A 138,042-nucleotide genomic window follows, 5' to 3' on the forward strand; every position below is an offset into this window, starting at 1 on the left:
CTCACACCCACCAAACATCCTCACTATAGTGTTCACAATAACGGGCTGACTCATTTCATGGAAATGTCTCATTGTTTTACTCCTATTGTTGTCATTGCTGTTGTCTCGAAGACCTTCATTGTTTTTTTTCTTTTTCTTTTGGTGATGAATGCTTTGTTGCTTTGTACTGCATTTCCTAGCGATACAGTTTGAACTAAGTTGCCAGAATTTCCTAATATCCTCAAATAAACCAAATCATGTGCAGCTCTAAAGGTTACGATCATTACTCACCAGAAAATAAAACTGTTGAATGAATAAAATGGACAAACAACTTTGCTAATCTTAGAGTGGCGACAGAGTAAAAGTCATGACATTTCAGACTCACCATACATGGATTAAACAAACAAGATGTAACATGCTAGTTAGTTAGATTCAGAGGTGCAGGTAAGCAGATTTTTTTTCTTATTATCTTTTCCACAACAAAGAGACAATGCAACACAAGACAACATATTACAGCAAGTCAAAGAACAGGCAACAGAGCAAACAGAACAAAAAGAAAGAAGTAGTTAAAGGGGAACTATGCAGCTTTTTTAGCTTAATGTACCAAAACTGAACAGCTTCGGAGTCATTGGAATGGTTATATGACTTTTTTTGAGTTGAATGGTGGTCGTCTCGCTCTCCCCTAGCGCCTGTGAGCGGAAAAACCACCCTTGCAACTTTCGGCCGGCGAGCCGCCAGCCTCAGCGCTAGGAAGTAACGCGTGATTTCAGGTCTCACGATGTATGTATGTAATTGCTTCACAGCACTGCACACATACGCCCATTCAGGAACCGGCTAACAAGGTAGCGATGGAGTTTTTCACACTATCGTTATGGCTGAGCCGGCTAAAAGGAAGCAGAAAGCTAGGAAAGCACTGTCGGAGGAACAGAGAAAGAGGAAACGGCAGACTGACCGAGCGAGGAGTCAGACACAAGCAAACATAGGAGCTGCCAAATATCTATTCTGAAGCTGTAGGGGGAGCTCTATAGAGAAACCTGCGAGCAAAAAGAGAGAAAACAGTGAAGAAATGGCCAAAACTGCATAGTGCCCCTTTAATACAAGTAAAAAAAAATTAAAAAGGGGCATGAAGTAAAAAATTATATACAGAACTAGATAAATACAACATAAATGGGATAGCACATTTTCATTATAAAAATAGTAGGAATATTAACTTTTTGTTATGTTTCTTTCTTTATATACAGAATATTAAGAATCTATTAGAAATGAGACCACACTTCATAAGATTTCACTTACAATTGCACACATTATTTTTTTATCAGAAATACTATAGAGGAGAAATATTTGGGTTGTGTAAGCTCCCATAAAAAGATTTAATATGCTGGCAGTTACTGTAAAGCATAATACACTCCCTACTCCATAAAAGACTTCCACTTCAGCTGAGAGCAAAACCTCAAAATCAGTTGAAAAGCAATGATTAATATCAGTCCAATCCTCACATCTTTGAGTGCTTTTCATCTTCACATCACACGCTGATGTTCACTCTATGTTTAGATCAAAGATGATAACTTTGCTTTTAAGCAGGTTTGCTGAGTATTATCATTTGTTTCTCTCTCCTTGGCCTTCTGTGCATCTAGCTTGACTTTAGCGGGTGTTTTTTAATATTTCCTTAATATTTCCTACAGTATCACTCCTAGACTCTTTATACAAAAACATCTCTTCCTGTGTGCTAAATAACCATTTTACCCAAAAAGCCCAGTCTGTTACCAGTTTATAGCAAATATAGAATAAAAGAGCAATGAAGTGGTTATAATCATAACTGCAATAAGGTTTAAATCAGCAAATAGAAACAGTTAATTAGATTAAAACTGAGGAAATTAGGCATTAAAACACACTGAGTGCATATTATAGACATAAAAGATGATAAAAAAGCATTACTGTGAACGTAAAAGCATTTGGAAGCAAATGCAAGCAACAACAAAAAAGAAAAGAAAACAACTCCATGTCATCTCTTCCTGATGAAAAGAACAAGGCACTTAACAGGATGGAGTTAGATTATAAACCCTTCAGAACGGATTTATGTTTTTGTCATGCTACCTTTCTGTCTTTTGATTGTTGCAAAATCTTAGAATTAGGTTTAATTACATGGTTATCTGTCTCAGGAGGATATGTGGTGTTCGTGTGGATATGTGATGTTTGATGGGATGGAGTTGTGGCAGCATCTCAGAAGACATGAAACACCTTTTTTGATGCCTGTTGTGAAAGAGCTCAGCTATTGATCTCAGATGTAGCTACAATTATGTCTTGCTGAAAGTAGCCTACATAAAAAACTCACAAGTCAGCACAGATCAACTATTCCAGTTAATTGAATTCTTTTCACTTCTGCGTTTTCTAAATATAAAATCCATCATATACATTCCTGTCCCACATAGCTCTACCTTCAGTTATTAAACTGTCAGTCCTCATCAGGTGTATTAAGGATGCCTCAAAGGCACAAATGTCCCTTATTTGCCATTCACACCACGTGAGATTAAAGCGATTAAAATACAAAATGTGGGGAGTATGGTTTAATTTAGTGGACACACTGCTCATTAACATGAACCTAAACAGAAAAAATGAATCAAACATTTGGATTTTATTTGCTTTAACAAATAGTGTACACGTTAGACAGTTGACTTACTGAAGGCAGTGAGTACTCAGGTTCAGCTGTTAGCCGCTGAACACAAACATCAAACATGTGATGCGTGAGGATATTCACATCAAAGACCGCCACCCACTCCTACTTCAACAACTCGTACTTTGTGATAAAACTTTATGTCCACCTCACTGGCTGAGAACTGTGGGCTACTGTAATAACGAGTAGAGGTGGAAAACAAATGCATTATCTCATTTAGTGAAATATTTTTAAACCGAGCCTGACGTCTGTGGGTGATGTGAATCTCGTGGCTGCTGCTAATAAAATACATCAGGGTAAAATCTTGTGGAAGTGTGGCAGCAGGGAATGTGTTTGTGTGTGCATCAGTGGTGGAAAAGTACTCAGAACCATGAAGTAGCAATATCCAAATGTAAAGATACTCTTTCACAAAAAAAAGTCCTATCACAAAGCTCTTACTTTTTATTATCAAACTACTTAAGTTGAAAAACAAAATCGGATCACTGGATTATTAATAATGATGCGATAACATGTAAACAGCATTTTAGTGCATCATTAAAATAGTAACAATAATAACTTTATTCATATAGCACTTTTTTACAAACAGTGTTTACAAAGTAATTTGACAGACAAAGCAGAGGAAAAGCAGGATACCCAAAGGGAAATATAACAACCGGAAGCCAAACAGTAAGGCCAAACAAAAGCAAGACCAAATTGGGTCAATGAAAACAAGAAGACAAAAGACTCAAAAAATATAAAAATGTGTCAAATGAAAATAAAGAAAAAGAATAAAAGCAATAAAAAGATAAAAAACACAACATCACATAAGATCAGGTCTATAGTAATTATCTCCTCAGGCAGGTCGTTCCAAAGTCAAGGGGCCCTGATGGCAAAGGCACGGTCACCTTTAGATTTAACTGGTTGGTTGTACGTCTGGTTAAGCACACCACCTCCGTTAAAGAGCAGCGCACAGCCGCTTCTCTGAGTTTTAATGAACCATTCAGCAATGTAACCCAAGCAGCGCATGAGAGAGTCCCAAACAGGGCTATTTTCTGTCCATTTGATGAATATAATTCAATATCCCTCCTCCTGTTAGCTCTGCCTGCTGCATCTGGAAATTACGTTTATGAGAGTAGTGAGACTAAAACATTGGGCTTAAAGATGCTTTAAAGCTCAGATGTGCGAGCGGAACTGCAGAGCCAGGTGATAATTCTGTGACGGTTTGTCACTGTGAATAACACTTTTCACATACAATTTGATCCATAGACCTTTTTCACGGCAGACATGTTGACACGTCATAGTAGGAAAAGCACAGGTGTATTCAAAACCATTAATGGTAGCTGCATTCCACTTAGGAGAGGCCCTAGTGTTGTGCATGCTGACTCAATGAAATAGCTTACTGGGACACTTGATGGAATTAAGCCATCATTAAGGTTATCAATTTCAGCTGTGCTTTTCCTACTATGACAAGTCAAAATGTCTGCTGTGAAAAAGGTCCATTGTTATCATACAAATATGGATGTGTGCAGCTAAAAGTAAAGTACAATTACCTTATGTATAGGACTTGAATAAATAGGCCTGTTAACCTTGTATCACTGATGTGCAGACATACATAATGAACACCATAATACAAATTTTCACACAGCACACAGAGAAACACATTGGGAATTTGCATGAATAACCAACTTCGCCTTTTTGAATTCTCATTGCTTTGCTTACCAGACTTAAGTCAACACAGCTCTCTCCCTCCGTTGCTGCAATGTTCTCTGTGCCTGAATAATTCAATATTGCTCACTGTCTGCTCCTGTTGTGTACTGCATGGTTAAGAAGCAGTGAAGGGGAAGGCTCAATGCATGGGGACAGGCCTTGTTTTCTACGCCCGCAGCCAAGCGTGCGTCTTATGTAAGGGAGGGGGTTGGATGGGCCAGAGTACAACATCCACTGCATGACAACTCCTGTCGCTTTGTCATCATGTGTCATCCCTATCCTGACTCTCATTTTCTATGAGTTATGACCTCATCAATGCCCTAATTGTTGTAGTGGAGAACAAACAGTTCTCCACTGCAATATTTCCTTTTCTGTCATTCTGTTGTCATTCTGTCTCTAAGTCGGTCTGTGTTTCTATATCTTCTTTTAGCTCTTCATCTCTTTCGTCCCCACCCCCACATTCTTCTTGGTCTTCTCTTAACAGGCAGACATTTTGGTCATGATTACCATTTTAGACATCTTAAGGAGCACTTTATTTTGGCAATTTTGTGTTTCCTTAACGCGATTTTACCACATTTCACATGAGCAAATGTTTGCATATACACACCAAAAGGGAAGATTTTTCTCATTAAACTGTAACTGCTGTTCACTCTATCTACTGTATAACAGGTTTCTCTAAGAGAAGATTTGGACCCATTCATCCTGTGAGACATCTGGAATATGAGAATTCAGCTGGTAACTGCTACATTATTTAACAAACCCGCCAGCCATCTGATCCTTTACATGTGTACATGACTGTGTTTCTCATGATTTCACACAGCACAAACCCTGTGCCCCTCAGATGTTTCTCTGAATTACAAATAGCCGCTGAATTCTTCTTGTTGTCAACACGCTTTGTCTTCCACAACCTGAAGTTGTTTCTGCAGGCTTCTCAGGTTGTCTGGTAATGAACAAATACTTCCCATGTGATTAAAACACTGCTTTTTAATTCACTTGATTTCATGCACTCATCAAATGTGCAGCAATATGTAGAACACAGTGTGTGCAATGCAAAGTCAGGGCATGTGGGTATTTTTTTCATGTGGAACAGAAATAAATCTTTCTAAACTCCACTAGCCAGCTGTTCAACTGTGTTGCACTAATCTCTCTCACATGCCCAAGAAGGTAACTGAAGGCATCAGCCTGCCCATTACACACACTGGCTGGCTGACTCAAATTCACAGTAGTATTTACTTAAAACGGCTACAATCCATATTTTTACAATAATAGCATATCACATGTCAATGTCACTGGTACAGTTTGAGATCGGGTAAATATTTGCACAGAGAAAGAAAGAACAACATGTTAAATCAAAACTATTTTTAGATTCTATAAAAAAAAAACTCTTGAGTCAGCTTTAACTCCTTTCTCTTAGTGTTTGTGTGTGATCCATTAAGCATGAATATATTCAGCAATACAATGAATACATGACTAGTAAGAACATGTTCTGAAAAGGGAATGATGTGATTCATTGAAACACCATGGGTATCTTCGTTGTCACCAGCCAGAGCTTTGATGCAGTATCTTTTATTCTCTGACCGCCGAGACAGATCGATACAATGTTTGGATAGCTGGTTAATGGTTAATTACTGTGTATTGATTGTGGACTCATGGCATTCCCGAGGTTTGGACGGCCAATTACTGTCACTCATTAAATAAACACAGTCTCTGTTACACATTTCTGGAGGATTTAAATTCTTATTTCACCAGTTGTTGTTGCAGACTCGCCTTTATATACCACTCAAAGTCAGTCAAGTACTACAGCCCTGGTCCAAAGGTAACAAACTCCACCTAGCAGCACCTCTGAAGCTCACAAATTAAAACATATTTCCTTTGTTTAATCCGTACAAAAAGTGAACTGTAAAAAAGTGCCTTTAAATTGATTATAAAAGTGTGCAGATACCATCTAAAAAATGTTTTTGTGCGATAAGAAAACACTGTCAGACTTTTGATTTTGATTTCTGTAATTTTGTTCTGATGTATTGTTTGTCTCATTTTAAGGATGTCATATCAATTATCGATGTGGTAGTTGTCTCAGGTGTTTGAGATTTGGCTCCTCATTTTGACTGGTGTTACAGCCTGTGGCTTAAAGTGCTCATTTTTTGGCTTTTCCCTTTCCTTTATTGTGTTATATATATTATTTTGTGCATGTTATAGGTTTACAAAGTGAAAAAGCCCAAAGTCCACCCCAAAGGGACTTACCATCTCCAACAAAAAACACTGTTCACAAACTGCTCCAAACAGCTCTATTGTAGTCTAGCCTTTACCTCCATGACAAACGTGCGTCACTTTGTAACACACGTTATAATGCTCGCCTAGCTACTAGCGTGGCACACCCTCATACTCTGCTTCTTAATGGCTAGTTGTCCTTACCTAGCTACTGCGCATGTGCGACTCCCAACAAAGATGGAACAGAAGTGAGATGCCTCACTCTGTATCTAAAACAGAGAGCTCAACACACAGGGTGAAAGGAGGAGCTGCAGCAATGTGCAGTACAACAAAAATATGGTGTTTTTTGAAAATTAAACCATGTAAACCTATTCTGATATAACCTCTAAATATAATTATGAACCTAAAATTGAGCATAATATGAGTACTTTAAATGTCAAGATAGTGTTGTTGTGAATGCAATGCCTGACAAAGCCCCATGACCCAAACTCAATCTCTAATAAACTCAGTGCTGACAGTGTAGAAATTCAACTTTTGTAGAACATCAGTGCAGCAAATCATCCAACGCCAACTCTATGTAGATGTGACTGGAACTGGACAACACAAGCACCATTACAGGTAAAGCTTTAAAGTATAGACTCAAGTTTTCAGATGGTGATTTGATCACAGGGCTGTTTGTTAGAAACACCTCACCAGTCAGAGTACATCAGAGCTGGATGTGTGTCACGTTCAGCGGCCTGCAGCCGTTGGTTCTCCCCACTAAGAATGTAACTGGAAGAACAGAGCTCACTTTGCAATATGTAGAGTAAATCATAGACAAAGTGGCATGTATGTTGTGTTTAACACACAGATACATATGAATCAAGTTAATATAGACCATATGATAAAAATGGAGAATGAAAGCCATATTCTAGCTGCTGGATACAAATACCTTCCGTATGACAAGCTTGAGAGGTAAAAGTGACACAGTTGAGTCAACATGAACACTCCCAGCACTCAACACTGAGATGTAATGGGATGGAAAGCTGCCTTTCATGCACTGCTATCCAGGCCACTGCCCTTGCAGCCTGTGAGTGCCAGTTACTGTACAGGAAACACAGAAAGCTTGTTTTTCCCCTGCAGTGGCATGTGTTTCTCACCTGATCCCTCCTCACTCTTTTCCAAACTGCAGACACCACAGATATTTGCATTATTGTTACTGTCGGACATTGACAAGGGTTCCTTTCACTGTCTAAAATCAAATTGGTTTGTTTTCTCTTTTTTAGGGCTGTCGGAGGAAAACCTATTTGACCTACAAAATGTCAACGTTTCAGGGACAGGGAAGAAAAACAGCCTTGTTTGCAACTTCAGGACAATACACTTACAAACTGCAATAATGCAATGGAAATGCCATGCCTAAATCAAACAATAACACAAATGATATCTGAGCTTGTCAAAAAGACTTAACAACAAACATATTGAGAATGATATAAGTTTAAAGTAAGTTACAATAAATTTGTAAGAGGGTGTGTCTCTAATCATTTGTAAATATGATGCATTATAGTAATAAATATTATATATTATAGTAGTAAAATGGTCTTGAACAGACTTAAGTAAATTCAAATAAATTGTGCTGATAATATTTATAGATAGATAGATAGATAGATAGATAGATAGATAGATAGATAGATAGATAGATAGATAGATAGATCGATAGATAGATAGACAGATAGATAGATAGATAAATAGATAGATACTTTATATATCCCGAAGGAAATTTTAGGCATCCAGTAGCTTAGACAACCATAACACAACAAACACATATACACATATATCACAAATATATAAGAGTAAAAATAAAAATAATAAAAATCACTCACAGAAATACAATGACCATGATAAGGTGCTATGGTAGAGTGTGTGCAATGGTGGTAGTGCAAAAGTGCAAACGTGATCAGTGCAGGGATTGAACAGTACAATAGATTATTATTAAATATTAACTATGACTATGAAATATTAACTGGCTATGAATAAGAACAATATATAACAGGGAATAAATAAATTATAAGATGTAGATGTTATGACCACAGTCCAGATTGTGTAGGAGGGCTAATATAGCTTATAAGACAGCAGACAAAGTGATACAATGGTAGGGGCTGAGAGAGACAGGCTCATGCTGAAAAGTCAATTTCTCCCCTCCCCCTTTGTGTGGTATTGTATATGCATTTAAGTAAAAGTTTGAAATTATTTTTTATTTATTGTACTTTTACTGTGTTGTATTAATAGTTTTAAGTAAGTAAGTAAGTAAGTAAGTAAGTAAGTAACATATCTACTTCTTTTATCAACATTATCATCAGAGAAAGAGAATGAGGCTGAGGGAGGCCCCACGCCTGAGTTTGCTTCAGGGCTATACTACTAATAATAATACGAGGTAGGCTACTACTACTACTACTAATAATTATTATTATTATAATTAACTATATCTAACTATAACTATAACATTTGCTGTGAATTTGTGAACTTTCCAGTAAAAAACAAACAAAACCACGATCTGGTGTCACATTGCTGCTGGTTTGAAGTTTGAACCAACAACCTTAATAAACCTGCAGCTCTTCTGTGTTAAGAGAGAAACTGGTCTCAGTGGTGCGGCTCCATTATTTATGAATAAAGACTAAATACTGGAGCTCCTGTGGGGATTAGACGCGGAGATCGTTGTAATCCGTTTAGTATTGGTTTGGGAACGCGTTTGGGAGGAGCTTTAGGACCCGGTAGGTGTGGGGTCGGGGAGGATTTCCCTCGTGGAGTAGCAGTTGGACGCATGCGCCCCCTTCCCCACTATTCCTCCATCCACAGTGCAGGAGCAAATGAGATGAACTTGTCGCGTTACCTGCTTAAAGGCGCCGCCGGTTGTGTGAACAGCCCACCTGCTCACGGGATAAGTGAATGGTTTCTTATGGAAAGTTTAAAAAAGGAAAAAAAACTAGACAGAGCAGGGGCAGAACTAGAAGATTAATGAGGACAAGATTCTTTGAATGTAAAGCTGGCAATAAGAGAGCGGATTAGATCCCATAGCGGAATCAGAGCGCGTGTTGTTGTCAAACGATGCGGAAACAACAACCGAAGCAACAACAAACTGGATTTTGATCCACCGGGATATTTACACGCGCTGGGAGCAGCATGTCTTGGCTCAGGAGAAGGGTGAAAATGTTGCAACTTGGAATGACACCCAAACACCCTGAAGTTTTCTGCATGATGGGGCTATTTATGTGCTATGCATCGGCTGGTTTTAACACCATTCCGCGGTACTAACGGGTTAAGTTGCGACCTGAGTCATCATGTCAAAAGTCATTCAGAAGAAGAACAACTGGATCACCAAAGTGAACAACTGCCTGGTTCTCCGGGACGCGTCCGGGGAGCTGAATGTGGATCTGCGCGGCGGAGCTGAGAATGGAGAGTTTCCGTATATCGGGCAAGTTAGGGAGGATACTGTGGTTTACCAGGACGGTAAACTCTGCGAAGGGGAGCTGCTCCTGGAGGTCGAAGGGCTGCCTGTGTCTGGATTACCCCTCTATGACATTTTAACTGTGATTAAGTGCTGCAAAGGTCCCGTCAGGTTGAAAACTGTGCGCCAAGGTAAGAGAAACATGACCGTGTGTGTGTGTGTCTGTCCGATTAACACTCATGCACAAATAAATCCCAGCGGAAGTTGTTTTATAATTGCCATGTGGCACAGCATTATGAGCAAAGTGGTGATGTGTGTGAAGTAGGGCAGAGTAGTGTGCATGGTGCTGCTTGCTGCTCATCTTCTCTTCCACAGCAGCCTGGAGTTTTCACAGGCCTTGACATGAAGCTGCCCTGACAGTCCTCCTGCCCTCATTTGTCTAACATTGCCAAAGCCACTCTGGGTCAGACCTGCGGGGTCACAGATTAGGCCACTTCCAGAGACCGCAAGCTCCAGAGCTTTATGTATACCCAACACCTACAGCAGACACTGTCGACTGCCAGTTATTTGACATGTGTACTTTTAATACCTTATTTTCTTTGCCTAATGCTTTTAAAAGCCACTGTTACCTTTTGTGGCTTGTTGTTTCATCAGCTGATGGTAGTGTCCCATCTGCAGCGTACAATTTCACAGGGCTTCTTTCTAGGGCTGCAACTAACAATTATTTTCATTATTTTTTCCAACCAACAGTCCAAAACCCAAAGACATTCAGTTTAGTATGATATACTGTATGAGAAATAGAAGCAGCAAATGTTACCATTTGAGAAGCTGAACCCTGAGAATAATCGCAGTACATTTACACTATTTTTCTCCAACTAATTGATTAAACGACCAATCGTTCCATCTCTGCGTCTTCACGTAAAGTAATGTTCTATATGTTAACTTAGGGATGCTTTGTTTTTGAGAGCAGGACACCACTCATGGGCAGCTGGGGTTATTTCTGGAAGTGCTCTCTGTGTGTTAGATGAGCTTGACCCATTGCCCATGTTCTGCTGCATCTGCATGTGTCTGAGAGACAGCTAGAGGGAGAGGGATGAAGCCACTGATTCAAACTTTTTTTTCTCAGAGTCTCCAGTGTATACTGTGCATGGTTTGTGTTGTTCTTCCTGTTGGCCAAATCTGGATGTTCTGTGATGCCTGAGTGAATACTGAAATCATTTTTTAAATTTCAAAATAGAGGCATTTGTACATTTCACCTCAACTGTCTCTTTTCACATACACTCCCGCTTGTGGTCACTCCCCGTTCACACACTCGCACAATATTTGAGATATTTCTGGAGAAATCATTAACTGTGTTATATAACAGCGGTTTTGTTTCAGAGTAGCATCATTGCCTTTCTAGTGTACTGTATGTCCATTAGTGGCTGCACAGTGAATGCTTGACAGCTGGAGCTGAAGTCTCGACCCCTGGGACAAGAGCTCAGCACTAACGCTGCTTTGTGTTTGCAGAACAGGCGTTTGTTTGACATACACTGAACAAAATTATAAAAGCAACACTTTTGTTTTTGCCCCCATTTTTCATGAGTTGAACTCAAAGATCTAAGACTTTTTCTATGTACACAAAAGGCCTATTTCTCTCAAATATTGTTCCCAAATCTGTCTAAATCTGTGTTAGTGAGCACTTCTCCTTTGCCGAGATAATCCATCCACCTCACAGGTGTGACATAATGACATAAAAGGCCACTCTAAAATGTGCAGTTTTACTGTATTGGAGGGGGTTGGGGGGTAGGGTTAGGGTTAGGGTTAGGGTTCATCTCTCTCTCTCTCTCTCTCTCTCTCTCTCTCTCTCTCGGCATCTGGCACTTTGGAGAGGTGTTCTCTTCACGGATGAACCCTAACCCTAACACCAGATACTGACTGGTTTTCGGACCCCCCCAATACAGTAAAACTGCACATTTTAGAGTGGCCTTTTATTGTGGCCAGCCTAAGGCACACCTGTGCAATAATCATGCTGTCTAATCAGCATCTTGATATGCCACACTTGTGAGGTGGATGGATTATCTCGGCAAAGGAGAAGTTCTCACTAACACAGATTTAAGGCAGATTTGTGAACAGTATTTGAGAGAAATAAGCCTTTTGGTTACATAGAAAAAGTCTTAGATCTTTGAGTTCAGCTCATGAAAAATGGGGGCAAAAACAAAAGTGTTGCGTTTATAATTTTGTTTAGTATATGATCATACCAGTGTTGCACCATGGGAGATTTCTAATATCCCTTAACCGTTTTCTAATTATTCTGAATTCCTATGGAAACACTTTGTATGCTACTTCTAAAGACTGCTACAACACCCTGACTGTAGACATAAAGTACGTCTTGAGCTGTCTTCACGGCTTTGTCATTAGTTTCTCACGTGAGTCAGCAGATCTCTCATTGTCCGTAATTAAAGGAGGGGGATATTCTTCTATCTGAGTAGCTCACAAGACCTCCATTGTGCCTCACAGTCCGTTGGGCTCCCGTGCAGAACCGGCCATGGATGGATCAGATCTCTCTCCCTTCCCCTCCACAGAACTGTGGGTCGTATTACAGGAGGCCACATCACCTCAGTGCTGTAGTTGGAAACCGTATCAGTTTGTGCAGGTAGGCAGCCCCCCCCCCACACACACACACACACACAGGTGTGTAGCTCCATATGAGGAATGCGGAAAGAAAACCACCTGAAAGAAGTCTGTGCACTCCTGTGGTGAAAAAGGTGGAATATAACACTCCAGTGGTTTTGAGTCTGGGTTTTAATTAAGCTCTTTAAATTGTGAAGGAATGACAGAGATGTGAGAAAGCGTTATTTACACAATAAATGTATAATGATTTAGTCGTTTAACGAAAATGTATATTAGTTTTAGTCTAAGTTTTTCAGTTCAAAGTTCTTGTTTTTGTCGTGCATTTTTATTTTTTGTATCCTCTTAAGCATTTTGAGGGCTACATCTGGAGCCATCTTTGTTGTGTACAGTTACCATGGTTGCAGGTGTCGTTCTCATATATTGCAAGTTTAGTGGAAAAGGCACGTCAACTTCACACACAGTGTCCATTTGACTGCTCTCCAGTAGTACATCAGACTGACTCTCCTCAGTAAATCCAGCTATTGTTATAAACTGTTTGAACAGAACCGCTTTCTCCTGTTGTTCTTGCTCACCTAGCATCACCACAGCAACAATATTATTATTATTATTAATAACATAATATATTATTAATATACAGTCTATGCTCCCGTCTCATGCCCTCCCGGCTGGTGCCGTCCCCAAGCTTCGGCTTTTCAAAATAAAAGCTTGCGTCTGGTCCGCTATGTGTTTGTACTTTGGTGTGTTGGGTGTTTGTGAACTAAACAGTGCGGCAATCATGCTGATGAATACAATAACTTTTTCAGCAGATGTCTTACTTACAACACGTTGGAGTTAGCAAAGCAGTTTTGTGTTTATATGTGCGGGTGGGATTTATTCAGTTTGATAAATCCCACGGTAAATTGGCTGGTTTACTAACAGGGAGGGACTAGAAATCCTGTCTGTTTTTTGTATTTCAAGAGCGAATTGCTCCACAATATGAATACAGATTGATCACTTATTTTGTTGGTAACCGTTGTTGTATAATCACAATATTACACTTGAGGAGGCCTACACTTCAGTAATTTCGGACCTCGAAATTAAACCCTCTCAACGTTAAACGCTGATGCAGTTTTAAATGTTTTATCACCACGAGTTTACAGACGTCTCTGCTGATTGAGTATCAGCTGGGACCTGAGCCGAGACACACCCACCAAACGAGAGAAAACAGATCTCAAACATAGATTTAATATTTACAGTCTATGCAGTCTATGCATTCTATTCATTCTATGCTTTCTTTTTGCATCGTTTCATATTTGCAGTGCGTTTATCTATTTGGTTGTGTTGTGTGTATTTGCAGTGCGTTTATGTATTTGGTTGTGTGTGTGTATTTGCAGTGCGTTTGCTGAATGCTGCGCATATGTTGTCAAATTAATAAAGTTGTTTTTCTTTTTGCATTGCTTCTTTTTTCGGGGTTTGCGTGCTTTTCTTTTTGCATCGTTTTTTATTTGCAGTGTGTTTATGTAGTTGGTTGTGTTGTGGTATTTGCAGCGCGTTTGCTGAATGCTGCAAATGTGTTGTCAAATTAATGAAGTTGTTTTCTTAATTTGCTTGTGTTTTGTCTATTTGCATGTGTTTTCTTAAGTTGCAGGGCGTCTGCCCCTGTCGGCCACCGTACATGTGAATGATGAATAGATTTATGGTATGGCTGGCATAATTTTTAGTTTAAAGTGCAACAAGGGAGTACTTTTAGACCTATCAAGACTTTGACCCACCAGTGTAGCTCCTATCTGTTATCATCAGTTGAATCCAGCTCACAGGTGAAAGGTTTTGTCTCTTCACCGTATTTTAATGAACATCTAACATAACAGTGGTGTGCCTGTAACGGTGCAATGGTTGTGTATCAGGTCATATAAAATTATTAAGAGATACTTGGTTTAAAGTAGAGCTAATTACAATATGTGCATTTGAGACTGAAATACAAAAAAACAAGTCTGAACTACATTGTGTTTTACAACTTTGATAGCCTTTTGGCATTGGGAGTTTTTACCTTTTTAAGTGAACCAGAAACCCCTCCAGCACTGAAAAGGTTTGGTGGTTTGGTGGCTCTGATTACGGATAGGTTTGGCAGGGTGTCTGTCTGATCTCTGGGACAAATGGCCCTTGGTCGCCTTAGATCTCGCCTTCACTTGAACCCAGCCAGAGGGAATCAGGGCAGCCTGCTGGATGCCAGGCATTCCTGAGAGGTGGAGTTCACTGGTACACCCTGATGAAACATTTAGACTTTTATACATCAAATTCTCCATTTTATTCCTTTTATTTATTTCATTTTTTTCACCCCTTCTCTCAGGTCACTTCTTGCGTTTCCTTATCACCCTCCTTCCTTGACAGGGTGGAATAGTGATTAGTGATTTGTTTAATCATTCAAACCTTTAAGATAGTAAGCGTCTGTCCTGCTGAAGTGTCTATGAGCAAAACTCGGAGTGCAACTTCAGGGTCACTAGTAGCTGACCCTAACCTGTGGCCTCAGTGTAGGCAGCAAAGCAAAAAGCAAATAAAATATAAACCATCCACTACCGTTATGCAAATATTGAGAGTTTGAGGGACGTTTGAGTCACATGCTTTATGTACATCATGATTTATTCGTTGTCTGTTTCCATTGTGCTTTGACGCACTTTTTTGTCGTTTCAATAGTAGAGTTGTCAAGAGAGGAAAAATTCTTACACTTATTTTCCTTATTAAACAGAAAAATACAACCCTACACCTTCTGAATTCAAGTTTCTCTCTTTCAACGAACTAAGACCAACTTCGGTTTGGTCGACAAACCCCTTAATTCACAGACTATTTGTAAAAATATGCCGGGTCTACGCTGTTCTCCCCCGTCTTTCTCTGTCGTTGCCCGCTGAGCAGCGGCTCTAACACGTTCATGGACTAGAGCTCATACATTAGATTGCAATTCGAATTGTGATTCGAATCACTAGCTCCATTATAACTGACTCTGTTATGTAAAGATTGAACTAAGTTGTGTCACTGACTTTGTGTTTGGTCTTTGTGCACGGTTAAGAAGGCTTACACATCTAGAGGATGTGACAGCTTTGTAGACACAGATCTCTTCTGTGATGTGCTTGTCCCAGAATGTAAGTCCCTTATATTTTCCTAAGTATGAAGATTTTGTCAGTCTTGATTTAGCGCAACCGACTGCATAAGTATATCCCTGAAAGGCTTGTCAACAGCTTGTGACACGAATGCTGCAGCTATCTCTCCTCCTTCTCAATCTGGACCCTCTGCTTTTTACCTTTACTTTCACATCCACCATCCCTTTATGAGCTCTCTGTTTTTTTGATTTTCTTTTTGCGATGTATGCAAATGTAATAGCTCTATGTGTGGTTTGTATGTTCTTATCTTTTCATATGTTCAACCTTAGTGGGCACAAATAGTGACACAGAGAGTTTGATATTGCAATTGGATGTCTTTAAATGAACTGTTACAATAGCCTTGTTTGCATGTGTTGCATATGTTTGTTTAAGGTTTATACATTGTACTTTTACTTTGGTCTTGATGGAGTGACTTGCTAACATTGATAACAATGGCAGCATACCAGCAAAAGAGCAGCGACACAACACACAAGCAGCTTGTGGAATTTACGCTTGAACAAACGGCTGTAATTTAGAGGCTTTGCCTCAGGTGTTGTAACAATGAGGTTGGAATGGAGCGCAGACCAGATGGGTAACAAGAAACAACCATCAGTACTGGGGATATGATACTCCAGCAGCATTCATTGTAGCCTGTAGCCATGTAACAGTGTTTTTTGCCTCTTATTATATGTGGGCTGGGCATCAAACCTCATGTGCCCGTAACGCAGAGTATCCAAAGCAAAAACTGGCATCAAATGTCTGGTCAGATTTGTAATTATGTTTGCTTACTGCTGTATCAATGCAAAGGTCTTGTAGCTGCTTGTGTTTAGACATTAGAGGGTTGGCTTTATTTTTTATAGAAAATGTGCTCATATTTCTCAAAGTAATGTGTCAAATAGATCATTTTGGTATTGGTGTCGAGATTTAGGTATTGACGGCACTTGTTCTGCAACCAACAATTTTTTTCATTACCGATTTAATCTACAAATTATTTTCTCGATCAATCAAATTCTGTAGTCTAAATATATCATAAAATAGTGAAACGTGTCCTTTTCTCGACGCATTTTCCCGTCAAGTTTGCTTTTATTAATCCCAATTCTTACGTGTAGAGCGGCGTACGTCTTCTTTTGTGCGTACGCCACGTTTATAAATGAGGCCCCAGAACAGAAGCTGTAGTCAGTGGATGTTTTAGGTGTCAGAGTGTATGTAATGACCTCAGCTTTAAAGGAATGCTTCAGTTGACAAAGGAGAGTAAATATGATGCCTGTACTGGTTCATGAAGAGATACAGTACTCCTCCACTGCATGCCGGTTACATTATCAGATAAAATAAGCATGGAGAGCCCACAGGGTTTCTAAAATGCAGCATGTTTTTCTCTCATGGAGTGAGATGAAATGCATGCATCGTGTTTCATCTTTAACAGAGTCCTAAACAGAGACATGTGCACCATGAAGCTCAGTGAAAACAGCAATTTGATAGAAAAGTTTGTAACTATCACATGACTCAACTTTGAAATGATAAAAACATGTTTGTTTTTTTATCTGAAAAATACAATCTTGTCCTCTCTTTCTTCTGTGTTGCATTGCAGTCCAGAAACAAAACAAAACAAAATTCCATATGTGTTTAAATGAAATACATAACAGACAACACAACTCGTACTTTCAACTCAGATACCATGTAAGCTCAGTTTATTACCAGCATTTATCAACTTCCTGGTTGTAAACTTAGAAATGTCTGACTTTAAGTACTTTAACAAGGGTCTCCTGAATGCACCTTCGGTTTTGTTCTGTGAGAGGCTGGACCGTCTCTTTTTGTGAGGACGTGCAGCTACTCCTTGATCCTCAAATAGAGTCAGTTGTTTAAGATACTTTATTAATCATAGTATCTATTTCACCGTTCTGTCATCTGCATCTACGCATTTGATTGTATAATTCTGCCATAGAACACTAAATTGCTGTAACAGTTAATAAATCAGCTTTTTAATATATGCCATAGTTGTTTTGTTTTTTTGTAAGGGTGGCAGTTTTGTAGCAAATGCATGGCCTGTTGCATGCATGGCACATGTAGTCTGTATTATTAAAGTGTAGGAGTTTGAAACCAGCTCAATTAAAGTTCCTTCTCGTTTTTTTGTCCATTTTCACAAACACCTTTTCCGGAGCACCCTTCCTCCTTGGATAAGGTGTAATGGGCATTTTCAGCAAAAATATGATGCTAGTGAACTCATCACAAATCATATTGAGAGATTCTTTGTTGGGTTTTCCCTCAAATGATCAAATCTTTGTTATCAGGATGAATTCCTATAGGAAACAAACACAAAAGGAGAGAAATGTAAACTGGTAAATAATTGAAAATGTTAACTTCTCCAGTATTTGCATGTTTGTATTGTATATCCGATATGTGACGGGGAATTTAATAAAAATGTGACATTCAGCTGTAACATTTACATTGTTGGTGATGAATAACATAATGTTCAGGTTAAAACCTTGTATTCCGAAAATGTTAGCATTTCAGGAACTAAGACAAACAACCTCTTTAGTTCATCTACCAAGGTTTGTTTATAAGGTTTTCACGTGACTACAGTGATGTGTGTGAATGTGCAATATGGAAGTAATGCATGTAGCGTGTTTAGTTTACCTACACAGTAGCTATTTATAATTTATGTTATGCTATTGCTATTTCTTCAAATTGATTGACCGGTTTCAATAACTCATGTTGTGTCTGTTAAATGTGTGGAAATGGATGTAGTAGGAGCAGCATGTTGAATGATATTCAGAACAACCATGACCTCTGAAAGATAAAATACTGTACAAATGTTTGATTTGCATAAAACACAACTGAATCCTGGACAAGGAGAGCAAGTGTTATTAGACCTGCTTGAACAGTCTCATCTGTATTTGGCATTGTATTGCTTTAATGTGCATGAATAGCTGTGATTGATTGATGTGGATATAACTAGAAACTCCCTTTCAAAAGAAATACTTTTTTATTGATGTTCCAAGGAAGATCTACCTCATCTGCACTTCACTAAATAATTATTTTATTTAATTTAACACTCACATTACAAAACAGCTCTCATGTGGCACAGCCAGCAAAATGAAAAAAAACACATAATATAATAGTATCACACATGAATTACCACATTAGGGTAAACAAAAACATGCAATCAGTAAAAATTAAAAGCCATATATGTATTATAAAATTCTGCAGTATACTTGTTGTCTCTGATCAGATCCATTGTCAACCACTCAAAAGTAAATGTGCGACTAGCCAAAATAAATGACAGGTGTGGGTCCGATTAATGAAATAGAAAATGGCAAAAGTGTGTGGAAATGAGAACATTTTTAACTTCTAGTTATGATAAGCATAAACACTATTATAGTTTTTTTTTTTTATATTTGCTAATATAAACATGTCGTACGAACTAGTTGTGTTGGAGCAGACCGTGCTGCTGCTGACTGTCGTCTCCACCCTGCCTACAAGAGTATAACAGTTTGAATCCGATGATCCAGAAAGAACAGAATGCTGTGATACAGCTTTAAAAGCTGGCCATTGGATTCTTTCTCTCAGTCTTACTCTGTCTCTCTGCTGCACGAACATGCATGTGCAGTGACCTACACACATGCTCCTATGTCAATCACACACACACACACACACACACACACACACACACACACACACACACACACACACACACACACACACACACACACGTTCACTGCAAGAGAGTCTCGTTTAGTGGAGAGAAATTGACATTTAAGCTGCGCTCTTCCTAGATTCACACATCTGGAAGGGATTACGCACCATTACAGGCTCCGTTTTATACAGATGAATCATAGTTCTACTTTTAGTCTGTTTCTTTGGTTTTGTTGTGGTTGTTAGGACCAGTAATTACACCTTCCTAAAGACGCAAATAGCATAGTGTGAGAGACGTTCTCATTTTCCTATGGGTCCTCTGTCATCATGCTGGATTTCACAAACTGAAGCAGGACTCATTGACTTCAAGGTTTACTTCAGAATAGTCTGTGCTCATTCAATTGTTTGTAAAGTAAGACACTGCTACACTTGTAACATCATTCTTTTATGTTAACCTTGGTGTGTTGTTTGGCCGTGGTGAAAGGTTTGCAGATGATCCTTAGAGGATTTCTCATGCTGCTGATCTCTCTATCCCTCCCCTCCTCCGTGTCCTTCAGTCTCCAGAGATTCAGGTTGCTCATAAGCTCTTGAGAGGGCTGACCTGACCCTGCTCTGTTCACCAGTAGAAAACGATGTATGCACTGTAAAACGATGTATGCACTATCGTCTGATATCCTGACACTAATATTCACACTGCTGTTTAATCTGAAAGCTTCTGACTGTAAGTACTAGTAAAACGTATAAAGATGAATCAGAGTTAAAGAAAAAAAAAAGTGGCACAGAAAAGCAGGAATTAGTTAGAACTCCAGTTTTAGCGTTATTTGTTGTACTTAAACTGCAGTGATGAAGGCACCAGTGGGTGAAGGCTTTTTATTGGCAGGACACTGCTTTTTAATATTTAATGAGTTAGAGGATTGGTGACCTAATATTGTAAGAGATTAACTCGCTCAGACTTGCATGGTACCTCTTCTGTTTCTGGCACTGTTGTCCTAATGGGTCACATTTTATTGAAACAACAAAACAGTGAGGAGGATGAAGAAGAGTGAATTTTTATCTGAAATGTTTTAATGTTAATCTTCCTGGAAAGAAAGAGCTCAGCTATCATGTCTACTTCATTAAACAAAGTCCAGTCTCTTTGGTTTACAAAACATGCAGCCATAGTTCTGCATGCGGTAGAAATACTTGCAGTTGAAGTAAAGCAGCTATGACTCAAATAGGTCTGTTTAGCCCATCATTCAATGTCTGCGAATCAAAGCATGAGATTTGATTTTAGTAGACTGGGGTATTGTGCTGCAAGTAACTATTGTTACTGTTTCTATGATTATGAAATGTCCAACAATAGTGAAAAAATTGACCATCCCAGCATCCATTTTGACATCTTTAGATGTTTTGTTTTGTCTGACCTAAAGTCCAAAACACAAAGAAATACTGTGGTATTACACAGAGAAAAGCAGAGGGAAGTGAGAAGGTTTGGCTTTTTTCTCTATTTTTGCTTGAAAAATGATTGAAATGATTAATAGATTATGAAAATAGCTGCCACTTATTTTTCCGTCAATCCACTAATCGATTCAGCTCCCCTGTTACGACATAATGAATTCTTGGACTTGTGGAAGTTGTGATGAGACAATTCTTTGACATTTTAAAGACTTAAAGATTAAAAGATAAATAAATTAAAAAGAAAATAAACGTCCAATTAATCAAAAATAAATATTAGGTGCAGCCCTGCTAAAGTGCACTCTTCTTAGCTTTGATTTTCGTTATGTTCTACACAGTGTTTGCAGTAGTTTAAAAGGTACCCCCCATTGCAGTATTTTTGTGAAAAAAAACAGCTTTTATATTTAGTCAGATCATTAAAATGCCTGTTTTATATTTAGTAAGATTTAGTCGTAGCATATTGGGTCAGTGGCATTACGTAACCTTTGTACCCTTACTTCTTATTTGGAATACCTAAAGTATTTGCCTAATCTGTTTATTTTCTATTTGTACCATAATTTCTGGCTATTGTGGTCTGAAGGTTTTATGTTGAAATGTTAACATTGTTTGTACCCTTCTTGTATTTATCGGCTTTTTTTGTGCTGAATTGTAAACTTTATATTTGTACCCTTTACTTATTTTGTTTTGTGTCAGCAGTAGGAAAGTGTTTATTTAAAATGTGTCTGAATAATCCTATATTATGGATGTGTCGTGTAAGGCGCGAAAATAAACCATTCATTCATTCATTCATTCATTCATTCATTGTAGATACATTCAGTGACTGTAGCTTTGTTTAGTCTGGTCACCTTTCTTGTTTTTATACCAAACAAACTACTGTTGTTTCCTAAAAATGCATCACTTCCTCTGCAGCTGAGGAAGTTTCCTGTCAAAGTGGGAAGCCCCTCATACTGTAGGTGTGTACCACCGCAAACCTCAAAGCCTTCATCAAATGCCTTTATGTTGGATCACTGTTATATGGCATCGGTTGGCAAACACAGGCTTTTATTTATACAAAACAGGCTGGGATGGTTGCTATAGTGCAGAAATGTGTCAGGTAAAGCTGTTGTAATAAAAGATGTAATGTCATGCACGGAGCCCTCTAGTGGTAGAATCAGGAATTATGATGAAAGTGGATCCAAAGGACTGATGAGGGCCTGTTGTGAATTGTTTTAAAATTGTTAAGTAATGCAATCCACATTCTTGAATTGTTTTAGATAGTTTAAGAAAAGACATGGTAAAAATACTTATTTACATTATTTTAAGTAAATACGTGTGAGAATTTATGAGAAACTTGATAATGATAATAATTCAGTATGACAGTGTTAAAAAGAAATGCATTGTTCCACGAGTTACATTACAATTTCATTCTGAAGTGATATGAAAGTAACCCACCCAGTACCTTGTAGCTTTGGTAATGATGTGTTTATGATGATATGCAAGACACTCGTTTTGTGAAGCTTCCACTACACAACTGATATATTGAAGTATTTGTAAGTATAAAAATATGTATATGTTTCATCATGGTTTTTAGTCATATCGTTATGTCAACATCTGTCTTCAGTTCTGTTGTGGTTTACAGAGAGGTGAACTCGACAGAGAGGCTCCAATTCTCCATGTTGCACCTACACCGGACCACATACACTGGAGTCAGTAAGCAGCGCCAGCTTTGATCTCTGAGGTTTAGAGGAACCCAACTACTTTCCCATGATCTGGTTCCCAGACTTTTCATCCTGGAAAAGGTGAAAAAGTTAAATCGCACCAGATGGCTGACAACTTCAAACAGGTGGAGAAGGTTCCAACATCTTCATGAGCTCTGTGTATCTGTGTGTACACAGTGTGTGTCCCAAAGCCCACGCCATCTCATCCTTTCCCAGTCGTATCTCTGCGTCATGTGGCAGGACGTCCTATCTAAATTAAAGCTGCTTTGTAGGAACCGGCTTCCTCCATCTGATAGTTTCATTACTGTCAAGAAGGTTGAAGACTGTTCCGGTGTTGTGGTGGTTTGAGTTAGTCACAGTAGCAGATAGACAATAGAGGTGATTAGTTGGGGAACTCTCTCTGCTTTAGTGTGTGTGGCCCTGCAGCTGATCAAAGGTGCACAAAGATTGTAGCTACTGTTGTAGTATAATTGACAAAGCTTTAATATCAAATAGTTTAAGTGTTTTGCAGCTTCACACAGTCTGATTGATGTGTTGCATACAGACAGCTGTTTGTGCATCTGGAATCATCTGCATAATACCCTTAAGACATTTCAGTGTTGACTGATCAATCCTCAACCTGCTACTGTAACAATTTTGGTTATTTTCTCAAAATTAAATGATTTTTTCCGCAAAACACAGGCTATACACTACCAGTTACATCACCATACTGTCAAATTGCTCACTTCACAGAAAATGTTGACATAAAGGTTACCAACAAGGTTATACTTTAAACTAAAGAAATTATTAAACTACACGGTCTCACAGTGCAGGATTTCAGAGTTAGCTGTATAAGGCAAGTAAACCCATAACAGCTGTTTTTAATACAGTCCATGTTCCATATTTGAATGATTTAATTTTAACCAGCAGTCTTTCGGTCTTGCTTGTTTATAGAATATAATAATTTGTTTTGTAAATTAGTAGGATAAGTCTAAACAAGACTCCAGACAAGACAGCCATAGGGGATCTCTCAGGCTGTACTTAGGCACAGCACTGCTTTCAGCTAAATGCTAACATCAACATGCTAACATGTCACAATGAAAATGCTAACACGCTGATGCTAAACAGTTTTATTGTCTACCATGTTCATCTTAGTTTAGTGTGTTAGCATGCTTACATTTACTAAGTAGATGTAACCACAATGTACAGCTGAGGCTAAAGGGAATGCCATTAGTTTTGAAGGTATTTGGACAAATTGGCACTAGATGCGAAGTGATCACAATGCATCTTAGAGGGGCATGAATGTCTGTACCACATTTCATGGTAATCCATCTGAGAGACATTTCCCTAAAAGCTCCAAATGTGAACCTCATGGTCGTGCTAGAGGAAGTGTCAGCCAATCATCACAGTCATAATAGGCTCCATCCTCTTGGCACCACGGATATCTGTTGCATATTTCATGCCAATCCATCTAATAGTTTTTAAGTTATTTCATCTTAAAATATTTCAATCTGGACCAAAGCGGCAGATCGACAAAGACATGTCAGACATAAAATGACAAAAAAACAGAGAAAAAGAGCAAATCATCACATTCGAAAAGTTAGTATCGGTTCTTTTTTGGCATTTTACTTAAAAGATTAATTGATTATCCGTAGTTGGCGATCTGACTCATTGATTCTCTAATGCATTTAAAGCCTTATAAACACATATATAATGTCTTCCTCTCCATTTGCAGAGTGTCTTTCCTGCTGTAAATGTCTGACTTTCTGGTCATGACCAACCAAACAAACACGAGCCTTCCTAAAATCTAATGTTTTCCTTTAGTCTTTTGGCCTGCTTTGAAAGCTTGCTTTTCACATACACATCTCCCACAATCTGACACATGCCTGTGCCTATCAAATCACTTGCGTTTTTTCTTCCAGCTGTACCTCAGAATCACTGTATTTTCAGAGTAAATTTAGACTCTTGACAAAGTACATAATACAAACATAATGATGGAAACATTTTTCTTGATCTGTTGGTGTCGGCTAAATTTACTTTGAACACTTAACTTAGTAGCTCGCTCTCTGTCTTATCTTGTGTTATGCTGCTTTTGTAAACGTGACCTGAAACTGACTCAAATCTCATTGAGCTCTCAGCAGGAAAACTGTATTTTAATTTTTTATTGTTCTCAATATAGAGCTCCAGAGTGAGGTGATACATGGTAGCTGAGGCTGTTAAATCAGTAAACCGTCACTGCAAATAACATAATCTGACTGAAATGTCTTCAGATAACTGTTTTTAAAGTGAAGAGCAGAGACAGAGGCGTATTTTTAAAACAGGCAAGATGATATAAGGTAAATATCTTTTTCTAGAGTTATACTACAGTACGTGGTGCAGATTTGTTCTGGGAGTGTTTGCAAGCTCCTGTCTGTCCGAGGGAGGGAAGGACCTTGGGCTGCAGCTGTTTGTCAGAAGTTGGCAGGATCTGGATGCGCTGAGGGCTGAGGTGTGACGGTGGGGGAGTCGGGTGCACTGACAAGAGAAATATGTTGCACTGAGCAGGTCAGGCAGGTTTAGATAGAGGACAGGACTGTAATTTGGCTAAAGCTTAAACAGTCATGTGTTTAGGGTGAGACAAAGGGAGACAATTTAACACACTAAGAAAAGCTGAGATTCAAGATTCAAGGTACTTTATTGTCATTGTATAAACACAACGCAGTTCCGTTGGTGGCAATCAGTGCAGCAGCAGTAAATAAATAATAAAAACAAAATAAAAAAAACAAAAACAAACAAAAAGATTAAAAAAAAAGACACATAAAAAAGGCATTTCACATAGTACTCATATGAGCATTTGCAGAGTTCTTTTTGTTTAGTTAAGTTTTTTGTTTTGTTAAAGTTATATAGTGCTTTCATGACAGTAGTCCTTATTCTTTAGGGGCTACAGCTCTGGGGAAGAAGCTGTTCCTCAGTCCTTTAGTCCAGGTTTTGATTTGATTCTTTTTTCAGATGGTAATGGAACAAACAGACAGTGTCCTGGGTGTGTTGTGTCCATGCTGATGCTACTGGCTCTCTTCTGTAGGCGGCCAGCATCTAGGTCCGGGAGCACTGCTCCTACAATCCTCTGTGCCGTTTTCACCACCCGGGCCAATTCCTTTTTGAAGCAAAGGTTATGATGATACATGTGGTTTGGCATGTTTTAGTCTATAGTAATAACGACTCTTTACACCAACCATTGGAAAGATCTATTTCTAGCAGAGCTGCCACACGCTGAACATTTAGTCCTCACATCCTGATGTTTTCATCTCCTGCTAAAGCATTTTCAGCCAGGGGCCGCTCTGAAAATACTCCATATTGGTGTGTTCAAGGAAACTGGATTGAGTAACCATTTGCCTTTGATTTGTGATGCCATACCTCACGAGTGTAATGCTTGTTGGCAGCCAACTCTCACATATTGAATGTCAAAGGCTCTGAGCATCCTTGAGCTTTTAAACAAATTTTCAGTTTCTGTTTGCAACTGCATGATGGCAATATCCAAAGTTATGGATTAAACCACTTTTAAAATTGTGGTTCACCCAACTGAAACAAAATGAAAAAATGTTGTCACTTACTTCTTTGTGGTATTGAGCCATGAAGATGGAATGAAATAGATCCATTGAGAAAGCTGTAAGATAGGATTAAAATGAAATAAGATTAGCCTTTATCGTCTCCCTTGGCAAAAAATGGTCTATTCGAGAACACAGGTGACGTAGCAGCACACAGTCTCTTCACATACAGTACACACAATATATCCGTATACATGTATAATCAAACTAGTTAACATTCAGTAACACACACAGATCCATATATTTACACACCAAGAATATTGTATGATGTCCTACACCACAATACTGCACATTCCTCATATGTAATGCATACAGTATGCTTTTGAAATGATCAGCAGGAATGTATTTGTGATTTGTAGGAAATGGGCCAAAACATTGCAAGTGAGAGTATTGCAAGATGCTGTACTAGAGCCAGTTACACCAGCTTTTTAACTTAGCCTGGTTATAGCTGTGTGTGTGTGTGTGTGTGTGTGTGTGTGTGTGTGTGTGTGTGTGTGTGTGTGTGATAAAAGGTTCTTCTTAGTTTAAAGATATCATGAACATGAATGCTGAGCTCCCTCCAACCAGAGTATAAATGGGATAATCTGAGGAATTCTGAACAAGTAACTAACTAGATTTCATTGACACAAACTTTAGCAGCACAGGTCAGTTGAAGCGGTTTTAATTTAATTTTAAGCTGTTTATCTTAAAAACATGACTCAAACGATTAATTGGTTTAATTATAGTTACCAATTTAATTTTATGTCCATCAATTAATCAACGATGTTAAAATGTAAAAGATTATCAGTATGTTTATGTTAAAATAGGAAGAAAACCTCCCTGTGGATTATACCTTTCTGGTTTACTATCTTGCATGGTTTTACTAGGAAAAGCTTTTAAAAAGACACAAGGTCTTTACTATGTTTGGCCTCAATACACATCCTTCCTTTTCTTAGGCCTTGAACTCATCACTTGCTTGAATGTGTCTGGGTAAGCATTGGAAATTGTCCAGTCCCATTGTCATCACTTCTCCAGCTCTGGTGGATTTCTTTGTCATCAGTTTGAAGGACGAGGGAAGGAAGGAATTACTTATCGTGTTACCATTTATATGACAATGGCCTTGACTGTAGAAGGAGCTAAAAAAAAGAAGAAACACAAAATGAGAAATTGGCTCCATTTTAAAAACTTGAATGGGAACAGTCGACTGTTTATGTTCTCCCATCAGATCCTTGTATAAATATTCCTAATGATTCCTAATGATTCTCCGTCTTGATATATGGTTGCCAACTTTGGGTGAGGCTCTCATTAAGAGAGATCTAAAAGGACAAAGACTTGACATATTATGTCACATCACACACAATGAATCAGTGCCTCATTAAAGCCACAATTACCCTGCAGAGGCAGAATTGCATCAAGTGCTCCATCTCATTTTCGTGATCTCAACATATTAATGTTAAGTTTGATCATTTCTGATCCAGAGAAATTCAACAGTCATAATTTTTCCACATTTCAAAGGTACAGCTTTTGCCACAGGATCCCATTATGTAAGATTAGTTATTGCTTACAAAATTTCTGTAGATCCGAATCGATTGATTGTTTCAGCTCTACTGTAAATTATTCTTATAATATTGACACTAAACTATTGTATGTTTTTGTGGAATCGCCCAGGAACCTTTTCAAAGGCTGCCTTTTCAAAGGCATCTTTTAAAGTGACTGCTCCACATCACCACTCACTTGGCTCAACACAATAACGAACCTGCCCCATGCAGCTCCATCACTCCATTTATTCAAAAGGCCTCCACATCCAATCTAAACCTTTTTCCTCTCTCTGTCTCCATCACCTGTTGATATCTCCTGTCATACTTCCATCTCAAATGTCTCGAAATAATTTTATAATCATCTCCTATCTCTCATATCAATTTTGAATATTGTGATATTGATATTAATTTCGATATAAAAAATAGGTTTGTTGCATTGCCTCTTGCGTGGTTTACCACCATTCGAGACGTTTTGAATAGTGCATTAGCCTGTACAACATCTGTTGGCTTAAAGCCAAAGTATTTCCAAGCTACCGAGGAGGCATAACTTTTGGCCACTAAAGTTTCCTCTTCAATCTCTGTTATTTCGTCTTTTCCCTGAGCAACATTAATTTTCTTACTTTTGTGTTCTTTCTTCACACACCGACACAGTCACCTTTTATGCTAAGGTATAGTGTCTTCACATGAGCACAATGAGGTAGTCTTAAGGCTCTTATACACTAGACGCAGCCCAGCTGGCGCGTGCAAATGTGACGTCATGGGATCGCCGTGACTATTTATACCCACGCTGGTGCTTGCGACACTAGTTGCAGTCTTCTCCTGAACAAAGGTGGCGCTAATGAGGAAAGGCTACAGACGTTGCTCTTTCTACGGACTAGAAGAAGAAGAAAAAGATAAACAACGGCAGAACTGGCAGCAGCATTGCCGTCAATGCTTCGATTTGATTCGATGACCTACTTCGTCGGATCAAGCCTTTCATTCGGCATAAAAGAACTCCTCTTAACCCAGTAAGTTTACAAGAGAGACTTGCAGTCACTGTGAGAGTCCTGGCATCCAGGTGTCGGCGAACCCGTTCAGGCCTCCCGTTTCCGCTTTGTCGCGCGCCGCTGAAAAAAAAAAGAGCCGTGTGCGACCTCTGCTCGCGTGCCATAAATCGGGCGCGCCGGCAGGATATTACGTCATTTTAAAAAAAAAAAATTTTTAAGATTGTTTTTTTGGGCCTTTTATTTTTCCGCCTTTAATTTTTGACAGGACAGCTAGGTGAGAAAGGGGAGAGAGAGGGGGAAGACATGCAGGAAATCGTCACAGGTCGGACTCGAACCCTGGACCTCTGCGCCGAGGCACAAACCTCTCAGTATATGTGCGCCATCCAACCCGGCCACGATATTACGTCATTTTGACATCACGATGGCGCGCGCCACCTTGGATGCGTCTAGTGTAAAAGAGTCTTTAGGCACTCAACATGGTTTGTGTCACTTGAAATGTCTTTTTTAAACAATGAACATTTTTGGAGAAAATGTTATAATCTTTTCACATTTTAATTTTTGTCATTGTGCCTCTGGTTGGTTACAGATCCAGGTTGAAGTCTGTCCATTTTTGCATGTTTCTGTACATACAGCGCTGTTCTTTGGACCATCTATTATGTTGTCACCCATGGGGATACAGGGTATTTACCCAACAAATCAATTGTGTTGCATCACCAAAAGTGGGAAGCAGTGCATGGCACCCTGAGTTTGGTTAGCAGTTTTTGCTGTTTGCATACTGTTTGATTGATTGGTCGGATTATAGGTTTGATCAAAACAGTTTCCTTTCACTTGAAACTTCATTTTTTTACTTAAAAATTAGTCTTGCAAAGCCAGACCTACAGTATCTCCACAGTATGTCAACGCTGGAGTATGGTCTGGCTACATCGCTTATCATTCTGGAATAGGGCAAAAAAACACATTGGCTTGTTTGCATTTCTTTAAACCAATCACAATCGTCTTGGGTGGTTTTCAGATGCAGTGACTGTGCCTTTGCAAAATTGCTAGCGGAGATAGCGAAAGGGAAGGAGAATGCCTGCCATTATCCCAGTCCTGTACATCCGGTAAGCCAGACTTGAAGACTCTGAAGAGACTATGAAGCCAGACTCTGAAGAGGCCGTACTGCACCTATGAAGGTTTGCAGCGTGATAACAACACTGCCAGCTGCTAAGATCCAAGGCCTCTCTTTAATCTTATCTCAGCTGTTGCTCCCCGCTGTCAGTCTGCTGTGTGTTATCTCTGCTCTCACACACTTTTGATAGAGACTTAGACGTGTGCCACGCTGTAAGTGAATCATTTTTGCATTTTTTTCTCCCCCCCGTCTGTTTGAAAGCAGGTTAACCTGAACTCCACTATAAAAACTGTATTTCTTAGGAATGTTGCCTCAATTTTTTTTTTTTAGCATAATCTAAATCCTCTAACAAACATGCCCAGCTGGCACTTCTGAAATAGTGCATCCTCTAAGCACAAAATACTGGCAACAGCATCCTTTGGTAACTAACTGAGGAAATTCACATGACAGATTATTTAATGAACCTCCCTGTGGGGCCTCTTGTCTGTCAGCTGCTGTATCTCCCTACACACAGCTCTGCATATCTGATGGATAGCCACTTGGTTAGAACAGCTATTTTTGTAAAAGTGGGTGTTCCATATATTTTAATGAATATTTGGTTTAACACAGCAGAGGAGTCAGATATATAGGTCACTGGATGTCCCATCTTCTCCCTTCAAGTCAACACCACTGGTTTGTTTGTGCGCCACATCAACTGCACAAGAAGCCCCTTCAATTACAACCCTCAAGGTAGAAATTAGTGGTTATTACACTCAATAGAAAGGCTTCTCCTTTTCCAATCCTTCATCCAGATGCATATACGCTATAATTCAAGCCTAATGTGGTAATTTCTCGTCTTGTATTTTATTGTGAGTTTCATCAAATTAGTCGACTGGTGATGATGACACGTCCCTGTGGTGTGATGATGTGAGGTGTCTGCTGCTGCTCCAGCCGAGGTGAGGGAGGATGGGGACGTGTATCTCATCTCCGTCTCATTGCCCGTGGTCATCGACTCCTGTGAAAGAGGGGAGTTTAATCACAGAGGGGGTCTTGTCTTTCTGTGTGACGGCCAGGCAGGCAATGACATTTAACAGAGGCAGCCAGTTACAACTGATGGCATGCTCGACTGAAGCTTGATGCTTTCCGTCAGCGACAGGGAGGATTCAGTGTTTTTACACGTGTTGCCCAGGGGAGGAAAAAAAGATACAATGGACGCATTAAAATAGCTGCTCTGTGTGCATTTTATTTTTAGAAACATGGCACAAGGAAGTGTTTTTCCTTTACTTTAAAAATTAACCCAGCGGATGAGAATGGAGATCCTGCCGTCTGGAGTCTGTTGAGTTTAGTATTCCAGTATTTGACAGAAATAGTTTCCATGTTTAGTCTGTGTTAAAATACTTTTGGGTGCAGAATTTATAAGCAGCATCTGTGTTTATCTGGGATGGAGCACACATCATTCAAGATTGACCCTCTCAAGCTTTTACTCGTTGTTTTAGTCTTTACAATAACACTAACCTTTCTTTCTTCTCCCTGCCTCCTTTTTTCTTCCTCCATCCTTTGGCCTACTCAGCTATTAACACAACGCAGAGGGAGCGGTAGGCCTGGGTTCTTCTGGTTATATTTAGCAATGAACAGATGCAGCGCACTGGAGCGGAACATACCGCCTCTGCTCGCCTCAGTGTGTGTGTATGTGTGTGCGCCAGTGTGCGCCAGTGTGTGTGTGTCAGTGTGTGTGCGTCTTTGTCTGTGACTCTTTCTTCATACCAGTTCTCCCATCATGCACTGCTGATTCTGACTCAGCAGCACAGCACTGGAGAACTGGGTCAGAACTGGCCGCCTGCCTCCTCACATAAACCACATGTTTCTGCATGTCCAATATTCAATACCAAAACCAGTGTTTAAAGGGAACAACCTGGAGCACACCTTTCACTATTGTAAATTATGTCTAGGGCGACAACTAACGATTTTTTAAATTTTTTTATTGATTATTTTCTCAATGAATTGATAAATCTATAGAATGTTAGAAAATAGTAAAGCAATGTCCAACACAATTGCCCAGAACACAAGTTGACATATTCAAACTGCTGGTTTTGTCAGCCAACAGTCCAAAACCCAAATACTGTATATTCAGTTTAATATCAACGATAGAATTTTTGGCATTTTTGCTTGTTGTCAATAGATTTTCTGGGGTAATGGTCTAATCCTTTTTAGCCTTGTCTGCAGAATAGTAATACAACATGTTTCTGATCATGCCAGTGTTTTATTTCTTTCATTGTGTCGCACATGGTGACAGCATGGCATTCATGAGTTGTCCCAAAACAAATTTCAGAAGACAAAACAAGTCACTGTAAATGCTATGAAAAGTATATTGTGAAATTGGAAACTTCTTACATGAAATTATGGCAGGTAACTTGCAGGTTTTGAATTTTGGAGCTTCCCATAAGCACTTGAATGCACCGGCTTGGATGACCTTTCAAAGCAGCCTGTGTGTTTTCAGATATATCACCAGGAAATTATAACCTTACTCAAAAGGCAGTTAAAATAAGGGAACCAAAACCCCAAAAAATAAAATGTTGAAGGCTGTTGCACGTCGTGGACAGAGGTGTGGTGCACTGACACACCCTGGAATACACTTTGACATCATTGCAACAAGGTGAGTAGTTTAACCTCTGGAGATCAGCTAAAAATGAGCTGCTGTCAAAATACTCTGATCTATCTTAGCTTAGTTTCAAATCTCTGTAAGATGATAGTCCCACCGTACTAAAATTAACTGATACCATTTGTAGCCTGGAAACCAGATAAAAGCATTCACCAACCTAAATGGCTGTGATACACTTGGAATATGGTCAGCAGTTATGTTAAGTAGATACAATTTGCACGCCTGTTGATAAAATGATGCACTGCATGTCTTCTGATTCATAATGATTGGTGTTGTAAGTTAGGAATTAAGTAAAAAAAAAAGAGTCTCTTTTGCCAAATATGACGGTTTGATTTGATTCTCCTGTGAAGTTTCTCACTGAACACAGCTTTGAACACTGATTAACATGAAAGCAGCTCTGGGTGTGGCTGGTTATGGAGGTAATAATTATAGAAGGAGAAGGCAGAGGACCAGTCCAAATCTTTACGACGGACCTCTCTGTGATTTTTGTTTTTTCCTCTCCACTCCTGCAACGTAGATTGCAGGGCTCGTGGCAGGCTGCAATAAGACAGCGGCAGCTCTAAGTGGTACAAAGAAGCTAAACACACTGCTTCTTTAGCTGTGCGTGAGAAGAAGAGGGAGAGTGTGTATGTGTTTAATTCACATGAGAAAAAAAACAAGTGTGTCCCGTGTTTAATATCATTATTATCATGTCTTATGTATCAGCTGTCATGACCTTTCAGCCGGAATAATGGCTGTAAAATAGCTGGAGATTGCAGCTATCTTTTTCACACCAAGAGAGCTGAGTGAAACCCATCACTGAGCGCAGAAGTATTTGATTAGTTTTGTCTGTTGCATCCCTCCCGATGTTCAACTCTCTCAGACGGCCCCTCCTTATATTGCTGGATAATGTAGAGTTAAATGCTCTCATCCGTAACTGGAGAGTCTAGTGTTGACTGACGGGATGTCCTGAGACCCACAGGAAGCTGCTTGGAAACAATGGAATTTACTGTTTAAGAACCAGCATTTCCAGTTCCTACTCTGTGGCCATTATTTGGAATAGGCCAAAGGAAATACAATATTATTTGTCCTCTGGAGGAAATGCCGTCTCTCTGTGCTCATTTTGAGGGCTGGGTTATCGGCCTGAGATGGCTTGGGATGATGACAAAGAGGGCAATTTAAAGATTTAGAAGATGGTTTCATAGAAATACAGAAACTGTAATGGACAATCAGTGTCTGATTTTGTGTCTATAATTGTTTTATTTTGTTGCTCCTCTTGTGCCACAGCAGCACCACGCCAGATAGAAGCATGCAGACAGAGTGGAGCCGTCTTAGTCAAAATGTGATAACAGCCAGGCTTGTGAAATCCCCAACTGACCACTGCTTCTGAGATCTCTCTAGTTCTGAGCAATAATGCTCTTTGTTTAGCACATCTGATGTATTTTCTGCTTAGTTATAGTGTTAAAGAAATAGTTTTTGGGATATATGTTTATTTGCCTTCTTGCCAAGAGTTACGAAAGAAGATTGATACCACTCTCATATCTGTAGGTTACACTATAAAGCTGGAGCAAGTTAGCTTAGCTCTGCATAACAAGTGGATACAGAGGAGACAGCTAGCTTGGCTTTGTCTAAAGGTAATAAATTCCACCTACCAGCCTCTTTAAAAAGCTCACTGAATAACCGGTTATATTTTTGTTTAATCTGTGCAAAAAACAAAGAAATAGTCCAGCACGTACTGTAAAGCCACAAGTTGTGTTTTTTTACACCTCAGTTTATGTAGGGATTAACTGAGATACATACTTGTGCACTAAATATGTAGCGTATAGACTGGAAACACGAGGAAACAGCTACTTTGTGTAAACATAAACATATGTAATGCATTTATTAATGAGCTTTAGAGGTGCTAATGGGTGGATTTTTTTTAACCTTTGGACAGAGCCAGTATAGCTGTTTCCCCCTGTTCCCAGTCTTTATGCTAAGATAAGCTAACTGGCTGCTGGTTACACATTTAACAGACGGGTATGAATCTTCTCATCTATCTCTCGGCAAGAAAGCAAAAATTTCCAAAACTGTTCCTTTAAAGTATGTGTGAAGAGGGGCGGGCCTTGTACTTGGCTGTTTCCAAACACCTAGACAGGGTCACCTTAGCCCAACACCCTCTGGTGGGGATCAAGCTTGGGAGGGTGTCTTGTCTTGCACCATAATCCTCTCTGTCATCACTACAGGTGGTGTTTCATTAGGTGTGTGTGTGTGTGTGTGTGTGTGTGTGTGTGTGTGTGTGTGTGTGTGTGTGTGTGTGTGTGTGTTCCACTCACTGCAGGATTGTCTGCTCTCCTCTACCCATAGTAAGGGCAACCTGCCTGTCATTTAACACCTAATCGCTGCCGCCAGTGGCTACTTCCATGGGAGAGAGAAATACACAAAGACAAGCCTGACACACAAGACCAGAGCTCCTCTCAACATGTGTCAACCACCGCTGCACTGACTAGGCGCATGCATACGGACTCTCTTGGCTAGCATCCTTGTGGTTTTTCTCTCCTCTCTTGCACCAGCTGAATCCAGAAGCTGGGTGGAGTAACAATTTTTAGTTTTAGCGGTAAAGCAAGAGTTTGTTTGAGAATGTTTCCATTCTCAGTATTACCATGCCCATCTTCTCTTGTAATATGTATTTTACTGGCAGTCATTAGTAACATACCAATTGCAGAGTATTAACTGTACAGCAATTGCAATTGTTTTGATATTTTACTAAACCCTTTAGACTTATTTGTTACAGCTTAGTTGCATGTTGTTTGTATCTGCTATCCAACTGATGTTGCCTGTCAGCAAGTGTGTTTGGTATTTTTAGATGCATTACAAACACCTGTGTGGCAGTGGTGGAAGAAGTATATTTTACTTACTGTAAGTAAAAGTAGCAATACCACTAAAAATACAAGTTAAAGTTATACATTAAAGATTTTGCTTAGGTAAACGTGCAAAAGTACAATCAGCAAAACGTACATAAAAATACTGGCCCCTTACATATACTATTATTCAAATATTATTATTGATGCATAAGAATTAATGTTACACCTGGTGGATTTTGAGCTAATTTCAACTATTTTATATATGTTATAGTTTAATGTATTTCCAGAAAAAAATAGTGAAGTAAAAGTATAAAGTTATGTTTATAATAGCTATAAATAAGTAGCCTACCTCAAAACTGTTCTGATGGACAGTACTGAGTAAATATTTTCAGTCCCTTTAAGATATTAAGGTTCATTTTGAATCTTTAAATTCCAACAGGGATTGAGAATCGAATCACATCTTTTATGTGACATTTGTAGGTCTTTTATTTTTTCAACTTTATAGACATAAGATCCACCACAAGGGGGCAGCAGCCCATAATGACCACACATTGCTCATCTCATTCACTGGTTGGCTCTGGGTTGCTAAGGTAACGGTGTATGTGTTAAGCAGGCTTTCAGTGGTGAGGATCAGAGACACAGAGGGCAGTGTTGAGCTGGAGGACGGGAGATGAATCCCAATCAGCAGCTGAACAGAGCTTTACACACACACACACACACACACACACACACACACACACACACACGTTTTCTCAAATTAATGTTTGAGTGCTGTTTGGATGTGTTGTGCTGTTTTGAAATGGTAACCACCTGGCATGTTTATATCCACAGGCATGATTGACAGTTAGTAGCAGTGACTTGTACTTGACTAGTAGTGACAGCTGTTATGTGGTAGCCTACTATAGGCTGCAGCTGCTTGGCAGTCTTCTGCTGATGTTTTAAGGAGTTAGTACCATATGTTTGTGCTCTTTTGCTGTCTGGCCGGCAATGTTTTATAATGTAGAGATTTTGTTGAATCCTCTCCAAAAAAAAAAGAAAGCTGGCTAAGACAACCATTAAAATCCTATCTTTATCTCCGTAGATATTTAAGAACCCCCCTTCTCCACACACACACACACACACACACACACACACACACACACACACACACACACACACACACACACACACACACACACACACACACACACACACACACACACACACACACACACACACACACACACACACACACACACACACAGTCCCCAAAATGAGACAGGGATGCATAACTAGATTTAAGGTTATGTAATGCTGACTGGAGGCATGGAGGCATGGAGGATCCACTCTTATTTGGGTTAAACCCATCTCTCTGGCTCACTCTCTGTCTATCTGTAAAACGACAGGGGTCTCACATCCTCGCACCTATCTGCTCTGCCTCATCTGGGGTTAAAAAGCAGCGATCTCTGCCACACAGTCTTTTAACAGCCGGCTCCACAAACATCTCAGCTCCCAGGAAACATCTCTCAACATGCTAACGTCTCTGGTGTCTCAGATTTTCCCTGATGGAGTGATTTCATTGTTATGAGAATCAAGAATATCCTCTCCAAGCTCTCAAATGATCCATCTTATCAAGAGACAGACTGATTGTTAGTTGTTTTTAGTATTTTCACTGACAGAAAGAATAACATTTCCATTAAAAAAATAACTACTGTTTAGAGTAGTTTTTGTTTTTATATAAATGCCTTGTAAACTATTTACTTAAAAAACATATTTCCATGAATACACTGATATTAGCCTAATTGTATTGATTGTGCTATAAAAGAGCTCACTGATACAGGCAGTCTCTGTTGTATATCATTCAAATGTGTACTTGTAATAAATTGTTTAATCCCTTATATAAGACCATTTTGTAAACATATCGGCACACTTCAGATTTGTTATATATAAATTTAGGAGAATCCGACAGCTGTGGATTAGCAGGAACAGTGTACACAGCACATTTCCAGTAACAATATGCTGCATCTTATTCTATACAAGACAAGGATTTCCATTCAATACACATGCTGAATTGTTTTGTTCAAAATCAGCAGCGCTGTGGTTGTGGAGCTGAGATGATATCTCCTGTTTTCTCACCACATCTGGTTGTTTTTGTTGGATTCTAAAGCTTTTTTTTTTTTGTTACATGCTGCTGGGAAACAACTCTAAATGGGTCAAGAAAAAAAAAACTATTGTTTTATTCCAAAATCTCAAATACCATGTAATACTTTCGTAAAGCTGAATGTTATAATAAATTGAAAATAAACATGTGAAGCACATTCTGGAGCTGTTTTCTGAGCTGAAAATGTATCAAACTGTGACACAAATGTTTCATATCAAACCATGAATCTGCTGTCTGTATCTGAGAGGAAGTGTCAAGCAGCTAGATACCAGTATGTTTTTATTTTTCAATTTGACATCTACAGCACCATAACATCTGACTATTTGTTTAGCAAAATTGCATTTGCGCTTAAAAATCCTGGGAGGAAACAGCGTATTAACTGCGCACACACACACACACACACACACACACACACACACACACACACACTGGAGTGATTGTAATCTCTGATCAACACAGGCTTAATCCTCATAAATATTGAATATTTGATGACTTTCTCATTGATGGAGCATGACACCTGGGTGGCCTACCCTCTGCTAGCTGTACGTACCCACAGGAGGGGGGTTGTTCCTGACAGCGGCCCTTATCTCAGTGAAAGCATCTGAGCCAGCAAAACTGACACAACGCTGAATGAAAAACACTAATGTATGTGTAACATATTTTATTTTTAATGAGAAGCTGTGTGTGTGTGCGTGTGTGTGTGTGTGTGTGTGTGTGTGTGTGTCTGTGTGTGTGTGTGTGTGTGTGTGTGTGTGTGTGTGTGTGGGCTTGTTTAACTATATTCGTGGGGTCCAAAAACCGAGAGTCCAGTATACTTGTGGGGTCCCGACAGCTTTGTGGGGCCAAAATGCTGGACCCCACAAGTTTAAAGAGCTGTTTGAGGGTTAAGACTTGGTTGTAGGATTAGGGTTATAATCAGGTTATGGTTAGGGTGAGGGTAAGGGTTAAGGTTAGGCATTTAGTTGTGATGGTTAAGGTTAGGGTAAGGGGCTAGGGAATGCATTATGTCAATGACAGGTCCCCACAAAGATAGTGCTACAAACCTGTGTGTGTGTGGTGTGTGTGTGTGTGTGTGTGTGTGTGTATGTGTGTGTGTGTGTGTGTGTGTGTGTGTGTGTGTGTGTGTGTGTGTGTGCTGTTGTATCTGTTTTTCCTTTCACAATCTGACTGCTGCTTGCCTAGCAGGGACCGTAATGATGGTCGTCAGCACTGGCTGGTTGCTAGGTAACAATTACCTGACTGTGCTTTGCTTGCACTGAATTACACAGTTGGCTGTGTGCATGTGTGTGTGTAAAGGGACAGAAAAATACAGCAAGATAGACCACCAACCAGTGTCTCCACTTCTGGGTAGAAAATGCCTCACACCAGAATCAGAATCATGGCTATGCTAATATTAGCTTAGCTGTGTTAATGAATGTGATTTACACCTTAATTATTATCATCACAGTGGTGCAAATTTCTCTGTGACCAATTTATCAGGAGGACTGTTTTTTAAAAAATTCAGATTTCATATTTGTTCATCATCATTGTAGTATGAGATGTCTGTGTGTTGTTGTGCCTTTTGGGACTCTGTGCTTTGCATTATCAGTGTTACATGCCTCAGTATTTATAGTAATGCCCATGGGGGGAGGAGGTGGATGTAGGCTGACAGATGATGATGTCACCACAGGGCCACACCTCAGGGCAGATGACAGATAGTCCTCTGCTTTAAGACCATTTTCACTTTATCAGCTGCTACGCTGATGCTTCTGATTTGTCTGTCCTTGTCCCTGACTCCCATGTGTGTCTCAGCAGCACCACTTCCTCTCAAGCTGCAAGCACTTCCTGCCTGGTTTAGAGGGATTTCAACCACAGCACTAACTCTGACTTGGAAGGCAGTCCGACCGATCTTCTATTAAAATGAATAAATATAATATACTGTAAATATTGATTACTTACCTCAAAGTAATAGTTTGGGGAAATACGCTTATTTACCGTCTTGCCATGAGAGCAAGCTTAAAGACTAGTTAAACAAGACTGAAGACTTGGTTGGTAACTTCCCGGAGTCCGCGCTGATTTCTGGGCAACTGGTCCCGGCCAAGAAATAGTCCAGCACATAACCACGTGTAAAGCGGCAAATAGATGTTTTAACACTTTTTTACACAAATGAGACAGGACATATTAATGAGTGAGCTTAGGCTCAGGTAGGTGGATGTTGTTACCTTTAGACAGAGCCAGGCTAGCTGTTTCCCCCAGTTTTCAGTCTTTATGTTGTATTATGTTATGCTAAGCTAACCATCTCCAACTAATTATTTATTGTACATTTACCAAGTGGTATTGATCTTCTCATCTAACTCTCGGCAAAAAAGTGCATAGAATGTCAAACTATTCCTTTAAACCATTTATGAATAAAGTAAGCCTTTCATTGATATGTTTTGCAGCAAAAGAATAAGCAATATAAAAAATGTGGAGTTTCAAGAAAATGCAGTGACGAATATATTTTTTTCTTTGTCCCTGTGTGTCGTTTTTTAAGTATAAAAAAAAAAGTCCCCCTATTTTTTTTACCTACTTACTTACTTAAGCCTGTTTTACAGTTCTGCAGAGGTTCCACGCAGAGCTTTCGGCGTAGCCTACGTAAGTGGCCTGATGTTTATACTTGTGCGCTGGTGTGTGTGTCGAGCCGGCGTGGGTGGGGAGTGTGTGGTAGAGCGAGGGAGAAGTGAGAGAGTGACGGCGATTAGCTTTGGAGCGAGTACCGACTCTCGAGTCATAGTGAGAGAAACAAAGTGTCTCCCCTGTGTTTTCTGACCAAGGTGGGAAATCTGTAGCAGGAAAAGTTAACCCTTGATTTCATGTTGTTTATGGAGAAGGAGAACCAGGAAATGAGTCAGGGGAAATGCAACGCTACCAAGCAACGGCCGAGCGACGTGTAGTTACAATTTTCGAGAGGTGCACGTCAGGCTACGGCATAGACACAGAGGGGTCTGCGGGGGTACGCCGTCGATTCTACGCACAACCATAAAAGGCCTTAAGCCTACTTACCGTTGGCTTGTATTAGTTGTTGTAGCAGAGCAATGTCATAGAAGCAGGTGTGTGTTTGGGTGTCACTTCCAAAGAATGTGGTTGAGGTCTAATTTATTAATTTCTCCCTCTTTCTCCTCCTGATCTAACAACGCTGTTGAGGAAGGTGTGGGTGGAGGTTAAACAGTCTTCTATAACATCGTATCACTGTGTATTTGCAAAGCCACACCCACTTTTTAGTGATCCAGTCAAATCTGATCAATTTATAACTTTACCCTGTTCACGTATTCCTTTTGAAATACGTCAAATCACAAAAGCTAAAGGCACTCTAAATGTTGTTGCACTGTGACTTTAAACCATGTTATAATTCCTATTAGTTCCAAAGTAAACTCTACCTTCCCAATCAGCACACTGACCCTGCCATCTCAAAGCACTGAGCCAAGAGAAACTCCTCCGCTGTGGGCAGAGGCCAACAGGAGGCCATGGCACCTCCCCCAAGAACTGCTTGCCAGCTCTCCTAGACATGGATGATATATTTGGAGATCATTAAATGGTCCTAAATGAGACCCTGGCGTGAGAGCAAGCTCTGACCATCTGGCCCCATTGTGAGTGCCGAGGCTCGGTTCAAACTCAGCCAGCAGCATCACCACCTCTAATTGGATGGATGCTTAGTGAGCCTGGGAATACCAGCCAATCAGAGACTCTTTTAATCAATTACAAACCCGTCTCAATCTTTGTGTTTCTCTCTAAATTAACCATCCTGTTACATACCGATCGTGTTTCTCTGCTCTACTCAAATTGTCAATATGGTTTATTTGCCTCATTACCATCTAATGAAATAGATCAAAGTTTGAATAAATCAAATCCAGAAGGTTGAGGCTCTAAGGATGGTTGTGTCACTCTGTTAGTCTATTGGTCGGTCCACCACGTCGGTCCAGAGTAAAATATTACTGTAACTATTTAATGGATTGCCATGAAATTGTGTACACACATTCGACTTTTCCACAGGATGAATGCAGTTGACTTTGGTAATCTCCTGACTTTACCTCTAGCGCCACCAGTAGCTTGATGTTTTTGGATTATAGTCAAACATCTCAAAAAAATGTAATGGTTTACCATGAAATTTGGTACGGACGTTAATGGTGCCCAGATGATGAATTCATTCCCAGGTCTTCAAATACAGACGCCAAAAAATCTTTTTAAAATAAATTGATTTATTTAGTAAGAGTCGTGTAATATGCGGGATAAATTAATGTAGAGTGAGTCGGTCATTATTGCGAATTATAATGCTGAGGAAGGGTCTTGAATCTTAAATCTCGCTCTACATTATCCCCTACTTAACATTAGCAAGTTTGCATTGTCACTGTGAGCATGTTTGCATGCTGGTGTTAGGCTTGTTGCATCACATGGACTTAAAAAAGAAAAATACACTTGCATTTTTATATTTTTATATTTATGTGTAAACACAATCTTTAACAAATGTATTTATTTACTGGAGGACCTCTTCTAAATTGGCTGAGGAGGGAAAACAAGGCCTGTCTTGTTCTCTTTTAATATCCAGGAGCATTTCAACAACGGAAATGTCACGGCCTTTCATGACCTTACTTTTGGTGAAATGACAGCATGTAAACAGCGAAGAGACGAGCAGGCTTCTTGATGTGGAGGTTTGTTTACTTGAGCTGTTTTTCTGTCTGCTGTTTCCAGGTCACAAGCTCAGCAAGGACCTGAAGCATTACCTGAGCCTGAGGTTTCAGAAGTCTTCCCCCGATCATGAGCTGCAGAAGACCATCCGAGCCAATCTGTATCGCCATGCTGTGCCTTGTGAGTAAACAATATTAGTAATCATGATAATGTGGTGGTGGGGGCTTAAACTAGAACATGTGGTTGAAGAATTTAGCCAGCATCATTTCTTCATCTTTACCCCAAGGACCCACTTTCTTTTCGCTTCTTTCATATTTGCTTCATCTCGTCTTAGGACACGTCCACACGTACCAAAACGATCTTTTTTTTACCCGTCTTCCCTGGATTCGTTTCAAGAATAGTTGCGTCCAAACGGATCCATTTGTAGAAGACTCAACACGCTACTTTATATTCCAGGGCTATAGGCAGCGCTGTTTCTGCTACAGAAATTCACCAAAAACGGAGAAGAAGAGCATCGTCACTTCCACTTCCCATCATAACATGACTAGACTATAACGTTCTCTTAATACATCCATGGACTATAATAACTTTCACCACTGCTCATTTTTGTAAAGGCCCGCCGCAAGAAAACGTGTCTTTGTTTACATTGTATAATATGCTGTTGGATTGCTTTTTATTTTGCAATTCTGTCTGCCATCGGACATGATTGCAGCGCACTAGCTAGCAGAGCTAACGTTAGCGCGCTAACGCTGCTAGCTAACATCGGCAGTCAAACAAACATCAATGAGCCAATGTCTTTTTGATAATCTACACATTTTTCTTGCAGTAGCCTTTCTACAATAAGTTACTATAATCCGTTCAAGGAGTTGATAAGCAGACAGATTAGCTAGCTAGTTGATAAGTTGTCTACTTCCACTTTATAAACAGCTAACCATAGCAGCTAACGTTAACGTTAGCTACGTCGCTGCTGTAGCGGTCAGCTACTTTAGCGATGTTTAACGTTAGCTACATAACGTTAGCAATATATCTTGTGTACAATCCAGCACCGGCAGAACAGAGGGAAGTGTCAGGGAGCAGAGACAAAGTATTTAGATGAAGTGAGCTGGTTTGACCATGGAGATGGGATATGCTCGCTTAGCTTCACCGCAGTCACGTGTGGCCGTGCACTAGTGCGGGACTGCAGGTAAGAGGTTGAGGGGTGTGGCGATGACATCATCGACATGGACATATTCGTATTCGCCGTCTAAACGAAGCCAAAAGAGAGTCGTTTTCGAAAATTTTTCACCCTGAGACTAGGTTTCAAAAAAGTGCGTTTTCAGGCAGTGCGTTTACAGAATTTGTTTGGACGGTCGGCCCAAACTATGCTAAACATGTGCGTTTGCATCAAAAAGTGTCTCCGTGTGGATGGTCCCTTAATCTCATTCTTCCCTTTCACTCGCCCATAAATTATTCCGTGACACTTAATTTCCCTTTCAACATTTAAAATCCTGTTCTGAGAAGCTCTGAAAAGAGAAACAAATATACATTGTATGTATATCTACACACTGTAGATTTTGTTACACATTACTGTTGATTAAAGCCACTCATGTCTTCACCGCACCAGACCACCATTTTTGTAGCTGTCTCACTTAACTGTGAAATATACAAAAGTGTGGCTTGGGCCAAACACTCAGCACCGTGCCAGACTCCACAGCTGGGTTTGGTTGCGTCACAAACAGTTGGATCTGCGGTGGGGTGACACAGTCCAGCTCTACTCTGTTTATTTTTCTACTGTACTCATGTCATGTTTGTGTTCAGAAAAATGACTGTTGCTTGAGTTGTGATGACCACAAAGCTTGAGGCTTAAAGTGTTTCAATAAAACGGCACAGTCGATCTATTAGGGATGTGATTAGTGATTAGTGTGTGTGTGTGTGTGTGTGTGTTTTTGATTATCACACATATGCATAGACATGATTTAATCAAGAAAGGGATCATGAGTCCACTTCCTCTTGTTTCTATGGACTGGGGCTTGGCTGTGCGTGTTCATTTGCATTGCAGTGCTACCTAATAAAATGTGGCTTCTAGACTAGATTAATGTATTTTTCTCTCTTTCTGTCTCTCTATTTCTTTGCTTTTTCGCTCTCTACCTCTGCCCTATCTCTGGCTCTCTGTCCTACTCTTGGGCTCAGCCATGTGACTGGTAAATCCGCCTCTCTGAGCCTCCCCCCGGCGCCCTGCCTGGGATTATAATGTTCTGATATATTGAAACTAGATTCCTGCCTGATTATGTGATAAACATGTTGGGTTCTCGCAAAGATCACAGGACTATGGAAAGGCCTCAGTGCACAGAGGACAAACAGCATTGACATCAAAATTGAACATAGACAAAACCAAAAAAGAAATTGTAAGGCATTTTGTAAAGCAGTCTGAGGGGTCACCAAATTAAAGGAATTACATTTTTTGCCTTAATTTCAATAATATTTGCTTTTTTCCTGCCAAATACTGAATTTACCTTCTAATGCCTCTAAAATGTACAGACTAAACGTTAACATGCTGGATCCTTTCACCTCTTCGAATTCACTAGTATACATTGCTTCATGTTAAGGGGTCAGAAGCCAAATGTTGGAACCACATAAGGAATGCTGATTTAGACAAAGTATTTTTTACTTTTCCGACTACTTTTCTCAACCATAAAAAGGGTGAGTGCTGGAGAAGTCAACAAGAACAAGTACCTGTGGTACAAGTGGTGCATGCAGAATATAAGAAGAGTATAATGAATAGGCCACTTGAAATCCTGCCTACTGTATTCTCACATCTGAGCAAGTAACTACAGGGACTACGGTTTTACAGGAATACTGTATAAATACTGTATAAATATGTAAAAGAAGTAAGCAAGACAATCTGTTTATTACATAGTCACCTGCACACACCCATGCAGAAAGAAGTGCCCCTGGTTATTTATTAAGTGGAAATATTCCACTTTTTTCTGGGTTGTATCTCAAACTAATAGGGTGTCCCTGGATAAAGTATCATTGACTTTTTCTTATTGTCAACTAATCTCATGATAAGAACTAAACCAACAATGTGTTAAGCCTGTTTTACAGTTCTGCGGAGGCTCCACGCAGAGCTTTCGCCGTAGCCTACATAAGTGGCCTGATGTTTTTGTGCGCTGGTGTGTGCGTCGAGCCAGCATGTGTGTGGGGAGTGGGTGATAGAGCAAGGGAGAAGTGAGAGAGTGATGGCGTTTAGCTTTGGAGCGAGTACCGACTCTAGAGTCATAGTGAGAGAAACAAAGTGTCTCCCCTGTGTTTTCTGACCAAGGTGGGAAATCTGTAGCAGGAAAAGTTAAACCTCTCCTTGATTTCATGTTGTTTATGCAGAAGGAGAACCAGGAAATGAGTCAGGGGAAATGCAACGCTACCAAGCAACGGCCGAGCGGCGTACGTCGCTGCGACGTGTAGTTACATTTTTCGAGAGGTGCACGTCAGGCTACGGTGTAGGGTCCGGCGTAGACACAGAGGCGTCTGCGGGGGTACGCCGTTGATTCTACGCACAACCATAAAACGGCCTTTAGTCTGTCTGTGGCTCTCAGTCCTAAGCCCATTTGTTGCTACTGAAGACTTTAATCTAAACCGGTCACAGAAGTATAGTAACTCAGAAAACGTGACTCAAACAGGAGTTAAAATTGTTTGTTGGATTTTCAGACATGAATTTGGTGTTTTAGTGAGTATTTACAGCAGCAGGATGGTGTATGTGGGATCGGCTTAAAATAGTGCCCACGTTCATGTTGATAAAGGAACTTCATCCAGTGAAACTGTTGCCCACTGATGTGTTTTTTAACAGTGGTCTATGGCACAGAGGAATAAGACATAGCAGGCTTTGGCTAAACGGGCAATGCTTATAAATATGATCAATTCTTTGTTGGTCTTTTCATGGAATTTGTTGACAATAAGAAAAATAGGTAATATCACTAGTCTTATGTGTGAGGCTCTTTGACTCTGTATTTGTCTTATATCTTTTTCTAGTAATGACAAAGAAAAAGGCAAAAATGGGCCACAACACAATGCTGGTCAGTCTAATGTTTATACTGTCGACCCCTCCTTCTCTTTCTTCCTGTCCCTCCCTCTTTCCCTTTCTTGGTGACCTACTATCGCTGCCACCTCCTGTTTATTGTCTATCTCTCTCACACACACAAACATGCAAATGTTTTCTTGGCATGACAAGGCAGAATGACAAAAGCCCAGTCAAATAAAAGCCACACTTCTCAGCCCTCTGTTTCCTTTGTCTCTGTATCTCTCACGTCTCCTCCTCCCCCTCTCCTGAGCACATGTGTTGCTCCCTCTTGCTTGACTCGAACAGGTGCCTTTCCCTCCACCGCTGGTCGAGGTGTTTTTTTCCTTGTCTTTCGAGGCATGTGTATGAATGTGTGTTTATAAGAAGCCCCCGCCTTCTCTGTCAAGCCATCCTCCTCCCCTCTCCTTCATAGCCCTTCTGCTACAGATGGCCATTGTTATCATGTGCGGCAAATGTCACAATTGATAGAGAAGTCACCCTCTCGTGGGATTCATTTCCCTCTCACATCTACAGCTGCTGCTTGGGGATGAGGGTTATCTCGACGTTATCCCATCGTTTGAGCCACATAGCAAACCAACCCTCCCTCCCCCCACCTGATCTCTTCCTCTCTTTCTGCTCTCTTCTCTGTCGTCCTCTTCTCTTCACTTCAAATCCTCCAGTGAGTGTCAGTGTCCCTGTGGCTCGGCGGTGACTGCTGCCTTCCTCTGTCTCTCTCTGTCACACTCTAGCTGCTTCCACCGTCTCCCTGCCTCTGCTGCTCTCACCCTCCATCTCCTCTCTCTCTCTCTCTCTCTCTCTCTCTCTCTCTCTCTCTCTCTCTCTCTCTCTCTCTCTCCCTCCCCTCCTTGCTGTCCTTCACTCCCTCGCTTCCTTGTTTTCCACTCCACTGCTGTTCTCGGGGAAATCATTGTTGGAGACAAATTTCTCTGTTTGCCGCTCACACAAAGAAAGGGATTACGGCTTGATTTGCTGGCTCCGGGCTCGCTCTGCATCCAGGCAAGTGGCAGCTCCTTATTCTCTCCTCTTTTTCTCCTTCTTCTTTTTCCACTCTCACTGCCATCCGCCATCCGAAGCCTGTGATGTATGCATGGCAGAGAGTGTGTGTATGTGGTTGATGATGTGTATATAGGCTAAGGGAATCAGGGACGGTGGGGGTAGGGGTGGGAATTATGTGAGGGAAAGAGGGGGGCAGGCACACTCGGAGCAGGCACGTCCAACCCAGAGGGACAGATGGCCAGTAGCCCTGGTGCTTTTTCCTCTTTGGTTTACTAATTCACCCTACAGGCTTTGTGTAAGGCCCACTAGTACACAGACCTTCTTTTCAGCAAGCAAGAGATGGCTGCTCTCCTTAGCTAGAAGAGGGAGGGAGGGGGGTATCTGTGTGAGGAGAACGGACATGGTATAGGAGAGGAGTAGAGAGGAGGAGGAGGAGGAGGAGGGGTGCTGTAGAGGCAGAGCCGGCTTTTAAGTGGAGGTTAGAATAGGAGAGGATAGGAGAGGAGAAGAGATGAGGAGCTGAGAGGGGGATCATCAGCCTGAAATGCATGGAGGTCAGGTCCAGATGCTGCTCAAACAAAAGGGGGGGAACGGCAGGGGGAAGCGTGGTACTCGCCATTGTGTGTGTCGCTGCATTGCAGGGTGCAGCCAGGGAGCCCAATGCTAATGATGGCCATTCATTCTTATAACGGATGAGTCGGCCCCAGCTTCTGTTTGCCTGCTTTTCACATATGCTCGGTTCATATTTTGTTCATGTGACCAAATATCTGCTGTGTTAACACACGATTCACTCTGGAAACTACAAGGGATGGGAAAAACGAAGGCTTACAAGCTCATTGAGGAAGCTGGGCAAATATGTTTTTTGCATAGTAATGATGTATAAAGACAGGTGCAGCCTGTCTGTGTGTGTATGTAGTTGTGTTTAGATGGACTGTGTGTGTGTGAGGCTTATGTTTAATGCATGTGTTGGTGTTTTCATTGCCATATTTAGCATATTTTACAGATACAGTCATAAACTGACATCATTTGGTACCATTAGAATAAATCACATACAGGCCAAAAGGAATGCATATCTTCCTTCTTGTTTCACTGTGATTGGCATGTGGGTGGAAGGTGGCACTGGAGGCTGTGGTCTCTGACGTTTTTGTTATTGGCAATCTCCTCCAGGCTCCTTTTTTAAGGCATCTTAAGGTATTATGGTATATACCCAGAAGAAACCATTGCAAAAACACAACCTCTGTTTCTGCACCTGGAGTTTTAAACAAGCTGTACCTTAAGTGTCAACTGTCATTGTGAATATAAAGTGTAGCTCACAACAATATTATTGTTATTCAAAATCCTCATTCATGTTACCTCGCCAAGCTCATGTAAGACAATCGTCCTTTGATCTTGTGAATACTCAAGTAAAGAGGTGTTGACAGGATCACCCCAGAGTAGGGTTGGGCATCGTTTGGATTTTATGTTTGACACTTTGGGAATGTATTAGCTTTCTTGCTGAGAGTTGGAATAGAAGATTAATACCACTATCATGTCTGTACGTTTAATATAAAGCTACAGCCAGCAGGCGGATAGCTTAGCTTAAAGACTGGAAGCAGGAAGAAATCGCTAACATGTTATATGTGTTTGCTCCTCGTAAAGGCTACAGTAAATTATTGTTTTTACCCTTCAGATTTTGCACTGGTAAAAAAACCTGAGATATAACACATACATTAGTAAGCTTTAAAGGTGCTGGTAGGCAGACTTTTTTACCTTTAGACAAAGTCATGCTAGATGTTACCCACTGCTTTCGTTCTGCTGGTTGTAGCTTCATATTCAGAGTACAATATATACACAAGAGTTCTTTTCATCTTCTTTTTGACTATCGAGTTTATTTCCCAAAAAGTCGCAGGGTTCCCTTTTAACAAAAAAATTTGGCAGCGCAATTTTAGTGTACAGGTTGACCAATTATCAAACAGTTATCAGGGAATGTTCACATTTTACAGATATACCTGTATTTGCAAAATCTGATAAAGCACCGCACCAGTAAATTCTGCATTAATTAAAGTTAAATCAGCCCTCAATATGTGGAGTCTTCCCTTGTTTGACATTGCAAAATTGTGCAGAAGGATGTTCTGTGGGCAAGCTACAAACTGAGTTTAGCTTTGTCAATGCAACAAAAACATGTCCAACCTTGTCCTTCAGCTATTCACCAGTGACACATGTCATTAGAGTCACAGTGCAAATACTACTATTTAGCAACAAAGCTTGATGTAAATACTTAATACACAAACAAACTATGTCAGACTATTGCTTATCAAAACTGTATTTAAGGTAATATGGAATAGTTACATCAAGGTAAGAAATATAGCATTCAGCACTTTCATTGATTCATTTCAGAACTGCCAGTACAGCTACTATTCTTTAACTTGTAGCAGTGATACAATGAGGGCATGTGGCTAAGATTGGACCATGTGAATCCAAACAGAAAGCTGCAGTCCTCTTCCCTCAGGGCAGCTCCTGGGTTTTGTGGTCAGGCTGCCTGGGCAGCAGTCCATGTCCATGCAGGTACAGGCCTGCGCTGCCAGGTGAAAGCTTTTCTTTGGTCTTCCACTGGGCTCTTAATCTCCCAAGGTCCTTATGAAGTCTGGTTAAAGCATAGTAAACAAATCCAACCTGTAACCCAACTCTGCACTCTCTCATGTAAAACCAAAAACCTTGGTCATCATTTTACACAGTTATTACTTGGCAAGCTGGAAACAACAGGAGCATCTTTTACACTATATGATACATTGATTATACAGTACCCTCCTCCCATATTCCTCTACATCCTGAATCCTTACCCTCATCCTTGTCCTGCTGCCCTCCACACCCTCCCTTAACCCAACATTCACCCCTGGAGAACTGCCTGAAGCTAACTGTTTATCGGGACGGACCATGTGTTAGGTAATGTCAAGCGTCTATATTTATGGCTAAGATAGCAGGAGAAAGGAGAAGGGAAGAGAGAGAGAGAGAGAGAGAGAGAGAGAGAGAGAGAGAGAGAGAGAGAGAGAGAGAGAGAGAGAGAGAGAGAGAGAGAGAGAGAGAGAGAGAGAGAGAGAGAGAGAGGGCGGGAGTATGGAGGGGGGCTGCAGCCATTGGCCTCAGACAGGAACTGGAGTGTGAATAGCTCACAATGGCTTAGCCTCTAAGCTGGGCTGCACCTCTAATTTGCTCTGCTTGTGGAGCTTTGAAGAAAAACGGCAGCTGCCTACTAGCTGCCTGCGTGAATGAGCTCACAAGCTGGGAGCTAGCACTCGCTCACAGAGAACTGGATGATACATGGATGGTTTGGTTGGGAGAGGGAGACCAGAATTCAGCCTGCTTGGATTTCTCTTTTTGAATATTTCTATGGAATAACGAGGAAAGCAGCAGCAGTGGCGGTGTAGAGGTAAACCTGTGACATTTACTTCTTCTCCTGGGAATGATGCCCTGGCTTCCGGGATACGATTGGAGGGGATTTGGGTGGGGAGAATAAACAGATACACAGAGGAGGCAGAAATACAGAGGCAGGTGGGGTTTTTTTCTTTGAGAGAGAGTGTGACTGTGGGAATCAGTGCTGATGCAGATGTTTGATGTGGTATTGATAAACTGATATGTTGTGCCATGTGTCTGTGATGATGGCGGATGTGTGTACACATATGTCTGCCACATCTTTCCATCTCCCCCTCATTTCTACCTCCCTGGGTCACCCCTCCTTATGCACTAGCTCCCTGCTCTCAGCTTTACTCTTTAAATGAAAGCTCTGTCCTCAATTTTTCATTCCAGTGTTCTCCAATAAACAGTGATTTCTTATAGGTAAAAAAAACCCTGCCATCTTTTGTACAATTCCTTTTCCAAGATTTCCAGCTTCAATGACGCTTCGGATTGTATTTGCTTGCCCACTATTCATTTTCAGCCCCCCCTCCTTCTCCCTCATTCTTCTCCCCCATATTGAAAGGGTAGAGATGGGGAGGGAGCAGGGGGAACAGCAGGAGAATAGCGGCTGGGACTCAGCTGTAAGGAGTGTTGTGGCGCGAGCTGAAAGAATGGCCTGTTGTGTTGGGCAGCAGTTGGGCAGCAGTATTGTGTGTCTGGCCTCTCTCTCTCTGTCCTTCTCCTTTTTAATGGGTAACTGCATCATCCCTTTATTCAAGCAATCACAGCAAGGAACCTGCTCTGCTTATAAAACAATGAAATAGGCTCCTTGATAAAGACAGTTACCCTTTCCATAAATTTAAGGCTAGTTAATGTTTCGAATGATTTCATAGTGAAGCAGTACTTTTTTAGATACCTTACTTTAAGAAATATAAGCTGAGGAACTGGAACGATCAGTCGATTAATCAATTAGTCAATTGACAGAAAAGTAGTTTGCAACTATTTTAATAATCGTTTAATCATTTCAGTCTTTTCAAGCAACCCCCCACCCCCCCTAAACATGACCTAGTTCCAGCTCTTTAAATATGATGATCTGCAGCTTTTGGTCTTCTGTGACTGGAAACTGAACTATTGGTCAGACAAAGTAAGACATTTGAAGACATCACTTTGGACTTCAGGAAATTGTATTGGCCACATTGTTTAGACCAAATGATCAATCGGTTAATTGAGAGCATAATCTGCAGTAAAATTATTAATGAAAATAATCATTAGCCAAACATTGACATACATGAATGAGACCCTTTTTTTTGCAACAATGCAGATACTTATCAAAACATATTCTAGGAACTTGTTCTGTTTAATAGTGACTTTTGAAGGCAGTTTGAATGTGGTTTTGCATTTGTGTTTCAGTGTGGGAGGCAAGAAGAGGCATTGTAGCTCTCTGCTGAAGCTTCCCCAACCCCATGGTAGTTAATTAAACTTGCTACAGCATGGCATGCTCTTAGCAGCACCTCGGCCCCTGATAGGATCTGGAGTGGGGCTGCTATTTGTTTAATCATTAATCTGAGGGCCTCCGCTACATTGATTCTCTCTCTGTTCCCCTTCATAAATCATTATGGACCAGCAATCCCTTTAATGGGGGATGGAAGTGCTGATTGAACACAGCCACCGCACTCAGGATGTAATATTCACCTTGGTCTCTAGGTTAGTTGATCAGGACTGAGGAACAGGTCCTATATCAGCAACTGCAGATTTCTAAAGCCTTCAAGCATGATGATTTAATTAAAATAAGTTTAACCCATGTTCAGACCAAATATTTTGTAATAATGAGTATTAGTCGTATTAGCATCACTAAAAAGATTTGCCCCGCTGACACCCTAATGGATGCAAATGGCCATCTATCCATACTTTGTGGTTGAGACGCTCCCATCATCTGACCAGTGTATTAAGGGACTACTTGTGTAGATGAGGCCTTAAAGTGCTACCTCAATCAATGCTGCTCCAGTAATTGGCTTAGAGGCCCAAGAGAGTTGCCTGACTCCCTGTGCGACTGTTGGCTTTCTCTGCCCCTCCCCTGCTCCGTCTGCTCTGAGATATGCACGTAATTTCTTCTCACGTCACTTCTCAGCCTCTGTTTTCATAACACACACTTCCCCATCAACACCAAGCATGTGTTTATCCTGGAAACATTCCCCAATTTATGCTCTAGCTGCGGTTTCTCGTGTTGGGAACGGGACAGTTAAAAAGCATTAGTGGTGAGATTTAGTTTTTTAAGAATTTAAAGTTTGATGTGACATTATATTTTCTTATAAACTATTATAGCATTGTTTGGAATTATTTTAGATAAAAACAACCATTTCCCGCACAATTTACAGTCGCACCATCAGGCTAATCTCACTCTCAGGTCAGTTGGAAGTTGTTCTGTCTCGTGTGTTCTCCCCCCTGTCACGCTCACAATCGCAACCAGCAGGGGTTAAAAACAGCAGATGTTTGGCTGAACCGGTGTGTGTGTGTGTGTGTGTGTGTGTGTGTGCGTGTGTCTACTAGTGTCTGTATGTCTGTGTTAGACAATGAGTGGAAGCTCCCCAGACCATCAACAGCAGGAAGGCAATTGAGGGTATCAGATGTCAGGGTGCTGTCAGCCCCGCTGTCTTTTCTTAACACACAGGACGTTGTTTTTTCACCTGGATTTGTGCTTGTGTGTGTGTGATTGTGGTTGTGGTGGTGTGTGTGTGTATGTGTGAATGGTTTTCTGTTTGTTTGTGTTTTTACTTTTTTCCAAAATTAGCTTTCATTGTCTTTATTGTGGACATAATCATGAGCAGTTAGTGTCTCTGATGACGACTGGCGGAGGAGTAACAATCTGAAGAGTTAAACAGGAGGTTGTGTAGGTGTGGACGGAGAGGTGTTCAGGTTATCTTGGCCCCAGGTAACGGTGAACCAAACTGACCCAGGGGACAGAACAGGACATCAAGAGAGACAGCGAGAAAGGCTGCAGACATGTAGGGATATACTGTATCACCCTTAGTCTGACATCCTGCACTTCACTTCAAACAACACTTAATTTTCACTCGTCAGCTTCTGCACAACCTAAGCGTTTAAAAAAAAAAAAAAAAGAAACATTATGAACACGTTTTTATTTTTGACTTTTGAAGCATGCTCAAAATTGCACACAATGGCAATCCAGTGCTATCAAGTGACTGTATTATGTCAGTAGAAAATCACACTGTGAGTGTGAGGTGAAAACAATAGTGTGAAACACAGTGTGCACTACAGACATTCAAGTGTCTAAATCAGGTTCATTTCCAGACTAAAAATAATGTCCAGGTTAAGGTTACTGTTAGCCTGTGCAGATTATGGGCTAAATTTAGGGGTGTTGTTACTGCTTCACCAGCCAGCTGGTGCTCAACTAACCATGTGAAAAAACAACATGTCAACAGAGATTAAGAACATAGACAAGAGATACTGTTACTTTTCACCTGATAATCAATATCAATTGTCCTAAATATATAATTAGTTTATAACAAGAGTCTGCTGCCATGCTAACGGCTCTGTACTCAGGCACAGCAGTAATTTGAGCTAAATTCTAATATCGGCATGCTTACATGACAATGCTCACATCACATGCCGTATAGTGTTTACCATGTTCATCATCTTAGTGTAGCGTGTTAGAATGCTAACATTTGCAAATTAGCAAATTACCAAGGCAATCCGTCTAATAGTTGTTAAGACATTTCCCTCAAAACCACAAATGTCAACCTCATTGTGGCACGATAGGAAAAGTCAGGGGAAGTTATTAGGATACATCGTTAGTACCAAATCACATTTATTTTTTATCTGTTAGCCTTTCCCCTCATGGACCGTACATAATGGTATATGTGGATATCCCTGGCAGGCTTGAGCCACTTTTAGAAGATACAAACATTCACTCAGCTACATGAATGAAATATTTAGTTAGCTTTTACAGATAAGCTTCCCTCTCAGTATAAACTCACACAGCTTGCGTCAGCCCACCAGATGGGCCAAATGATGTGGAGCAATATATGAGGGAAAATAGGGATTTTTGGCTACTAAAAGAGTGAAAGTTGAGCCCTGTGCATTGTAAAAGATTCAGTAGCCAGATGGCCTCAGAATCTGCTTTTCTCTGCAGCTAGATAAAATGGCTCTCTAAATGTTTTCCACTTATTCTAGCTCATTTACAGTACAGTAGCATTCACAAGTATTTGGGAATGCAAACTCCCGATTCTGTCTGTGTCCATTTGAAAAATATTAAGGAACTTGAATGTGGTTTCTATTAACTGTACATGTTTCAGTGCATGGGATGTGTTGTTTTTACTTAAATGTGAAAGAACCAAAAAACATCTTCTGTCCCTAAAGCCTCATCTAAAGCAGGTGTCTACATCATCTCATGACATAACTGATCTTTTCCATAGAAAAAAACAGCCGCTTTTTAAATGTAGTCTTTTTAAGTAATCATGAGAGAATGTTGACAAATCAATCAGTCATTGTCTGTGTATCATGACTTGAGTGTCGGGACATTGTTGCCATCATGTAGTTAAAGAAGGCCAGCCGTTAGTAAGGCCATCTTAGTCTTATCAGTGCGCTTAGCTGCTTTCTGTGGTACCTCGCTGAGAGATCTTGCTGTTATACTGCACTTTAAGTTGGTCTCTTTGGAGGATGTTAATCTTTTCATACAAATCTATAGTATTCTCCAAGACAATGCCATTTATGTGTGGATGAATAGTCACCTTTTTCAGTTCACCTCACCAATGACTCTTAAAAGTGTCCATCATGATTCAAATACATAGAGTACTGGAAGGTGATAACATTTCTCCAAGGTCTGTAATTAATGACTGAGGACGGAGCTCGGATGCTCCTGAAGTTTATGATCCGTGTTCAGTAGCAGTGAGTGAGTGGCCCAGTAAAAGGATACAGGATTTGGGTCATAGAAGGCACTCAAACAGGCCACTTTGGGGACACATGTCCCCTGCTCTGGAGCTTTTTATGAACTGCCAGTGAGGACAGAAACTGGCTTCCACAACCTGCTATTTATAGTTCACACTCTCAATACACTATATATTAGGGGTGGTACGGTTCACAAAATCCACGGTTTGGTTCGTATCACAGTTTTAGGGTCACGGTTTTCGGTTCTGTACGGTTCTTGTTATTTTTTTGTTTTAATCTTTAACACTCCAGAAATATACTTCAGCATATGATATATAGCTAAAATTAGCATATTGAATGCATGTTGCACAATACATGCATACAGTGGCAGTTCTATCTATTGTTTTATTTCCGCTGTCATCATAGGTAACATGAAATCCAAAATGTTCCCACACACCAGACTATATACGAAGCTGGCGCATTCTCCAACTCCAGGCAGCCTTTCTTATCTCTCCCACTTACCATTTCTGCATGTGACCTGACCTGCAGCACTCCACACTCCACCTGAGGAGCGGTCAGCTCGGCTCGGTGTCTCTCAAAATCTGACGAAAATCTTTTAAACTGACCTTTGTCAATCAAAAAAACAGACAGATTCAGCAACTGTATGGCCTATTTCTTGCTTAAAATGTTTTCAGAAACACTTTTCGGTGAACTATTTTCGTAAAATACGAGATCGTATTCAGAACGAGACGCCATTAGAGTCTGTTTTGAAATTCGGGAGCAGCAAGAATCACGTGACGCGTTCGTCCAATCAGCTGCCATGTGTTGCATTCGTTACGCTCATCCCCCTCGTCGTTTCCAGTAAGTGTTTTAACATAGGTGTCGAAAGTGGGCACTACGGCAGTAAGTGGTTGGTGCACATTAACAGTGTACTGACGAACCGTGCGACGCACACACGCTCCGAACCGAGACATGCAAACCGAGTGGTTCGGATGTTTTTTCATGAACCGTACCACCCCTACTATATATGTGTTTACACACCTCTTCTCTCCTCTATCTGTGTCTTTGATTGTGTGTCTGTGTGGTTCTGTCAGTGTGGACGCTCCAACCTGCATCTCTGTGAGTGTGTTTAATGTAAATATCATGCCATATATACAGACTGCATCTAAATATACAGCAGAGTACAGTTGGGGGGGGGGGGGGGAAAAAAGTAAGCAGACAGCCAACACCACTTTAAGGTTTGTACTAAAGATTTGGCTCTAAAATGTGAAACGAGATATCTCTTTGATTATTGTAGTTATTGTTTAGTCATTAAAACCAAATAAATGTCTTGTTTTTTTTTTCACCAACAGTCCAAAACCCAAAAATATTCAGTTAATGGTATAAAACAGATTAGAGCTTCAATGATTAGTTGATAGGAAATTAATCTGAAACAATTTTGATCACAGATGAATCATTTAAGTCATTTTTTAAAAATAAAGGCCAAACATTCTCTGGTTTCAGCTTCTCAGATGTGAGGATGTTGCTTTTCTCTTTGTTGTATAATGTAAATGAAATATCTTTTTTAGTTTTAGGTGATTTGTAATGTTGGGCTTCGGGGAACTGTGCAGGTTCTGATGTTTTACAGACTAAACGATTCATTGAAAGAAAAATCAACAATTAAAATAGTCATTAACTGCAGCCCTAAAACAGATAAAAGGTTGATTCATGTTGTGTCCATCAACTAATCAGTTGTCGACTACACTGGTATGTTTTGCTTTGTGTGGAGAGAACACAGTGCAGTGACAGAGACATAGAGACAATGGTAATGACGTGACAGAAACGAGGGGACGCCTGCCTGGACTCCTTAATCCTTTTAGCAGTGCTTGGATCAATACCTTTCACACACACACACACACACACACACACACATGCATGCATGCACACTTCATCCTTGTGACAAAGAGAGCGAGATGCTACTCACTTAAAAACACGATGCTCAGACAAGATGAAAGTGGAGGTGTGAGGAGAAGCAGCACAGAAAGTGTGTTGCACAACAAGCCAATGGTGCGTGTTTGTGTTTGGCTTCTCGGTGGCGTGACGGTTGTTTGTCAGACGGCGAGAGGTGAGAATGAGGGAGGAAATGCGAGCTGTTGTGTTGTGCGAGGAATTTCACGTGCCCATTAGTTGATTGTTTTTCCTGCACTGCCCTTGTCTTCCACATACTCCATCTTTCTTCTTTCTGCCGTTCCACCATTTGGCAGATGCCCCCTGTCACAACAGTCCTGTACTTCCTCCATTCTTCTCCCAATAGGGATGGACTGGAGCTGCTGACTGACATCGTTGTTAAGAGAGAGATTAATACTGATTGGATGTTGTGTGTTTGGTTTCTAAACTCTCCAAAGTAGCAGGGACAACTCATCACACCTAGAAACCCACTGCTGTGTCCGACCACTAAAGCCTATGACTATTTTCAAAAGCAGGAATACAGAAATAGAAATAAATTAAACTTCCTTGTGGTGAGAAATGAAGATGAAAGTAGAGGAGGAATGTATGGAGAGGTAGAGGACAAAATGCTTATAAGATATGCGGAGCAGACAGTGCGAATTATATTTATTCATTACACAATAAAAAATAAATACTTGGGAGTTTTTATTTTATTTTGAAAGCCATATTATGGATGCAGTCCATCTGACTGAATTGCAACATTGCCTGCAACAACAACCTAATACAGCCAGAGAGATTAATGGATTGTAAACGTTAAACCAGACTGAAATATCTCAACAACTTGTATTGCCATGAAATGTGGTACGGACATTCATTTACCCCTATAGGGATCAATTTCAATTTGTCCATTACTTTGGTACACAATTGCAAAACCAAATGCATTACCAGTAGCCCCAGCTGTATTGGAATTCATTTATCTGCTTCTCCTGAGGCATATTATTTTGGAACTTCACACCTTGGGAGCAATCTGAACTTTCTAGTCTTCTTTTAACTACTGTTGTGTTTATATTTGCATTTTTTTACTTTTCTACTCGTTTCAAAGCCAAAATATTCTTGAATAAGTCATCTATTGTGATGTTTTGCATCACATTTGTTTTAGTCACAGTGACAATCTTCAAGTGTCACTGTGACTAAAACATGGTGATATGTTCTCTGTTAAAATACAATTAATGAATGTCCGCATGGTTCTGCCTGTCAGCTTTCGCTGTTGTTGTTTATATTGTACCCTATTAAGTCCTGCAGTTGCCTCATCTATGTTTAAACCGGGACTGAAATGATCAATCAGTAAATTGATTATTTTTTCTTACCATCCTCTTACCATTTTTATTTTTTGTAGTTTTACATGGAGTTACTGTATGTGTGGCCAAGAAATAGTCCCACATGTAACCTCCCGTAAAGCTCGAACTTGTTATTTTTTGAACACTTTCTTTAGATTAAACTGATGAGATTTAACACGTTAATTAGTGAGCTTTAGAAGTGCTGGAAGGGGAATTTTCTTCTTTACAGGTGGAAACAAGCCATTTCTCCTTGCTTCTAGTCTTTATGCTAAGCTAATATGCTACTGGTTCTAGCTTCATATTTACAGACTTGAGAGTAGCACAATCGTCTCATCTAACTTCATGCAAGAAAGCAAATAAGCATATTTCCCCAAATGGTGAACTGTCAGCGAATTACATGACTGCTAAACAGAGGAGTTGAGTGCCGTACATATTCTCTGAGGCTGTAAAACTCATTTCATCAGGTTTTACCAAATGTAGTTCTGGTGTTTTGGTGGATTTAAGACAAACCGGCAGTGAACACAAAGCTTTAGCCTGGGCAAGATTAGTAGGCTATGTTTGGGTTACTAAGGAAGGAGCTCCTGTGAAGACTCTCTATCTGTAACAAGCTGTCATAAAAATACAATACCAATCAATACCTCTCTGTGTTATTTGTTGTGTTATTTATGCATGACACATGCATGTACTGTAAGTTATTTACATGAACCGCTTTTCTGTCTCTTACCACAAATTGAAATTACAGCACAAATACATTGACATGGTTAGAAAACATGCAGAATCAATACCTTGTAACACCACACACACACACACACACACACACACACACACACACACACACACACACACACACACACACACACACAAGCTTGCACCATTTCTTACAGCCACTGCATTTTTTTGTGAAAGTCTCAAACCTTTATAGGTTTAGAAAGTGTGCAGCCTCTTTTCAGTTAGGTACACTTAAGCCAATGTTAGTGCTGAATGAAAATTACATCAGTAAAACCGAATATTTCTTTAGTGAATAATCATAACCACTGACCATTCAACTTAAAATGCAGTGTGCAAAAGTGGATTTTTCAAGAGCATATTTGATGCCTACAGAAGGCCCGGGCCTGTCACTTTTGATTTTCTAAACGCAAAACAAATCAGACAGCAGAACACGGAGATCTAACCGTAATTTTACTACAGTTCAAAGAAATATCAATCAAAAGATCTTTCAGTTGTGATTAATTATTATAATTATTTTTTAGCAATGTATGATGGCTTTATAAAGCTTTTAATGTTGTTTCCGCCTGTGATGTGTCTGTACTGGGAAAACCAAACAAGAAATACAGGGAGTGGAATCAAATAATGTAATCCAATGCAATAGCCCTGCAATAAACAAAGCTTATAACGTTTTGTTTTTTTTGTTTTTTTTTTGTGACAGAGAGATGTTGCTTAAGCTCTTTGGTTATTTTTAAGTGGTGGTTTGTGTTGTTGTTGTATTGAATTGCATATATTTTACAGGTTGTTGTGCCCACCCTCTGTGCCTAGCCTTTATAAAGGCTCTATGGCTGTTTTTTCTTCCCAGTACAGCAAAGTTCAAATGAAAAAATTAAAATTAACTCATGCATTTTTGTATGCTCTCTGGATGAATAAGCGCCCAACTTCTCCCTGAAAAAAAGATTACTCTCTGCTTGGTTTGGTGGTATTTCAAAACTAAAGACATTTTCAAATGTGCTTGTGTTTAATTTTTCCATTCATGCATGGGCTGGCTGGTTTCTCACAGTGAAAGAATGGAGCCCATTGATGACTCTCAGTGGAAGTTAGTTCATCAGAGCCGGGGGTCAGGACTGAGTATGGCTCAGTCATTGTTTCTCCGGCCAGACAAAATTGAGACTATCCACAGTGATAGTACGGAGACGAGTCTGACCTCACTGCTGCTGTCGTATACTGAGAGCATTCAGTCTCTCTCTCTTGTGAGTCCAGCTGAAGACAAGCTGCAGGGTATTCAACAGGAATTATCTCCCAAACTTAACAGAGTCTCCATAGTTTATGATTCTGCCTTTTCTAAAAAGATGTGATTGTTTCTTTAGCAACAGTACATTTTATCATCAGATGGGCTTGAGCTGTCAAGTGCTGATGAAAAAGATATTTTATCATTTATGTATGTTTATCATCTCTCAGTTATAAAAGATTTTCTGTTTAATAGCAGTTGGCGATATAACAATATATGTACCATGACACAATGTAGATTTGTCTACTGTCAGAGATTTGCTGCATCGTTTATACCATAATAGCCATCCCATTAATATCTGGTTGTATCAGGCAGTTGTTGACACCGTTACAATCAATGATTACTTTATAACAAAACTGGATGTTAAGGGCTGTAACGAACAATTATTTTTGTTGTAAAATATAAATGTTATAAAAATAATTTCCATCAAAGTTTCCAAAACCCAAGGTGTCATCATCAAATGTCTTGTTTTGTCTTACGGTCTAAAACCTAAATATATTCAGTTTACAATGATATAAAATAGAAGGCAAAGAAGAGAGGAGAAAAGGCCAGCAAATGTTTGGCTTTTTTGCTTGAAAAGTGACTTAAACAATTATGAAAATAGTCTTTGCCAATTGATTAATCAATGTTTCAGCTCTAATGAATTTTGCATCAGTGTGGTGAAGCACGTGGGTCTGTAAGCTACTTACATTTGCAGGATTAGTGAAAAACAGACATTACTGTCTGTCTGCTAATTTTAGCATTTTATCCATTAACATTTTAACAATTAATCACATTACTGATTAATCTTCAGATTTCTTTCTTGATTAATCAATTAATCAATGGCTCTATAAAACCTAAGAAACAGAAACAACATCAGAATGTACTTGAGTACATGGTTACATCATCAAATTCAACAATGTCTTTATTCATTATTTATATCACAATATATACAGTATATACATACTTTGTATATCGATATAATGATACCATGAACCATATGACCTACTATGGAATGTGTCTTATTGCATATCTTCATTATCTTAACACTAATGCCACTTCTGGCATTACTTCAGTAATACTATTATATATTAAGGTGATTATCATGTCAAGCCCATTTGTGTATCTGTGAAGGTTTTTGAACTGTATGGTCACACAGCTCTACTATCAGGGCATCGAGTTGGACCCACAGCTGTTGTTTGTGCCCACTAGCTAGACTCTAGTTTTTGTAAACTGTGTTTGTTTATGTATAATGCACTGCGGGATGTAAGTGGGTTTTACTGCCCAGCTTTTGTTGAACTAGTCCAGCTTTAAACTGCTGATAGATGCCTGTTGACCAATAGTCTAATTTATTTTTAGTTTTTCCATCTTCAGAAGAAGAGAGGCTGCTCTTGTTTGGGAGTAGGTTTAAAACACTCAGGTGTACACACATGAATTGTGTGTTTCTTTCTACCCCAGAATATTGTTATACTGCTGTATCATGATAATTGTGACGTGTCTTCTCTTGTTTGAGTTCGCTGCAGTCAATAGTTTTCCAGTAAGAATGTAAGATTCTGTTAGTGGTTCCCTCTGCGTCGTCAGGACATACAGTACTGTATCCTTGGGCATCCATGGCTGTGCTGTGACATCATAAATTACATCACAATGTGGCGACAGATGATTGATTGTTCCCACGCAACAAGACTGATGTCCTACTGTACTGAAAATACTGCATTTAAATTTCTGCAATATTTCACAGAGAAGCACAGTACAAACAGGAGGTCAAGTTACATAATCCAGAAGCACATATATAAATATAAACACTGCAAAGTTGATGCAGTACCACTCAAGTCATCATGAGGGTTAAAAAATCAAAGAAATCAGATCAATTGTTTTATGCCAAACATATAATGACGCAGCACATAACAGAAGTTGAAAGAGGCCGTGTTCAGCCTTCAATATTCTGTAATATAGGCACACCAGAATTACTCATCCTATCAGATACAACCACTGTGGGGAATAGCCTGGAATAACAGCTCAATTCCCTGACAGCGTCATTAGAGCACACAGAGCCTCAGAAACATCTCGCACCATGGGGCCACCTCATCCTATGACTCAAACTCCCAGACAACTTCACTTTCATCTCATCATGATCCACTGAGGCGTTTATAAAGCAGCACGTTGCTTGTGTGCTGCTGCTGTAAACGGTCAGTTTTTGTTTTGTTGCTCACATTCTGAGCACTACGTCTTGTCAACTAAATTACCTCTTCCTTTATCAATTCACCTTGAGAATCATTTTCAAAATGGCAGGAAGAGAAAAGCGATAAAGAGAATCAGTGTCTGCCTTTGCAGTGAAGGTGCAGAGTTGCTTATTATTATTAGGTGTTTGTAGGCTGGATGTACCCTGAGGGATGCAGAGTGTGAGCTTGCATATTGGAGAGGCTCAGGTAAACACTTGGAACAAGAAAGAGTCTTGTTTCAAACATGAGCTTTTCTCGTTTAGTTCTATTCTAATCTGGCCCACAATGCTTCTCTGCTGCTGCTGCTGCGTATTACAGTGGAGTGTATCTCGCTTGAGAGGGGTGTGATATGTACCCGTGTGTATGTCTATATGTATACACTCCTGTCCTGACCACAGATGGGTTACAACTTCCGTCAACCATCTGGCCTGTCATCTGATCTCCTTTTTGTAAAGACAGAGACACAATAGCCCCTGTCTCTATTGTCTGGCGTCAGTTTCTTCCTACAAAGTGTTCCCACTACAAAGTGAAAATACGGCAGACCACTAATCATTAACTCCAGTGGGGGATCAGGCTCAGGGCATTAAGGCCAGCAAGGAACATTTTAATGATGGTTTACCTTTTTACCTGAATTTGAAACCAAAGAGGTGATTGAGGACCTCTAATGTGATATTCTAGCCAAATTATTTCACTGCCTGATTTTTTCTCTGGTGCCATGAAGGAATAAGTCCTGGTTTATATTGCCTCAGACTGAAGAGCTCTTATTGTACTACACTTAAATCTAACACCTAAAAATGCAGTAAGTGTATCTGTTCAGCATTGCAGTCATAACAAGGACAATGCGGCTTTAACAATCAATAACAGCTTTAGGAAAGTGACTATAATACTATTATGTTAGTGCATTTTACAATCTCAGACTCACCATGAAGAAATTTATGGATTGTTAACAGAATCAGGACTATTCCTTAAGGTGACCTTTATTTTATCTCCTGACTTAGCAGGAAGCAGTTTCCCATAAGGAAGAGAAATGCAGATCCTCGATTTAATTTCTTGACATAATAATCACAGCCACTCACCAGTCTTTCAATCACACCCTCTTGATTTCAGAACTCTCTCATTTACTGCTTCCCCGTGGCGGTCATCATCTCAAAAAAGCTGAATGAATGTTGGGACTGCGTTTTAACACTAATGTTAGGCTTATTGAAGTATATTGAACATGTTGTAATGCCAGGAGGAAAAGTCAGATTTCACCTCCAGTCAATTGTAAGCAACATAGCTTGAATTAATTAAATTTTAATGGGTTATTGACAGCCATCTAAACTTTGTTTGTTTCTTGCTGTCCTTAGGTACGACCCGCCCCCCTCGAGACGGAGAGGTCCCAGGGGTGGATTATAACTTCCTGTCTGTGGAGGACTTCCTAGAACTTGAGGATAGTGGCACACTACTGGAAATAGGAACATATGAAGGTGAGGAAGATGATCATAACTGACACTCCATACAACTCATGATAGCACACAGGTGTCCTGATTCTCCACAGATACAATGAGCATAGCAACAGTTATTGTTTCCTACATGCAGGCTGGCTGTACGGCTATGCACTCAGTTGATTCTGATTAGACTGTGCATGAGGGGTGGGGGGGATGTATCCAGGAGACAGAGGACAGCAGTCCACATCTGCCCCTCTCACTCTGATTAGGACAGTTGTGCAGCGATAAGTCTCGTACCAACACAGACCTTTTTGTGTAAACGTGTGTGTGGGTTGGTTGATGTGTCTATTCAGTGTGTGTTTGTGTGTTATGCAGGGCTAAGCCAAATTTGTGTGTGTGTGCGTGTGTGTGTGTGTGTGTGTGTGTGTGTGTGTGTGTGTGTGTGTGTGCACATGTGTGTGTGTGCGCGTGTGTGCGTGTGTGTGTGTGTGTGTGTGATTGTGAGACATTAATCTGCTTGGCACTGGTTCTGCTGTGTGTTGGCACGTTCCTTCCTTTCACGCAAACCATGTCAAATACCTGTCCACAGGAGTCTGTGACCATCCAGACAACCACAGCAAGACAGGAGTATTGATTCATAACTCATGTTTTATGGAGATATGATTACGTAGAAGCCTCTTTGACAATACATACCGTCTTGTGATTTCTCTCACTGTTTTGTTAAGTATTTTTGGTAGATTAACCAGTCACCAGTAGAGTCGACAGGAAATTAGGGGATATGAATCCAAACTGTTTAAGGAAAATTTTGGCATTTTGAAAAATATTTGCTTTCTTGGTGAGTTAGCCGAGAAGATCAATACCACTTTTATTTCTGTACTGTAAATATAAAACTACAGCCAGAAGGTGGTTAGCTTAGCATAGAATAAAAACACTGGAAACAGGGGGTAACCGCTAGCCTGGCTCGTTCTGAAGATAACAAAATCTGCCGAACAGCACCTCTAAAGCTCATTAATTAACATCTCGTAGACATGCTAGCTGTCTCGCCCTGTTTACAAAACTAAGTGAATGGAAACGAAATGGTCACATAACCCCCTGTAAAACAGCACATTGTCGTATTTACACTTTGGGTTTGTACAGATTAAACAAATGAGATATACCGTTTTAGAGAACTTTAGAGGAGCTGGTGGTTGGATTTAGTTACCTACTGAGAAAGCTGGGTTAGCTGTTTTTCAGTCTTTATGCTAAACTATGCTAACTGGTTGCTGGCTAATCTAACTGCTAGAAAGCAAGTAAGTGTATTTCCCAAAATGTTGAACTATTCATTTAATGTTGCCCTTACATGGTATGCATTAGATCCCTTTGTCAACAGGGTGCTTCTATCTCTATACCGTACCAGAAACCAAAAACTTGATGAATTCTTTGTGTGCAACACTGACCAAACAGTTTCAGTCAGAAAAAGCTGCTAAAACAAGCTGGCTGTTGTGAGCGGGTCCATTGTTTTTGCTTAGTATGCTTTCAGTGTCCAGACAATACAGCTGTGCAGCCTCGAACATAAACTATAACTGTTCTGCTTTCCCACCAGCTGCGTATTTTGACGATTTGTGACCACATTGTGATCAAGCTTCATGTCTTCTCCTCTCAGCGTAAGATTGGGAGGTTTCATAGTTATTCTCCCTGCTACCTCTCTGTTCCTTGCTCTGCCTGTTTTTATCCCAAGCTTCCTCTCTCTCTGTCTCGGTTTCTCCTTCTGTGTCTCTCTCAAGCATGCTAATGGCCTTCTTGTTGCCTAGGTAACTATTATGGGACCCCCAAGCCGCCAAGGCAGCCCATCGGTGGTACAGTGATTCTCAGTGATGCAGGCTCCCAGCAGTCCACCCCAAAGCGCACCAAGTCCTACAATGACATGCAAAACGCCCGAGTAGTGCCTGCTGACGATGACGATGACGACCAGGCCACGGAAATGAACAACAGTTTTACAGGTGAGGGCGTTGCTGCACCTCTCCAGCCTCCTCAAAAGTTTCTTTTGTAGCTCTCTTTGTCTGTGCATTTGTAGTATTCTCCATCTGTGATGTGTTGAGTGGATGCCTGTTAAGGAGTGTCTGTGTATGAATGCGTGTGCCCCGAGGTTAGGAATACAGAAGGAGAGAGATCATGTGTGTATGTTTATGATCCTCTACCCTGGTGTACGGTGCTGGGTGTCTGGCGGTTACATCATGTCTTTGTGATGTTGATTCCTTATTCTGTGAGCTTCCAAACACTGCCATCTGCCTGTGAGGAGGGGTGTAGTGGGGGAAGATGTAGATTACAGGCTACACTAATTTTCTCTCAATGCTACAGGCCTTACATCTTTTCCTAGCTGTATCTTACCTTATCTTTCACTTTTCTTGCTTCTGCTCATTAAATACCTTCTACCATGTTCATCAAGTGTAAATATGTCTGCCTCAGGTGATAGTAGTATTTTCAACCAGATATTTCTTAGCACATCTTAGCAGAATTTTTATCTACATGTAAATCAATTCCATAATATATGTATAAAAAAAGAAAATAGGTGATAAAAAATTTTTATGCCACAGCTTCAGCGTTTTCCATCTTTTTCCTCTCTTCTTTAAGCTCTATCCTGTTTTTTGAATGAAAGAGATGGTTTCTTTTTCTTTCTTGATGCTGTGAATCTATGCCGGCTCTGTGTCTCCCTGCCAGGCTGCCATTGTTGAATTAGCATTCCTGAAAGGCCCACTGAAGTGGTGGACATTGGGCTAGAACTGGGGAGTAATGGGGGTTGGGATAGCTAGCTTTAGGAGAAAGAGGCTTATGGGTGGAGGGGTAAAACAGGGTGGGGGTCAAAAAGAGTTTGGGAAAGACTGTTGCTGAAAGAATTAGCATATTCCTGGGGCCCTTTCAGTGCACTAGAAATGGGCGGGAGCCGAATTTAAGATAGGGGGAAGGGGAAGTGCTGGGAGTTGGGTTAGGTGGTTCAAGTTGAATATGTGCTAAAAACTATCCAGAGTAAGCATATCTGCTTATTTCATCTGTTCTTTTCTTGCATGCATAATACATAAACTGCTTTTTGTTCTTTCTTGTTGTTGTTGTTGTTGTTGTCGTTCCCTGTTGTGCCCGTTGTGTTACCCAGGATCTTTAGTGCGTAGTCTCTTCCCCTCTCCTTTGTTGTGCACAGGTAACCCTAACGACCAGGACGAGAGCCGCGGCGGAATCCTCCGGCCGTACCCCGCACGTGACAATGCTCCATCCTGTGGTCTGAACAATGCGGCCACCTCCACCACAGAAAGCGGGCAGCAGACCCTCGCAGAACCGCAGGTCTCTCCGGAAGACCCACAGGGGCCGTTGCCTGAAAACTGGGAGATGGCCTACACTGAGAGCGGAGAACTTTACTTCATAGAGTATGTATCAACAAGCTGCAACATTTTAGTTTGATCTGCTGCATCACACTCTTTGCACTGCCTGAATAAACATTTCTCACCATAGCTCATACCGTAGTTGGTGTTTTCTGTATTTTACCTGCACAATTATCCCTTTTGTTCGTCCAGTGGCTTGTCTTCCCCCATGATTTGGTTTTTAGGCCTTCCCAGCCAACCTGCCCAGCCCCCTGGGTGCCACTGCTTTCCTGTTAATCCCTGCATGTCCCGATCTCTAAAGGAGATCACATCCTGATCACCTGACTACCTCCACCTCTCTGTCCTCTCTGCAGCACGGCAAAGGCACACCACCAGGACATGGATGTGTATTTTCAGAGCTTGTATGTTCATTTCTGCTATCACTGATTTACAGTATGTTGTTGTTTAACAATAGAGGGAAATGTCCGGTCGTTTATTGTTGATATCCTGTGTGTGTCGCTCTGTTGTTCTCATTTCTCTTTGCAGCAGGCGCCTTCTGTCCTCTCTAAACTTGCTGACGCGGTTTACTCTCTAATTCTTATTGATGCATTCATGCACCCCTGCTGTGCTTTTGTATGTCGGTTTGACGGCCTGTGTTGAATTATTCTGTTGTCTTGTTTGTTTCCTCTCAGCCACAACACAAAGACCACATCATGGCTGGATCCTCGGTGTAGAGACAAAGGCTCCAGGCCTCTGGAAGAGTGTGATGATGATGGTAAGCTGCTTCACATCATTGACACAATAAAAGTGTACATTTACACTTCAGCAAAGTGCTTTAGGAATCAGTAGGTGGTATGTGAGGTCTCACACATTGTGCTCTACTTGTGTACTGGGTGGTGGCATTAATAATTTCCCAGCGGCGTATTTATATAACAAAAGATGTTTTTTATTTGTTACGAGTCCTAAATTTGCCATACTGTAAATAGCTATTATCACATAACAAGATGACAAATAATTCCCAATTAAACAGCAACATTTTTGATTAATTCCAATTGACAGTTGTGTGGTTCAGAATCCAGAAGTCTGATTGCAAAATTGCACCATCAAGTGGTGACATTTAAAGTGGCATGCTGCACTTCTCTACATTGTTCAGGTTTGTTTAGTTGTTGTATCCTGCTAATATACCTTTTGAAACTAAGGGGTTTCTGTTTCCCTATTTGCCTTTCTCTGGACTTCATCACTTCATTCTTTGTTTACTCTTGATTCCTCCATCCCCGACCCACCTCTCCTCTGCTATCCATCCCCTTTTCTATTCTTCATTTTGTTTTCTTTGTTTCATTCTGCTTTCATTTTGGAGAAGAAGGGATACATACGGAGGACCTGGAGACTGAGCTTGGTAAGGTTTTTAGATTGTGTTTAAAACAAAAGTTATGCTGCTGCTCCTAAGTTTCTTTGAAAACTGATGATCATCTATTAAATGTATGCACTTAATGTCGTAATATGGTTTTGGTTTACATCGTTTAAAATCCACACTTAATTCTGTCAGCATGCTGCTGTGTAGAGATTTTTGAGATAGCTGCAAGGAATTCAAAGAGCTTTTGACCACAAGTGATGCTGTATGCCGTTGTTATGTTTGCATTTTATGCTCTACCAGCTTGCATGCTAGAGGCAGAAGGGAGACGTGACGTTTGCTTGTGCCAGCCGCAGAGAGCAGTGGTGCATATTGAAAGTTGGTGGCAGTAATGTGCTGTAATAGCGATATAGAGGAGATGAAGATGACTGTGAGCTAATGTAAATAATGAAAAATAAATTGATTGAATATGTTTCTTAGACCTCAAGGATACACACAATCTGTTTGGCTGAAAATGTAAATAAATTTATGTTTAAAGCAGAAAAGATTTTCTCTCGATTCCTGCAGAACAGACATGGTTCATGTTTGAGATGGTAAATAACCATCTGATGTAAACCTGACCATCATACGTTGTGACCTCGTCCAGTATGACTTTAATGTTATTGGCAGTTGGTTTTATTACATTTCTTGCTCTGGTCTCCAAATGTTAACCCTGATAATTTCAGCTTCCAGATGTATTATCCTGTAAGATAATACTGTAATGTCTGTGATTTAGTTTTGATTTTTGATTTGCTTTTCATGTAACAAATACAAATTCTGCTCCTCACGGTTCATGGCATGCATTACAGGAGTTATTTGCATCAGAGACACACTTATGAACTATGTTATGCTGAGGTTGATATATATACTTGGAGTTGCTTCACAGACAAATGGCAAATGGCTCAGCTGCTGATTCTCGTCCCAGTTGCAGGTTGCACAAACAACCCCATAATGGAACCAGAGCTCAGTCTCAAACAAGGCCTTAAATGTCTGGCTGTAAGCGTTTATTACTGCTGGCTGCTCAGATGCAGACAGTCTGTGATTATTGATTCTGAAATCCAAACTCTTATAAAAATGTTTACTGGACTTGGGAGAAGCCCACAGTAACACAAGGCGGTAATGTCTTTGTCTGAAATCAAATACAGTGAGGAGGAGGAGGAGGACTGAGATGCCAACATCGTAATGGGGATGTGTCAATCTGTCCTCATCTGTCCGCCTCATGCAGAGTTTTTCCAGACTTCACTTGTGTTGACCTCTTTGCTGTATTCACAATTTTTTTGTGAGTTTTGTTTAGTTGTAATGAGCATAATAAAAGTGGTTGTGGGCAGGAGAGTGTGAGCCTGGTCATAATTTAGGTATGCATGTCTGTTGACTAGATATTCATTAAACATAAGTGCTACTGGCACGGCTTTAAAGGGAGAATTTAATGAGTTCTTGGTAGAAAACACAGCTAAAATTTTAGAAACATGATGTAACAGAAAAAGTTGTTTTCAAATAAAATAAAAATGGTCACGAATTATCCAGTTTTATAATAGTAAAAGTCTTTGCTTAGTTCGGTAATTTAATTTTTCTCATTAATGGAAGAATTTAAAAGTACAAAAAGCAGTGCCATAAAGAAAGCAAATCCTAATTAACCATGTTTACGAACTCAACACAACAAAACAATCTCTTACTCAGAACTGTGAAGAAAAACATTAAAAAGGGTAGAGCGCAGACCTACGCCAAGGCCAATCCATTCCAAAATGTTATTGGTTCTTCCCTGTGCCATGCTACACCCTTCCACGCAGTTTCATGGAAATCGGACCAGTAGTTTTTCCGAAATCCTGCTGACAAACAAACAAACCGAAAACATAACTACTTGGCAGATAACCCTCTAGTGCCATAATCAGAGATGTTAGATACGGGATAAAGGAATGCGATCCAGTACAAATTTGCATACTATATTTACTGTAACGGTAGTTTAATAACTATGTTTGCTACACTGAATGTTTTGGAATCAACCCAATCACACTATCTCACTTAGCTCTGCTAATGACCGAGGTGAAAGTATTATTCTGTGTTTAATGCTGTGTTGCCTTCTGTATTTCAGAGCTGCCTCCAGGATGGGAAAGGATAGAAGACCCAGTGTACGGGGTGTACTATGTAGAGTAAGTTAATCACCCTATTGACGCAAATTGTCCAAATTAAAGAAGAAGACATATATTATTAATAATAATAATAAAAAAAGTCACTCTGTTATTATGCACATTACACACACACATAGGGCTAAATACACACACATGCAAACAGGACTTTGCATTGCACCTTCACATTGATAAGAGCATTTGATGAGCTTGTATATACTGTAACTGTCATTTCTTTTTTTCTAACAAATCTCTACCTCTATTATCTTGTTTCTTCTCCCTCTCACTGTCCCAGTCATATAAACAGGAAGACCCAGTATGAGAACCCAATGGTGGAGGCGCGGCGTCGGAAAATCCTGGAGCAGCAGCAGCCGCAGCCTCCTGAAGGTGAGCGGTATATTCGAGGTTCGTTTCCTGCCCTGGCACGGCACCATTTCTTTCTTTCTTCGTGTCTGTGAGTGTCATGTCCTTCTAGTTCGTCCAGTGCTCTCCCGGGTTTTGGCCAGACGCTTTTCTTCTCTATTCTGTGACTTGACTTCAATTTCTGTCAAGACATGATGGGGAAAAAACATTGTTATTCACTAAATGCAAATTTGGATTCTCATAGGGACCAAGTTTTACTAAAATAGAGCTGGCCCAAGCCCTGGTGTCGTCTTTGTTCAGGTTTTAATTTATGTGATTTCAAATCATAAATGCTGTATATCATTCTGTATTTGATCATTTAGTTTGATTTACCATGAAAAGGCAAGGAAGAGATTTTTACTTTAGCCCAGAGGTTTTCAAACTGTGAGGCACACCTCCCCAGGGGGGCCGGGCAGAGATACTGTATGTGGGAGGGGAAAGGGACAGGTGCAGGCTGGTGCTCTGAAAACAACGGGAAGTTAGTTATTGTAGTTTGGCTCAGTGATTTGGCCCATTCATCAACACTTTTAGGAGTTAGAGCTGCTACGGTTGGGACATGCAGCTCACGGAGGCAATTAAGTTACTTTAAAACACTTAGCACCCAATTGCTACAATTTATTTTTATTTAGCGTTAGCAGTTCTCAGTCAAAGGTGAAACAACACTGATATGAGGGGTTATAGTGCGACTTGCCATGCCAGCTCCATTAACTTTGACAGAAGTGGCATCAAAGTCTGGCACAAAATTTTAATAATATAATGATGAGTAATGATTCTTCCTTCTTTTAAAGATTCCTTGATTGCAAACTTCCAATAGCTAATTTTGCATACTTTTAATGGTCCCAAATGGCCAAAACTGTTAATACAAATATAAGCTAAAACAAACAGGCTCACTAAATCCATGGCAACATTATACTTTCTGTTTACATCGCCCAATGCCCTCAAATTAAGGGAACTGTAGTTCTGTACCAAAACTTAGAGCATTATTATCCCCCAAATATAAGTAAGACAAAGTATAATAATAGGAGTGACGGCATCCTTTAATATTAATTTTTTTATGTTGCATTATCAATATTTTTTGTCTGTACTGTGCCTCAGATTTTCCCATCACAATGTTTTGTACCTATATTCCTGGAATACTGACACTCTCCTCTATCCATTTATATACAGATGTTTGCCCTGTGTTGAAAACCTCTGGACATTCGATTTTGTCTGAGTGGGGGCCCACAGTATCAGACTTTGAAAACCCCTTCTTTAGCCTGCGATGTCATAAAATATAAACTGTTTTGCATACAAAATACATTATTTTGCAGAGATCAAATATATTTTGAAATGTAAAAATATATATGATCTCTGCCAAATAAGACTTAAGTATCTTCCATTCAAGAAATTACACTAGTAGATGCTGATGTAAATGAGTAACTAATTACAACGGAGGTGTAAAAATACTTCCAGATGGCAAGTATGTGTTTAAAGCTCTGTGTGTCTGTACGTGTTGCTGTTAAGTGTTTCTATGTGTGGCATGTAAATACACCTTTGACTGTGTGTTGGTAATGTGTGTGTGTGTGTGTGTGTGTGTGTGTGATTGTGGTTATACAGAGTGGATAGAGGAGCACTCATCAGCAGCGGCTCCATTAGCAAACTACGCTCCAAACCACCTGGAGACCTACAGGGACCCGCAGGTCCCACCAACTCTACCTCCCATGCCTGCAATAGCCAAACGTAAATCATTATGTTTAATAAACACTGTATATATTTCATTACTACTTATTGATTTTTCTATCATGTGTTCTTGACACGATACGTCATGTAGTTCAGATTAATAACAGAAATGTTTGTTTTTGTTCACTACATCTACATTGTAAATTCCCCCTTTGCTTTGACATTTTTCCTCTATTTTCTGGGGGGAAAAAAACTATTTCATTTCTGCTGATTTGTTTAAACTCTTTTGACATGACCTTTGAAAAGGACACCACCAACAATTTTGGAAATTACTATATGTGGAAGTGGCAAACGAATGCATGCAGACCAAATGTTGTTAGACACGTGTCAAACTGTCCGAGCTGTCCATGCATCAGCAAACACTTCTAATGACAAGACAAACCAATCCACTGTTTCATAGCCTGTCACAGCCGATGATACTGGTGCCTAACATTTGAGGAATCAGTTGTGGTCTCCGCTTGCAGATTTGTTCACATATAACAATGAAGTTTACAAAGTATGATCCTGATCTCAGAGACCAAATGACAATAAAACATTATTCAGGAATGTTGCATGTAGAATATGTGAATGGACACAAAAGTATGATTTGTTTCTCCGGTGCTCTGCAGGAGGGAAGCCTTTCTTCACAAGAAACCCAGCAGAGCTGAAAGGAACCTTTATCAACACAAAGCTGAAGAAGAGTCGTCGCGGCTTCGGCTTCACTGTGGTCGGAGGTGACGAGCCAGATGAGTTTCTACAGATCAAAAGTCTGGTGCTGGACGGGCCTGCAGCCGTGGATGGCAAGATGGAGACAGGTGCAGTACATAACCAATGTCTACAGGGGGCACTGATTTCATTCAACACACTTCTCCACTACTTCTGTCCAGTGTAACCTCACAGACATTGACTTTTAGTCCACGACAGCTTGGGGCTGTCCCACCATGAACTCAGCACTTAAGGGCTCACTAGTCGATTATTTAACCCTTTATGCACATTTTCCATACATCTGCAACTTCACAGACCTTACTTAAGGGAATAACCCATAATACAAAGTGTTGTGATGTTAAAATAGTAGTGACTGAGGAATTGCATGTTTAACAAAACGTGCAGGAGACACAAGATGAGATTTTCCTGATGATTATAAACATCCATGCCGCTTACCAGCACTGTATATTTGTATGGGTTTGTCTTATGATAACACGATAGTGACTATCAAATCTAGTGAGAGTCCGACAATGTTATAGGAGTGCAATGCTAAATTGGTTGAGGGGGCACATACGGTACACCCATTAGGTCATCTAATATATTCATTACATTGAATAATGGAATTTCACACCAGCAGTTTTAATTTAAAACCCCAGTTTATAACTGTTAATTGTGTAAATAATGGCATCACTAACAGTGTAATTTCCCTTGGTGCAGGTGATGTGATAGTCAGTGTAAATGACACCATTGTGCTGGGCTACACCCACGCTCAGGTGGTGAAGATCTTCCAATCCATCCCTATCGGTTCCATGGTGGACCTGGCCTTATGCCGTGGCTACCCGCTGCCCTTTGACCCTGATGACCCAAACACCAGCCTGGTGACCTCAGTGGCGATCTTAGACAAGGAGCCTATCATCGTCAACGGACAGGAGGCGTTTGACTCGCCTTCCAACCAGGCCGGATCCGTTAATGGCATGAGGGAGCTGCGGCCGCACAGCCCCTCGGCGGAGGTGCCGTCTAACGGCTCGCATGGCTACTCCAGCGATGTGGTCACCCTGGCCTCATCCATAGCCACCCAGCCAGAGCTGATCACCATCCACATGGAGAAGGGCGATAAGGGATTCGGTTTCACAATTGCCGACAGCCTGACTGGAGGAGGGCAGAGGGTCAAGCAGATAGTGGACTATCCGCGCTGCCGTGGCCTAAAGGAGGGGGATATTCTGATGGAGGTCAACAAGAGAAATGTGCAGAATATGAGCCACAATCAGGTTGTGGACCTGCTGAGCAAATGTCCCCGAGGCAGTGAGGTCACAATGCTGGTGCAAAGAGGTATGTATTACATCTTGATGTCAGATATTCAGATAAATAGATGCAGGAACTGGAGCTTTGACGTGTAAGGATGTGCGATTAAGCACACAAAAGAATGTACTGCTGTCTGCTGAACAGACAACTGAACAGACAACAGCTTGAATAGTTGGCATGTAAAGAGTGACATAATGAGAAGGCAGAGAGAAAAGTGAGGAAGAGAGTGGGTGGCAGGTTGAAAATGCTTGGACTGGATGGGATGAAACGAAGAGAGGAAAAGAGACGATGGGTTGAGTTAGCATGGCAGTCGAGGAGCAGAGGACTGTGGGAAGGAGTGGGAGGCTAGGTAGAGAGGCGAGATGGATGAATGGGGGGGGGTGGAGGAGCACATTAGGTCAGGGACTTGTATACGTTATGAATACAGATGCTGCTGAATTGGACCTCAGAGACTTTGTTACTCTTTATGTTTGCGCAAAGAAAATATCGTCCTATATTGCCTAAATGATAATTGGCTATTGTGAAGGGTGTGACTGTTTATTTTCTGCTCTGGACATGTTTTATTTTACAAAAACTGTACCTGGAATGAATAAGTTATGGGAGATCATAGTCTGTCATCATTAACAGAAAATTACTTTTTCATGACTTTCATTTCATTGATTTTGATTCGAAAATTGATTATTCAGTTGGCTTACATTCTGCTGCTATACTGCTATTTTTTATGTTTGATAATTTAGTCACACTTTATTGTATTGTCTTTATATGTGGAATTTGAATGCCGGTTGCTACTTTTTTACTGGATTCTCAGCCTGTTAACTGCCACGCTATGCTTTTGGCCTGGAATGACCCAGAGATAAATGTTTTTCTCTTTGAAATGTCAAAACAAAACAAATTGTTTGCCGGAGTGTAAACTATCCACGCAGACGCTGAATGAAATTGGAGGTCCCTCCTTTGTCTCCAGTCCTTATTGTTGTTAAATTGCCGTCCATGCCGGCTGACCCAGATCTCTATTAGTGGCAGGTTGGGATATGAACCCCACATCAATTATGCCCTCTAATGAGTTGACCCTGTGCACTGCTGCTGGACTAACGCTGCAGTATTGTGTTAAATGTCAGCATCATTATGGGCCTATGTGAGTGTTTCTTGAAAGAGAGAGACTGATATGGATGCAGGGCAATATTCCTACTACCAGAGCAAAGAGAGAGAGGTTCAAAGAGAGCAAGAGCAAGACAAAGGGGAAATAAAGGAGAGGATGAGTGGGAAGGAGGCTACAGGCAGTTACTTGGGCAGGCATGGCGACTGGCAGCAGCGTAGATCATCTCTGTTAGCTTTGACACCAGTCTGTCAGTATTATGAGCTCAGGTGAGAGGCCAGCTGATGAGGGGCAGAAACTGCACACGCACAGGCAGCCAGGGTGTCGGTATTCAGATTAATTAAGCTTCTATCTCAATGGTTAGAGGTAGTGCTGAGTATTGCTTGAAAGCTGAAATAGTGCAATACAAAACAATTGTACACATACTAAAACATTTTTTTTATATGTTTCTTACATCTGTAACATGTTTTCTATAAAACCCTTCTTTCATTTTTCAAAATAGCCAATTTCCTTATTTGGAGCTTTGACGGCCAATGAGAACCTGCTGGAAAATTCTGACAGTGTCACAAATTTAGGACCAAATTCTCACAATGTGACTGCTCCTACATTCCACGCTTACAAACCAAAAATTTGAATACGACACAAAAAGACGCAGAACACACTCACCGTAGTAACATTTCATAAGCGCTATTTTCACATTACATTTCGAGGGGGGGGGGGTAGGGGGGGGGACATCCATGGACACAAACCAAAAAAAGTTCTTGGGACTTTGGCAAATAAGAAAACTTACCTAAATTTTCCAAACATAAGAGCGGTGCAGATGGATGGTGCAAGCTGATGGCGTGCCTCTGCTCTCAGTCTGACACAGATTGCAACAAAGATTTTACTAGACCCACCTCGGACATTGTCAGCAATAAACTTCACAATCGTGGTTGTTTCGTCTGTAAAGACGCCTTTAGTTAATCAGGTAAAAGTGCCAAACACTTACCAGTTCCAGCCTCTCAAATGTGAGGGTTTGCTTCTTTTCCCTTTTTTGACATCATTGTAAATAGAATAACTTTGGGTTTTGGACCGTTGTTCACACTAAACAAGCAATTAGAAGACGTCCTCCTGGGTTCTGGGAAATTGTGATGGGTATTTTCTAGACTGAACAATTTATGTGATGAATCAAAAATATACATCACAGATTAATCAACAATAGAAACAATCATTAGTTGCAGCTGTACTCTATAATAACGGTTCTTGGGACTGAGGTGTGTGCTCGGCTTTCCGTCTAAGAATGATGCGGTAACCTTTCAAGTGATCGCTAGCAGCTAGCACATACTCATTCACAAACAACAATTATGGGAGGAGCGGGGTAAGGCAGATAAGAAGAGAGAGGAGAGGATGAGAAATAGGATCATGTTTTGAGAAAGTGGAGGAGGAGGATTAGAGGAGAGAGTGTGAGATTTGCTGAACAGCACGGGAAGTTCAGTGAGGGGAGCGTGTATGAGAGGATTGGTTTAGATAAGTATAGGCGGAGGAGAGGAGGAGGAACAAGGTGGACTTCAGCTGGAGGAGAAGAAGCTTTAATCTGTTCATCTGTGACTCATCAATCTGCGCTGTCTGACTCAGAGTCAGCAGAGTGTGTTTTTAAGAGAGGCACAAGGTCAAACAAACATCACACAATGATTTTCCACGGGGATACTTTTCTCTCAAGACATGTTATTTTATGTTTCCAATAGAAATTGTTTTTACAGTTTTGTATATGATCTTTAAGCAGTAGATTTAGTTGTGTCACAGAAGTTACATTTACAGTAGTACTTATTTTAAGTTACATTTAGTATTTATTTAATACTACACAAGTTCAGCTACCAGTTTATCCCAGGATGCAGCATTGCTTTGAACGGAACAGTGTCAGAATAGTTAGCTTGTGGCTAATCTCTGATAGAAACACAGCGAGTTCAGAAACTTCACAATTAAAATATTCAAATGTGTTCTGTCACAGAGCATTTGCAGAAGGCTGTAGTGCATTTTGCCATTACATTAATGCTCCGTGCAAAGGCAAAACAGTGCATCTGAAATGAACAGAGACACATTTTAGTTTTCGGATTGCCCAATAAATGGTCTCTCTGGTTTCAACTCTGTGGTTGTCAAACACCTAGAGGAGGGGAGGATGGCAACATGTAATTAGTGCAATGGAAAAAGACAAGAGGTAGAATAGGCTGTTGTGGTTATAACTACCCTGGTCATGAAGGAGTCCACACTTCATACTGATGTCCATATTCACCTTTATTCCTTATAGAAGTATGATGGAACATGGTGAAAACGTGTTCGCCTGGTAGACCAGCAGTAGAATAAAACAAAACAGGAGCTTAACAGTTCGCTATTCACTGTCGCCATTTTTTCTCCTCCGTTCGCGCTTCTCACCAAAACATCCGGCCCTGAATCTTGTAGCTTACCAAAATAAAGGTCGTTCGTACTGAATATACCAAAAGACAAAATACAACTCAGTTTAACTCATAAAGAACTCAAAATTCAGTGAACAATGTTTTATAATAATATATAAAACTGAAAACACCTAGCAATAGTACAGATCACTTATATTAATTTCCGGTGTTGTCATGGCAACAAATATACACTTTCCAGCGTCAGCTACACTCCCACCAAATTACCTTTGATTAAATTAATAACCAAAAGAAAAGTAAAGTTTAACACATTACACACTCTTCAAAACGAATCAATGGTAATTTCCAAGCACTTTGTTAAAGATCACTCAAAGAACATCTGCAAACCTGAGCAATATGGTTAATCAACAGTGTACAAAACTCTTCAGTCAAATTGACATCTAAATATCTCCACACACAGTTGCATGTTATAATATCAATTGGGAAAACTGATTTTCCACACACAAGTTAAACTTGATTCCCTACACTAAAGAAAGGGATACACGAGTGACTGACTAAGTTAAGAGGCAGATGGTTAATTTTTTTTTTTTTTGATTCAGCTTCTCTCTACAAGAACCACTAACTTTTGAATGGGTCGTTCAACAATGGAGGGCTTGCTGAGAGCTCTTTTTCCTAACTTCCGCTCTCCTATCTGAAGCATAACTCTCCTAACTAGTCCGTCATCATCCATACGAACCTCAAGAACTCTGGCAAGTTTCCATTCATTTCGAGGGAGCTCTCCTTCCTTGACAATCACAATATCGCCAACTTGCACATTGCGTCTTGAAGCATGCCACTTTTGCCTAAGAGCGATGTTGGCAAGATATTCCTTTCTCCATCTGTTCCAGAATTGTTCCGACAGATATTGCACTCGTCTCCACCGCTTTCTGGCATACAAATCTTCCTCTACAAATTTACCTGGTGGAGGCAGAGGAACAGAGGATTTCATGGTAATCAGATGGTTGGGTGTTAGTGGCTCTAAGCTTGTGGGATCACTAATACTGTCAACAGTGAGTGGGCGGTTATTTACAATGGACATGGCTTCATAAAGGAATGTCCTTAAAGAACCATCATCCAACCTTCCAGCACCGTGTGCAATGAGCATAACACACCCCTGACCGTCCTAATCTGCCGTTCCCATATTCCTCCAGCATGACTTGAGCCTGGCACATTCATGAGGAAGTCACACTGCTTATCTGCCAGATATGCATTTACTCTTTCTTTGTTTACTTCGTTTAGAGCTCTTTCCAATTCATTTCTTGCTCCCACAAAGCTGGATCCTTGATCTGATCTGATATGTCGAACAGCTCCACGGATGGCTATGAAACGCCGTAAGGCATTGATGAATGCATCGGTCGTCATGTCTTCCAACATCTCTATGTGGACTGCTCTGGAGCATAGGCACATGAACAGGAGACCATACCGTTTGTGTTCCTTGCGACCCTGCTTAGTATAGAACGGACCAAAACAGTCCATGCCGCAGTAGGTGAACGGTGGTGAAGAATCAACGCGGTCTGTGGGTAGATCTGACATCCGTTGTTCTTCTGGTGGCCCACAAGCTCTTCTACAGGGAACACACTGCCTTATGTGCTGTGCTACTGCCTTACTACAGCCAACAATCCAGTATCCATTTGCTCTCAGTTCATTGAGGGTTTGTCCTCTGCCCTGGTGCTGTGTTTTATTATGATGGTGTGCAAGGATGAGCCGTGTGACAACACCATCTCTTGGAAGAATAATTGGGTGTCTCAGATCGAGAGGAGCAGATGCTCTCCTCAGTCGTCCTCCCACTCTCATAACACCATCTTGGAGGAATGGGTCAAGCTGATACAGTTGGTGGTTACAAGGCAGCTTTCCTGATTCCTGACTGAGTATATGCAACTCTTCTTTGAAGGCATGTTGTTGTGCTAGCTTTATGAGAGTGAGTGTAGCCCCCCTTCTTTCCTCCACATTTAAGGGGGTTGACTTATTTATCCTCTTAGCTAACCGTTGAATCCGAGCAATGACGTTTACCACTGTGGTCCATTTTGAGAAACGTGACAGTCGCTCTTGAAACTCAACTTGCCTTGCAGCCTCAGTTTTCAGTACTCAGGGTCTCCCACCAGCAGCTCTGAAGACCCTTGGTTTGTAACTACTTCTCTCTCCCATAGGAACTTGGGCCCCATGAACCAATTCGAGTTGATCAGCTCTGCTACCTTGAGGCCTCTCGAGGCGTGATCAGCAGGGTTCTCCACTGTGTCGACGTAGTACCACTGTCCTGGGTTTGTGGTTTCCCTTATTCTCTGGACACGATTTGCAACAAAGACATGAAACCTTTGAGCTTCATTGTTGATATACCCAAGAACTACTTGGGAATCTGTCCAAAAATACTCTCTGTCAACCCTGAGCTCCAGCTCCTCCTTCAGCATACTGCTCACAGCAGCTGAGATCACTGCTGCGGTCAGCTCTAATCTTGGGATTGTGACAATATCTGTAGGGGCCACTCTCGCTTTACCCAAAACCAGGGCACAGTGTACATTATCTTCGCTCACCAATCTGATGTATGAGCACTGTCCATAGCCTTGACTGCTGGCATCGGAAAAGTGATGCAGCTCAACTTTCAGAACCTTGCCGAAGTTTTCAGGTGTGAAACACCTAGGGATCTGAATCTTTTCAAGGTTTCCTAAGTCATTTAACCAACTCTCCCACCTTGACTTCAACTCTTTGGGTAGTGGGTCGTCCCAACCGATGCCCTTCTGACACATCTCTTGCAGCACCCTCTTTCCAGATATTATGAACGGGGCTAGGAATCCTAACGGATCATACAAAGAGGCCACAAAGGAGAGAATTCCACGTCGTGTGGATGGTTTCTCGTCAAGTGAGATCTTGAAGGAGAAGACGTCCTTTTCCACATTACACCGTACTCCTAAGACTCTCTGTTCTGGAAGGTCATCATAGCGGAGATCCACATTCTTCACCTAATTAGCACGTTCAGTGACACTGATAGACTCCAGCACCTCTCGATTGTTGGAAAGGAACTTGTGAAGGTGCAACTTTCCTTTTGCGCACACAGCTTGGGCTTCTTTCACCAGCTTGATTGCCTCATCAACAGACTCTAGGCTTATTAAGCCATCATCTATGTAGAAATGTTTTTTGATGAAGCTAGCTGCTGAAGGATGCTCTCTCTCATTCTGGCTGGCGAGATGCTTCATGCCATAATTGGCACAGCCTGGAGATGATGATGCTCCAAAGAGGTGAACCTTCATACGATATTCTATAGGCTCTGTATCTGTGTCTCCATTTTCCCACCACAGAAACCGCAGATAATCTCTGTCTTCTTTGCTAACGTGAAACCTGTGGAACATCTTTTCCACATCACACATGATTGCGATGGGATGCTTACGGAATCTGCAGAGCACTCCAGTCATTCCATTTGTGAGATCAGGTCCTGTTAGCAGATGGTCATTCAAGGCAGTGCCTTCATACTTGGCAGAGCAGTCAAAAACGACCCTGATTTTATCTGGTTTTCTGGGATGGTAAACCCCTTGGTGTGGAATGTACCATGTGTTTCCTGATTCTGATCGCTTGTCTGCTCTCTCCGCGTCACCATCTTTGAAGACTCCTTCCATAAATCTCACATAATCATCTTTGAATTTAGGATCTCTGTCCAGTTTCCTTTTAAGGTGCTTCAGCCGGACTAAGGCAAGTTTCTTATTGTCTGGGAGGTAAGGACGTACTTTGAACTTTTGAAGGGAAGGGGCATGTTCCCTTCATCTCAAGGTGACCACACTCGTTCTGCTTAATTCTTTCTTTTACGACCTGCAGGAACTGAATATCTTCTTGCGATATGGTCTTTTCTCCTGGTCTTGTGTCTGCAAAATCGGACTCAAGCGCTCTAATAACAGCAGCCGGTGTCACAGGTGGAATCTCCCTGACTGATAAGCGATGACACAGACCAGTCACATCCTTAGATCTCACGAGCTGTGGTTCACCTCCTACGATGCTCCAACCTAGGTCAGTCCTAGTAGCATAAGGCTCATAATCACCTCCAGTGATGACCTGTCGTGGCGCCAGTGCTCTGGAGCAGTCATAGCCAATCAGTAAACCCACCCCACAATCCATTAGTGGGGGCATTTCGTGAGCTATGACTGAAAAGTGTTTCCACTTGTTGGCTGTATCGCAGGTGGGATTGTGCAAACGCTCAAGGGGAATGAAGTCCCTTGTATAGGCAGGAGGCAAGTCTATGAAGCTGTCTGAGGCGTACCCTCTGACTCGTAATCCACTGACTCTCTGACTTTTCACAATTGAGTCTTTTCCCATCATAGTGGATAGCTTCAGCTTTACTGGCTCCATCACTGCTTGCATCTTTTCACACACCTCCTGATCAACAAATGTATGATTACTCTGAGTATCTAATAGGGCATACATCAGGGTTTCAATGTCAGGGGTGTTAAGTGATGAGATCCATATTGGAACAATCATTGATGTGCTCCCACTTTCACCTCCGATCACACAGCAGGATAATGAAGATGCGTTTGTCTCTTCCACATGCAAGACACTTGGTGAAGATTTTTCTTCTGACGGACGATCTTCATGCAATGGAGTTGGAAAACAGATGCAAAACAGAGCTTATTATCCAAAACCACTTTTCTCTTTTCCTCCACAGACTTTTCCATTAGCCTTTGACATTTATGTATAGAGTGGTTTTCCCCACAACACATACACTTTCCCGGGTTTGAGTTATTAGTTGATGTGCTCCATTTCTTTGATCTGTTGGAACCTTTCTTGTTCTCATCATCAATATCATTGGGCTTGACTGTGATGCTTGATGCTTCAGAGGCCTTCACATTAGTGGCAAATGTGTTTGCCTTTGGACGCTTGGTTTCTCCAAATGACTTTTCTTCAGAGGTCTTTAGTGCATACAACGATGACACCGGATTGCATGCTATGCGTGCTTCCTGTGCGATGAATGAAGCAAATTCTTTAAAACTTGGATAGTCTTTGGCTTGATCCAGCTGATGTGTGACATGACGATTCCAGCTAGATGTTACCCAGTCAGGAAGTTTGACCAGCATCTTCTGATTCTCTTCGCAGTCGTTTAGTACCTGAAGACCCTTGACATGGGGCATAGCGTTGCTATTACGTAGGAAATCACTGAACTCTCTTAGCTTCATATACTCTTTTCCACCAATTTTTGGCCACCGGTTAAGCTTCTTTCTGAAGGCACGTTGAACCACAAAGGAGTGACCATATTTGGCATTCAGCTTCTCCCACGCCTGTTGATAGGCCTCTTCATCCTTCCTGTAGAAGCTGCCCTCTAGAGCAGACTTTGCCTCTCCGCCAATGTACTTTTGTAAGTAAAACAACCTATCTGCAGGATTCGAGCATCGTCTCTCTATGAGAGCCTTGAAGCTTGTGCTCCATTCTGTGAATTTCAGGGGGTCACCAGAGAACACAGAGGGTTCTGGCACTGGAAGTCGAGAGAGTGCCATCGCCTCCTGTACTGTTTGCACTAGAGATGCTTCGTTAGTCGTGACTTGCTCCTTTTGAGCTCCTGAATGATGAGAAAGTGGACTAGGTTTTTCTACTTGACTGCACGCAGGACTATGTTTCTCAATCTTTACCTTCGACTCTTCCTCAGTATACACTCTGAGCTTTGCTTCAATTACCTCAATGTCTCTTTGATTTTCAAGCTCTTTCAATTGCTGGCGCTGTGCGTCAATGGCAGCTTCCCTATTAATTTCAGCTTTCTTAGCAGCCAGCTGTGCGGCTGTTTCTGCTCTCTTAGCTGCAATACTTGGTGACTCTGAGAGATGGCTGGAGTGGTGGCTTTGTACAGTGGCTCTGGAAGCTGTGGAACCATATATGGACTTAGCATATTCACTGTCGAGCAGCAAACGTAACCTTGATTTTTTCCGCCTCAGGGTCAAACTCTTCACCTTCCTCAGTCAGTCGTACTCTCATTAGTCCCAATAGATCTGCAGTTACAGCTACGCATGCATCAATTTTTCTCCGAATTTCTTGATCTGGGGCTGTCTGGAGTCTTATTCTGTCGTATAACTCTTTGAGTTCAGACTCAAGTTTCTCAATCACATCCATCATGTTATACAAGTCACTTTCAGAGCACTCTTGCTTTAATTTTGTACGAGCATCTCTAACATGAGTTTTCCATTTCTCATATGCTGACTTGAATTTTCTTTCTCTTTGAGCTAATTCTTGCTCTTTAAGGTCCAGCATCTTAGCTGTTAAATGTTTCTCACGGATGGATTTTCTCGTTCCAACACTCTCTAACTTCTCCTTTTCTGTTGCGTTAGTAGAGTTTAAGACTATGTGCTCTTCTGAAGGGGAATCATTCTGTCCAGCTACCTCACCATATTGAGACGAAGATTCACTCTGATTTAACATTTTTAAACCTTTCAGTAATTAACACCTTAAGTAGAAGAACAGAGTAACTTACTAACACATGAATTTTTGACAATGGATCACTTTGCTCAACTTAATTTACAATTAGCTTCACAACTTATAACCAAACACCCTTGACACTCTGAAATGTATTATTTGAATGACAAAATAAAGCTCTGACTGTACCAAGACTTTGGTTCTTTTATCAATACTTATCTACAGTCCTGAGCATCTTTTAACATTTGCAATCATCGTTTCTTTACAACTTTCTTGTGGAACTGTCCATCGATTACAGTATAGTATTTCACAGTCTGACCTGAATGCTGAAACTGTAGTCCACTTCAGGATGAAGCAGCACTGCACTTTGGAGCCTGAGGTACACAGCAGGATATGAAGCGGAACTGCACTCTGGAGCCTGAAGTACACAGCAGGATATGAAGCGGAACTGCACTCTGGAGCCTGAAGTACACAGCAGGATATGAAGCGGAACTGCACTCTGGAGCCTGAAGTACACAGCAGGATATGAAGCAGAACTGCACTCTGGAGCCTGAAGTACACAGCAGGATATGGAGCGGAACTGCACTCTGGAGCCTGAAGTACACAGCAGGATATGAAGCGGAACTGCACTCTGGAGCCTGAAGTACACAGCAGGATATGAAGCGGAACTGCACTCTGGAGCCTCAGTACGATGGAGTTAGGCCACGTTTTCACTATAACTACCCTGGTCATGAAGGAGTCCACACTTCATACTGATGTCCATATTCACCTTTATTCCTTATAGAAGTATGATGGAACACCGTGAAAACGTGTTCGCCTGGTAGACCAGCAGTAGAATAAAACAAAACAGGAGCTTAACAGTTCGCTATTCACTGTCGCCATTTTTTCTCCTCCGTTCGCGCTTCTCACCAAAACATCCGGCCCTGAATCTTGTAGCTTACCAAAATAAAGGTTGTTTGTACTGAATATACCAAAAGACAAAATACAACTCAGTTTAACTCATAAAGAACTCAAAATTCAGTGAACAATGTTTTATAATAGTATATAAAACTGAAAACACCTAGCAATAGTACAGATCACTTATATTAATTTTCGGTGTTGTCATGGCAACAAATATACACTTTCCAGCGTCAGCTACAGTGGTAATGAATGAAGTAGCTGCTAAAGTGTGATGACAGTTGTTAAACAGAAAAAAGATGTGATCTTCAAACTTGGCAATTGTGCTTTTTTTATAATGTAAACTTCAATGTCGACATCGAATAACACTGCACAAATTCTGCAAGGTCTCAGATTTGGAAATATATATTTATTGAAATAGTCAGTTGCATGTGCAAATATTTACCTGTTAAAAACATCTATTTTTATCTTACGCTTTTCAAGTCTGGGAAATTTTTATTTTTCATTATTATAATTATTATGTAATAATAATTCATAATAATTTTAAAGATAACATCTGCCATTTTCACATGCACAATCTTCTCCTGTAAAGGAGGCCAGGCCAGCTATGACTCCGCCATCTTGTCTTCCCACTGTTGTTGCCATGACAATCGTGCACAGCGCTCCTGTCCCCTGAGAGACAGAGAGAAAGAAGAGAGAAAATGAAAAGACTGAGAGAGAGGGAATATAAATGAAGGTAGAGGAATGAAATAGGATGATAACCAGGAAGAGCAAGTCAATATAATTTAGAGTAGATGAAGAGAAGGGACTACCGGATAATAGGACAATTTTATAAATAGAGCAAGGACAAACATTTACAAGTTCAACTTAACAAAAGAGAACATTACTCATGTTGTACACCTTCCTACATTGCATATAGCAAACCTGGAGGAAGGACCATTCACTCGTTCTGTGTGGGCTCTGCATAGATTCACCAAGGCCACAGCTTCAACAGCATATTGAAACACAGGGCCATTCACTGTGCTGCAGATTCAGTTTGAAAAGCTCCAGCTTTTTTCAGTGCTTTTGCTTTAGGATGAAAGAATGATGTGCATACACTCACACATTTGTACCCACATATGCAGAAACACATTTTTCAGCATTTTACTGAACTTGTCGTTGCTGCTGTGTGATTTCTCAAAATTCTATCTATGTGACAAGTTATTTTGATGGGACAGAGGGCAAGGACATTTTTAAAGGCTAATTTAATAGATACGAAGGTATGACCAACTCCTTTATCACCATTACTTGCACTTGTACACACAAATTATACAACCTATTTGAGCAGAAACACTACTTGGCATGCACTCATATTGCCGATTGATAATATGAACCTGTCTTTGAGGCTCTACATCTGCGCTGTCTGCCTTTTAGCTGTTCAATAATTTCCTTATTAGCATATTTCTTTGTTACTCTGCTAGTTACGATAGACGTACTTCATTGTCTACTGTAAAAGAAGTAAAGGAAGCAACCTCCTCCACACTGATGCTAAGAGCCAGTTTAGGTCACCAAACAACTGACGAAACTCACTTTCACTTCCAATTTGTTTACTTCCTCTCTCATTTGAATTAAAATGGACACAGTCTTAGTCAGTCTGGTAGAAGGTTTCCTCAGTAATAATAAAATCAGGCGTTTTAAGCCAATGTTGAATCCTTAGTGATCAAGTCTTTTAAAGGGAGCAGCCTTCTGTTGTGGAGTGTTGAGCAAAGCTTTACTGTCATTCAGCAGGGTAAAAAATATCAGGATTATGGCCTCCTTGCGTAATATAAATGCTATGTGCCTGCATTCATGCGGTTTGTGCTCTTTGCATAAATAAATGCTCACCTCCTTCCATACCTGCCCGTGCTGATATTACATATGTATAGCATGCATGCATTCATGGATGCTTCTACACAGTTGCGTGTGTGCAGGAACATGCGATTCCCATATTTCTTTCGAGCTTCAGCTGCTCATAAATGTTACATTGAGCCAGATTTTATCAAGTCTGAATTACACATATGCATCAACATCACAAAGCCAGAGAAAGTTAAGCAGATTTAAAAACTGCATCATGCATGAATATGCATTCACACCGTGCAGCATGTAAATCAGCTGTTCCAGCTGACACAGCTAAAGCGGATGAATGTAGAGTTGGGGTCAAGTTACGTCCGTTCCTCAAATCTTTATTCCCCTTCAGTTCCATGCCCAAATTTATTAACCATATGGCCATAGTTAAATTAAATTCTTATGTGTTTGGTGCTAATTATGTTGACCTTGTTGCCAGTTTGTAAGATTTTCAGAGGTTGTTTCAAAGTAAAAGGTTTTTATTGACCTCCCACACTGTATTTTAGGGCTTCTGGGTCATATAAGCTGCTGTTGAAATGGAAAACACTCATTACCTTATGATGTGTGTCCTTCCTGGGCCAGACACACACACACAAAAACATTCATCAACACGTCAGCAGCTGGGATGTTCCACTTCCTCCAGTAACTGGCACCCTATAATCTGGGGGAGAGAGGGAGGGAGGGAAAATAGGGGGGATAAATTATGAATTGTGTAGAGAGAGGGGCTTTGCAGCAACAGAGAGTTTTAACATTTAATGATTTTTTTGTCAATGCAGCAGAAAGAGCCAAAGATGGATGCTTGCATGTTGTTGCGTGTGTTAATGTCGTCCCATCAATACTTCCAGTAGGTTTTTCTCTGTGCATGCTCAGTATCAGATGTTGCAGAAAAGAATGGTCTCTGTAGTAGTAATGTAGTAATGTAGGAGAGTGAATGGATCAAAGATCTAGTCTTAATGTAAATGTGGTGTGCTGCTCACACCTCATATTTTTAAAAAAGTAGACTGCTGCCATTGTATACAGAACTAGTTGATTGCCTTGGCAACAGCAACTCTTTGTCCCAATGTCGTTCTTGCATTCATTTGTCTATTTTTGTCTCAACATACTTTGCTGAAGTAAGTGGCAGGAAAAGTAGCATCAGGAAGGGAAAGGAGTGTTCTTGGAAAGCGGTGCATACTCTGAGTGTGTGGGGTAAACGATCAGGTGGAGTCTGAAAGGGTTTGTGTTAATATGTTTCAGGTAGAGGAACCTACATGTTGGATGAATTGTTGGGCTGTGATACAGTAGATGTGAGAATAAAGCAGTTTAAGTGGGAATGTAGATGATTCCCTACACTGGTATGCTGTGAATCCTCTCCCCTGACAACTGGCTCCAAGTATTAATATTTAATTAGCACAAATGAGATTGATCTTCTTGGTGACTCTACAGTATGTTAACTGGTATATAAGAGGGAGAGAGAGATAGAGACAGACAGATACAGGGAGAGAGAGTCATGGTGCACGGAAGAAGAGGAGGGGGAGTGAAGAAGGGAAAAAAGAGACACAGAGAGAAGATCAGCTTCTCAATGTAAGCTTTGAGCAAAGCAGGGGAGTGGAGAGGAGAGGATACAGCTCTGTAGTTACTCTGAAGATGTGCAAAGTGAGGTAGAAGCTCAAGCTTTCCTTTGATATGACGCTCAAGCTGCTGAGCTCCTTCTCAGTGGGTTATAGTTGAGATTCTGCTGGAGAGCTCGTTTTGGAGACAGCCGGGAAGTAGACTGGAAATGTGTGTGTGTGTGTGTGTGTGTGTGTGTGTGTGTGTGTGTGTGTGTGTGTGTGTGTGTGTGTGCGCTCCCGGGGGGATGGGGGGGGGGGGGTTGTGTGGAACCTGTAGCTTTGACCAGCAGTCCAGGGCTGCTGCAGCATAAGTCAGCCTGTCTAATGCAGATAGATCAGTTGCTCCTCTCCGAATAGCAAGGGTGTGAGCGCTGAGTGGAGCGGGATACAGCACAGGGGAGGAGATCACTTAGATTAGCGAGCAGCCTAGTGCAGTGTGTTGCTCAGAGAGAGAAAGCAACAGAGAGGAGGAAGAGGAGGAGGAGGAAAGCAAGCTGGGCTAGTTACGCTGTGCTCTGCAGCAGGAATCAGGGTTCAACTGTTTGTCCTGAGGAGTTTTTGTTCAGAGGGGACAAGGGAAGAGCACCGCAGGTCATTAATGCTCTCTCTGTCTCTCTGTCGATGCTTTGCAGGAGTGGTGCCAGCCAAGAGGAGTCCAAAGCTGGTGGTGAGTACTATAATCTTCAGCTCTTTTGTGTTTGTGTGTGTGTGTGTGTGTGTGTGTGTGTGTGTGTGTGTGTGTGTGTGTGTGTGTGTGTGTGTGTGTGTGTGTGTGTGTGTGTGCATGTCAGCTCTATTGAGTGAAAGATGTGCTATTTAAAGAACAAAAGACAGACGATTTGATATCTAACTCTTGCTCTACTGTTCTGCATCCAGAGATGCCACCATTCCTCTTTACTTCTTTCTTCTGTCTGTCACTTTGTCTTCTTTTGTTTTCCTCCTCTCTTTTTTGCCTCTGTGTTGTCACTTCTCTTTGTTTTATACCCTCTCCCTTTCTCTCTACATCCTTCCACTCCTGCCATACTGCCATCCTGTGACTGATTAAGCATAGCCTCGGCAGAACAGTGTAACAGTGACCAGCTGTTAGGGAGGGCAGTCAGCCACAGCTGAGGGAAGATGGAAGAGAGCAATGAAGCACAGATAGGGAAAAAAGGAGGGTGGATGAGGGAGGGAAAGACCAGTGGGGAGATGGTTTTTCCCACAACAGTGAATCACTATGATAGCCCACAGATACAGAGAACACACTAAGGCTAACAGACAGGGAGAAGGGGGCAATGACTACAGAGTAAGCTGAAAGCAAAGCAGAGGGAGATTGGGGAAGCTGTAGGAGAGATTGCAACAGATTGCAATGTGACTCGTAGTTGTGACAGATAAGAGAGGACGGAGAGGTAGAAAGAGGCAGAGTGACCAGTTCTGTGAGCAGCTCGAGGGTCTCTTAAGGAACAGTGCAGTTATTCAGGAGTTTAAAGATCAAACGCCTCCTCATTTTTACGACTCATCTCAACCTGATAAAAAAATCAATACATACTCAGAATAGATGCTTGTGCAGCTTTAAATTACTTGCACCCTAATTCACCCCTGGAGAGCCACCGTCTTATAGTAGAAGGACATTTCCCCTAGACAGGCTCATCCAAGGTCAGTGATGGGTTCAATTCCCACAACTGTGTGAGTGGAAGAAAACCTTGCCCGTGTCTCTTGATTGGCATGAAAAGCCCCTGGATATTAGCATTAGGGTTAGTTTGAAATGGTATCAGTCGGGGCTGTGGGTGTTACCTATTCAGGTCACGAAGGATGGAGGAGGGGTGGGTGCTGTAAGGGGGTCGAATGAGACCAATGGTGGTACTGCCTCCACTGTCACTTTGGATTAGCTTTCCAGTGAGGAAAAAGCCAGTTTTCCCCTCTCTGTGTTATGTCAGTGAAATGTCACGCTGCATGCGGTTTCGTGTCAGCCCAGAACAACCATTTTGCCTCCAGTTAAGACTCTGAATAAATGCTCACAGTAAACTCCCATATGCAAGAGAGACTCTGCTGTCTCAACCCATTACGGAAGTCTCCAGTGATCTTATGAGAAGTCAATTGTGCATGGCTGTTGTCCTCATTAAGAAGCATTACTGGAATATTTGACCCTTCTTCTCGTACAGTGTGATGAGTGAGAGTGCAATGACTTCCCTACCATTCCATGCATGGGTTTATTATTCATACCAGGTCAAAAACGATTCAGTTATCATATTGGCGCCTTTCAGTAATTGCATTTTCTCTATAAGGCTCATTTTTCATAAAGCTGTGAAGTCTGTAGTTGTAATGTGCATCTGCAAGTAATAACGTGGTAATATGTACATTATCTGGACGCAGAATCAGAATACAAAGAAAACGGAAAACGGTAAGGCAAGAACAGTGTGCGTAGCAGCACAATAACAGACCGTAAAAACAAAATCATGGTACTCTATATATTCTCTAAGCGGGATGTTCGGACCAAAAACTGCCCTGCGTTAAAACAGCGCAAGAGTCTTTGTTAGTAGGGGTGTGTTACTTTGTGACACAAGGAAAAACGAATAAGGAAGTCCAATTTGAGAAAGAGATTTATCAATCTGAAGGCTTATCAGACACCAAAACACTTTACAATGGTTTGCAGAAAAGGATTTTACACTTAACACTTTTTAAAACTTTTTTTGCTGGACAACCCTGGTTTTGTTTACTGGAGCCCCGTGTTGCCAGACGGCTGCATTTTTGCATCACAGCCAATGTCGGTCTGAATGCAGCCCAATACGCAAGATTAACACTGAATATAAAAATTGTTAAACCGGTTTTATGTCACTGTTAAAACAGACAAAACAGACGAGCAATTTTCCTTAGCTGAGTAGCAACAAAATATTCACAATTCTCATCTCCCACCAGGATTCTTACTTGCTGTTGAGATTTTACTATTTGCTTTCATGCCAGATTTGACACATTCCTGTTTCAACTGAGACCAACCTTGATTCTATGCATAGGTTTCCATGCTCAGGCCTTTCTGCAATAAACAACGAATCACAGTATTCATGAAAGGCAATATCTTTGTTCATTGAAATTCCCTCACATTTCAATCTGTCTTTGTCCTGCAACCATGGAAACCAAGTCATTTCTCCTCACTTCAGCAGCAGTTTTAAGTGAGAGATATTCTACTGTAATGTCTGAAAAAGATGACCTTGTATGCTTTTTCTTTCACTTTGTCCTCCATCACCACTTTTCTCACTCATCTCTTTCCCCCTATCTCCGCCCTTATCACTGACTCACTTATCTCTCTCACTTTTTTTTCTCCTCTCTCTGCCCTCTACCTACATCTTCTGCCTATATCCACCCCCATCCCTTACACACATACACCTCTCTCAACTCTGTTTTTTTGTCCACCCAGCACCAGTTAGAGAGGAAAGACAGCCAGAGCAGCTCCCAGCACAGTGTGTGCAGCCATCGCAGCACCCACACTGATTCTCCCAGCCACCCACCCTCTGCCATGCCCAGTGAGGCTGTGGCTCCCACTCCTGCTGCCCCCACCCAGCCTCTGCCAGGCCTACCCCCTCAGGACCCTGCAGATGGTACCCTCACCCTCCAGAAGAAGCCAGACCCCTTTAAGATCTGGGCGCAGTCCAGAAGCATGTACGAGAGCCGACGTGAGTAGAATCCAGTTCTAACTTATTTTAGGAATTTGAAGGGTGTGCTGACTTTAGAATGTAAACGCTTAGCAAGGTTTATGCTCTAGCAGCATTACAGACCTTTTTAACCTTATATAAGTGTGAATATGGGCTAAGATTATCTGGTATTTATTTGATGGCTTTGATTCAAGATACATGCAAAAAAAAAAAATCTACAATACCCTATTGTGGAATAAACTGCGTAAGGATCTGAGGTTATTATCACACATTTTTGTAGATAATTTGATGTATGTGATGATTTAAAGGAATTTAACTACAATTTGAAGCTTGTTTTTAATATGTATATTTGACCAGAGATGTTGTATTCTATGCAAGTTTGCATTGCGTGGGCCGATTCTGTGTAGTTTATTTATTAAATCCTGCTAGATTTGAACTGTTAACGCACTTACCGACTTCTTATACGGTTGTTTCTTCTGCTTTTCTATTTTTCTATTGAGTTTAGTGCTACGTACTGTATGATTTTGGGATTAGACATGGAGGTCAGAAAAAAATAAACAGATAACTGCTATAATGTCCACTGATTGGATAGTTTGACCCTTTGGATGTAGTGAAAAGACATCTCTGATTATTAAGCTTAGAGTGCATTAGCAAATGTATTTCTTCGATTGTGGAGAAGTTGCACAGATTAAAGATTCATAGCCGAATATAAAGTGTGATCACCACAGGGCACATCTCTGTCTTTGTGTCTGTTAAAGTCCTTTTTGTGTTTGCTAAACAATTGCGTGCTTACTGAGTCACAACTGATCCTATGACAAAAGGTGCCTCCAAGACACACAAGTCCTTGCTGATGAGTGGTGTGTGTGTGTGTGTGTGTGTGTGTGTGTGTGTGTGTGCGTACGTGCGTACGTGTGTGTGGGTGTGTCAGTTGTACTGTACGTACACTATTCTTGCCTTCCTCTCAACTGAAACATCAAGTACAAAACATAGCATGTGTGTACTTTCCTGCACATCACCCAGTGAAGGGACAAGACCAAGACACATGTGACCTTTTAAACCACGTTTAAAAACTGACCACATTTACATAATCAGCAGCCAAACAGCCTGTCTCACGCCCTGTTTTTTCTGTTTACTCTGGAAAAACAGAGCATCTGAAATCTAAAACTAGAACATCAGAAAGTAGGCACTTTCTGTAAGACTCCTCAATATCATTTGTAGTCATGGCCTATTCTTGCATTATTCATAGGGAAACACTGTATTGGGTGTCAAACCACTTATTTTCTGTTTCTGATAGAAGAACCTGTGAAAAAGGGGAAGGATCTTCCAAAATAACGGGTTCACTCGACTGCTCTGGCTGAATCACATCTTTTAGACCTCCTGTACTTGTACCAGTGGTGATATTTAAAGGGACAATAGGTCTGTATTTGCTGTGAAATACATCTCTGTGTTGAAAAAAAGAAAAAGAAAAAAAGATTGCTTTGATTGTAGAGTGGTGATATCTATGGCAGGTCTGCTGTGTTAGCTTGTCCCACATTGGGATTGTTTCCAGCCACATGTGCGCTTGCCGTGTATAGCAGAGTTGGTTAACAATCATGGCTGCCTGTAGAATCTAGGACTGCTGCTGATTAAATATTAACTGGGCCCGAAGAGAGCTGCTTTAAGCTGCGGCTGATTGGTATATCAGTTTGATAACCCCTGAAGGATCTGCAGCCCCTTTTTGAGTCGGCAGGGAAGGAGGGGGAAGACACAATGAAACAAGAAAGAGAGAAGACAATGAATGACAAAGAGGCCCAGATTCTGTGTCTGTATTTTCATATGTATTTATGTGCATGCTGCCACATACAAGTGCACACCGATGCATTTGTGAGTAGGTGATTCAATGCGTCCATTGAGTGCTATAGAAAAGCATAATTTCAGTGGCAGGACAGTGTGACTACAAAGTGAGCTTTTGGGAATTTAGCTTCCCTGAATGCTTGATGTCACCTGTTGCTTGATGTGGCACACAGACACAGGTCAAAGGTGGGTTATTTACAAAGCAAACCACAGCAGTGAAATTCACACCAAACAGGTTATCAGGGGAAGTAAGGAGCTTAATCTAATGGGGTCACTACTGGCCTTGCGTGGCAGCCGTGTAGACAGGAGGTGGTGCAAGAAGAAACGGCCTGTGCCTCCTGTGCAGACTGGCCCTATGGGTTGAACAGACTGACATCAAATTGCCTGTGTCCTCCTCTACAGTCTGTTCCGTCCATGGCGAGATGCAAATGTGTGTGCGTGCATGCGTGCGTGTGCGGGTGTTGGAAAACAGGAGAGAAATAGGCGAATGTGAAGCTACAAATCCATGTGTGTAAGAAAACTTTGGCTATAAATGGGGGCTAATAGGGATCGTCATTGAGTAACGTTTCAGACTGTCTGTGAGTATGATGAGGTCACAGCAAGAGCATTTTCTATATTTGTTTGTGGTCTACATGTGAGAACAAGGAGCCAATCTGTTTACGGAGGCAGTGCTGAAGCAAAGGAAGGAGGAGCTGTTGATCCTGCCTTCTCTCATTCTGACGCTAATAGAAAAACAAACACCTTATTAATCAGCGATTACACAACTGGACGTGGGATTGTAATAAGACAAAACGTGTTGATTTAAGGCAACAAGCATTCAGTGATTAGCCTAGATGCTAATCAGTCAACGCGGAGTGGAGCCTGCAGGTCTTTGGCAGATTTGATGGTCGATCTCTATGGAGTCCCCTCACTGTTTCTCTTGTGTATTTCAGTGCCAGATTGCCAGGAGCAGGACATTTTCCTTTGGCGAAAGGATACAGGCTTCGGCTTCCGTATCCTGGGAGGAAATGAGCCCGGGGAGCCTGTAAGTATCCCTCTATCTTCACATCAATAGTTTGTCACAATAGCTGATGAATTTAAAGAATAAAATGTACATACTGATACACCCCATCCATATAATTTCTTTTAAAATCTCTTGTCCTTTTCTTAGTACACTTCCCAGTTCTATAAGAGGTTCTCTGCTTCGTTCGTTTTTTCTATCTTCCTACTTCTGTGTTTAGCCTGCCTTTTAGCAGAGTAGCAGTAAGTCCTACCAGTCTGTCAAACTGAAGCTGTTGCTCTCTGGAGGATCATATAGACAGCTTGTTAAGAGAAGGCAAGGCCTTACCCACAATCCCTCTGGTTGTGCACCATAATTTGTCTTAAAAGGAGGGAGCAAGAGGAAGAGTTGAAAGCAGATATTGAAGAATAGAGGGAAAAAATGGCAGCAGGCTTCAGTTCTACCCCACAGGAGTTGGTACTTGTAGTTTGTGCCAAAAGGTGTTGCGTGGTAGTTGTGCGCTTGTTTCTGTCAGAGCTTTGTGTACATGCCCACACAATGCCTAAAGCACACAAGTTTCTCTGTAGCCCCAATTGGCTGCATTGGCATACCTTGAAGTAATGCAAGAGTAGACTGAATAAATTAATTTAAAATCAGAAGGAGATAAGTCACAATGAGTCATTGCGCTTTCTTGGCTTGTGGTTTAATTTACTGCAGTTTAATGACTCTTAAAGGTACAGTAGGTAAGACTTATAAAACTAACTTTCTGTCATATTTGCTGAAACTGACCCTATGTTCGAGTAGAACTACATGAAGCAGGTAATTTAAAAAAAATCCGGCTCTTCTGGCACCACCTACAGCCTGTAGTGCGATTTGCAAAAATCCACAGCTCCCTGTTCAGATGCAACAGTCCTGGAAGTCCTGGATCTTCGCAATCCTACCTACAGCACCTTTAATTAGCAATTGCACTGTATCATAATCATTAAAGCTACCATATTCATGTCACAGAAAATACAATGAATTACAGCGTTGTTTAACAAAAGTCAGTAATCTGTTGCATCGTGCATTGTGTGTGCTCTACTTTACCAGATCTACATAGGGCACATAGTGAAGTATGGGGCAGCAGATGAAGATGGACGCCTGCGGTCGGGTGATGAGCTCATCTGCGTGGACGGCACGGCAGTGGTGGGCAAGTCTCACCAGCTGGTGGTGCAGCTGATGCAGCAGGCAGCCAAACAGGGCCATGTCAACCTCACTGTCAGACGCAAGTCCCCCGGATACGGAGGTGATGAGGGTTTTACATAAAACTTGAGCATGGGTATTCATACATGTGCCATGCACTGTTATATGCATGTTATATAAACCTAATGCACACTGCTTTAACCTTGATAAAGTTCATGACATAAATACTTGAATATAAAGTTAATGAAATGCATTAATTATCAGTCTGTTCTCTTTCTCCTCATCCCCAGTGTCAAAGGGGGAAGGTGATGTTCCCCCATCGCCGGCCTCCTCCCACCACAGCAGCACTCAGGCACCCAGCCTGACGGAGGGCAAGCGGACCCCCCAGGGAAGCCAGAACTCTCTCAACACCGTCAGCTCTGGTAGCGGATCTACCAGCGGCATAGGCAGTGGCGGTGGAGGTGGCAGCGGGAGTGCAGTGCTGCCTGCCTCCTTGCAGCCTTACGATGTGGAGATCCAGCGTGGAGAGAACGAGGGCTTTGGTTTCGTCATCGTGTCATCTGTTTCCAGGCCTGATGCCGGCACCACCTTTGGTAAGTGAGGCAGGCTAAGCTGGAGCTATTTGAGATTGACAGGGACTTCTATTCAGTTTGACATTCAACTTTATCATGTTTACTATAGCCTGACAATTTACATTTTAATCTGACTCAACAATTTGATTGTTTGGGAATTTGTAATCTCTATTGGTGCATTACGTAAAAAGAGTTTTTACTGGAGATCATTATTTCTCTGTGATTCGTTAACTCTCCGACTGTGAGCAGCATGCACAAACAACGTAAAGCTGCAATATTCTTCAAAGGTTACTACATGACACTGATGATAATACTTTGCTGAAAATTATTTTAAACTATACCACTGTTTGGTACTGTTTCTGCAGGGTTAACAAGTACAATTGAAGACTTTAATACCACATAGAATGCAACTTAATACCCGTTTCACAAAGGTACTGTCCAAAGTATAAAAGTACAGTGGAAGACCACTACAGATGATATGGCCAAGAATGATTTATCATTATATCACTTATTTTTAGTACTTCCCTGCGTTTTATAACAAAATTCCTAATGCTATAATCAATTAAATGAACACGCCCTGAACCAATAGAACCAGAAAACCAATTGAAAATGATTACCTCATTCTCAGTCTTTGTTAATATCCAGACTTTCCCATTATAGGGTTATGAGACAATGAGCTTCCTGTAACTACTGTAGCAAGCAGTAGTTACAGCCTACAATCAGATACAAAAACATTTTATAACTGACATCACTGATTAAGACAGACAATTTTAAATATGTAAGGCTTTGGCTTTGCTTTTGTACCAGTGTGTAGGATTTAGTAGCATATATCTGTGAGGTTGCAGATTGCAACTAACTGAATACCCCTTCCATCACCCCTCCCTTTCCAAGCATGTAGAGAACTTACGGTGGCCTTCAGTTAACGTAAAAACATGAAACGCCCTCTCTAGAGCCAGTGTTTGGTTTGTCCGTTCTGGGCTACTGTAGAAACACAGCGGTGCAACATGGCGGACTTCGTGGAAGAGGACCTGCTCCCTATGTAGATGTATGGGCTCATTCTAAGCTAACAGAAACACAACAATTATTAGTGTCAGGTGATAATACACTAATGAAAACATAATTAAGAATATTATATTACATTTCTGCCAATAGATTCCCTTAAATCCCACACACTGCTCCTTTAAGACTTTTTAAATACATTCCATGTCCTTTTTTTTTTATTAAACTAAATTCGGTGCTTTCTAAGCCTTTTTAAGACCTGTAGATACCCTGAACAATCCAATCTCAAGAAACCTGAGAGTTGGTGCATGAAACCCCAGTCCCAGTCCCAGTCCTCTATGCATACCTCCAGAAAAGAGCATGTCCACACATAAATGAACTTCTGAGTGAAAATGATTGATGCCATCTCCTGGCAGAATTACAATATAAAAATGTACCCCTCATTGAGTTTTCTCTGTTTTATGAATAGCAGGCAAATGTTGTTTGACAGGAGTGCACTTAGTGCCACAGACACGAGGTCACAAACCTACTATCATGAGTTTAGGGATGAAGAAATCTCCTCATGTGCAGAATGCACTCCCTCAGGATCAGGCTGGCTACAGCTTTCTCACAAACACCATCATCACAGATTCATTCTTCAAAGCTGCCCTCACCAATTCATTCAGCATGTAATTGAAGTCTACTCAGCACACTCCATAGCTGTCTATACCATTTACGTATCACGGCAAAACCGAGAATTGCATGTATTAAAGTTGCTCAGGCATTGATGAGGAATTGTAGATGTCCTCCTCGAACAAATTTGGTATTAACCTCTGAGTGATGAATTTCTAACACCAATGTCATTCCAAGGTCCCGTGTATAGTTAGCCATTATGATGATATACTGTGGTGTGTCACGGGCAAAACACCAGAATGGATGAGACGTTAGCCACACTGACTGCCCAGGGAAAATGTAATTGATCCCATGGTCTAATGGTGTTATTCTGCAAAATGCAAGAATTAATGTGTTATTTATAGTGACACCATTGAGAGTGCTAGTCAACTACCTTGTCTAAATGTCTCTTAGTTCTTTTGAGTTTCCTGTTTTTACTGCTGCTTCACTGCGCTCCCCTGCTCTGCTCTGCTCTGTCACTATTCCTCTTGGGACGATGAGATGAATGGACTTAGTGCTTTCATGTGTTGATCTGGAACCGCGCTATAGCATCTTGCGCTCACTCTCCTAATGGATTCCAACCATGTGGGACACGAGCTGAAATCTGATCGAGGAATGTGTATTATTAAAAAAACACAACCTGGCTCTGAGGACTCTTCCAGGTTGTTTGTCAGTCCTGAGGAGAGCAACGCAGTTGCAGCTGATTCAATCTTCTATACATCATGGATACATAAACCATTTTTCTCCAGTCCAGCAGAGCCCATCCCCCCTCTCATCCCCTCCTACTATGACCTGGGGTTGTGGTTGTGCTTAGCAGATTGGGTATTAAATCCTGGGTACTTGCCACATCCTGTAATGTCCCACATCTCATTATTTAGATAGAGTGACAGGATACAAGCGCATATTTCAATCAAGACAGAGGGAGGGAAACTGCGAAGTGAAGTGAGGTGATGTGATAAATATGGATGTTGCAAAAATACTGGATGGAAGGAGGAAGCGCAGGGAGGAGCAGAGATAAAGGGAGTGAGATGGAGGCAGGGTGAGGAGAACTGGAGATCCCCAGGGTCTGTTCAGAGCTTCTGTGTAAACAAGATGTGCAGTATTGAACACTGTCACTCACGTGCAGCTTGTATTTCTTGCAGTGCTTGCATTGACCACATGACTTGTAAAATAAGCTGTAGGCTACACACCTCAGATTGCTCCTCCTTAGTAATTCTTATCATTTTCTGAGCTGATCAAGATCCCACAGCACAATTACCTGAATGTCTTACACTGCAGCAGAGTTTGTGTGCTCATTGATCTGTGGCAGGGAGGTGTAGTCATGACTCATGACTACACCTCATGACGTGACCATTGTATTGATAGGCTGTCAAGCATTAGCTACTGTGGACTCTGACCAGTGGCAAATGATTCACAGCCCATTGATTACTACGTCAGAGGATGTGGGGCAGAGGACAGATTCTGCATTTCCCCACTGAGCCCATTAAGTGACATCATATAGTTTTACCCCCCTTTCTGAGGCATTTAGTATTTTGCATGTGTACTGATGACTGACTGACTGCCACATGTTTTCTGAGGTTGAATTGGTGATTTGGATAATTAACCTTTTTTCCATCTCTTTCTCTCTGTCTTTTCTTTTTTTTCTAAAATATAAATCAATATAACCAATCAACACAATCAATCAAATCATCACCACCCACTATTCCTAACACACAATATACACGCAAACAAAACAAACAAACAAACATGTATGTTAACATAAAAGCTGGAAATGCTTGTGTGGCCATGCCCCACAAAATAGGACGCATCATCGAGGGCAGCCCGGCGGACCGCTGCGGGAAGCTGAAAGTAGGGGACCGAATATTGGCTGTTAACGGCTGTTCCATCACCAACAAGTCACACTCGGACATCGTAAACCTGATCAAGGAAGCCGGGAACACAGTCTCGCTCAGGATCATCCCAGGTGATGGTAAGGCTTTTGGCTTCCAGCCTCACATGGCTGTTTCATAATGCACCATGATGTGACTTATTCATGGATGTGGTGGGAAGGAAAGTGCACCGCTGCTTTTTACAGGCAAGAGCACTTCTCATCAGGGTGTGAACCCTGGTATGTCAGAGAGTCATTGAGTAGGAGTAAGGTAAAGTAGCCCCCCAGAAAACTATTATAGTACTTCTACAAGTCTCTCTCTCTCTCTCTCTCTCTCTCTCTCTCTCTCTCTGTTTCTGCTGTTTGTTTATATTTCGTCAGTTTGAAAGGATTAAAAACACTGCTTACATTTAATCAAGTACTTCATGTTGGTGTTAATCTCTTCAGCTTAGTTTCAGAAAGGAAATTTAACTGCATAATATAGAAGCACAAGCATTTGCGACCTAAAGCTCCACATTTTTGGATGAAATATGTCAAGTGCTGAAACAAGGGTGCTTGGTACTGGCTAAGCCACTGGTCAACAAATGAAAACACTTGAGCAGCACTGTAATATAATACCCTCCATAGACACAGAAAATTAAGCTCAATTAAGACCAGGGGCGAGAGAGGTGGGAACAAACTCCCCCACACACATTAACTAGCTCGCTGGCTTGTTTCCTAGTAAAAAACATGGTATGGCCTTGTAATATGAATGATGGCATTTATCGGTCCACCTTATACTCATTTCAAATATCATGCAATATGTGTGTTGCTACAGTAAACTGTTCACCTCAAAAATAATGAGAGGTGGCCCTGGGGAAGTCATATTTATTGGATTAATGGGGGGAGAGTGAGTAAAGGAGCCTAATATAAAGGTTGATGTTCTTGCTAAACACAGACAGAGACTGTACTCCTGCCATTGTCAGAGGAAACTAATGTGTGTTGCAGTGATCTTGCTGGTAATATGATGGAATTGAAGATAGGCAAGTAAAGACAGTTGTCCTTGCTTTGTCTCCCTCCTGGAAAAGCATGAAACAAAATGATGCAAGTCATGAGTTTTGTTTTCCCTTTATTGGGTTTTTCTTTCATGCAGTTTGGGCTAGTGTTGTCCATGAGCAAATAGCAAATGACAACATCACAGGCAGTTAGCATCAGGTTGAATAGAGTAGCCTGTGGGTGATTCAGTGGACTCTTCTGGACAGTAACATGTTGTTCTCCAGTGTCTTTTGAAAACACAGCTGTAGGCAAATGCATTTAACAAAAGCAGTCACTTAATTTCAGCTCAGTTGTTTCTTTTTTTTTAAATTTGATTTGTGTGTTTCTTTGCAGAATCTTCCAATGCTTCTCTGCTGACTAATGCTGAGAAGATAGCTACCATCACCACCACACACACACCTCAACAGACCACAGAGTCCCGGTAGGTGATGATCATCAGCATGCATTTTTTTTAAATATGCATAAATACAGATTACTTTCTAGAATGTATTGTTTAATACAGCACAATGTGTATTCATATGCGTTTCTCTTTTTTAAAGGAATAACTCAAAGTCGAAAGGAGCTCCTCCTCCCCCACCCATACAAACTCAGACAACACAGGTAAGAATAGATATTTTCACTTCACAGATAATGATCGTCTGGATTTTACATCAGTTACAATCCAAAAGATCAGGCACCATAACACTCACTATAGCAATAAACAGAGGAAAGCTACTGATCATAAGTCTATATAAAGCCTTTTTTATCTGAGTTGCCAAATAATGGCACATTTCCAGACAGTCTCTCCTGGAAGGCATTTATAGTGTTGCAATCATTTGTTCACTTGAATCGTGACAGAAACAGTGGTGTAAAGAATGCAAAAAGATAGCTAGAGAGTTTAATTATGGCCAATCACGGCGTAAACTGGGTAGGAATTTTGGATTTTGGGTTTTGGAAAGTTACGGAAATTGTCGGACAAAGAGTTTCTGAAGCTATTCAACCATAAGACAAGCACTTCTGATGAAACATACTGTACAGGCAGCTTAGACGTCAAATGTACATCATTGCTAAGATTTGCATGCATACATGCACTCGGCCAGTAAATACTAAGGTCCTGAAGATCTTTATTTTAAAACTAAGTTTCATTGTTACGGTCTTCCTGCTCTTTCGTTTCATCAGTATAACATGAAGTATAAATCTATGCCATCGTAAATAAGTAGGCAGTAGGCCTGTAGCTCAAGCCGTATCTGCAATTTATCATTTCAAACTGGTAAATTCCCAAGTAAAATGAAAATGGCAAAAGTCATACCGCTGTCCAAAACTGGAGATAAACACCACTTCACAAATTACAGGCCTGTTTCCTTGCTTCCTCAATTTTCCAAAATCTTAGAAAAACTCTTTGTTGGCAGGCTAAGCAAATTCATCAATAAACACAACATACTAAATGAGAGTCAATACGGATTCAGACCCAACAGATCTACATCTTTAGCAGTTTGAGCTAATTGAAGAAATCACAAATGCCTTAGACCAAAAAGGGATAAATTTCTTGAGATTTATTGATCTCAAGAAAGCATTCAATACAGTAAATCATGACAGATTAATCAGGAAACTTGAACAGTATGGTACCAGGGGGGTTGTTTTGAACTGGCTGAGAAGCTATCTATATAACAGGCAACAGTTTGTGAAGATGGGTGAAAACATGTCGTCTTGTTTGGACATTACTTGCGGTGTCCCCCAGAGGTCAGTGTTGGGGCCAATTCTTTTAATTCTCTACATAAATGACTTATGTAAAACATCAGAATTTCTTAAATTTGTCTTATTTGCAGATGACACAAATATTTTTTGTACTGGTGAGGACTTGCAGCAGCTTCTGGAATTAGCAAATTAAAAAGATGGTTTGACAGTAATACATTATAGTAAAACCAATATCATGTTGTTTGGAAATTGTAAGTCAAATAATCAAGTGCATGTTAAGATAGATAGTGTGACTGTTGAAAGAGTGTATGTAAATACATTTCTCGGTGTGATTATAGATCACAAGCTCTGCTGGAAATCTCATATAAAACACGTTCAATCTAAAGTGTCACGAAGCATCTTAGTCCTGTGTAAGGCAAAGCATGTATTGGATCACAAATCACTGCATATTCTATATTGTTCACTGGTTTTACCTTATTTAAATTACTGTGTAGAGGTCTGGGGGAACACCTATAAAAGCACACTGCAACCACTGATCACACTACAAAAAAGAGCCATAAGAACAGTTCATAAAGCAGGATATTATGATCACACCAACTTACTGTTTTTACATTCCAGAGCTTTAAAGTTCATTGACCTAGTTGAATTTTAAGTTGCACAAATCATGTATAAAGCAAAAAACAGACTACTACCAGGTAATATTCAGAAGTTCTTTTTTGATAGAGAGGGGGGTTATAATTTAAGGGATAAGATTAGATTCAAGGTTCTAGCTGTTCGCACAACTATAAAAAGTCAGTGCATTACACACAAGTGGTGTGAAATTGTGGAATGGTCTGTGCACAGAACTAAAGCAGTGTCCAAACATAATACAGTTAAAAAAAAAGGTACAAAGAAATGATTTTCAAAAAAATATATGAAAGGAGGGCTTTAACAATTGCAATATTTGTTCATTGACGTATGTGTATATATATATATATATATATATATATATATATATATATATATATATATATATATATATATATATCATATAAATGTAAATGTAAGATAAATGTGATAAATATAAATAACATAAATATGTGGTAAATGAAATAATAATAATCATTTTCTGAGTTATGGAAAAGGGGTAGGATTAAATAAGTGTATACTTCCTACTCCTTTTCAGACATGTCTATGTTGGCTAATGTTACTTATTGTTTATTGAATGTTTTGCTTATTTAGCTTATTAGTACATTTCTTTGATGTTTTGTTCAGTTTATTTTTGAAATGTCTGAAATAAATGTCTTCATTCATTCATTAATTCATTCATTGTTCCTTTATATGTCTCAGATGCTTTAAGTGCATTATATTAACAAGGTTTTCTATTCTCCTCACTTAATTTTTCCTCTTTTTTATCTTTAAGTTAAATGTCTACAGTATCTGTAAAGTCTGGCATTCAAATTAGTGAATAGTTTGATTATGATTACAATTTTGGACTTAGAGAGGAAATGTTTTTGGGAGAGACCATACTTCTGTTGGGAGGGAACCTTTGATGAGTATGGTAAGTTTTGGGTCCAGCCCTTGTGATGTCCTTGCTTAGTGATCTGTACTCTACTCACAGGCACATGTGGCATTAATTATTCTTGCATTCCAGGGTATTGTACTGCCATTGACATTTTGTGAGTTTTTGTGGGACATAGCTTTATTAGTCCTGAAGTGTGGACTCACCTTTTGACTCCCTTGTGCACCATAGATTAGTCACTCCTTCTCTCCTGTGACTTTCTCTTTATCTCTCATTTCTGTCTCGTAGGATGCTGAGTTCTACTCTGTGGACCTCGAACGGGACAGTAAAGGTTTTGGCTTCAGCCTGAGAGGAGGACGGGAGTATAACATGGACCTGTATGTGTTGAGACTAGCAGAGGATGGGGCTGCTGTCAGAAATGGCAAGATGAGGGTACGAAACCATTACAAGCTGAATTTGTGACTACTAAGTTTATTTTTCTACCATTTCTCTCTCTTCTTATGTCCTCTTTGCACATTATTGATGAAACACTATCAGTAGCTAGCTGTGACAATAACGTAGCCTCTCTGTTTTAGGTGGGAGATGAGATCCTGGAGATTAATGGTGAGAGCACAAAGAACATGAAGCATTCACGTGCCATTGAACTTATCAAGAACGGTGGTCGGAGGGCGCGGCTCGTCCTCAAACGGGGAGATGGATCTGTACCTGAATATGGTAGGTAAACATGTTGCAATGTTTTTGTCCTCTTCCCGTATATAACACTGCTAATGCCAGCATTGAAATTTTATTGTTCCAGCTGTACACGCCGCAGTCTAGAATAAAGGCTATTATCTGCTTAGTGCATCACAGCGGCATATTCATGAATTTTATTACTGTAAACAATAAACATTTACCAAAGACACTTTCTGATCTATACATTTAAAGTGACCTGTCATAGTTTCAGCACAAGATTGAGCTGTCAAAATGTATTGATCAATGAAGGAATGGTTGCTACAGAAGCTTGTTCGGTGATTTATACTCTATAGGATCTTCAGCACAGATGTTTTACAGCTGAAGAAATATTCCCTCCCAAGCGCTGTATGCTCTGCTGATGGATTATTCCTCTCACAGTTTGACCCATAGTGTTGTATTTCTAAGCATTATTTTTTCTGGGGTTTCATTTTCCAACGCTTTCCCCCCTCTCAGATTGATTTGTGACACTGTATAAAGTGTAATATTTTCTTGTCTTTCACAACAAAGCCCTTCTTCTATCTATTAAAATGCCTTGTAAAACAGCCTCTTGTCTGTTGTATTTGTTTTCTCCTCTCTGTCCCTTCTTCTTTCTCTCTGATTGTCTCTTGTTGCTGGGCTCTTCCTCCTCTCTCCAGCGATGATGGCTCCTCATCTCGCTGTTGGTACAATGAGGAATGACAAGATGGGAGAGCCCTGTTTCTACCTAATGGGCCAAAATCAGACCACGGTTTGTAGCCAAAAGTCTGTCCCAATCCAATCTCCCTGTCATCTTTTTCCTTTAAATTTTTTCCACCCTTCCGTTGAGCTCATCCCTACCTGAATCCCACTCTGTGTGTGTTTGCGCGTGGGTGTGTTTACATAGTGTGCATGCTTTATGTCTTGTCATGCCTGAATTAAACTTAATTTAACTTCTGGAAATCCGTACACGCACAAATCCTCCTCCTCCACCAGCCCCACACCAGACATTTTACTGGGACTAATTTAATGCCGCCTCACATGCTGCTGCCATAGCAACCTGTCTCTAATTTGACAGACCTGCAGCCAAACACACTCTGTTTTTTTTGCTTTGACTTTGTTCTTCCCAATGATGTCACACTGAGTTGTTCACCATTTTGTTTTGAATGATTTCCTAGGTGTCTGCTGCACCATTAATAACCCCTGCCCTACACTTGCCGATGTGTTGCCCCTGCCGTTGTTGCTGACATCACCTTGTGTCTCAACCCACAGCCCTATAGAGAAAACATATTGAAGTGATATTTTAATGATTGAAGTGATTTATCACTTCAATACATTTAATGTTTATAGATGTAAAGCAGAGTGTTACACATCAATTTAGATTAGCCTGATTGTTTCTAAGAATATATACACAGTATATGAAAGAGAACATGTATGCATGATTTCCATAAATCTCTGCATTGACTTTTTGTCATGTCAAGTAAGCGCTCACATGAACCAACAAGGAAAGGCATGTCTGCTGAACACAATACATGTCATATGTTATTGATGTTAAAGGTTTCCTCAACCTCATTCCTCTTTTAAGGTATTTCTAGTCAACACGCTTCTCTTCCTTTCTCCTCTCCTGCAGACGGCAGCAGTGACGGGCACCCTCCCACACCCGGGGCACAAAACACTCCGGAAGTGAGAACGCTGCCACCTAACAGCCGATATCACACCTCATTGGAGTCCAGTTATCCACCAGACCTTCACAAACCATCACGCCAGGAGGAGGCTGCGTGTGGCCGAGACAGGGATAGGGCTGGGTCAGATCAGATGGACTACCAAGGCCGGCAATTTAACCCCCACCATCATCACACCTGGAATAACAGTCACAGTCAAAGTAACCCCAGACAACAGTCTCCAGATAACACTAACAGCAGTAGCAGTGGCAACAAGAAGAGTCGAGGCCGCAAAGTCAAGAAGTCCGAGTCGGAGAGCGGAATTTCTAAACTCCTAAAGACTTTGAGGAAAGACAGCTCTGGGAAGAAGGCTGCAGCTGCCGAGAAACTGAGGGGGCGAGAGCTTTCAAGCAGCAGTTCTACTTTGGACGGGAGGTTTCGTCAGCAGCGCCGCGGCTCCCTTGACCGGTCTCCAGCACTAAAGCGGGCCTCGTCTCCTGATCGTCGGCGGGCCAAGTCGATGGACCGCAGGGCAGAGCGAGCGCATCGGGACCGTACACCTGAGAGGGAGTACGATGATGGCGGGTTCCTCGCAGTCACCCCTGAGCGCAAGTTCTATGAGCGGAGGCTCCTCAAGGACTCGCAGATGGCAGGGCGAGTCAGGGAGGCCTCAACCCCTGAGCGCACCAACAACAACGGGGATTCCTTGTCTCTTTCCAGGGGCCGTACATATGATAGAGCCACAAAGAACGGCAACCTCCTGAGAGACTCTTCCTCAGAGAGGAGGGAGGAGGGATATCTGATGAACGGGACACCGGAGCGACGAAACCGAGTGGAGCGGGACTCTTCCCCTGACAGCAACTACAGCCGGGACGAGCTGAACTATGCAGCAGCACCCAGACTGAAGGACTACTACGGCATGATGAAGAACAACGCTGCACACAACAATGCTGCCTACAACAACACAGGCCATAACAATAACACAGTAGGCCACAGCCCAAACCAGCTCCCTGAGCCCAAGAGAAGGCTGTACAAAGAAAGCCCCAAAGACCTCAGCATCTAGAGCGGAGATCCCTCTCGCCACTCTCTCCTCTATCTGTGCAAACTATGTACCATACACTGGAATTGGACTTCTGAGGATACTAACTCTTGTGCTTTATTTGGTCGACCGGTTTATTGATTGATTTGATTGACTTAACTACTTGTGATCCCATCCAGAGATTCATAAAACAGCAGGAGTACAATCCTTCTATCAGTTCATACTGGTGGTTTTGTCATTGTTATAGTTATTTCGAACATAACAGAGGTTGTTGTACTATAGTAAAGGTATTGTATGTGCCTGCATATAAAATCAGTGATATTGCTTTTTGTAGGCATTGCTGAATCTAGATATTTGTTCCCCTTAGAAGTATAAAACATGCTTCCAGGTGTGGTATCTTCTAACTACTAAGCTTGTTTTTAACTTGTTTTTAGATGTCTGTTCCATTCCTGAATTGCTTTACTGAACAAACTATAGCACAAGACACTGATGGTTCACAAGAGCTGTGACTTCAGACAAAAATCTAAATTTAAGATCTGATGGTAAAAGTAGATAATTATATAAATAATATATTACTTATTTGCATTTGCTCACTATTTATTTTTAATTTGGCACATATCTTGAGCAAGCTGCATTCCTTGAGGACCAAGGTAGAAGTGCACACTGTACCTGGGAAAGCATGCTGTACCCTTACTTGTGCTGCATCCTTTAAATGTGTGGCAGCTCACCCTCTTTGCCTATACACGTACACACTAACGGAATTAAGAGAAGATAACAGACAGCTGATGAGAAAACTGGCAACAGTGTTATTAGTTTCTCTCTTGGAGTAGGATTTAAAAAAAAATAACTTTGTTCCTCAGTGTGTACTGATGTAGCAGGGAAGGAATCTGACTCACTTTTAACTACAGGCAAAACTGTTCTTGTAGATTCTCTGTTGCAGGAAAATGAGAGTTATCTAAATTGGTTGCTCAAACAATTTCATTTTAGTACTTTAGATGAATCTGCATTATGCCACAATACCAGCTTGAAGCTGCCATAAAATGTGATTTTTCAGATATACCAAAAAATTAATTTTAAAGGAAACAAATGTGTAAATTATCCCTGTGCAAGATGCATGTGTAAATTTAAGTGTAGTTTAACCACTTTATCTGATAGCTCTGAGCGAGAATAATCGATAAGGAACATGCATTGTAATCCCACAGTAGTTGTTAGCCCTGTCCTAATGTTGATAACCACATTTGCGCACCGACCGCCTCCTGGGTCCTGACACAAAGAGCTGATGTGGTTCCTTGAGTTGGTAACAGGCTATATGGAGAGTCTGGGTACAGGAGACGACCAATCTGCCATGCTGAGCCATGCTGTCACACCACTGAAGTCTGACTGCTGCTTTATAATCTGTTTTGTGTGTGTTCTCGGTTTTATGTTTCATTAATGAACTAAAATATATTGGATAAACCACAACAAATGCATTGTTTGATCACTGTTGTCGCCATGGTACTGTATTAACAAAAAAGTAGAAGAAAAAAGAAATACATTTAAGAAGTTAACCTGTTGGCCATCCTCTGTAAAGAATTTTTCCAATGTAACTATTAGAAACTTGTAAAGGAATAAAATGTTGCCTTTTTCTTGTACAAAAGATAAATTTATGAAAAACCTCAGCAGTGAGGAATGTGATATTGTGTTTATATCTCTGAAATGGACCTGATGATTTATGGGAAATGTTGATTTACTCTGGATCAGGTATGTAAAGACATTTTAAAATGAAAGACTCTATTTGGTCAATCAGAAACTGTTTGATGGTTTGAATCTATCTCGATGGTTAGCCTGCCTTTGTATTATAAAGCACTTGTATGCAGTCTGTGTTCTTCAAGCATTATTTCTTGCAATGTGCTCCAGACATAATGCTGTCCCTGTGTTGATAAAAGCAGTACATGTATATGGGCCAATCTTTTTTATAAAACTATGCATATATAAATACTACATTGTTCATAGCTTTATTTGACCCATAAAGCTATACATAACATTAGTCTAAGTACAAGTAGATGTGGACTTATCCAGCTTCTTTCCTTGAGATGGATTACAATGTATATGTAGCTGTCAAAAGAAGTCTGTGAATGCTATTTTTATTATCAAATAAAGTTTTCCATACAAATTCAAAAGGATTTCATATTTCTGGACAGCTTTTTGTCAGTAATATCTCTGGAGAGGCTTTTAAGTTTGTTCAATCTTTTTAATCAAATCAATCTGGTGTGTTAGTTATGGTCACACTACATTTTAATATGCAGCTTTAGAGACTTTTGTTTTATTGAAGATTAACACTGGAGGAAAATAATACTACATTAAATAATGTACAATGGTTCACACCATTATACACTTCAATTAGTAACATGGGAATACAACGGTGTAAAAAAACTGTCAACTGCATTGCCGTCCTTGTCTACTTACAACACATAGTGCAGTTCACAGAATGGAGATGTAGTACAAGCATAGCTGTCTCACTCCATACACTCCAACAAAAGCAAAGTTTTCTTAATTGTTAGGAAGTTACACCCTGTGCTGCAATAACACTAATCATACCACTGATATACGTTGTCATCTTAAATGGTGCAATATAATAATAATACTACAGTAAATATAGACAAATAAGGCTCAATGGTGTTTTTTGCCTCCAACGGCGCCTTCCAGGCAGCTAACCCTAACCTTAACCCTAAACATAACCATTGCCGCGCTGCCTGGGAGGAGACGTTGGGGGTAAAAAACACCAAAGACCATAAATAAGTGACACTATAGAAATAGGTAACTGTTTAGAGGGCTGATTTCTGGATTCTTCTGAATTTAAAGATTATAACTGGTATTTATTTACAAAAAGCTAAATTGTATCTCGTCTTTGTGAACAAAAATTCACAAGGTTGCCATCTGTCCAGTATTCTCCAAATACCTTCATTAAACTTTTTCTTTTTTAGTGCTACATTTTAAGCAGCAAGTGATTGATTTTTTCCCCCTTGAGCTTGACTCCAGACTGCTGAGTGAGTATATCTGTATTCCATGAAAGATCCACTGTTAACACGGTTGCTATAGCTACGCATGAAGGTCATAATGGGAGAGATCTTAGGGTGTTTGTTTTTCTCTAGTCTGTCATACTGCAGAACCAAGAATGGAGTAGAAGGAATTGCATCATCATATGAGTTCCTGTCATTCATCATACCGGTACAACTCATCATATCTTTCACAGAGTAAATATAAAGCAGGATTCTTGCAAAACAAGACAGCTTTAAAACTATGGAGATCTCAATAGGTCTGAGTCTATACTTATTGATAGACTATCTGCGTTATCTATCCTCTGTTAGGACTGCAGTAGTCACTATAGAGTATTACTGAATTGGTGTATTATAACAAATCTCTAAATCTTGTTTTTTTTTTGTTTTTTTTTCTCGAAAAACTCTATTGAGAAATGTTGTGCAGCTCTCCTGATGATTCCTCCAATAACTGATCCTTCTGTAACACTTTTCTTTAAGTCCCCTATTGAGCATTTATTAGCTGCATAAGAATATTTAATAACTAATTTATAACATAAATTGTTTCCATTCCATAATCTTTGCATCAAGGTGTCTCTTGATAATACTGTTATCCAAGTCTTTGTCTCCGTTAACCTAATTAGTGTGATCATTCGTCATCAGATAAAGTTGCTGTTGTGTCATGTGTAGATTAGTCACTGATTAATAGTCATAATCCCTTAGGTAGGTCAAGTACTAAATTCAAGGTGTCCTGTGATTGAAATCAGATTACATTAGCATTGTAGATGCCTCTACAAAATTCAAACACTGTTCTTAGTTTTTGTCTGTATTATCAAGTTATGTAGCAGAAGAGCAGTAGTCACTACAATAATAGCTCTAATGTAAAAAAAATTTGACTCAAGACATAAATGCAGTATGAATAGGTTGTTTACATTTATTCATTTATACTACAGGTATTTGAACTTTTCCACCCAAATTATGAGTAAAACAAACGGATGAGTCATTTGCAAAGTGCGTTTTATTTTACGTTGCCTTGTTTATATGCCTCTACATTCAAAAATAAGCCAGTATTATATAGGATCCAACTGTAAAAGATTACATTTTTTCCCTTTACTCTCAGAAAGAAAAATCTCATAAATTTTAAGTTGGATATTCTGTACAAACAGGAACAACTTTGTAATGGGCTGACCTTTCCTGCAACTGTCTTTAGGTTGAACCAACACATTTGTAAAAATACAAAAGGAAATTATTTTTGTAGACATTACTCTTCAGTCGTTTCCCGGGGGGAGCAGAAGTCTTCTTCTTGGATAGTGGATCATGGAGCCTGTGTTGACAGCTCTTTTATGCAGGAGACACAGAGCTGGAGGAGACAGAGGAGGCCTCGGTCTTCGTAGAGGATGCTCCCTCCTCCTCCTCAAAGGGATTCTTCCCACAGCACAAGGTGGTGATCATGCAGTGGCGGAACTGCTTGTTCATGCAGATGTAGATCACTGGGTTGTAGACAGCTGCAGTCTTGGCAAAGAAGGCCGGGAGGGTCATGAAGAGTGGGCCAAACTCAGAGCCCTGATTTGTAAAGATATACCAGGCCACACTGGCATAGGGTAACCAACACACCAGGTAGGAGATGACCATGATCACTACCATGCGGGAGACTTCCTTCTCAGCCCTCTGGGTGGTCTCAGACTCCTGCTGGGCAGCAGCCGCCTCCTTGACAGCACAGAGCAGACGGCCGTAGCAGAAGAAAACGATAGTCATTGGAATGATGAAGTGGCAGAGAAACATGTAGATCACAAAGGACTCATTATTAAAGCCTTCTGCACGTGTGTAGTAGTCCACCCCACATGAGCACTGCATGCCCTCAGGGATGTAACGAGACCAGCCAAATAGCGGGGGCGTGGAACAAGCTAAGGCCATCACCCAGGTGAAGATCAAACCCATGATCGCGTGGTTCTCCCCAAAGCGGAAGTTGCTGATGGGCTTGCAGACAACCACCCACCTTTCAACAGCCAGAACAACCAGTGACCAAAGGGAAATCATACCACCCAATGTAGCAAAGAATCCTTCCAGATTGCAACCAAGGCGTCCTAGGACGAAGTAGCCGTGCAGAGAGGTGTACAATGTTGTAGTGAATCCTCCAAACACCATGAAGAGGTCAGACACCGCAAGGTTCAACAGGATGTAGTTTAGAGGGGTTCGCAGCTTCTTGTGTTCGATGGTGACGTACAGAGTGAGGAAGTTGACAGGGAAGCCAAGAAGGATGAGCAGGAACATGTAGAGACCCAGAGCAGCGTAAGCTGCTGGGTTGACAAGGTAGTACTGAGGGTATTCATAAGGACTCCGGACAATGCCGGTGGTGTTTAACATAGGGACATAGAAATATGGTCCCTCTGTGCCGTTCATGGTTGCGGCTTGCTGTTGCAATCAGCCCTGTTGTATTGTTTCTTCTGGCTGTTCTGGAAAGTGATGGAGACGGACCCTGCTACAAATGTACCCTAGGTGGCTACAGTCTGGCTTTTAAAGGCAAACCTTGGATTATCACTTTCCAAATCTGTCAGCACAAAGTGATTTAGGCCACAGATAATATCTAATCCAGCCACGACTGCAAACATAACTGATCACTCATCAAGATATTAAGGTTACACCTGCTCATGCCTATCATCAGTTAACTGCTTATTTTAAAGCATAATATCAACATGTTACCTCATGTTTCATGTGTACTGAATTTGAAAGATACTGTACTATTGAGGGTGACTGTTTCTGTGCATAGGAGACAGTGCATGTCTCCCCATATTTGTGTAACTTTCCTCCAGGTGCTCCCAATTCCTTAAGCAAAAACGTGCAGGTGGAGGGGATTGTAGCCGCTGATTCGCTCATACTGTATGTAAATTTGAATTTAAGCATTAGTGTCAATCTGTTTTAGCTGTGCAATGGACTGATGACCTGAGATGTCTGCTGGGAGACACTCAAGAATAGAGCTAATTAGGTAAACCCAAAATCATTTTGTAAAATAAGTGGGCATTTTAGGCAACTTTACTTAGTGTGACCCAAGGTAGGGGTGTAACGATACATTGATCTGGATCAATATATGGATTCAATCACCACCTAACCAATATCATCAATGTAAAGTAAAAATATTGATACATATCATCATCTTTAAGATGCCCCTTATTTAGAAATTCCAACCTTATATTTATTTATTTTTTCATTGAAAGGAACAGTTTGTTTTTTATTTAATTGTCTGGAGCTCAGTAATAAAACTGTTAAATCATATTTTAGTTGCTTTTTGGTGAGTTGATATAAATGTAACCGATTGTGTTAAATGAGCCTATATCATCACATATTGATCATAGGCCCCTGAATTGAATGAAAATCGTATTGTGGCAGACAGAATAAATTGTATTGTTGGTCCAAAAAATCAGTATAATATTGTATCGTCATAAAACTTGTGACTTACACCCATAATTCCAGGTGCATAAGAAAAGTATCTATGAATTCTATTTTGTACAATACACCAAAATCAATCAATACTGGACTATAGTTTACCATTCTGATAAACAGCAAATATGCTAGTGTTTTCCTGAGGACAAATGTCTCTTAAGTAGGGCTACAACTAATGATTATTTTGATTATTAATTGATCTGGCTTTTTTTCTTTTTTCTTGATCAATTCCTCAAGCAGTGATGTTTTCATGAGCTTGTTTTGTCCAAACAGCAGTCCAAAACCAAAATATATTCAATTTTTTGTAATATGTGACAAAGAAAAAGCAGCAAATCTTCCAACCGCCATCAATGTTTGGCATTTTTGCTTGATGAAACATGATGAAATTATGAATGGATTACCAAATTAGTCACCAATTAATGTATCTGTCGATCAACTTGTCAATGCAGCTCTACTTCCGAGATCTCTTTATTTCATCTAAGTTTATATACAGTATTATTCTTATATCAAAGAATGACTCATGGAGTAACAACCCAATCCTTTTGTTTATTTCCAAAAGTTGAACTGCAATGTAGGCCAAAAAGAGAACCTACATGAATTAAAATCATTTTAGCTAGTACTGCGATACAGGCTTTGTTTAACCTTGGAAATACTTTACAGAAATTAAAATATCTTGCACAGGAGTGTCCTGGCCAGGATAGAAGCAGAACATAACAGACCGTTAAAATGTCTTAAAATATATCATGGTCTCTTTATCATGGTATTATTGTGCGGTAAGAGGTCAATTTTCTGTACGGTATTGAATGCAGAGGCACTGGTGTTGCTAAGTGCAGGGCCATCTTAGCTGTTGGTAAAGAGCTCAGCACTTTCCTAATGGGTGTTGTATTAAAGAGATTTGGGGCTTATGCATGGGTTACTCTCACAGGCCTGTAATGGATTTAATGTCGTAGAGGGTCATTTTCACTTATAGGATGTTGCCGTCTTCAGATGTGATACTTTATTTTCTTTCCTCTTTTTTATTCAAAATGTTTTTCCATGAATGGGTAGCATGTCAGAATAATACAACTGTATAAACTTTGACAAACTATGAATTAGTTACAGTATTTCTATCTGGACACTGGACACTCATTGAAAGGGACGTTACAGAGATTTGGACTGTTACTGAATTTTTCCTCTATGCTGGAGGGGTGCGAAACAGTTGTTATGCATTTGGTGTTTTATTAGTTCACTATTTTAGTTGTTTACTATTCTACTAAAATTGTAAGTGGTTAGCAGTATCAGGCGGCCATGGTGGGAGAACAAAGTTACTATACAAATAATCTGTACTTCTTTGTATCATAGGCTTTTGTTTTCAATGTACTTAAGTTCCTGGCATTTAAAGTTTTTCTTGATTTTCTCGAATAATCATTTGGCTTATAAAACAGTTAAAATCAGTAATCATCAGAGCACAAAAGGGACATCTTCAAATAGCCCTTTGTTGTCCAACTAACAGATCAAAAGTACAAAACAAAACACCTGCTGTGAACTTGCTCTTTCCACCGGAGTACAAAGACCTATATGAATCACAGATATGTTTCAGATACTGTGAAAGAGAAATACTGTAGCAGAGGAGAAAACATATTGAATTAACTGCAGGTTTAAAGTGCATGATTTAGAACCTGGGCTTGTGTGCAGGTAAAGAGTTAAAGACAGATATTTTTTTATTTTTTATTTTTATTTAACCTTTATTTGAGAACAGGTTCTCATTTGCAACGGCGACCTGGCCAAGAAAAGCATAAGCGTGCAGGACAAGATACAGTTTCACATTCAATACAATACAGGAATACAGAATACAAAAGGCTACATAAAGTGCAGATTAAGTAGGCATTACAAAGCCGGTGCAAAGTGAGGTGTAAGTAAGACGAAGGATATGCGAAAGTGATATGGTAATAACACAATATACATGAATAGACAGTCTATAACACTGCTGAGATGTAGTGTAGAGCCAAACAAAACAAAACGAGAACAGTTAGTGCAAATTATGATCTAGTTAGTGGTGTTGAATCAGTTATAACGCAATATATATGAATAGGCAGTATGTTAATATTACTATGTAAATGCTGAAATGTAGTGAAGCGTCGTTATACAGTTAGTGCAAATTGTGGTCTGGTTAGTGATATAGGTCAGTAATAACACAGTTACCCGGAATAGACAGTCTATGTAGATGTTGAATGTAGTGAAAAGTCAATATACAGTTAGTGCAAATAGTGGACTAGGTAGTGATGTAGATCAGAAATAACATGATATGCATGAATAGACAGTCTATAAAATGCTGAGATGTAGTAAAGAGTCAATATACAGTTGGTGCAAAGTGTGGTCTAGATGATGATATAGGTCAGTAATATCACAGTATACATGAATAGACAGCATATATAAATGCTGAGATGTAGTAAGGAGATGGTGGTGTACAAAAATTGTGTGACAATGAAGGTTGGAGGAATGACAGTTGAGCATACCTGGGCGGATGAATAGTGCAAAAGGGCATTAACAGAATATGATAGCAATGCAGGTCGAGTGGTTCTCCCTCTCACTTAGGCGTTGGATGCACTGGCATCTTTTTATTTATAAAGCAGTATTAGGACTACTTCCTCCTTATCTGAACGCTTACATCCTCCCGAGGTCTGCAGGGACATATCACTTGCGTTCACAGGATCTGTTTTTATTATCAGTCCCTAAAGCCCGCACTGACTTTGGTAAAAAAGGCTTTTAATTTTGCAGCACCATCTGCATGGAATCAGCTTCAGAATGAACTACAGTTGAAGGAGTTGGTCTCATTTTGTTCTTTTAAAGGCTTTCTAAAGGATCTTGCAGAAAGGCGTCTGTCTGTCATTGTTTTTAAATCGTTTTAGGACCCAGATTTTTTATGATGACATTGTTGTTTGAATATGATGAGTGAAAGTGTGTCTATGTTTTTTATTTGTTATTGTCTTTGTATTTATTTTGAAACCACGCTGCTGCCACTTGCCAGGACACTCTTGTAAAAGAGATTAGTAATCTCAAGGAGTTTTTATCCTGGTTAAATAAAGGTTTGAATGAAAAAAAAAGGTGAAGATGTGCATCTGTGCAAATATGCAATGGGGCGTGACTGAGGTAATGGATTGAAGTAATGCAATAGGGGGGTGCGAGAGCAGAGCATGAATGATGGAGAATGGTTAGCACATACAGTGATTGGACAGGAGCTCAGACAGACGTACTTTGAAGGCAGTTAGTGAGATAAGGGTTTTGAGTTTCAGGGTTTTTTGAAGTGCATTCCAATCATTTGCAGCTGAGAACTGGAAGGAGTGGTGGCCAAAGGAGGTGTGGGCTTTTGGGGTGACCAAGGAGATGTAACTGCTAGAGCGTAGGTTGCAGGTGGGTGAAGCTATGGTGACCAGTGAGCGTAGGTACAGCGGGGCTTTGCCTAGCAAGGATTTATAAATGAGTTGGTACCAGTGAGTTAAGCGACAAGTGTGTAACGAGGGCTAGCCAACTAATGCATAGAGGTTGCAGTGGTGGGTGTTAAGAGAGGCTCTAGTCACGAAATGTATTGCACTATGGTAGATAACATCTAGTTTTTTCAGGAGAGAGTTTGAGGCAGTTCTGTAAATGACATCACTGAAATCGAGAATTGGTGAAATTGTCATTTTCATCAAGGCGAGTTAGGCAGCATGAGTGAAAGAGGCCCTGTTGCGGAATAGGAAACCGATCCTGGACTTAACTTTAGATTGAAGGTGAGTTATGTGTTGTTGGAAGGAGAGGGAACTGTCTAACCAGACACCTAAGTATTTGTACACCGCCACGTTTTCTAGTTCCAACCCATCGAGTGTGATAATGTTAATCGGGTGGGCAGGGTTGGGCAGCGAACAATTGAAAAGCATGAACTTGGTTTTGCGAGAGTTTAGCAGTAGTTGGAGGTTTCGGAAGCAGTGCTGGATGGCGTTGAAGCTCTCCTGGAGGTTTGATAGCACAGTATCCAAAGAGGGGCCGGATGTGTACAGAATTGTGTTGTCTGCGTATAGGTGGATTTGAGAATTCCCAGCAGCAAGAGCCACATCATTGATGTATAGAGAGAAAAGAGTCGGCCCAAGAATCAAACCTTGTGGCACCCCCGTAGAGACATCCGTAGGTTCAGACAGCAGACGCTGGATCCTATCAGAAAAATAGTTATTGAACCACATGAGGCAGTTATGAGAGAACCCAAGGTAGTTGAGTCTGTCGATGAGAATACGATGGTTAACAGAGTCAAAGGCCTTGGACAGATCAATGTAGACAGCTGCACAGTAATGCTTTTTGTCAATGGTGACGGTGATGTAATTTATGACCTTGAGGGTAGCTGTGGTACAGCCATGACCGGCACGGAAGCCAGATGGTTGGTAAACTGTTTATTGACCAAGCTTTCAAGGACTTTTGAAAGACAGGGTAAGATAGATATGGGTCTATAGCAATTTCAATCAGGAGAGACTTCGTTGCAGATATGCAAAGATTTATTGTACATAAGCATAATATGAAATGTACAGAGTCTTTTAAGAGTTTAGTCTGTTAAAAATATCTTAAAGGGGTAGAGAAGCCAGACATATTCCCCCCGACGGAGCCTAGACACTGGTGATGGTGGAGAAGGAACCCGGAGACCGAACGAAGGCGCTGTCTGCCGGAAAGGGACTCAGGTTGCCGTGGTTGACGATGACCAGAGGTGGAAGGGGAGGAGGGTTGCACGTTTGCCTGAAAAGACAGCTGATAGCAAGGAGAGAAGACAATTAAACCAGGATGTCATGCTGTGATTGGATCATGAATTTTGTGGCCAATTTTGGTTAGTTTACTGAAAAGTGAACGCCTCTTAACAGCTGAATAGTTTTAGGACGAGATAGTGGTGATTGAAGTTATTTAGAAGTCTTCCTGAAATAATTTGCACTGAGCTCCATTAGTGTTATATATATATATATACGTTTTTTTCTTTTTTCATATGGCTAGGCCCTTCTTGTTCAATGCGTGCGTATTAAATGTTGAATAAATTCATAATGAAAACTATATAATGATAGTAAACTATAACTAATGATAGTAAATTAAATATATTTGGTCGGACAAAACAAGCAATTTGAAGACGCCACAGCAGGCTTCCGGATGTTGCGATTGGTGTTTTTTTTACTAGTTTTTAATACTTCAGAGACTTAACGATCAATAACGTTTTTTGTAGACGATTAAATCTGGTAGTAAGTGTATAAATAAATGATACAGTGCATAAACAAAATATATACACTGTAAACCCAGATTTAGTTGTGATTAAACTTTTTAGTGGTCACTACGTATTCTTTCATGTTTTGTTGAAAACCATATTCATTACTAAATCACATTAGTTGTTTGTAATAATCAGCTGCAGTGCATACATTATTTCAAGCAGAGATAACTAAGGATGTTAAGTTTCTGAAGGTGAGGGGCGGGGTCATTGGAACTGTTCTGTACTAAAGCAGTGCAAAGGCTCATGGGAAAAAATATGTTCTGAACGGTTTCTGTCCCAGTTAAAGTGTGTTAAAAATGTTCTGTTAATGTTTTGGGTGTGCATTTATGATATCTTGGTTTTAGTTTTGTATGGTTGATTGAGTGTTCATGTTTATCCACATTTATTGTTGCACCATTACCGAGACCTGGGTGGGGACTGATGGGGTCTTGGCAGTGAGATGATGCATTGTTATATAGATCCATGCAGACTATGGTGGTATTAACAAGTGGTTCATCGTTGACTATGCTACTTGACTTAAAGTAATGCATTGAATGTATTATTCTTAACACTACATTGTTATAAAGGAAAAAATGTATTTGTAAGAATAATTAGGTATTCTAGTTTTTATAAGTTTTGTGTGTGTGTTTCAGATTTGGTTTATTTAACATGACTCCAGGAAAAAGTAACTTAAGTAAACTTGATATGTCTACTGCATAAACTTACCAGTCTGTGATAATACAACTTGACCAGTTAAGTTTCACCTTGTGTAAAAACTGAAACTGTTTAAGTCAAGTCAACTTTATTGTCAATTCTGCAATATGTGCCAGACAGAGCAATTGAAAATGCGCTTCTCTCCAACCCGCGGTGCAATAAGGACACATACAACAAGTATAATGTAAAAAAAGCTAAGAAATACACAAATAAGATAAAGAAAGATAAATTATATACAATTAAAAAGATAAGTAATATGTACAATACAGTACTACATTCTAAATAGTGCAACCCTAACCCAAATTAAGGCAACGGGTTTCCACGCAAATTTCTAGTACACTGTGTTCCAAATTAGTATGCAAATGATATTTTACACTGATTTTCCTAAATAGTCGATGCAAATGACAGTCAGTATAATTTTCAAGTCACCAACCGTTATACCGGTATAAGTCGAATTTCATTGAATAAACCACCCAATGAAAACAGTATTTTTTTCAAAAATAAAAAACTCCAAATGCACTGTTCCAAATTATTATGCACAACAGAGTTTCAAAACATTGTATAGGTTGTAATGAACTGAAAATGGTCATTTGCTGAATTTGCAGCATTAGGAGGTCATATTTACTGAAATCAAAAGCTATTTCAATCAAACACATCTTAACAGGGCAAGTTACATGTTAACATAGGACCCCTTCTTTGATATCACCTTCACTATTCTTGCATCCATTAAACTTGTTTATGGAGAGTTTCTGCTTGAATTTCTTTGCAGGATGTCAGAATAGCCTCCCAGAGCTGCTGTTTTGATGTGAACTGCCTCCCACCCTCATAGATCTTTTGCTTGAGGATGCTCCAAAGGTTCTCAATAGGGTTGAGGTCAGGGCAGGATGGGGGCCACACTATGAGTTTCTCTCCTTTTATGCCAATAGCAGCCTATGACACAGAGGTATTCTTTGCAGCATGAGATGGTACATTGTCATGCATGAAGATGATTTTGCTACGGAAGGCAGTTCTTCTTTTTGTACCATGGAAGAAAGTGGTCAGTCAGAAACTCTACATACTTTGCCGAGGTCATTTTCACACCTTCAGGGACCCTAAAGGGGCCTATCAGCTCTCTCCCCGTGATTCTAGCCCAAAACATGACTCCGCCACCTCCTTGCTGACATCGCAGCCTTATTGGGACATGGTGGCCATCCACCAACCATCCACTACTCCATCCATCTGGACCATCCAGGGTTGCACGGCACTCATCAGTAAACAAGACTGTTTGAAAATTAGTCTTCATGAATTTCTGGGCCCACTGCAACCGTTTCTGCTTGTGAGCATTGGTTAGGGGTGGCAGAATAGTAGGTTTATGCACAACTGCAAGCCTCTGGAGGATCCTACACCTTGAGGTTCGCGGGACCAGCAGCTTCAAATACCTGTTTGCTGCTTTGTAATGGCATTTTAGCAGCTGCTCTCTTAATCCGATGAATTTGTCTGGCAGAAACCTTCCTCATTATGCCTTTATCTGCACAAACCCGTGTGTGCTCTGAATCAGTCACAAATCTCTTCATGTAACTTGCCCTGTTAAGATGTGTTTGATTGAAATAGCTTTTGATTTCAGTAAATATGACCTCCTAATGCTGCAAATTCAGCAAATGACCATTTTCAGTTCTTTACAACCTATACAATGTTTTGAAACTCTGTTGTACATAATAATGTAGAACAGTGCATTTTGAGTTTTTTATTTTTGAAAAAAATACTGTTTTCATTGGGTGGTTTGTTCAATGAAATTCGACTTATGCCCTAACGGTTGGTGACTTGAAAATTATACTGACTGTCATTTGCATCGACTATTTACAAAAATCAGTGTAAAATATAATTTGCATAATAATTTAGAACACAGTGTAAAGTCGACTAATTCGGGATAACAGTGTAGTACGAGTGTGATATAGTACTAAAGCTTAACTAAAGCCATCAAACTGCAAACATTGACTAGAACAGACTATGGTCAATAGGAAAGTGTTAAGATCTACAAACTCTACACCAGTTATTCATCCACATGCTGTTAAGGATTTACAGATCCAGGAGATCAGAACACACCTGTTGCTAAGCTCAGAAGCTCTGCTGTGGCAGATCTGGAGGTGTTTTGCTGCCATCTTTTGGAAACCAGAATAAGTACACTTATACACAAATCTGAGGGTCTAGTTTCGATGCTACAAGAATATTATTGATAGTATTTTAGAACCCAGTTTTCATAGATGAATCTGAAACCCCCACAATTCTATCAGCTTATTTCTCAGCAACATCTTTTGTTTTTCAAACTGTGACCTTTCAACCAAAATCACTGGGTGTTAGGGTTAGGGTTTTTAGCATTCCAGGTCACAGGTTTAATCTTGATTAGATTTTGAAGTTAACTATTATTCCATCAACACGTACAGAAACAAACAGTGGTGGAAAGCAACATGTACTAAAGTAGTTGTGAGGTACTTGTGCTATACTTTTAGTATTTTCATTTTCTTTTTACATTATGCTTCTTTACAATTCAGGGGGAATGCTGTACTGTTTGACTCCACTATATATCTGACAGGCGGAAGCAGTTAGCAGTCATTTTTCAGATTCAAATGTTTAAATACACAACATTGTTTAAGATTAACACAGTGGTTCCCAACCTTTTTGGCCTTTGGCCCCTCGGTTAGGAACACTTAGACTATGTAACTTTATGTTCGTTGAAAGGACTGGATGTTGCAATCCCTAACATTTGTACCACTTCAGATTTGGGAGTTTTTGAAGGATCGCTGCTATAAGGCTTAAAGCAGCCATATTTTGCTGATTTTCAGGTTCATAATTGTATTTTAAGGTTGTACCAGAATAGGTTTACATGGTTTAATTTTCAAAAAACACCATATTTTTGTTGTACTGCACCGCTCTCTCTCACTGCTGCAGATCCTCTTTTCACCTGGTCTCTGTTTTAGCTACAGCATGAGACCTCTTTTCTTCTTCTTCTTCTTCTGTACTATCTTTGATTGCACTCGCACATGTGCAGTAGCGCAGATGTAGATCATGTCAGCTAGCTAGCTCCATAGACAGTAAAAGAAAGGCTGTTTCTACAACTTCGGTCAGTTACAAGGCAGGATTAGCTGGGAGACTTCTAAATGAGGGCGCACATGTAAGTAGTTATTTTGTAGATTATGGTGAACTTGTGTGTGTTGTAGCAGTGCTTTGCTATTGAGAACGAGGTAGCATGCTAGCGTTAGCATGCTAACGCTAACGCTACAAGCTAATGGTTGCGGTTAGCCTGCTCGTTTCGGCTTGTGACGTCACAAGCCGTGCCGATTTTGAACAGCTCACCCAGAGACTGAAGGCAGGACACATTCAGAAACCGTATCTCACTCTAAACAGCATGGATGGATTTTTTTCAAAGTTTGTATGTGTGTGGAAGCACCAGAGACACAAAAGTGATTTTTTCATAATATGGGCACTTTAACCAGCGGGACACATCGTCAGTTGTGTACCACAGCATCACAGGGTGTTTCTGCCAATTATCACAATAAAGCCTCTGCTGAGGCAGGCCCACCACAGGTTGATCAATCCTGGGTGTGTGTCCCACGGTTAGCTGTTCGCCTTAGTAGCCCAGGTTATATAGGTAAATAGTTAAAACACAAATCGACCAACTACCACAGTAAAATTCTGTGTACACAGTGATGCATCAGTATTAATCAAATAATGTCATATACTCTTATAATAATATATCAGTCACAGAATGAGTATTTTTACCTTTAATACTTTACATTTAGCTGATAATACTTTACTTTTACTAAAGTAAACTTTGAATGTATGACTTTTACTTGTAATGGAGTATTTTATAAGATTCTAAACTGAAAGAGACAGTACTGTAGTGTCTAAAAAGTAGGCCTACCCACCTCAAGTTTATAGATGCCTCAGACATGTACCTCTCTAATGAATAATATACAAAGATTTAGCCGTATCCATATGAATAGTGTATGACCTTCTCTCCAAAGAGAAACACAGAGAAGCACAGGAGATATACTGTTACTGCCTTGAGATGTGCTAATGTGTAAAGTAGACATGGTCTGGAGGAAGCACTGTTTGAAATTCTATCAACACCATAATAGAATATTCCTGACCTATATTCCTTCCTTAAATTGTAAACAATTACTGTAATGTTACTAAACTTTATCTCCCTCTTATATTATACTTTTTTGTCAGTGTCACATGTCAATCCTAGCTATATTTAGACACATTAATGACTTGACGGTAACCTTTTACATTACAAATAAAACTTGTTCCAACAGCTAAAGCTTTGATTCCTGACTTCAGGTTTTTTTTTTTTTTTTTTTGCTCATGAAGATGACTGTGGTTTTTAGAGGACAAATGTGTGGGCAGAGTGTGATGCTCTCTCACTCTGCCCACAGGAACTCTCTTGCTGAGTGACCGGTAGAGAAGAGGGAACACTGTGACCACGACATGTCACAATCCACACCACCAGCTCGCACATACATTTCACACTGAAGGTTATACATCATCGGACCCATACCAGCAAAAATAACATCAGCTGGTGTCGAGGAAGTCAAGATTCATTTTGAGATTCACTGTCCAAACAAGAAAAACTCTTTCACATGCAAAGCTTAAAATAATCTTTGATGCCGTTTCATTTAGGACTGCAACTAAAGATTATTCTCATTATTGATTCATCTGTTGTAGAGCTGCAACAAATAGTCGATTTATTAGTCGATAACTATTTTGACAATTAAATGATTGTTTTAGTTATATTTAAGCAAAAATGGCAAACATTCCCTGGCTTCTCAAATGTCAGGATTTGAAGCTTTTTCTTGTCTTACATGGTAGTAAACTGACCATAGTTTTAGACCATTGGTTGGACACAACAAGACATTTAAAGACATCCCCTTGGTCTGTGAGAAATTATATGGGGTAGCCTATCTTTCACTATTTTCTGACATGTTATAGCCTAGACAAAATTATTGATCAGTTAATCAAGAAATAATTGAAAAATGAAACAATAATGACAATAAAGCATTCATTTGTTTATTTTTTAAGCCATTTTTAAGTTAAGTCTGTAAAAGTAAAAATGTCCATCCAGCTGTGCCATTTTGGCCTGATGAATTACTTTTCTTTTCACATTTTCAATGGTTGCGAGATGACATATCAAAAATAGGACTGACAGATGTAGACAATACACAAAAGACAAAAAAATAACAAACAAAAAGGTGTGTTGATTCGAATTCCATTCATAATGTTGCTCTCAACAATTTGGTTACACAATGGTTTGTAGAATTTGCAGCAAATTATGTGAAAGGTGATTTGATCTGAGCATGTGTTTGTGTGTGGGGTACTTGCACTTGTGTCTTTACGTCTGAGTAGAGTATGTGCGAGGGATATGAGTAAAAACACTGCGACCATAAAGGGATTAGATGTCCAACAACTCTTATGGTTGATTACTGTTTTGATGATCAAGCAATCTGTAATTGGGGACGAATAGTTTCAGCATTGATTTTTTCAGTAATCTGATGCTCTGCTGATGATCATTGGTTGGGTTTGGTATAATAACACTACAAATCAACAGGCCAATGGATATAAAAGATAATTATCATATACATCTTGCCAACCCCACTAGCAAAACAGATTCTCCTTTCCCTGAACTTCAAAGATGAAAACAGGACTGTAAATCAATCAAAGATTCATAATAAAGGCAGTCGGCTGGAAATCTCTGGTGCTGTATGCTTTGAGGACGTTTGCCAGCAGTGGGAGCTGTTAAGCTTCACTGTACTGCTTGACATGAGATCGTTCACATTCAGCATTATTCCTGATTCTACAGCAATCGTCTGGAGCAATATTTGCATTGTGTTGCTGAATTAGTAGCACCATTTCAGGCTGGCGGTATTTGAGGCTGCCAAGCTGCCTCTTTTAAATACATTATTCACATTGTTGATGACAGCAGTGCTTCTCTCGAATTCTGGTGCATAGCAGCTGATGCATGTCCATATTTCTTTAACTAAATAAATGTCTTTTAATCTATCACTGCTATAATTGTGTGAAGGGGGATGTGTCAGCCCTCTCAGCTGGCAGAAACGTACACAGATGGAGACCCTCAGACCCTCCCCTCTTATGAAAGACTGCTATTTGCCAGGCCTATTCAGTCATCTTAAAGTGCAGAAAAGATAAGGTCAGATGTGTTACGGTTTCATTTAATGGAAACCTGCAGGAAATCAGACCATACTGCATTAACACCATCCATTCACGTGAAATTATGAGTGGGGTGGCTGTTTGTCAGACTGGTTTGTCAGGCGTCTGAAACAGATTTCTGCTTGGACCCTTATTTGCATTTGTGCATAGCTATTGATCCCTGGTGTGTAATCAAATGTGAGGCAGCTGAAATCTTTATGTAATAGACCTCTTCAAAGAGAGTGTGAGTAAATATTATCTTATTTCTTTAAAAAAAAATACCCATTTGTGCTGTGAGAAATAAAAGAAAGCCTCTTCAAGGAGCTTACAGTATTTCCTTCTGGTCAGTCAGAAGTCTAAACAGAAAGCAGTAAGTCTCTTTCTTCTTTCTAACTTCCGTTTAGCCTCGATTTTGCTTCTCTTCCTTTCTATCTGTTTATGGTCGTCTTTCAAGATCACACGTGCACGTGCACACACACAGACACAAACACACAACATTCTGTCTTTGGTGACGTTTCTGTGACTCCTTCTCACCGCCTATTGTTCATCTTTAACAACTGCAAAGAAATTAGCAGTCTTTGGCATGATTCATCATCTTTCAATCGACTGGTTGCTACGGTGATGAATCCACGTTGTATGTGTAGAGTGCTGAAATCCGGTGGAGTGTGTGGAAAACGGTGTCCTCACTTTGACACACACACACACACACACACACACACACACACACACACACACACACACACACACACACACACACACACACACACACACACATACACTGACTATGTGATGGACTAAACTGTCGGGGCGGAGCTAGGTTCTTACCTCTCCTGGATTGATGTTTTAGGGTTCAGAGAACGAAGCCCCAGATGCTGGCGGTTAAACCTCTCACTGTGTGCACAAATGTCACCCTCATCAGCATACACATCCAGACACACACACACACGCACGCACACACACACACACACACACACACACACACATCCACACACAAAACCACCCACGCTCTTATCTGCACACGATCACACAACAACCGCTTCAAAGCCACACATATTCATCAGCCCTCTCTAAACTTCTTTTATCATCTCAATATTCATATGCTAAACAGCCCCGCAGATTTTAGGGTTGTAAACCAGAGCATTGCAGACAGTAAGGGTAATAACCTGGGTCAGGCTTGATCCCAGCATGTTGGCTTTTGTCATATACTGTACAGTCATACTTGTATGGACACATTTTTTTCTCCTTTGTTTTTGGTGCTCTGTTAAAGGGCCGTTGTCGATTTCAACCTGAATCTTTCTAAAATGGTGTGCACAGGAAGCCAGGTAGCTAAAATTGACTTAAATCCAGTATTACTGATTGCCAAACTCATGCCAGACTAGTAATGAGTGATTGGCCAAAATCAGCCAAGTTGGGCTAAAACAAGCCCAAAGCTACTAATTGGAGTTGATTACAAATCCACACCCCCAAAACCTGAGCCAACCCTGGCATCCAAATACAAATATCCAAATATGTGATTGGTCCATCTTGCATTTAGTCTTCCAATGCCAAACACAGCCAAACGTATCAACGCTCAGACAATTTGTCCCACCTTTGAGGGCGAACCAAATATAGATATTTCAGAGTACTTAAAATCTGATGATGACATATTAGCCGAGTCATTCTTTAATGTAAACACATAATGGGAACAAAGGGTCCCTTCAGAGCTAAAATGATACTGTAGTTGAATCAATTAATTGACTAACAGAAACATTTTAGGAGCTATTTTGATAAGTAATTGTTTCAGTAATTTGTCAAGCAAAAATGCCAACCCCTCTACAATATGAGGAATTGCTGCTTGTTTCTAACCACTGTAAACCGGATATCCTCTGAGTGTTGGTCCGACAAGAAGACATTTGAAGAAATCCCTGTGGGCTCAGAGAAATTTTGATGCCATCATTTCATCCTATTTTTCATTATGTTTAATTGAGAAAATAATCTGCAGATTAATCAAGGATGAAGATAATGGTTTAATGACATCCTATATCCTGTGAATTAGTTGTTTAGATATACTGAGCATAACATCAGCCAATATATTTGTCTAGCTCTGCAGGCAACCTTGGTGAAAATCTAAAAATGAGCTTTGGTCCTCGCTCTTTTGTCCACTGCATGATAAAAACCCTGCACAAAACACAACCAGCAGACAGCAATGATATGGCATTGCTGTATCAGAAACCATAATCTGTAGGTTCACCTGTGTACTATATGTCTATTTTAAAATATTTTGCTTCTAAGACTGACGGAACATCCCCAATCCTGACAGCAGTACTGCTCTTTAACTAGGCGTCTTCCAACCCTTTTAATCATATTTGACTATAATTAGAGTCTAATATAACAACAGATGCATCTATCACTGCCATCAGCCACTGGTATCTCACTGCTTCCAAATGCAAGATGCACAAAAATAGTTGGACATGTTATTAATTAACTCCTTGTATGCATGCATAAATGCTTCTTAGCATTTATGAATGCATGCTAAGTAAGCATTTATGCTTAGCTTCTTAGCATAAATGCTAAATGCTTCAAGAGTTGAGACAATAGCAATATAATGTGCTGTCCTGTTTGCTCATTGTGAAAACCACGTTAGTTTCACATTCAGCTTGACCCTGCAGATGCATCACATACATTACAAACAAGCTTATCGTATTTATTACTTAGGTGTATTGTAACTATTAGGTGCCTTCCTGATAGCACAGGGGCAGACCTTGCTATCTTTTCTTGTTACATTGTATATTCATTCTGTAGCCTCGTCAAGAGAAACACAGCTCAAAGCATGATGATGCTGTTTTGGGTTTCATTTCTAGACATCACAGGTCAAAAGAAATGGGGGCTTTGTCAAATGAGGGGCATGAATAATATTTAAACAGCGGAGAGTGTTTGAAGCTCGCACATGCTCATCTGTGTAGATGCATTAATATTAATCATATGTCTTTGTGTCCTCATGAATAGAGCAGTAATCCATTATGCCACTGTTCTCGTCATCTGCAAGATTATCTTTAGTTCAAAATAAAATTTGTATTCATGCATGACTGTTAGAGCAACTTGCCACTACTCTATCCAATTTTCCACCACCGATTAGTTTTGGTGAACCAGCATGTAAGTTTTGTGAGCATTAATCATTGGGCTCATAATGTGGCGTGAATAGTAGAAAGTGGGAGAAGATGAAAACATTGAAGGATATGCATCAATGGAGCTGCCGCCCCAAATTTGTCAAGTGTGTCTCCAATTTAGAAGAAGTGAAGGAGCGAAAGAGTTTCAAACATGTCAGAGAATGAACACAATTTCCAATTAAGGCTTTCATTTCCTTAATGAGAGGGAGGGACTAGTGCAGACTCAGAGACAGATCAGCAGATGATGGATTGGGCTCCTGAGGGGTGTGACTGGGAATAGGCTACAAAGGCTTTACAGACCATCTGCTTGGCAACCTGATTTGACTCCTCTAGAGAAGACATACCTTACATTAACTTGACTTGTGAATAAGAAAGAAGTATTTTGCTGTAGGTATGTGTGTGGAAATTAAAAGTGTTTCAAATTTAACACAGAAATGATCAAACCCTCTTTCCACGTCAAGAGGATTTTGTGTTTTGTTAACACGGTTATGAAACACTCCAGCATATCTCTTATGGCTGGGAAGTCTGACAGCTATGTTTGAGGAGCTTCAGCTACAGACTGAGAGATGATTGAAGTCTGCTAGTTAGTCAGAGTTCACTGTAGAAGCATACGGACCAAAAGGCCACAGGTAGTGTTTATTGAACATCATGGGGTTCTCATAATTGGCATAGCAACTGGCCTGCTGGGAAATTGACTTTGAGCGAGTGAGAATCATGTGACTTTATCCACATGACCAGTTAATGTAGATGAGAAAGAGCAATAGAAATAGACTAGGAATAGAGCTTTTTTTTACAGATCTTTTGATCGCCGTTACTTTTTTAGCACAAAAAATATATATATCATCAACATGAATGTTAATAATTGATTAAGTCATTTTTCAAGTAGTAAAATAAATTGACTGGGCTCAAACAATATACGCTCAAATATCAATATTCGTATTGGCTTCAAAAATCCAGTTGTGGTCGGGCTCTAAAAAGACTTTTAAGGTGTTTTCTAAACATTGTTGACAGCATTGACAACATCTTGGAAAATTGTGATGGGCAATTTTCATAATCTTCTGTAATTTTATTACAATCAACTTTATATGGAACCCAAAAAGCACAAATTTGCCTCAAAGGGCTTTACAATATGTACAAAATATGACATCAGTTAACCTTAACCCTCTCCTATAGCTACATTTTAAAGACCAAACAAATACTTTATATGAAAATAATTGTCTTACTAAAATCAAGTAAATGTGGTGTTCTTTACTATCTGGCAGGCTCACACTGCACTGGTTATTGCTGCCATGTCTGGTTATGCAGTTTGCCTCTACCTGGCTGCAACACACTGCTGCCCCATGTTTTGGTTTCTTTTTAATCAAAGATTCACTGGCATCTCTTGCCTTGTGCATTATGTATATGCCTTATCTCAGTTCTCTGCATTTTCTGCTGCATTGAATGCTGATAGGAGCATCCTTACCCCCCCTATCAAGTACAAACATGAATATATATATATATATATATATATATATATATATATACAGAAGGCCTCATGTGTTTGTGTGTGGTGGCTGATCAAAGCTGCATTAGATGAATATTTATTGTTTGTGTGTCTGTGCCTTTGCGTGTGTTTGTGCATGCGTGTGAACTGAAAGACTCCTTCATCGTCATAAATGAAAGCTGCACAGCATCTTGTGATGTCCCTCATGACTATGTACAACCACTGTTATAAGATTTAAGCCTGCTAACATAAAATAATGCACATGCACTCTCCCACCTTTATCACTGCCTCACACACACATCTGTGCTACTTCGGTCTCATTCTACTCGCTTACTTAATGACACGGCCCATAAAATAATTCCTCTTAAATGATGTTGCCAAAAATATGATAGGCCTCTCAGTAATCTCTGCAAGATTTGAATAGAACTGAATAACCCAAATGCTAAAATGATAATCCAGTACTTAGTTGCATAAGTGTTTCGTACACAAGAGTGGTTAGGTGATGCTGTCCTTCACCCTTGCTCTCAGTTTTTGTGATTCTGCTGTTGCACAGTAGGTCCGGGCGATATTGAAGTTCCCCTACTGACAATACTGATTTAAGAAAAACAATGATATGCGTAATTATAGTCAAAAATAAAACATGGAGAGGGTGGCCACAAAGTGGCCACAAAGTGGCCAACATGTATAGGCAGTAAGTGCTATTTTACACAAGGGCATGCTGAAATCAATAAATCAGATCAATCAACTTTCTTTTCCAATGCACCTAGTAGTGATGCGCGGATTGCAGTTATATCTGCAGGCCCCATTGCTAATCAGCATATGGTGGGTCAGGTCATAAAAATGTGGATGGTTTACGGGTGGTTAAAATAAAACATCATTGAGGAAAATATTTATTACATTCTCTAAAATGTGAACATAGCAGAAAGCAGAGATGCTGTACTATCTCAGCAGACAGCTTCATTTGTCAGGCAAATGCATCCCCATTAAGAGAGACGCTGTGCCCATTTACATACCAGGAACAGCGTAACTTCATTGGTTATTTCAGAAGCTAAAAGTTTCTGTTTCCTCTGTCAAGTTGATAACTACAGTACAGTCTCGCCACCGTTGACTGTTACATTTACATTTTGTTGCCTTTGCGAAAGCCCCAATGATTGAGGGTTAATTGCTCACCGTCCGGCTTGGTCCGGCTGCTCTATGTGGACGAAGTAGGTGGCAGAATAGTATATATTGACGACTTTTCATTTACTGGGTTTGTTCCGGTGCCGCCGGAAATTCCGCTTGATGTCCCTCACCTTTTGCTTTCTTTGTGTTTGCATTCTAAACTCCGGTCGATTTCGGGAAACATCCTCAAAGCTAGAACTGACAATCAAATTATATTTATCTTTTTTTGAGTAAAATTCTCATCACACACTCGACAGCCATTTTAATTCCTGAACATGCCCCCCCCCATCCCCACGTGCACATGTCCCACCAAAACAAGTTTTAAAACAAAACAAAACCAAAACAAGATTTAAAGAAATGCCAATAAACCAGAGCACGTTTTTCTCCTATCCAGGAATGTTGTGTGGACTAGCTAGACCCTCCTACGGAGCGCTGTAGAGATAGGTATGGCAATGCAAGACTAATAGCAGACTTGCGTCTTCTCTTGCATGGTGAGTTTTAAGATGGTAGCAGAGATTTGTGGTATTTCCATCTTTAGTCCCGACTTGTTTATCGCACAACTTACAAACCACTTGGTTCAAGTTCTCTGGCTCTCCTTTTTGATTTGGTTTAAAACCAAAGAATTGCCATATAGGTGCATTTGCATTATTTTGTATTACTAGAGTGGACATCTTTCCTGCTGGAGTTATAGCTATATCGGTGCCATCAGACATATGCTAGCATGTTGTTACTTTTTGATATGCTACAACAATGCAGTAAAGCATAAAGAAAGCAAGAGAAAAGAAAGAGTGAGACTTAATATAGCGCAACATTCATAAGGCGTTATAATTAAATATCGCTATTATCGTGGACATGTGAGGAGCGTTATTTTGGCCAACCAATGTCGTGTTGAATGATAATCTCGTCATATCGCTAAAGCCTCATGCACAGTTTAATCTCTGTTTTTTTCAGATCTGTTTGTTGCTTGTCTGGGAAGCTGCTGGCAGAACACCTCCCCAAAGATCTGTGCTCATCCAGGAGACAGAGCTCCTCACTGTCTGGTAAAATGACAAAATGTCTTACAGCTCATGGCCAAACCGTGTGCTCATGTCTGCTGAGTTCAGGGTCTTACTGAGTACCAGTCAGCCCAGTTTAATATTCCAGACACCCACCATATGAGCTCTTGCCAGTAACACATCCACGAGTCATGCCTTGCTATGGCCTTATCCTGGCTTGCAACAGCAATAACCAACTGTGGGTTTATGCACCATGTTCAATGAACAAAAGTCTTACTGTTTGTTTTGTTCATCCAAATATAAAAAAGACGCTAAGCAAAGGCACTGTGGAAAATCATGAGACATAAGAACATAAAAACACAGCACAACAATCAATGTGTTCCTTCATCTATCACATCCATCTGATATAAACTAGTTACTGTAATTTAATTCTGTGTAATAACTGCAAGAAGAGAGGACCAAAAGCTGCTGGTTGGTCTTGATAGCACTCTTCAGTGTCTATTTTTCCACACATGAAAAACCTCTTCAACAGCAATAGAGGCAAATGTACAAGTAAGTTTACCTCGGATGATAATTCTCCTGTGCTAAAGATGTATGCTTCTTTTTTTATTGTACGGTTGAGGAAGTCTCTGGAGCAAGCGTGTTTTAGAAACTTATCTAAAAGGATTTATCTCCACTTAAGAAATTCCCTGTGGTGGCAGCCGCCTGGGCGTCAGTGGTAGTACAGTCCTTTGATGTCAACTAACACAAAATAAAACATTTACTCAGCTACATTGAAAATTGTTTTTCAAGTCCTATAAACGGAAAAAGAGATGCTGATAAGCATCAGAAAAAAATGTGAAATGCAATGCACCTTAATTAAGTATGATATTTTACACAAGAAGCACTGAACTTTGACCTAACAGCAATGCTTACCACAATACAACTATTTTCCCGTGTAGAACAACAATGTCACGTTTGGTCCTTCAAATGTTAAGCAATTCCACTCTGTGTCTATGAGCAACAGACAAGACAATATGGATCAAGTCCTCCATTATGGTATATTTAATTTTATATCAATAGAGAGATATGTTTTAGATAAAATAGGACAGAAAGAAATAAAAAAGAAAATACTAAATGTACTTAATTCATGCAAAAACTAAAATTCAATAATGTCCAGTTCATAAATATGCAATTTTGCACATTACAAGACAATCAGAGATATTTAAGGGTGATATTATTAGTTTAGTTTAGAAAAGTTTCTGTACTCAAAGTGTTACAGCACATAGGGTACAATTGCATAGACACAGGGAAAAACTACATACAGTAGAACAAAGATAAAACATCAACAATAACAGCAATAACAACAACATACTGCATCAGCCATCCCAGCATCCTTGGTCAAGAAAATTCAAATCATAAATAAATAATTAAATAGATAATTACATATTGCAACTCATTATTTAGACTATTACGATAAAATTGCTATCTAAAAAAGTATCGCTCAGGAACTGAATTCAGGATTTACGATATCTGTCCCGGTAGGTATCAAAATTTTATACCCAGCCCTAGCTATCACACCTAGGTTTAAGCACTATGGCAAGAATCAAGTGGCATTTAGTGTTATTATATAATGTTATACACAAACATTAAAATTAGTGAAAATAAGACTTTTAATTAATGTTGTATGTAAATAAACTTTAAATGTGTAGAAAAAATTAACCCGATGACAAGCAAGCAGAAGTGTCACTTCCGGCTACCATTAATGTTAGCTAACAACTTTGGAAACATGGGCTACGTTCAGCCCCGACAAAACTTAGCAAACCGTTTATTTAAAATGGAATGCGAGTGCTGAGTAAAATATTCTTTGAGGAATCGGTAAATGTCTTCAAAACAACATTATTGTAAATTTTGTATACACAAACACATTATGTAACATTAACGGTAAACTTGCGTTACCGATGGATGGATGAGTCACCTTGCTAATATATTGCGTTCCATTTACCTCGGAACTCGGAAGCCAAAGCTGGGAATGACGTCACACCTGAGCTGACTGCGTTCCATTTCCAAGTCAGATTTTCATTGTTTTCATTAGTTGTAGCCAGGTTAGCCATTGTTAGCAATGCCAGTTTATAACAACGCGTTACGCTATTTTTGTGCATCCAAACAGCGTAACAACATGTCCACAGATAGAATATGGACAGCGCTGGGTGTCCAACTGATTTAGTGAGACACAAATAACATAGAAGTGCTTATAACTGTATGTTACTACAGCTTTCACAACTGTTGATGCACGGAGTAACCATGTTAGATTTTTAGCTCGGGGTACTCGGTGGTTGCCCGAGTTCCGAGGTCAGGGGGCGTGTTTCCGACTTTGACCGCGGAAAATCAGAGTTCCGATTACAAATGGAACGCACTAATAGCTGGCCTCCTCCTCCTCCCATGTTGACGACGATGCAGGAAAAAACAACGTGCAGTCTTGAGTTTGACAAACTTCGTCCGCCACGTTTAGTCATGAAAAAACAAGCTCTCTCGTTTCCAAACATTTGTACCTACGTGCACCTGTTACTATAACGTGCGGTTTCAGTAAGGAAGCGCTCGATTTGGGCCATCCCGCCGGGCCGGTGCAACCTGTGTATGTCCTCAAACTTAACCATCGCACATGACATATGTGTAACGTTAGACATCTCTACCTTTATAATGTTTGTTGTACAAAAAATGTCTGCACTGGCTGGTTGCTGGTGCTGATGCGCCCACTCAATAATTACAATTTTATTTTAATTTAATCAATGAGTGTGTAAAAGTTTATTGGCTTTGAAAACAGTAGTTGAGTAGTGACAACACAATCAATTGACTACCTTTTCTTGGGACTTTGAATCACATCGTCTTCCTCAGTGAATGGAGTTTGCTCAGTTTTTGTGAAGGTTGACGTACACAGGGGGAGATTATAACCCCTGTCTCTGTTCAAGTCTTTAACATGAATGTGGGTGGCCTCCTTGATCTGTCAGCTGTACATTTACTCCTAGTAGATGACTTTGAACCACTATAGCAAAGTCATGCTGTAACCGTTTTTTTGTCTGGTGTTCAAGTCAAAGCTCAATGAAAGGTAGATAGGCTATGTGGACCTTAATGTAAGTTTTTTTTTGTCAGTTACAGTAATCAATATTTTGATAATTACACGCTCATTATGGGAGCCTGGTCCAATCATATTTTACAAGGGGTTGTGAGAGCATGCGGTTAATCCTGCCTGTATATATTGCAGCTTTCTATCCTTCTCAAAAAAAGGAAATTCAATTAGAAAGGGTTATGATTGAGAGAATGGGACTGAGCATATCATATGACCCTTCAACTCTTCAATGTTAGGGTGACCTGCCCCTCCTGCTTGATGAGGTAACATCTGAAGCCGTTAATCCATGACAGTCATGGAGACACGCCTGAGAGCAGGCGAGATATGCAAATGGTGAGTTTCATAACTCCTCATATAGAAATCATTATCTTGATCTGTTTACCTTTTATGTGCCACATCTTTCCTTGTAGTGCAGTGTAGAAAACACATCCAAATAGATTTCTATGTGTTTATTCAGTTCAGCTTAGTATCCTTTTTAATAGCTGAAATGTGTTCACTGAACATACAGGCAGTTTACATTGAATGAAGGCCATATCATTCATTAAGCACGTTATTGTTTTTTGTGTGTTTTTTTTTACTCAATATCATGCCACTGTGGGGGTTTGGACGGGTTGGAGTTGCAGTCTCTAAATACATGCTGCATATGAGATCCAATTAAAGGTGATTTACTGCCCTCACAGAACAGGCAAATTGCTGTATGATAAAATAAGCAATCTGATCCCCAGATGTGACTTTCTCTTTTACTGTATTTTGCAGCACAGATGATTTTTTTCAGCATCACTTAGAGGTTTATAGTTATGCTAGTGCGGTTTTGCACTTTGTTGGGCTAATTTTTGCATTTATAGTTCTTATAGGCTGTTTAGCTTTGCTTTTATTAGATCTACTACTACGCTCATGGCCAGAGATGAAAGCAGGAGGCCGGCGAACATTTAATAGCCCCTTGTGTGTTTCTTGTAATGGAGGCATCTTGGGAAAATGGAAACAGATAGGTGGGATTAGAGGGCATACTGCACA

At 40.4% G+C, this 138,042-nt stretch overlaps 2 protein-coding genes across 22 annotated transcripts; one reads left to right on the forward strand and one right to left on the reverse strand.

Annotated features, from left to right (window-relative positions):
- Positions 1–9,351: 9,351 nt before the first annotated feature.
- On the forward strand, positions 9,352–110,720 carry LOC116062190 (membrane-associated guanylate kinase, WW and PDZ domain-containing protein 1-like). 21 transcript variants are annotated; one of them, XM_031316811.2, is made up of 25 exons: positions 9,352–10,156; positions 41,931–42,047; positions 63,977–64,096; positions 65,848–66,036; positions 67,185–67,452; positions 67,761–67,808; positions 68,079–68,161; positions 68,744–68,782; positions 70,866–70,923; positions 71,195–71,304; positions 72,898–73,020; positions 73,629–73,814; positions 74,422–75,033; positions 89,885–89,919; positions 92,644–92,899; positions 95,644–95,735; positions 96,780–96,975; positions 97,163–97,465; positions 100,860–101,063; positions 102,330–102,417; positions 102,536–102,596; positions 105,460–105,603; positions 105,747–105,885; positions 106,539–106,630; positions 107,489–107,694. In XM_031316811.2, exons 1-25 carry the CDS (start codon positions 9,859–9,861, stop codon positions 107,543–107,545), a joined length of 3,918 nt encoding a protein of 1,305 aa, XP_031172671.1. In that variant the 5' UTR covers positions 9,352–9,858; the 3' UTR covers positions 107,546–107,694. The 21 variants fall into 21 exon arrangements, with proteins under 21 accessions (XP_031172671.1, XP_031172663.1, XP_031172673.1 ...); XM_031316803.2 differs by lacking the exon at positions 106,539–106,630 and having other exon boundaries at positions 9,353–10,156; positions 100,896–101,063; positions 107,489–110,720; XM_031316813.2 differs by lacking the exon at positions 67,761–67,808 and having other exon boundaries at positions 9,353–10,156; positions 68,747–68,782.
- A 1,851-nt stretch (positions 110,721–112,571) lies between these two features.
- On the reverse strand, positions 112,572–114,078 carry LOC116062191 (rhodopsin). The gene has a single exon (XM_031316814.2). It carries the CDS (start codon positions 113,970–113,972, stop codon positions 112,914–112,916), a length of 1,059 nt encoding a protein of 352 aa, XP_031172674.1. The 5' UTR covers positions 113,973–114,078; the 3' UTR covers positions 112,572–112,913.
- Positions 114,079–138,042: the final 23,964 nt, after the last annotated feature.

This window comes from Sander lucioperca, chromosome 12 (assembly GCF_008315115.2).
Source record: "Sander lucioperca isolate FBNREF2018 chromosome 12, SLUC_FBN_1.2, whole genome shotgun sequence".
Taxonomy (NCBI): Eukaryota; Metazoa; Chordata; class Actinopteri; order Perciformes; family Percidae; genus Sander; species Sander lucioperca.

Coding starts and splice junctions, on each gene's coding strand:
- LOC116062190 (XM_031316800.2), top strand. CDS start 9,859: ATGTCAAAAGTCATTCAGAAGAAGAACAACTGGATCACCAAAGTGAAC. Junction 71,305..72,897: donor AGGTGAGCGGTATATTCGAG/GTTCGTTTCCTG, acceptor GTGGTTATACAG/AGTGGATAGAGGAGCACTCA. Junction 73,021..73,628: donor CATGCCTGCAATAGCCAAAC/GTAAATCATTAT, acceptor GGTGCTCTGCAG/GAGGGAAGCCTTTCTTCACA.
- LOC116062191 (XM_031316814.2), bottom strand. CDS start 113,972: ATGAACGGCACAGAGGGACCATATTTCTATGTCCCTATGTTAAACACC.